Genomic DNA, 144,179 nt, shown 5'->3' with positions numbered 1-144,179 from the left:
GAAAGTGGGGGGAAAATAACATTAAGAAATAAATGTTTTTCTCCAAAACACGTTGCCCACAATTATTAGCACCCCTAGAATTTTTTATGAGTAAAATATCTCTGAAGTATATTCCCATTCATATTTAAAATTTTTAGCTCACCGGGGTGATCATGAACATGAAATTGTCCAGCCATGACTTCCTGTTCCACAGCAGTATAAACATTAGGAAACACGAAGACCAAATTCCCTTAATCATTCATCACAATGAGAAAAAACAAAGTATATAGTTCTGATGTGTAGCAAATGATTGTCGAGCTTCACAAAATAGAAAGTGGCTGTAAGAAAATAGCTAAAGCATTGAAAATCCCCATTTCCACTATCAGGGCAATAATTAAGAAGTTCCAATCAACTAAAGATGTTACAAACCTGACTGAAAGAGGACATGTGTCTAAATCGTCCTAATGTGAAGTGAGGAGGAGAGTTTGAGTGGCCAAAGACTCTCCAAGGATCACAGCTGGAGAATTGCAGAAATTAGTTGAGTCTCTGGGTCAGAAAGCCTAAAAAAAATTATCAAAAGCACCTACATCCCCACAAGTTGTTCGGGAGGGTTTCAAGAAAAATCCTCTGCTCTCATCCAGAAACAATCTCCAGCATATTCAGTTGTCAGACACAACTGGAACTTCAAACGGGACCGGCTTCTATGGTCAGATGAAACTAAAAAAATAGCTTTTTGGCAGCAAACCCACCAGATGGGTTTGGTGGACACATGGATAAAAAGTGCCCCATGCCCACAGTTAAATATACTGCTGGATCTTTAATGTTGTGGGCCTATTTTTGTGCTGGAGGTCCTGGACAACTTGTTCAGATATATCGTATCATGGATTCTATCAAATGCCAACAGATAAAAAATCTAAACCTGACCACTTCTGCTAGAAATCTTGTAATGGGCTATGGTTGGATCATCCGTCGAGACAATGATCCAAAACAAACATCAAAACCAGCACAAAAATGGGTCACTGAGCACAAAATGAAGCTTCGGACATGGCCATCCCAGTTCCCTGAACTGAACCCTAAAGAAAATGAGTGGAGTGAACTGAAGAGAAGAAGCACCAACATGGAGCTGGGAATCTGAAGGATCTGGAGAGATTCTGTATGGAGGAATGGTCTCTGATCTCTCCTCAGGTGTTCTCCAAACTCATCAGGCGTTATAGGTGAAGACTCAGAGGTGTTATCTTAGCAAAAGGAGGTTGCAAAAAGTATTGAATAAAAGGGTGCTAATAATTGTGGGCAACGTGTTTTGGAGAAAAACATTTATTTCTTAGTGTTATTTCCCCCCCACTTTCAATTCTTTTCCTTCAGTGAAAGGTTAGATTTTTGCTAATTTTATGAATTAAAGATCAAAAGGATAAACAATGGAGATTTATTTTTAGAGTCATCTTTGATCATATTTATGAAGGGGGCTAATAATTCTGGCCACAACTGTATGTATGTATGTATGTATGAATGTGTATATATGTGTGTATATATATATATATATATATATATATATATATATATATATATATATATATATATATATATATATATATATATATATATATATATATATACACACCCCGTATATATGTGTATATATATATACACACCCCGGGCAAAGCGTGGTTTTGGATGATATCAGCGTAAATCCTAATCACTTTTTGGTGCAAATACATTAAAGTAACTTGACATTATCATTGAAGTCCAGCAATAATAATTTTTATTTTGATTACATAATAATGGCAATATATACATGTCAAAGTCAGACATGCCCCTTTGCCAGCTGTGACACCTGGTTACTGGTTTAAACTTGGCCTAGGTTTGTAAAGGATTTTTGGGTCAGCACAAACTGATTGACAACTTCAACAATTAAGTTTAGAATACAATGAACCAATTAGAACCCAATTTAGGTCAGATTGCTGCTAATGATGGATATTTTGATGAATCGAAAATTTAAGTTTGTTCTGTGTATAAACTGTTTATGTAACAAAATATGTTTTCATAGTTTGTATTGTCCCTTATCAGTGCAAAATTATCACAAATTAAAAAGGATTCATGCAGTATATATATATATGTATGTATATGTATATATATATGTGTGTGTGTGTGTGTGTGTGTGTGTGTGTGTGTGTGTGTGTGTGTATTTATGAATTTATGACATTACATTGGAGCTGTATAATTTCCATCTTGTTACAAATTTAAAAAAATACTGAAAAAAACACTAGATAGATAGATAGATAGATAGATAGATAGATAGAATTTTTTTGTAATAAAATCTAGTTTTATTGCATAGATTTATTTATAATACATAAATTTATGGCATTTAGCTGTACTAAGAGTCTAGTGACAAATGTTTTTCTCACTGTGAATAACTATATCATAAAGTGCTGAAACGTCTTGAGAGATTTTCTTTCTTTGTTTTTCAGGTATTTGTATCTCCTGTTCTCAGACGACGACCATTTGCCCTTCGATCACTGGGTGTTCAACACGGAGGCCCATCCTCTTCCCGTCATTAAGAAACAGAGCCCCGAGTTAGCCAACCATCTCAAGTAATCTTCATCCCACCCTAAAGCACCACTGAATCGTAACTTCCTGGACCTTCTTTAACAGTGGACAAGAGCTATGGGTGCAAAACCCCTTTCGCTGGAGAGATCCTGTCCTCCAGGACTTCTGCTGGAGTTTCATGTGTTTCTCCACAGCCCTCTCTCCTCTGCCGTCTCTTCATCGGGATTCTGCATGCTGCCCCTGTCCTCTCTCTCTCTCTCTCTCTCTCTCTCTGTTTCTGACACTATGGACATGTCTCTGAGCCTCAGAGACCCAGAAGGACCATATTTCCTCTGTGAGGAGACAAGACCAGATCGTTTTCCATCGTATTTGCCCTCTCACACACTTTATAAAGCCATAGATAACTCAAACTTGCATCTATGTCCTTTTTGTGTTTCTTGCGTCATGTGCGTTTACAGAAGCGAAGATATGAGATATCCACCGAACTTCGCCGTCTCTTGCTGTCTGTTTCTTTCGGGGTGACGTTTGGTTCGGTATTTCGAGGCTTTATTCGACAGGTAGTGAAACCAAGTCAACTAGTGCCTTTTTAGTCTTACTGATCAATTTAGTCAAGTTTTAATAGCAACGCTCTATATTTATTTTCGCTCTGACCAAGAGCTTCATCCTACCTGGCTTCAGCCCTCTTAACCCTGTCATGGACATAGGAATCAGTGGTTTATCATTCATTCCTCTACATTCGTGAGCTTACTTTGTTATATAAAATGTGTACAAAATGTGTTTCAATTGTTTACTTAATCAACGGAGGCAGAGACTTTTTATCCTAGACATGTAAAATAGAGTACTTTGTGTTAATTTATTCCTCAAGACGTAAGGTTCTTTGTCTTTTTTTCATTGTGAAGGACAGAAAACTATGGAGCCCCTAATGGGAAAGAAATTAAATGAAAAATAATAGTTCGATGCCTTTGCGTTCGTCAGCAAAACTATTACGTTTCCCTGAGAATCTTTGCTGTTGCCCGCAAAAGCATTGAATTATAGTTTTTCCTCCCATTCCATAATGAAAGTTTTGTAAATGAACGAAGAATTTCTTGGGGGAATCGAAAAGTTTTGTAAGAGAACGCAAAAAATTTTGAAGCGAACGCAAAAGTTTTGCGAGAGAACGCAAAAGCATTGAAATTGAAATTTCCTCCCATCTCTCTCTCTCTCTCTCTCTCTCTCTCTCTCTCTTTTTTTACTATCACAGTGTCCCTTTAGGGGCTCTGTAGGAAACAGCGATGAAGCTGCTCAAATCCATTGGGAACGTTTTATCAGGACACGGGCAGCATTAGTCAAAAAGGGGAGTGAATATGTGTATGAATGTACCACCAAATGTGAATTGAACATACTTTGGCCTAGTTGTTGTGATTTTATCATTTTATCTGTTTCTTTCTTTTGATTTAACATGAAAGCACAAAGTTTTGAATCAGTATATTCGGGTTCTCCATGTAGAAATGAATAGGAATATTACTGTAGGACAATGTGACAGCACAAGTAAAGAATTTCGATGGAAAAAGATGCAAACCAATGAATGCAAAGCAGTCCACGGCACTGGATACAACACACACGGGAAACGAATGAGAAAAAAAATTGGTGTGCATATATATCACTACATCTATTACACATTACATAGCCACATTCCAGTTCATGGAATTCCCATCATATTGGTATGTTTTTTGGAAAATGACACTTTAAGCTTGAGGTTTGAGTGGCAGGATGTGATGTGATTGACTGAAGGTTTGTTGCTAGCGTCTACATTTTGGCAGTGTTTCCAAAAAAAACGAAACCACCCTGCTTAACTAGTACGGCGTGGTGCTTTGACCAATGTATTACACTCCTGGATCTACATGGGGAAAAAAAACCTCGCAGAGGTTCCTCTCTAGAGGCCAGCGACTGCAACACTTGACGTGGTATTCTCTGCTATATGTGCGCTAGCAAACGGCGTACTAGGAACCGTGATATATGAAAGTAATGTCATCTCGAGGAAGGCCCATCATAAAACACTGTGACACTGTAGATAAGACATCGCGTTCACTGTATTCATGATACTGCGAATCCAAACGATGTTTAGCACTGCCGCGGCTTAGCGCGGACTAGCGCTTTGTGCTGTCTCTGTAGTGAAAGTGATTCCTCAAGCTGTGACTGAGAATCCGCAGCGACAGTAGGGAACAGACGTTTCCTCGCAGAATAGGAGATGTGCTTTTCAGATTTAAAAATTTGTCGTTTAAATATTGTGTTGATGATCTTGCATAGAAAATGCCTTTTTTCGTTTTTGTGATTCTTGTCGTTTGTTATTTCTTCATGAGACAACCTCAGAAATGTAACTGTACAATATTGCTGATAATCATTCCATTGCACATGAGTCTGATTTGTTTTGTTTTTTCTTTAATATATATGCAATTAATTTTGTGGGAAATTGTTTGGTTTTATTTCTTTTTCTTTAATTCGTTTTTTTTTTTTTTTTTAAATTGTACATATTTCATTCTGGCAAACTGCCAGCCATCATTTATATAAATCTTATGATCTTATCATGTAATAAATTATATTAAAGAGCAGCAAAAGTTTTTGATAAACTATATTTGTTACACTTCAATTGTGAATAAAACAATCTTTTAATATAATATTGAGTTGTTGTTTTTTTAATGGAGATTTCTTGGTTTTAAAAAAATCCTTTTATTCAAATCATTCATGCTTGGGGGCGGATCTGACTCATACGAGGCTGATTCTGCAAGAGAATAAACAACTCTGGGTTTATTTTTCGTTTTTAATTGCGTGCCAACCATAAAGATGCTTCCAAAAGGTCAGTGGTTGGCATACTCGAACTGTTATTAAAATGAATCATCTCTGTATTCCATCCATCCATCCATCCATCCATCCATCCTACAGTTGGAACAGATCGAGGACTGGCTATAAAGTAATGGATTCATGAATAAAGCATGATAACCAAAAAAGGTATAAATATAGCATATGAATAAGTAAAACAACTGGACAACCACATAAAGAGAGAAAATGTGTTTTATCAATTTAAAAGCAACAAAGTGAAACGGTTGAAGCGAAAGGAAGAAAGAAAATGCCATTGCCATGGGGTAAAGTAAAACTGATATAGACAAAAGTGAATAGGAAATAGAAACAGATTTGCCATTCACCCAGAACATTAGAGGAAATGATGTCACGAGGTATGATAAAGCTGTTCAGCCACAACGTCAATTTGAAGGCTGACACAAAAAGCTAATTTGCCATGCAGTTCCCTCAGGAAATTCTAATGGGTTTTCACAATGTTTTAGATGAATAAAACAATTAATGACATTTTACATATGTTACATATGCATTTTTGTTTTTGTTTTGATTATAATGAACTGCAGACCTTATTTTCCTGTCATGAATGATGCAGGATTTGAGCTATTGTTAATAAAGGGCACTTCACATTACAGTGTTCATGTTAAACAAATTGGACAATGAATCAAATTAATTACAATAGCAATGTGTAATTCCAAGCTGCTCCACCAACTAATTGCATATTAAGTACATGATGTTCATTAGTATTTCTCATTAATCACATAATTACTTGCATAGTAACGTGAACACTGTTAAGTATATTGTATATATTTTTTTCTCCCGTTTGTGTGACTTTCTGTGTCGTTCTGCGAAAACAAACCACTCATCACATGGCCAAGTCTAATTATAATGGCAGTTCATCTGAGCGGTGCGAGGCCTGAGGTATACAGGAGATCATGGCATAGATCAGGGTCGCAGCTGTGTGCCAGCGCCGAGTGTTTACAGAAGCACAGCAAGCACAGGAAATGACAATCTAGTCTATCTTTCGTTACGTCTCTCTCGCCTGGGGAGAAATCTGAATGGAGGGCATTGTTCTCTTCTGTGACACGGAAAAGGACAAACGATACAGCACTACAGGTGGTCGCTCCCTTCGCTCTGTCTGTCTTATACGGTGTGTCAAAGCTCCGCTTACACCCCCCACCCCAAATAAACTGCAGCTGAGAATTTATTTGGAAAAGCACAAATACATTGTTATTCATTATTAATGTTATTATAGGTGACATACTTGCTGGATAGGTTAATTAAAACAGTGCACAGAGACTCGCAGACATTCATTTTAATTTATGCATTTTATTTTGTTTCGAAAAAATAATTGATCTTGAATGTGGTTTCATAACTGCACAGTAAATCATTAAATTCAACTGATGGTTTTTGAGCAATGAGCCCTGAGGCAAATCTTCACACGGGGCAATCTCTTTTTTGTTGTTGCTGTTGTAATATTGTTATTGTCGTAATTCATATTTTTCGTATTGTATTCATTATTGTTGACAAAATCAAAAAAGCCTTCATCAACGAACATTTTTGTCAGTAATGTTGTATTTTCTTTTAAATAATTCTCTGTTTAAGGACTACAACAAACGGCTAGTAGAGACTACAATGAAAGTTCAGGTTAGTGACGTCACTAACCCTAAAATTTACATAAACCCCGCCCCCGAGAACACGCAACAAAAGGGGCGTGGCCATGTTGGGCTGCTTCAGAGAAGAGGAAGAGTTGTAGTAGAGTGTTGTCGCCATGCCGTCATTTTACGCCGGACTGCTTCACAAACGAGGGTCAATTCAATGCTGGATTTGCACAAAAGATTAACATGATGGCACATGCTAGTCGATGTACGGAAGAGGATTAGGGCCAAGCAATAATAAAAAAATAAAACCATCTCAAGATTAAAGTTGTTAAATTTCGAGAAAAAACTTGTTAAATTTCGAGAAAAAAGTTTAAATAAAATGTTGAGAATAAACTCGTTTAATTTCAAGAAAAAAGTCGAGATAAAATGTTGAGAATAAACTCGTTAAATTACGAGAAAAAACTCGATAAATTTCGAGAAAAAAGTTGAGATAAAATGTTGAGAATAAACTCATTAAATTATGAGAATAAACTCATTAAATTATGTGAATAAAGTCATTAAATTACGAGAAAAAAGTCGTTAAATTATGAGAACAAATTCGTAATTTAACGAATTTGTTCTCGTAATTTAACAACTTTTTTCTCATAATTTAATGAGTTTATTCTCAACATTTTATCTCGACTTTTTTCTCGAAATTTAACAACATTTTTCTCATAATTTAACGACTTTTTTCTCGTAATTTAACAACTTTTTTTCTCATAATTTAATGAGTTTATTCTCAACATTTTATCTCGACTTTTTTCTCGAAATTTAACAACATTTTTCTCATAATTTAACGACTTTTTTCTCATAATTTAACGACTTTTTTCTCATAATTTAATGAGTTTATTCTCAACATTTTATCTCGACTTTTTTCTCGAAATTTAAAATTTTTCTCATAATTTAACGAATTTGTTCTCGTAATTTAATGACTTTTTTCTCATAATTTAATGAGTTTATTCTCAAAATTTTATCTCGCCTTTTTTCTCGTAATTTAACGAATTTGTTCTTGTAATTTAACAAATTTTTTCTCATAATTTAATGAGTTTATTCTCAACATTTTATCTCGACTTTTTTCTCGAAATTTAACAACATTTTTCTCATAATTTAACGACTTTTTTCTCATAATTTAACGACTTTTTTCTCATAATTTAATGAGTTTATTCTCAACATTTTATCTCGACTTTTTTCTCGAAATTTAAAATTTTTCTCATAATTTAACGAATTTGTTCTCGTAATTTAATGACTTTTTTCTCATAATTTAATGAGTTTATTCTCAAAATTTTATCTCGACTTTTTTCTCGTAATTTAACGAATTTGTTCTCGTAATTTAACAAATTTTTTCTCATAATTTAATGAGTTTATTCTCAACATTTTATCTCGACTTTTTTCTCGAAATTTAACAACATTTTTCTCATAATTTAACGACTTTTTTCTCGTAATTTAATGACTTTTTTCTCATAATTTAATGAGTTTATTCTCAACATTTTATCTCGACTTTTTTCTTGAAATTTAACATTTTTCTCATAATTTAACAAATTTGTTCTCGTAATTTAACGACTTTTTTCTCATAATTTAATGAGTTTATTCTCAACATTTTATCTTGACTTTTTTCTCGAAATGTAATAACATTTTTCTAATAATTTAACGAATTTGTTCTCGTAATTTAACAACTTTTTTCTCATAATTTAATGAGTTTATTCTCAACATTTTATCTCGACTTTTTTCTCGAAATTTAACAACATTTTTCTCATAATTTAACGAATTTGTTCTCATAATTTAACAACTTTTTTCTCATAATTTAATGAGTTTATTCTCAACATTTTATCTCTACTTTTTTCTCGAAATTTAACAACATTTTTCTCGTAATTTAACGAATTTGTTCTCGTAATTTAACAACTTTTTTCTCATAATTTAATGAGTTTATTCTCAAAATTTTATCTCGACTTTTTTCTCGAAATTTAACAACATTTTTCTCGTAATTTAACAAATTTGTTCTCGTAATTTAACAACTTTTTTCTCATAATTTAATGAGTTTATTCTCAACATTTTATCTCGACTTTTTTCTCGAAATGTAACAACATTTTTCTCATAATTTAACAACTTTTTTCTCGTAATTTAATGACTTTTTTCTCATAATTTAATGAGTTTATTCTCAACATTTTATCTCGACTTTTTTCTCGAAATTTAACATTTTTCTCATAATTTAACGAATTTGTTCTCGTAATTTTATGACTTTTTTGCCCTAATCCTCTTCCGTATCGATGAGTTGAATCAACTACATAAATTTATCCACTTATTCACTAACTCCGGTTTGAACAATGTAAGGCTGAACACCGTTACTGACAATTGTCATTTTGGCTGCGTGAGATTCTCCAGCTTTGTTGTTGAGCAGCTCCGCCCTCTTCTGAAAAGCGTCAGCAGCTCATTTCCATTTAAAGGGACACACAACCAAATAGGGGCAAATTTGACAAGCTATAATAAATGATCTGTGGGGTATTTTGAGTGGAAACTTCACAGACACATTCTGGGGACACCAGAGACTTATATTACATCTTGTAAAAGGAGCATTATAGGTCCCCTTTAAAATTATGTAGTTGTTTAATTCAGAATGGGTTGTCTGATAGTGAGCCAACATCACATAAGAAAAAGACGACTTGCATATCAAAATTATAATGGTGACTGTCTGATTGTAAGATAAATGCTTATTCAAAATCAGTAAATTAGGTGTATCAGGCAATCATAGAACAAATATATTTTACCCAGGGCCGGATTTACCTCATATTGTGACAGAGGCGAAATAATTTTTTTAGCTTAATTTATACTCAAATACACTTACATGCTGAAGAAAATAGTTACTACACCACCTGTTTACAGTACATCCTGGCCCATTTTGACCAGAGATAGAGGAATGTTTGTTTGTATCATGCAGTGAAACCTGATCACTCTGACTGGTTGAGTGTGCTAGCCAATCCTCCACCAATCAGAACACACAAGGGCTCATTATTCATAGCTGCAATTATGCTGCCTTCACGTGCTATCGGACATGTCCGAATTTGTTGTCAGAAAGAACAGGAATCATGGAGGACACCAGGTTTATTCTTGCCAATTTATTGGGGAAATCTTATTAAAGCCAAAATGATATTTAGCGTTCCATTAAATGATAACCATATAAACATTCACCACGCTATCTAGATTCTGGAATTTTGTTCAAATGCAGGTTATTTTCTTTGTGTATAAACCATACAATATGCTTCAAATGATTATTCATATATGTAAATATGCATTATATTAGTGAAAACAACTAATAAAGAATACCAGTCACAGCAGCAATCGTTCTCCCCTAGTCATGTTTAAAGATTATGGCACGCCCAACTCGGGGACTTGGGTATTAAAATGATCCTCCAGCTTCCCTGTGCTAAATATGACTTGAGAGGACGTTCATGTTCAATTTTTTACTAGGAAACATGTATTATAGCACATGAAGGCAGCATCAATCAGGAGCTTTAAAGTTGCATAAAATGAAATTTGCGATAGTCTTTTCTTCCCTATTGTGATGTATATCCGAGTGACATGGCTTCTTGAACAAGAAAAAATGTAGGACCGGACTTGATTTTGTCTGTTGGGAATTGATTGGATGGTTGTGGTTTGCTATTGCTGTGATGTCATGTGAGTGACAGGTTGTCCCGCCCTCATGCCGGTAAACACACCATCAGAGAAGAGAACAGATGTTACTGCAAGAGGGAGAAGTTATTTGATTAAAGATTATGAGGGAACATGAATTAAAAGCTTCTGTAGGCCCTGAATCTGAGACGGCCAGAACACTATGTGCTCTCAAATCTTTTCCTCTCTGTGGTATGGTAATGTAATGTTTCCCTTGTTGATCCCAATTTCTTCTGTGTTGTTATAGATTTTCTTTATTAGTTTGGACCTCTTCTGGGTTTCTCCAGTGGGTTTTGTTCTTGCATCACCTTTTGGGAGAATGTGTTTCTGTTACATTTTGTTTCCTCCAACTGGAGTGTTTTTCCAGAAAAGAGTGAGCCCAATGCATAAAAAAAAATTCAGAATTTTATCAACAATCCTGGTTGTTATCATACCAAATCACCCCAAAAGTCATCTTCAAAATACATGTTAGCTTCTCAGTGATGAATATTTGTGTGGGCATATGAGATTGTAGACATGTGAATATCTCTGACTGTGTTTTGCTGGTGGTGAGTAACCTGTGTATCATCATCGCACATTAAGTATGCACACTCTCTAGGGACTAAATGATGCAGGGGGTGAAGATGAAGCAGGAAGATGAGAGGCTTGTCAGAGCGGCTGTGCTGGTAAACGGTTGTCAGCAGGAACACGGCTGCGGGAACCGCTGCTCCTGCTGTCTGGCCTGCTGCGTGACACTCTGGACTTTGTTCATGAATGTTCTCGCTGCAAGCAAAAAAGATCAATTCTCTTCTGATATTAACCTCCCAGACATGGATCCCCATTAAATCATCTTGCTCGTTCAACCAGGTCAGAGAATTCATTGTCTGCAAGCTTCAGAATGAGTCAAAAACTGCTGAGGGGTAATTAAATGTAACAAATCATGTAAAAATGTATCTTTTATTGGAAATCATCAAACTTAAATAAAGAAGATAGTGCTCAAACTACATTTTATAAAAATAAACAGTCAAGTTTATTATATATTACATCAGCATACAGGTATGAGAGTCAAATTAGATGACAATCAGGAATGTTAGAATCAGAATAAAAAAGTGTATTTTTTTTCTCTTGTAAGAAAAATACTTTATTTAAACTCAGATCCTGTTGTAATTCTGAAAAACTGGCTTGAATACATTTAGCAAGATGTGTATGTATGATTTGATATCCATGCAAAATCTACGGAAGGCGATTAGGGCCAAGCAATAATAAAAAAATAAAACTATCTCGAGATTAAAATAGTTAAATTTCAAGAAAAAACGCGTTAAATTTTGAGAAAAAAGTCTAAATAAAATGTTGAGAATAAACTCGTTAAATTACGAGAAAAAACTTGTTAAATTTCAAGAAAAAAGTCGAGATAAAATGTTGAGAATAAACTCATTAAATTAAAAATTCAAATTCGTTAAATTATGAGAAAAATTACGTTAAATTTCAAGAAAAAAGTCGAGATAAAATGTTTAAAGTCATTAAATTACGAGAAAAAAGTTGTTAAATTACGAGAACAAATTCGTTAAATTATGAGAAAAATGACGTTAAATTTCTAGAAAAAAGTCTAAATAAAATGTTGAGAATAAACGCATTAAATTACGAGAAAAAACTTGTTAAATTTCGAGAAAAAGGTCGAGATAAAATGTTGAGAATAAACTTACGAGAAAAAAACTCGTTAAATTTCGAGAAAAAAGTCAAGATAAAATGTTGAGAATAAACTCATTAAATTAAAAATTCAAATTCGTTAAATTATGAGAAAAATGATGTTAAATTTCTAGAAAAAAGTCGAGATAAAATGTTGAGAATAAACTCATTAAATTATGAGAAAAAAGTTGTTAAATTATGAGAACAAATTCGTTAAATTATTAGAAAAAAGTTGTTAAATTACGAGAACAAATTTGTTAAATTATTAGAAAAATGACGTTAAATTTTGAGAAAAAAGTCGAGATAAAATGCTGAGAATAAACTCATTAAATTATGAGAAAAAAGTCGTTAAATTACGAGAACAAATTCGTTAAATTACAAATTTGTTCTCATAATTTAACGAGTTTTTTCTCAACATTTTATCTCGACTTTTTTCTCGAAATTTAACAACTTTAATCTCGAGATGGTTTTATTTTTTTATTATTGCTTGGCCCTAATCCTCTTCCGTAAAAATCAAAATAGTTCATATTCAGTATTTTTCTAAATGCATGTGTTTTATATCACTTTACTGTTTTATTTATTAGTGGTGTTTGCTAAGGCTCATACTTGTACAAAGAATTGTTCCAAGAGCTTAATTAAATATTAAACTTTAGCTTGTACTGTAACTCGTCCCAAGGCATTTGTGCTGCGCCTTTTTCTAGCTGATTCGACTTATAATTTTCACCTGACAGGCGATATATATGAGGCAAAAAATCTCAGACTTACAAAACAAATCTCAAATCAAAGGGCCAGAATATTATAAGCAGGGTTTCTATCCATGCATTTTTATACAAATCTTGGGGTGTTGCCTAAAAAATGCTAGAATGAAACCTCAAGATGCAATTACAATGTCCGGTATATGCATTAAAAACATATATTATTTAAATGTCAAAAAAGTAATGTGACTAAAATAATTCCCTAAGAAAATTGAGTAAAATTTCCTCCCAGAAGCACATTATAATATTTATTGTTATTTACTATTATATTTAATATAACACAGTGGCTTCAACATCCATTTCTATTTTGCAACACATTTCTCAAGAAGCTATTTTTTTTTTTTTTTTTTGCGTAAATTAAGTTGCAGCTTGGATGGAAACATGACAGTTGAAATGTTTTTTTTATGTTACTGCATTACAATGCCACCCAGATGATTTTATACAATTGTCTTTGTGTTTTCTCAGTAAAAAAGGAAAAATCTTCCCTTACTGCTATAGGCCCTAAAATCAAAACCAACATTTTAACCTTTCTTGTTTTTTTTTTTTGTTTTTTTCCGACACTTGCTGTGCTTGAAATAAACCTGCACCTTGAGAACAGATAAAGAATGGCTTGAAGTGATGGAAACGCACGGGAAGCCACACAAGCTGTGGACATTTAATTCTCGTCCAGCTCGCTGACCCACATATATGGATCTTTAAGACTGTGACCTCACACAAGGACATCTCGTGTTAGGCTTTAGGACACGCTTCTAATTTTAATGCAAAACCATATAATCAGACCCCCTGCCTACGGCCAAGCTGCCATCTCAAATCAAAGTCAGCTTTCATTCCATGAAAAACTTCCATCTACCCTAGAATAATAACAGGAAACACCTCCAAAAAAATGTGATTTATTTCTCTGGTCTCATAATAGGTTAAAATTGCCCGTCTCAAGGCTCAGGGCTGTCAGGGAGCTCCAGCATTGTCAGTAAAAATGATAAGAGGTGAGAGCATGTGATGAACTGTAAGGTTCGTCATGAATAAGAATTAATTTGTTCCCCTGAACCGCCTGTTGGACACAAACTTCAGCCCTCTGATTGGTTGACTTCTTCTTTAGTTTGAATTAACCTTTAGCGAGCGTTCTGTCCCCGTCGCTGTTCTTCACAATGGCGGTTAATGTCATCCTCTTTGAAATGGCTTCGCTCTCAGAATAATGAACATGAAATGTGGAGTTTCTAAATCATGCATGCGTGAGATGTCACGTCAGGGCCGCCCAGTGACCTTTCTGAAGAGTCCAAAGCAAGCGTCTAATTGAAAGCCCTCTATTTTTACCTAATCATCGAGTTGATGATTTTAATATCTTTTATGCAGCCTTTCAACAGGTCACAAGCAGGAATACCCTCATCTGTCTAGAATGATTCAGTACGCTAGAGTAGCTTTTTCTGCACCTCTTCTCTATATGTAGGCCTACTACTATTAGTTTGCCATTTAGCTGACACTTTTTATCCAAAGCAACTTGAACTACATTTGTTACAGGAACAATACAGGGCTCAACAATGATGACGGTCAGTATGGGAGTTTTTTAGCTCCAGTAAAAGCATTCTGTAAAGTTGTAATACAAAGTTCTGTCATGAAGCTCTAGATGGCACAGGCTCATGGGTCCTTAACTCAATCTGCTTGCAGTCACATCATTCTCTATAGGGCACATTATGTATTATGCATGCACGTTGTATTTTGCATGTCAGGCCAGTAGTTGGCGATGTCACTTTGTAAAGAAACACTACAAGCCTATAGACTGAACACGTAATAGGCATGACGTCAACGTTTTCACAAATTCGTGTTTTTGTAGTTCACACAGAGATAATAATGATATCAAAAACCTACACTTTGAAACCTGTTTTCAAAAGTTTGTCGTGTAAATGAACAGCCAAAACACATAAAAAGTTGATATATAAGTTGAAAATGGTATTGTGTAAATGCCCCCTTTGACAGATAATCTGTGGGTTTAGATTATGTCTGAGAGCCTTCTGTCTTTTACAGTGTGAAAGCTGACTTAAGTTGAACTCTAACCTTAAAATGGAGGCCACCAGGATGCCAAGCTTCCTGTCCGACTGTAATTACCATGCCAACATCACCTAGCAGGCCACCCTGATTGGGTCTTTGTGCCTGTGCCAATTATAAAGACAAATTACTGCTTGTCTGTGCCGTAATGGTACATAATCACAGACCCCCAATGACCAGCTAACATCACTTTGCTTTTTAAAGCTTTAGTCGGAAACAGTCTATAGCTATAAATCAAATGGAACTTTATTAAGGTTTGGAGAATGTAGTAAAAATACCTAAACGGTCTTGAAGCGTGTTCAAAAATATACTGGCTAGAATAATGTTGCTAAGATGAACCATGATCTGCCTCTGGTTGTTGTTCCTGTTTGTGTGCTTGTCATTCATGATGAACTGCATAGTTCATGATACATAAAAAAGGATGGAAAGAAAGAGAGATCAAATTAAAGAGAACAGCTGAGCATGACAAAGCCTCCGTATTTACACAAACACGCATGCATGCACGCTGTGCCAAAGCAATTTGTTTTCCATTTTTTAAAGCTGATTAAGTCATGTAATGTGAATTAAGGGAAATTAAGGGAAAAAACACTGAAAATTTGCCAAAACCTCCCTCTTATCTCAGGGTCAGCAATATATGTGCTGCTTGTTAAACCGAGTGCTCAGACTTATTGTTGTGCATAGTCACAAAAAGTTAGTAGTAGTAGGGGAGATTGAGGTGAGTGATCATAATTGGAGGAATTTGGGGTGACCATACCCAAAAAAAAACACCTTCTGAATTTTAGTTGGATACGTTTATAAAGGTACTGAGGGGAGGGAAACGAGCTGCTTTTGAGAAAATAGTAAAAAATTGGGGAGCTTTTTGATTTTTATATATATACTGTATATTTAAAACAGTTAGTTCCTGTCCTTGATTCTGATTCTGATTCACAATACAACCACTCTGAGCAACGTAAACTGTTTGTTCTCAATTGATATTGTTCATTGAAGCTTACTGTATTATGTAGAAGAGTATTGTGAGAAAGAGATCGATCAAGCGAGTTCATTACCTGCATTCAGATTTAGCAATTTCCTTCAGGTCAGTCCTGTGTTCATAATAAAAAATCTGCTTAAATGTCCAATGTATTATCTTGTCCTTTTAACAGTTAAGGGGTTTTCCCATGACTGACAGCGCTGGTCAAAGCATTTGTCAGTTACGTCTTGTTCCGTGCTCACAACAATTCAGTCTTTTCAATGTAAAAGTCTTCGCTACTGAGTGGCTCACTCATAAAGATCGTCTTTGCCGCCATCTAATGGCGTAATAAAGTAATTTCTGTTGCTGTCCACAGTCAGGGACTATTTTTTTCTGGCAGAAGGAAGGCTTTTAGTGAAACTTTACTGCATGAAAGTTGCATTGATACATATTTTTGGCTTTAATATTTGTATTGTGTGGTAACATTTTTATAAGTAAGCAATAAGGTACTTGAGGCTAGTGCTGTATCGTGAATAAGTCACGGCTGAAGGGGTTGCAGGCACTCTGCTTCAGTGATACAGCACAGCTTCTCGTAACTTATTGCTTACACACACACACACATATATATGTATATATATATATATATATATATATATATACAGTATATATATGTGTCTATATATATATATAGTCCCAATATATATACCCATAAATATATAGGTAAAGTACATATTTATATGATTTTCTGTATAATCATTCAGGTAATTGGTTGAAATATTTTTGGGGAACAGGAAATATATTGGTTTATTCATTACTATTTTATGTTTTGACAAATAGGTGGCTAAATTATATGAATTTGTACAATCTTATATATGTTTTCATATACGATCTGCTTATGCCTCATGGTCAGGAAGGCTTCTAATCAACTGAACAATATATTTTAGTCGAAAGGATTGATTCTCCCATAATTCTAATGTAGTTCCCATGAGTCCCTTGTTTTTCATTTATTTATTTAATTTCAACCATATGAAACTGAAAACTGTTTGGTAATAGGCTAATGTAGTATTATTACTTTTTGAGATAAAGTTGGTTAATGAAGCGTACTTTTGGTATGCGCAGTAGGCTATTTATATTTCTGTCATGACAACTTGGAGTGTTTGGCATGGTAATGGATATGAAAATGTTGATATATTTGGTCTTGGTGGAATAGATCTACTACGCTGCTGCTGTAGATCTATACAGGTGGAGCTGGGGAAGGTGGAGGGTTTCTGAAAGCGTGCTGCACTGCTACTGTATAGCAAATGCTGACCAAGAATTGGAAGGTTGGCTACTGAAACAGCAGGAACCAGTCAGCTGTGCCCTATAGAGAACGATGTGATTGCGAGCAAACTGAGTTAAGGACCTATCAGCCTGCACCATCTAGAGTTTCATTTGTATTTAGGTTTGTGGGGCCCTAAGACTAGACCTTGGACCCTTCTGATTTAAAAACTGGCACAACGTCATTTGGACTAATATAATATGGGTTCAATCTAGTCTTGCTTTCAGCAAATATTGTGCCCCCACAGTGTCAACAGTAAGCCAAAATGTGAAATGTGTTTAGACATATTATACTAGATATCATTTAGCATTATTGTTTATAAAGCCACAGGCTGTCAGTGTAAAATGTGAAACTGACACTTCTCTCGCTGTCCCTCTCGGGAAAGATGGACGCGTGATTGTAATTGAGTTGTATTCACAACAGCTATTTGACTGAAAAGTGATTTTGTCATAGCTGACAAACTGCATTTTTACTACCAGAGGAAACATGGTGAGTGGCAGAGGATCATATAGTTCATCGAAAAAAAGTTCAGTTAACTGTTAAACATGATTATATTTATGATAATAATTGCGCTTCCCTATAGAAGCTTTTTAAGCCCTTTTGTTGCATTGGAAACCTGCATCTTCTATATTCAAGAGTGGTTGCTTCAAATCACCCCATCACGGAGTATAGAAACCAATGCATTATTCACACAGGCTGGATTACGTTGCGTCTAGCATACCTAAATAATAATAACATTGATGGCCATCTTTTTGACCATATCTGAAAACTAATTGGCTCATGTAATTAGTCCCACTTCAATCATAAACATATTCATCAAAGGCCATTCATTCCCGACGATTTTTAGAAAACCATCAGATAGCTGAAGCGTGGGCTCAAGAGCATGTCAGCTCGCTGCCTTTTTTGGAAATAGAAATGGGAATGTATAGCGAGGTTTAAGCCTACTTTAGTGAAGTACATTCCTTTGAGAATTATGTTCGGTTGAAATGAAAGATGCTAATTTCTGTACAGACTTAAGAAAGGACTCCTGAAGACAAGATCAAGATCAAACTGAACTGTTGATGTGGGAAGAAAGGAAATAGATCAGTGTGAATAACGTGATTTGATATCTCTCACTTTCTTCTATCTCTTTTGCTTTCTCTTCTGGCTTCAGTAAATACAAGTAACTTGAATGGCTAGCCTAGTGGAAAATGGCAAATGTAAATAACCAAGTAAACAAAAACATGGCGTAACCTGTGACATGACAGGGCTGAATTACTCTAATAGTATATTACATTACTGCTGACCTTTGAGAGAGAATTAAACAAATGTTGTTCTCATTAGATATTCTGTGTGAAAATCAAGCTCAGGAACAAATGACTCAATCCAAGGGCTTTCGAGAAAGAAAAGCATTGCTTTTGCCGCACCGCGCTCTCCATAACCCACTGTCACGAATGGATGAAGTTCACACTCTCAACACAAACTTTTGATTACTTTCTGTAAGGTGTTTAAAACTTTAATCAGTTCTAGAAAATAAGGAACTGACTGCAGGGTTGATAAAATGTAGCTTAAATTCACCAAGGTGCCTGAGATTTCTTTTGCCATCAGTTTTTATTTTACCAGAGGTTTGAATCTAGAACATTCTGTTTTCTGGTTTTACATGGTTTACATGGTTTTTAGCTGGACTTAAACAGGATTAAGCTAAATTAAAGGTGCCATCAAATTGAATATTGAATTTACCTCGGCATAGTTGAATAACAAGAGTTCAGTACATGGAAATGACATACAGTGAGTCTCAAACTCCATTGTTTCCTCCTTCTTATATAAATCTCATTTGTTTAAAATTGTTTAAAAGACCTCCGAAGAACAGGCGAATCTCAACATAACACCGACTGTTACGTAACAGTCGGGGTGTACGCCCCAATATTTGCATATGCCAGCCTATGTTCCCAACATTATGAAAGGCATTACACAAGGGCAGCCAGTAACATCTGGATCTGCACAGGTGAATCAACAGACTAGGTAAGCAAGCAAGAACAATAGCGAAAAATGGCAGATGGAGCGATAATAACTGACATGATCCATGATAACATTATATTTTTAGTGATATTTGTAAATTGTCTTTCTAAATGTTTCATTAGCATGTTGCTAATGTACTGTTAAATGTGGTTAAAGTTACCATCGTTTCTTACTGTATTCACGGAGACAAGACACTTGCAGTCTGTATAATTCATAAACACAACTTCATTCTTTATAAATCTCTCCAACAGGGTAGCATTAGCCGTTAGCCACGGAGCATAGCCTCAAACTCATTCAAAATCAGAAGTAAACAATATAACAGTATACAATACTCACATAATCCATGACGAACACTTTGTAAAGATCCATTTGAGGGTTATATTAGCTGTGTAAACTTTGTTTATGCACTGTTCAAGGCAAGCGTGAGCTCCGTGGGCGTGGAGCACGAGAATTAAAGGGCCAGTAGCCCTGAATCGGCTCATTTATAATGATGCCCCAAAATAGGCAGTTAAAAAAATTAATTAAAAAAAATCTATGGGGTATTTTGAGCTGAAACTTCCCAGACACATTCAGGGGACACCTTAAACTTATATTACATCTTTTTAAAAAAAGTTCTAGGGCACCTTTAAAAGACCTCTGAAGAACAGGCGAATCTCAACATAACACCGACTGTTACGTAACAGTCGGGGTGTACGCCCCCAATATTTGCATATGCCAGCTCATGATCGAGGCATTACACAAGGGCAGCCAGTATTAATGTCTGGATCTGTGCACAGTTGAATCATCAGACTAGGTAAGCAAGCAAGAACAATAGCGAAAAATGGCAGATGGAGCAATAATAACTGACATGATCCATGATAACATGATATTTTTAGTGATATTTGTAAATTGTCTTTCTATATGTTTCATTAGAATGTTGCTAATGTAGTGTTAAATGTGGTTAAAGTTATTTATTGTGGTTAAAGTTAGCTATTTTCATTTTTAAACACTTGCAGTCTGTATAATGCATAAACACAACTTCATTCTTTATAAATCTCTCCAACAGTGTAGCATTAGCCACAGAGCACTATCAAAAAAAATTCAGAATCAAATGTAAACATGCAAATAAATACTATACTTACGCGATTAGACATGCTGCATGGCGAACACTTTGTAAAGATCCATTTTGAGGTTTATATTAGCTGTGTGAACTTTGTTTATGCAGTGATAGAGTCGAGAGCTCGGGAGGGGGCGGAGAGCGCGAGCAATTAAAGGGGCCGCAGCCTGAATTGGCGCATTTCTAATTATGCCTCAAAATAGGCAGTTAAAAAAATTAATTTAAAAGAATCTATGGGGTATTTTGAGCTGAAACTTCACAGACACATTCAGGGGACACCTTAGACTTATATTACATATTTTAAAAAAACATTCGATGGCACCTTTAAGTTTCTGTGTTCTTCCACAACCAACAGAATGTTGAATTGGTGAATGATAGGAAGAGTAATTTCAGGAATTGCAATTCAAAGATATATATCAGTCACACAAAAGTTTTGCACATATTTAATTTTCACTATTTATGCTTATTTATTTATTTCCTGATATGTAGATTTTTTTTTTCATCTTACATTTGGTAAATTTGGTAAATTAATAAATTAGAGCTTTCTAAATTATAAATTGTGTATTCCTCTACCCTCATATATGAATTGATTATTTTATTTATTTTATTTTATTATTTTATACACATTTCTATAGGTGGAATTTTAAACGTATTATTATTATGAAAACTATTTCAACAGTTGTATAAATTTCTTTGATTTTCATTTCTATTTTAATTCCCTACAAGTGAGTTAGAGCTTTCTAAATGATAAATAGTGCATTCTTCTCAAATAATTAATTAAATTAAATTAAATAATCAATTTTATTTTATTTTATTTTATTTTATACACATTTCTATAGTTGGAACTTCAAATAAGTATTATTAATATTGTATAATATTTTAGCCCGTATGTTTGTATGATAACAGGTATAGTTCTGAAATATCTTATGAAAAAACAATTTCAACAGTTGTATACATTTCTTTAATTTTTCTTGTCAAGTAAGTACAGTATGGCTTGGCTTCCATTGATCGCAAACCAAAATTAATTCAACTTCATTTGTGGTGTGTGTAAATGAGGCATACCGGGAGAAAAAAAAAACATTATTTGAACCATTTAAAGCAGGGGTCATCAACTATATTTGTCCAAGGGCCAGAATTTTTCTCTGCAGACACTGTAAGGGCCAGATACTCGTAATATAAAATAAAATTTGAATTGTATCCTAATATGTTATTATTTGATATACTAATTCTAATTCCAAATTTATTTTATTTTTTACATATTACCTGTACTGCAGCAAGCCACCAGGGGGCGATAGCGATATTTTAGGCTTCATATTTGTGAGGCTGTCAAGCTGTCCATCACTGTCACGCAATTGTGCGCAAATCCCAGGCAAGGAAAATTTTGACATTTGTGAAAAAATGAGCACGTGAAACAATAAAAGATGTTCAATGAGAGAACGCGTTTATCGTCATTCTTGACTGAAGGCAGGCTATGGCACAAGCTACTTTTCAGAAGGGTTTTTTTTTTCGTTAGATTTAAAAATAAATAAATATGGAACGGACCCGAATATTCAAATATTCGTTCGGTGGGTTGGTATTCGATTTGAAAATTTGACATTCGAATATTTTTTTTTTTTTTTTTCTGCACACCTGGGATCCCCCGCGAAACGATTCTCATTCCCCCTTGAATAAGGCCGGCGACACACTGGCTGCGTGAGCGTCTCAGCTGCGTGGCGTGTCCGTTTTTATTTCGGCTCCCATATTTAACAGGTTGGAGTTTGCACACTGAGACACGCGTCTCAGGCGCGCTCGAGCCACGCGGAAAACGCGTGCATGCTAGAAATAGAACCGACGCGTGTTCCAGCAACGGGAGTGTTCAGAACAGCGGAGTTTGTATGGACCGAAGTGCATGTCTGAGCTTGTGTTTTGTTGCTTTGACACTGTGGAAAATACAATAATAGAAACAAAATGTATTAGCATTTTTACCCGTTATTATCAATCTAAATTAATCTCGTTTTTAATTTAACTTAATTTCGTTTTTCTTTATTTAAATTTAATTTTTCTTTATTTAAATTTCGTTTTTTCTTTATTTAAATTTCGTTTTTGTTTATATAAATTTCGTTTTTTCTTTATTTAAATTTCGTTTTTACTTTATTTAAATTTCGTTTTTCTTTATTTAAATCTACCCTTACTGTGCCAATTTGTTAGTCAGAAAAATATTAGACTACCTTAAAAGTATTGCTTAATTTAACAGACCTGTGTGTGTGCGTTTTATATCACTAGTGCAGTGTCCGTTCTCGGAGCATAAGCCCTGCCCGCGTGAGGTGCGCCGCTTCCCGCTCGCGCTGTTCTGACTGTAGTTTACTAAAAGTTTATTCATTCTGAATGTGTCGCGTCTCGCGTGTCCATCTATATTGCACCAAATGCGACACTGCACTGCCTTGTGAAGTCGATTGGATGAACGGTTCTCGAAATAATAAAAATGCAAACGGACATACAGACACAGATTCCTGCCTTTATTAGAGAGAAAAATATGTTCAGCCCCTCTCTCCGAAGAGTCGATGTTCATTACTACCGAAGCTTCGAAGCTCAAAAAATGGTATTCGGACCAGCCCTAAACTTTTTTCCTCTTACAAGGCTATTCCTGAATTCAGTATTATTCTGGGGGCCGGATGGAAATCTCTGGCGGGCCGGATTTGGCCCGCGGGCCGCCAGTTGACGTTGCATGATTTAAAGAAACAACAACAAATATATGCAAATATCATCTTATAATCATAACCTTATAGTATGTTACTCAACTAAAGTAAAAAATGAAAAGGAAAGCAACAGTATAAAGAAATTCAACTCAATCTAGGACAAGGTCACGGTAATCGGCAACTGTTTAAAATTCTGCTTCTCTGTGTTTTGTCTCTCTCTTATGTGAGTCTCGCGCTCAAGGGATCAGCTCAGAGACGGAGTATAATGAGCTATGAAGCAGGCAGACTGTTCCATATAACCTACATGTTGCAATAAAGACCAATCACTTCCACGTCTAATGCATTCGATGGACACTCACTGCGATTTTCAGCCGGTGAAAGTTTCAGGCAGTCCGATGATGACATTTCTGTGACATTCTGCCACTCGTCTCCTCCCGAGACCTCCCGGTACACGGAAAAGTGGGTTAATGCTAATCTCAGAGAGTTATCTGATGAAACTAAGAAACCTAACTGTGAAAGTGGGTCGTGAAGTGTTGATATTGATGATGCTCTCAGGGTTTTTAAGGTCAGGCTTTTGGGTCTTTACATCAAGAGAAGTTTGGTGTACCAGATGCGCTTTGGTTGGGACGCCAAGAGACTGAGCACTTGAAGGTGTGACTTCAAACGAGGACCAATATTCTGTGAATTTGGCCTAATATTTTCTTCCCTAGACCAAAGTACTGGTCCTGGGACCTCATTCATGACAGTCCACGTCTAGATAAGTGCAGCTTGTGAAAGCAACACACCAACACATGAAACGTCCAACACTATAACACGCAATATCTCACTACTTAAGACTTTAATGCGTTTTAATGATTTCTCTATGGGCATCGCTCATGTGGGTAGTGGTTGTCATGGGATACAGCAACTTAAACTGATTTCAATAACCGTATGATGATGGAGGCCTATTAAGTTGCCACCACTGAATAAAATGAATTTGTTACGTACTTGTAATTAGTTACTCTCCAGCATGACTGTCTCCATGACAACCCGGGATTTAATTAATATCTGTTGATGGCTCAACAGTGCAGAGAAACAAGCGTGCTCACTGTGATGGCCTTGCAGTTAGACATAAAGGTTTGTGTTTGTCGTCAATGAAGCAGGTGAGATTCCTCAAACGAGCGAGTGAGAGACATTGAGACTAACTAATATATACATAACTGATGTTGAGACTTTATTTGAAAGCTCAATAGAGCCGACATTCATTCGTAGTACAACAACCCGGAAGACAATAAGCATTTATAAGCCTTGGGTTCCTTCAGGACTTCGGTGATGGGTATTAGTACACTGTAAAAAAAAATTATAATAAAATAATAATAATAATTTTCATGATTTATCATGATTTATTTTTTCTTTTGTCAAATCAACTTCAATAATTAATGTGGTTCAGATGACATAATATTTTGAGTTTCTGTTGATTAAACCAATCGTCTTCATTGTATTAACTCAGTTTTTTTATTTCAATGAACTCAAAATTTTAAGGCAACCAGGTAACACCTTAACCAGGTTAAACCAACAATTCTTTTTTTACAGTGTATTTGATGATTACTTAATGAGACTTCCACACTTGTGGCACTGAGGGACAGAAGATGGGCAGGCGAAAACTGAGCTCATGAATTTTAATGAGATATTCCTTGTTTTCAAAATGATTCTAGTTCATATAGATCCATGGAAATGACTAATTTTTCTGTATTATGCAGGCAATGTCACTGCAAAAAAGACTAAGGAGTCATTCCACGAAACAGGTACGATTTGGACTTACACATTTTTAGATTTTTTACCAAAATGTATTACTTTTCTGAACACCCCACAACATTAATGACATATTTAACTTCCAGAAAAACATATTTTCCCATCTCAGGCATCAAATCCTTATTATTGTTGGTCATTATTTTAAGTTATGGACACTATGGGAGCTCTCTGAATATTATTATAAAATGTCTTTGTGATAAAATCAACATTTTCCTATTAATCAGATGTCCCTCACACTAATTCAGTAATTGCAAATATAAAAGTTACAAAAAATCTCACACTTTTCTTGGTTAACACTCTTTTCACATCAGACCTTATGTAGCCCCGCCCCTTTTCAGCGTTGCGCTCGTTGTCTTTTGACTTCCGGTTTGTATTTCCACAGCGATCTTACATTTATGAATGAACTGCTTGTTTTAAAATCCTCCGGGTCTACTGACATTTGTTAAGACATCTGCTTTAAATATAACAATGCTCATGATAACTTTCATTAACTCTACAACAAGTAACTCCACTTAACCAACTAATTATTCTTTGACAACGATGCCATAGAAATGTACAGAGCTACCGCAAAGCGGAAGTTCAAAGACAATTTTATAAAGATGGCGGCGCGCTTGTTTCTCTGGTAAATAAGGTCTATACTAAAGCCTGAAATGGGCACTTTTTGTGACAGCAACCTCATAATTTTTGATCAAAGGCTTAATTTCAGAATTTGAACTACAAACCCGATTCCAAAAAAGTTGGGACACTGTACAAATTGTGAATAAAAAAGGAATGCAATAATTTACAAATCTCATAAATTTATATTTTATTCACAATAGAATATAGATAACATATCAAACGTTGAAAGAGAGACATTTTGAAATGTCATGCCAAATATTGGCTCATTTTGGATTTCATGAGAGCTACACATTCCAAAAAAGTTGGGACAGGTAGCAATAAGAGCCCAGAAAAGTTAAATGTACATATAAGAAACAGCTGGAGGACCAATTTTCAACTTATTAGGTCAATTGGCAACATGATTGGGTATAAAAAGAGCCTCTCAGAGTGGCAGCGTCTCTCAGAAGTCAAGATGGGCAGAGGATCACCAATTCCCCCAATGCTGCGGCGAAAAATAGTGGAGCAATATCAAAAAGGAGTTTCTCAGAGAACAATTGCAAAGAGTTTGAAGTTATCATCATCTACAGTGCATAATATCATCCAAAGATTCAGAGAATCTGGAACAATCTCTGTGCGTAAGGGTCAAGGCCGGAAAACCATACTGGATGCCCGTGATCTTCGGGCCCTTAGACGGCACTGCATCACATACAGGAATGCTACTGTAATGGAAATCACAACATGGGCTCAGGAATACTTCCAGAAAACATTGTCGGTGAACACAATCCACCGTGCCATTCGCCGTTGCTGGCTAAAACTCTATAGGTCAAAAAAGAAGCCATATCTAAACATGATCCAGAAGTGCAGGCGTTTTCTCTGGGCCAAGGCTCATTTAAAATGGACTGTGGCAAAGTGGAAAACTGTTCTGTGGTCAGACAAATCAAAATTTGAAGTTCTTTTTGGAAAACTGGGACGCCATGTCATCCAGACTAAAGAGGACAAGGACAACCCAAGTTGTTATCAGCGCTCAGTTCAGAAGCCTGCATCTCTGATGGTATGGGGTTGAGTGAGTGCGTGTGGCATGGGCAGCTTACACATCTGGAAAGGCACCATCAATGCTGAAAGGTATATCCAAGTTCTAGAACAACATATGCTCCCATCCAGACGTCATCTCTTTCAGGGAAGACCTTGCATTTTCCAACATGACAATGCCAGACCACATACTGCATCAATTACAACATCATGGCTGCATAGAAGGAGGATCCGGGTACTGAAATGGCCAGCCTGCAGTCCAGATCTTTCACCCATAGAAAACATTTGGCGCATCATAAAGAGGAAGATGCAACAAAGAAGACCTAAGACAGTTGAGCAACTAGAAGCCTGTATTAGACAAGAATGGGACAACATTCATATTCCTAAACTTGAGCAACTTGTCTCCTCAGTCCCCAGACGTTTGCAGACTGTTATAAAAAGAAGAGGGGATGCCACACAGTGGTAAACATGGCCTTGTCCCAACTTTTTTGAGATTTGTTGATGCCATGAAATTTAAAATCAACTTATTTTTCCCTTAAATGATACACTTTCTCAGTTTAAACATTTGATATGTCATCTATGTTGTATTCTGAATAAAATATTGAAATTGGAAACTTCCAAATCATTGCATTCTGTTTTTATTCAAAATTTGTACAGTGTCCCAGCTTTTTTGGAATCGGGTTTGTAAAATCTTCTTATGATTGCTCTGAACATTTCAGACAGACTTCAACAAACTTTATATTACTTTAAATTACTTTTTCACTTAAAATAATAATAATAAAAATGTAGGTGTGACGGGGTTGCGATTTTTTTTTTTTTTGTCCCAAACTGGCCACTGTTCTAAATCTAGTGAATAAATGGAGAGCGCATGGCATGCATGATATTAAGAAATCATGAATAATGTTGAAACAAAGATAATTTTCACAAGTAATAGTTTTATATCTTTAATTGATGTAACGGTGTTGAGTTGTTAAGCTTGACAAACACAATTTCACAACATAATTTAGTTATAATTATTAAAGAAGGTGGTAACTTGCCTGTGTCTGCTCACAATGTTGTTCAGAAGACTTCTATGATGTCACTTTCTATTAATAATGTAAGTATATATATGTATATATGTAGTGATATAAGTATCAGTTCATTATTTTTATAGATTTTATACATTTTTATAAAATGTATGGACTTTTTTTCTCATTTTATTATTCATATCCCAAGTACACTTTCATAGAAGGCCTTGAGGGACCGAGATACGACCACAAAGGGGACTTTCACTTTCGCTATCAAAGGGACCCCCCCCCCGTCATAACTTTATTGTGCAAGGAGCTGCGTGAAAACAAGTCTTTATTAATCCATAATCTGACCCTGTAATCATAACTGTGTGAAAATGATTAAAAGTGCTTGCTGTTTTATTGCCTCTAATGTTCATTTCTGTTAGAAACTGCAGTGATATGAACATATTGGTACGTATTTTACGTTTTGCAAAAATTTTGACACAGGTATGTTTTTCCAATGAGCCTGTGTTGCTAATATTCTATCTACCTATCTATTAAAAATACTATTTTCATGTTGATGTTTGCTTATTTTTGTTAATTACTTGTTCATATAATATATTAATTTGTACAGCTTGATATTTTAGGAATTGATGTTAACCAAGATTAGCAAATGTTGTAAAGGTACTATTTTTCTTCAATCAGAGTCATTAATATTTTATTCCCAAAATAATATTATTCCATAAAGTCTATAACTTTGAAATGCATTACTCCCAACACTGTCTATAATAGTGCATTCATAAATCTTAACTCAGTTCCAGGCCAGCAGGTGTGGGTTGGTGTAACTGTTTCTCAGTCGAAGTTCAAGTCCTGTGTAAGATGGAAAGAAACAAACCTCATCAGTCATCCAGCAAATATTCTATCACATTTATCTACTGAGTCAGGCAATACCTCACCTGTCCCACCTCCCCATCGCTCACGAAGCGTCGTATCCATTTGAAATCACTCTGATTTCAGTTTATAGCTGATATTATTCTTCATTTTTGAACTATTATCATCCACTGCACCAGGCTCTGTCCCTGCCCTCAAACGTGTCCCGTCAATAAAACCGTCTGGTTGCATAAATATAACGGCTTATCTTCAGGCATAACGCACAACATAACTCAAGGCCAGGACGGGACAGGTAATTCATCATTATTAAAAGATTTAGTTTGATTTTGTCAATATACAGCGTTACCGTTAAAGATCATGTTGGTGCCGTGACCCGAGTCCTCGACGTGACGCTCGTCTAACAGAAGAGGCTCAGTTTATTATTTCCTGTCAAGCAAACTGATATTGACAAGAGCGGAGCGACAGAAGAAAGATTGCCATTGTTAGGGTGAGATTTAATCTTGTTCATCATCATTCCAGAGCAAAAGTGTCTGCTGGTGTGATAGAACTGTCACTCCATCTCTGAAGCACAGCAGTGTGTCATCCTATGAACCCGCCAGGCTCAGACGGACCAGCCTTGTCAGCGTTCACAGAGCCAATCACTTTAAAGCAGCGCCAATCGGGTTTGTCAGCAAAGACGCTACAAAAGCTGCATGCAAATTGGAGACTCTGAGAGCAGGATTTACTCAAGACTTCCTTATAATCCATCCAATGTGTCAGAAATGCAGCTCAGGAAGCTAAAATCCCTCGAGGATGGCCAGTGAGGAATAGGTGTATGAAGAACTCAAGGCTGTGAGGGGAAAACATGCTTGTCAAAATAAAGCAGAATGCAAGAGACGGTTCATCTGAAATTCATGTATCAGAGAGAGAAATAGCAGCAAGGTCATAATACAAAAATGATAAGCAAACAGAAGGCTGCTAAAGAGAACATTTTTTTTTTTTTTTGGTTTTACATCACAGCATTATTAACTTTAAACATGTGAGAAATACTGCACACCAACAGCAGAAGTGTCAACAGCAGTCGTAAAAAATTATTTGGAAACTTGCACTACACTTGATGTATGATTGGCACTGCACAGGCACAGTTTTATGCATAAAAATGTACAAAGAGATAAAACAATAGATAAACTCTTTAAAATTAAATGTAGATAAGTATTTTTTGACATGTCCTTCACAAACTTTGTGGATTGAGTCCATAGATAATCAACATAAAATCAGAATTTACTGGATTTAGTTTCTTGTAAATTATCCTGCTCCTATTTTGAACAAATATACACTACAGTTCAAACATTTGGGGTCGGTAAGATTATTATTATTATTATTTTTTAAAGTCTCTTATGCTTATCAAGACTGCAATTATTTGATCAAAATTACAATAAAACAGTAATATTGTGAAATATTATTACTTGCTGAACTTTCAGCATCATTACTCCAGTCTTCAGTGTCACATGATCCTTCAGAAATCATTCTAATATGGTGATTTTCTGCTCAAGAAACATTTCTTACTATTAGCAATGTTAAAAAGAGTTGTGCTGCTTCATGTATTTGTGGAAACATGTAGTATAAAATTAATGGTATGCAGCCTGCCAGAATCTAGTATTCCACAGAATTCTATAGTACTGTGTTTATATATATATATATATATATATATATATATATACAGTATACACCACACAGGCCAGCCTTCACGCCCCATGTGCATCAATGAGTCTTGGCTGCCCATGACCCTGTCGCCGGTTCACCACTGTTCCTTCCTTGGACCACTTGTGATAGATACTGACCACTGCAGACCAGGAACACCCCACAAGAGCTGCAGTTTTGGAGATGCTCTGACCCAGTCGTCTAGCCATCACAATTTGGCCTTTGTCAAACTCACTCAAATTCTTACGCTTGCCCATTTTTCCTGCTTCTAACACATCAACTTTGAGGACAAAATGTTCACTTGGTGCCTAATATATCCCACTCACTAACAGGTGCCGTGATGAAGAGATAATCAGTGTTATTCACTTCACTTGTCAGTTGTCATAATGTTATGCCTGATCGGTGTGTGTGTGTGTGTGTATATATATATATATATGCATATAAATAGTTAAGTATGTGTATCTCAGTATCTGTAATCTCATATGGATGTGCGCTCTACATTACAAGCTAAAATGTTTTCTTCGCTTCTCCATACGTCTGATCAATCCTCTGTCATAACACTTATATGTATTAAGTCAATCTGATATGTTTGATGTAGTAACATGAACTAGTTCAGATATGTTTTCGCCAATGCATTGAGAAATACCATGGGATTCATTGCTTTTCTTGATCTCCAGAAAGTTTTTCAGTTTTATGCATGAATGCGTAATCCCATGAGATGTAATTCATGTGATCGTTTATGCATATATTTTTTATGCTGACTCCTCAGGGATGATGTTTTGAGCACTGGAAATCTCTGCGAGCAGAACTCTGTGTGGTGTTTTTCCACCAGTACTGAGACTCGATACACAACGTCTGTGCTGTGTGCTTGTCCTTGGTGTTTCAGCACAAGGTGAGCTGTTAACCTGTCCCAGTAAATTCACTCCTGTGTTCCCCCACCTGCCACTTAGTCCTCACTCCAGAGCCCTGGGCCCGTCTGTTCTGTTTTTTTTTTTCCGAGCTGGAATCGGCGTCGCTGCCGCCTCTAGCCCAATACTTTCATTAAATAAGTCATTTATGGCAACTTGCAGAGGTGATGAGGGATGCAATCTGGGTACCTCAGAGCTTGTAAGCCGCCATTACAGATTATTACATCGACAGCACATGCACAACTTGGGATTATGGGTGAACCAATCACTCAAAGTGTGCCATCACTTTGATCAATGTCTGTAATAAAACTCCTGTGCCCTGAGTAAATAAACTTCTCTCGACGAAGGCATCAAATAAACTGTGTTCAGTAGAAATCTAATAAACCTATATTTCAAGCTCATTCATCAACATTAAACATCGACTCATACATCGGGCTTAAAATGGATGTGTGCATATGAATGATGATGAATGGTAGAGAAACATAGGCAGAACAATGATTGACACATCAGAACACAACAGGACTATAGCATTATAAATGCCAATGTTGGTGTAAAGTATATGGTAACTGTGATGATGCTGTTCATTCAAGCAGAATTCCTCTGTCTTATCCCCATTTTAACTGTCATTGTACACTAATGCTTTCTTTCTTTCTTTCTAAAATGTTTGATAAGAAAGAAAGAAAGAAAGAAAGAAAGAAAGAAAGAAAGAAAGAAAGAAAGAAAGAGAAAGAAAGAAAGAAAAAGAATCTTTCTTTTTCAAACACTTTGCAATGTTGACACTGTAAAAAATGAGTCCATTTCATGCTTTTAAGAGTCTTCCAGAAAGAAATCTGTCACTGGTAAAACACATATTGCTTGAAAAATGTATTCTTTTCAGAATAACCTTGACGTTTTGTAAACAGAGCAGGGCAAGACCATTTTTTTTAGCCAATCAAAAAGTTCTGTGCCTGTCAATGTTTTAGATGTTTGGGATTGTGAGGTTGCATTGGCAGACATGTATTTGCACGCACTCAAAAAAAAAAAAAAAGATTTTTGATGCTGTTTCACTTTATTTAAACAATTTATTTTGATTCAACACCATTATATCAGGTTTCTGGTTTAAATGTGATGCTTCATGTTAAATTAACTTGAAACGAATACTCTTTGACTTAACTTGAAGTTTTCATATTGAAATAACATGTTTCAATCAAGTAACCCAACCAGGACTCAATCAAACAAGACTTTTACTTCCCATCATGCTTTGCAAAGGGGCTGAACTGGGAGAGTAAATGTTGAAGTAAAGAGTAATTTTAGTAATAAAGTAATCACTATGGTAGTGTTGTGGATAGTGTTTCCCAAAAGCGTTGCAAGCCTAAGTTGATTGTAGCTCTTTTGGTGGCAATGGTTCTACGATCAACTTAAGCATGTGATGCTTTTAGGAAACCCTGGATGAAATCACTTCTAGACTGCCAACACAGAACATCATATCATACATTTTATGTAAATCACAGGACTAAACAAGAAGCATTAATTGTAGGATTATTTGAATAATTAAATTTAAATGAAAACCATTAATAAAACAAATTTAATTGAAACAATGATAGATATTCATTAAACTACCAAAACCATACATGAACAAGACATTAACTAGTTGATGAAGGCAGAATTTTGTTGAATCAAAGTGCATTACCGACATTGAGTGAATAAGAATAAATTTGATTAGACTAAGACAATACAAACATTTTGATTCAATTAGTTGCAAAGAAGTTACATTGACATATTAAAATCATGTTTAATTACAAATGTATTTTGTGTTCAGTTTACTTGATTTGATTATAGATGCATAATGGGTGCTACGATTAAATCACATTCATTCAACAATTTATTTTTTTGAGAGCAGCATGGTTTAGATAGAAGAAAGTTGTTAAAGTAAAAGAGCATAATTTAGCATGGAGGTCGGCAACCCGCGTCTCTAGAGCCACATGCGGCTCTTTAGCGCCCCCCTAGTGGCTCCCTGGAGCTTTTTCAAAAATGTATGAAAATGGAAAAAGATGGGGGGGGGGGATATATTTTTTGCTTTCATATGGTTTCTGTAGGAGGACAAACATGACACAAACATTCTTAACGTTTTCCAATGCTGTAAAAACGTGTATAATAAATATTAAATTTCAACATTTCTGTCAACGAAGATTTGCGTCATAGATGCGACACACATTTAACGTTATATGTGCCTGATTTGACGCCGGGGAAATATATAAAACAAATCTGCCTGTGAATATTTTATATAACTACAATATAGGTAGGTTTAAATCCGCATAATCAGTTATATTAATGTTATATATCGTCATGTTGTTGAGCCCTAAAACATATATAGTTTTATAGTAGCCTATAGGTTTTGTCAATGTTTATTTTAAAACACACAATTATGCAGAATATAAGATGGAAAATATTTAATTGATGGTTTGTCAACATAATATATAACAATACAATATATATGGAATGATTTTACCTCAAAATCCAACAATTTGACACAAAATGATAACTGCAAATCCACACTCTAAAAAATACTGGGTTGAAAACAACCCAAGTTGGGTTAAATATGGACAAACCCAACAATTGGGTTGTTTTTACCCAGCGGTTGGGTTAAACGTTTGACCCAACCTGCTGGGTAGTTTTTATTTAACTCAACTATTGTTTAAAAATTAGTTGCTTAAAATGAACCAAAAATAGGTTGGAAATTAACATTTAATAATATGTTTAATAAATGAACATTTATTAACAAGTGTAATACATGATAATTAAATAATAAACATTTATTAAATTGCTTATTAATAAATGTTCACCTTTTGATTATCACTGTTGCATCTAGTAATTTCTGTGTCTGATTTTTAATTTCCAATCTATTTTGAGTTCATTTTAAGGCAGCCATATAGTAATTTTTAATCAATAGTTGAGGTAAATAAAACTACCCAGCAGGTTGGGCAAACATTTAACCCAACCGCTGGGTTTGTCCATATTTTAACCCAACTTGGGTTGTTTTTAACCCAGCATTTTTTAAAGTGCATGTTTCTCTGCCTGGAGTCCAGCTGTTTCTGTGAATTGCACCGATCCATTTGTTTCTTTTTTCTGTAGCTTTCAGCAGTTTTTAAATATATACCTCGGGAATACCTCATTATGTATTTGTAGCCTACTTAGTCATTTTGATAGTAGGCGAATATAGCTAATATACACTTACAGCCTGTGTTGCCTTCATATAAGGCTTATATAAGGCTTTTAATTTTTTGCGGCTTCAGACAGATTTGTTTTTTGTTTTTTTGGTCCAATATGGCTCTTTGAACATTTTGGGTTGCCGACCTCTGATTTAGCAAAATGGCTGCATTTGGTTTCAGCACCTTTGGAAGTATTCCTCAAAGTGCTGTGAAATACTGTAACTATATAATTTACAAAATGCAGAAACTGTAAGTAAACTTTAGGCAAAGACTATAGAATAACACAAGACAAGTCACTCGTATTGTTTTGAATGGGAGAAAGTGCAACGCGCAATATAGCGGAATAAGTCCCGCCTTCTAAATAGAGCCAATCGCCGATTGGTAAAGTCATCGCGTCACTGCAGCAGCCGTTAGAAGCTTTCCCGCCGAAAGCGCGCTCCCTCAGCTGGACTGAGTGGCAAAAGAACCTGCTGCGTGACTGGATTTAATAGAGGAAACTGCGAAAACTCGAGTAAAACTAACGAATTACACTAAAGGTTGGAATTGAATGTGTTCCTTACAACTTGTCAAATAAACCTAATCCTTGGATATTGACATGCAGCCTGGAATCGTGTTTCCTGACATTTATATGTGCCTGATTTCGACGGCGGGGAGACACATAAAGCAAATATGCCTGTGAATATTTTATATAACTACAATATCGGTAGGTTTAAATCCGCGTAATCACTTATATCAAAGTTATATCGTCATATTGTCCAGCCCTAAAACATATATAGTTTTTATAGTATAGTTTTTGTCAGTGTTGTTTATTGAAAAACACCCAATTATGCAGAATATAAGATGGGAAATATTTAATTGATGAGTTGTCAACATAATATATAACAATACAATATATACGGTATGATTTTACCTCAAAATCCAACAATTTGACAAAATGATGACTGCAAATCCATGTTTCTCTGCCTGGAGTCCACTGTTTCTGTGAATTGCAGTGATCCATTTGCCTTTTTCCCTGTTGCGTTCTGCAATTTTTAAATATATACCTCAGGTTTTGTGTCAAAGCTATTTGTACAGTCAATCACAAAGCTCTTTCCCATTTTGGATGTGTTTTGTGTGTTTTTCGCGACATTCACGCTGAAAACCAATGCAGCCGCTCAGTCTTTTGCCACTCAGTGAGCGTGACCGCAGTCGTAACGGTCGACGGTGACGTCACGTGCATACCCTCAACAGTAACAGTCAGACACGCGCTTCTGAAATGAGACAAAAGAGATGCGCACTTAGGACTGTGCATTCGCATTAGCTTGATCCAGCCTGAGAAATACAGTTTTTTGTCATGATTCGAGCATTTAGAAACAAAATTTATGGTACAGTTGCTGTCAGATTTCATTGGTTATTTTGAAATTTAATCGAGCTTGGCAAACAGCTTTGGAGAATTTGATGTTTCCTCATTCAAAGAGATAGGAGCTGCACTTACATGTCCAAGAGGCGTTTCAAAGATGGCCGCCGAGTAAAATTGCTTTGTCATTATTTATTTATTTTTATTTATTTATTTTGCAATTCCATTCAGTGATGCTAGACATTACATAAGCTATACGAAATATACTCTAGGATTCAAAAGTTTGGCATTAGTAAGATTCTTTTTTAAAGAATAAATCATTTTATTCAGTAAGGATGCATTGAATAGCTCACAACTGTTTTCAACATTGATGAAAATAAAAGTTTCTTGAGCAGCAAATCAGCATATTAGAATGATTTCTGAAGGATGTGACACTGAAAACAGGAATGTTTAGCTTCACAGAAATAAATTACATTTTAAAATATATTTAAACAGAAAACATATTTTAAATTGTACTAATATTTTACAGTATTTATACATGCAGCCTTGGAGAACATAAGAGACTTCTTTCAAAAAACATTACAAAATCTTACCAACACCTGACTTTTGAACGGTAGTCTTTTTCTGACATGTACTGTAATATATTATTGAGCACAGACATCATAGCCATATAAGAGTATCAGATCTTCACCTCAGTGCAAACCTGTGATGGTCTGTGTATATAATATTCATTATACAGGCTAAAGTGAGGACACATCTACAAGTCTGTTGAATGTGCCACCAGGGTGAACACAGTCAGACCTGAACTACAGGTTTCTTTAATGAACAATAAAAGAGGTTTTAAGCTTAATTACCTTTACATTAAGTGTAGATATTAAACTACCGTGGCAAACCCGTTCTTAGGTTAGGAGTTAGCATCGTTTACGGCTACTTAAGTGCAATGCTGCTGCTCTGTATTTAAAAGCCTGGCACAGTAGATCACGCACCAGAAGTATCAGGAGACACTTTTGAAAAGGCCATTTCACAGCAATTACCCTGCTCATTTTGTAAGGATTTATCTGAAGTCAGCAAACTGTAACTGCTGCAGGAAGAGAGCTTCATCTTTGCAGTTTTACCTCCAAGTTTATCAAGAACACAGAGTTCAGACGCCACAGAAGTTGAGCAATCTGGGGAGTAATGTTGTTTCCGAGTCTGCCTTGTCAAGTCCAAGTCCTTAATCAATTAAGTTTGAGTGGGAGATGTTTATTAATGTCATATTAATATTATGTTGTTACTTATTGTCCGAGTCTGTGGCAAATTTGAGTAGGGGGAGACGGATGAGTGTTGTCAGTTTAACAAGTCAGAAAAGAGCTGGTGATGTCATCAATATCATAGACTCGCATCACCTTTTTGAGCTCACAGGAGAAATGGCATGTGACTGTGATCAACACTGTAGATTTTATGACCAAAAAAATTATTTTCAGAAAGGAAAGTTCAAATTTTTTTTCAGGGTTATTTTTTGACAAAGTCACATGAACCATTAAAATTTCGAAACGCTTATGATGCAACGAAGCCTCGTTTACTAAAATCACGTGACTTTGGCAGTTTGAGACTGTTTGATACACGCTCCGAACCACTGATTCGAAACAAAAGATTTGTAACACTTCGAAGCTTCATGAAGCAGTGTTTTGAAATCTCGCCTCACTAGACATTGTTGAATAAAGCTGTTATTTAGTTTTTTGGTGCACAAAAAGTATTCTCGTCGCTTCATAACATTAAGGTTGAACCACTGTAGTCACATGAACTGTTTTAAATATGTTTTTAGTAGCTTTCTGGGCATTTGAAAGTTTAAGTTAACTTGCTCTTAATGTAGGACTAACAAGCCAACGGATTTTATCAAAAATATCTTAATTTATGTTCCGAAGATGAACGAAGGTCTTACGGGTGTAGAACGACATGAGGGTGAACTAACCATTTAAGGCAATCTCTTCAGGATTGGCCAAAGTCAAAATAATAAACAAAAGATACCACTGACTAAACCCACATATACTAAAAACCTGCTTGAAAATACATTAGCCGCCTCAATTGAGCACATACTTTTTTGTGCACATTTTTAGAATTTATGCACATCTTGGCATTTCCATCCAGTGTTTTTTTGTTGGTTTGTTTGTTTGTTATGTCAAAAAAATTAACATGGCAGCATGGCTAGTGAATGAATGTGACAGAAATACATTACGCACACAAACACTCATACAAACACACACAGCAGTTGTCTTTGCTAAATTTAAAGTCCTAAAAGATCTTATTCTATTCTTATTCTATCCCCAGCCAGTGTTACAAATAACCCCAGTTGGTTGTAACAACGGAAATGGGAGCGTTTAGCGGAAGTTCTACCCGGAAGACTCTAATGCACGTCATTGCTCATTACACGTCACCTGAGTATATAAGTTCTGTTTCCACCCACTATTGTGTTCGCAGATACCATCTCCGGCGTTCATCCCCATCCTCCCCACCACAACCAGGTCGGTCCCTGTCCATACAACGGGGGTAGGCTCCGCCCCTGCCTTCATCTTAAGGCAGGATCTGCAAATGTCTGCTACACTCCGGATTGTACTATGGACAGGGCCTACGCCAAAGAACTTTATCAATTATCATTGATATTTTGATTGATATCGTTGAGTCTTTCTGGTAGAACTCTTTGTATTTGACATTAACTCACATAGATCTGTGACTGTGTAGTACACATCCAAGTCAGTTTTATTAGTGGCTACCGTGCATCGAATTTTGAGAGATCTAGCACAAACAACCACTGAGTTACTGATGCTTAAACAAAAAGTGTTACTACCATCCCCAGTCTCCCCCTACAAGTCCACCCCAGTGCATCCGAGTCTGACTCCAAGAGTCAGTCCAAGTCCAAGTCCCCCAGCTCTACCAGTTGCGAATGATACATTTTTATTGCGGTTCATCCAAGCCACATATATATCTGATCGTAAGGGAGGCAAAAACAAATTTCAAACTGAAACGTGATGCGCTTCATCTGTGAAAAAAGAAAGGTCTGTAATGAAAAGTTGTCAGTGTTTGCTCAGATTTTCAAACCTTGCTTTGTCCAGAGAGGCCAGCCAAGGTTATTTTATATTTCCTTTAGCTTTTATTGCTTTGTCTTATATTGCTCACATTGATTTGTTTTTCTGGGGTTTGGAAAGGTGGCTCTTAAATACAAAATGTAGCGTAACAGATCAAATTGATTTCTTTCACAACTGGACGGATATCTTTTTTGGCTTTGTTGCAGCACACACACATAGTGCTTAGAGCTAAACTCAGCAAACTCATCTGGAAGTTTGCTCTGTCCATTTGAGAAAGTGCAATACTTACCAAACTTTATTTTACCATGGAGAATGCATTCAGACACAGCTAGCTTTTACTTTCGGTGAAGAAATGTTGTGCTTGTCTGCGCAAAACTCATGCTAGGGTGTTATGGGTGGTTGCTAAAGTTTGTTTTGCAGTATCAAGGGTGTGCTTGGGAGTTCTAGGCTATTGATAGATGGTTTGCTTTGCATGTTTTGGCTTATGTTCTGGCTCTTGTACCTCTTTCAGTAACTGGGTTACTGAATTTAGGGATAATGTATTAAAAATGTTGTACGGAAAATGCAGAGGAGAAAAGTTTACACTTACTTAAAGGTAGACACTTTTTTTTGTATTTAGTAAGAATACATTTGCATAATGGGAACACATTTAGTGAATACATTTTTAGATTTAAATAAAAAGTTTACATTGCCATTTTTAATTTGCACCAGTTTCCCTGGAAGTGATGGAATTTTGATATATATATATATATATATATATATATATATATATATATATATATAATTTTTATTTTTATTTTTTTTCATTTTATACACTACCGTTCAAAAGTTTGGGGTCATTAAGACTTTTTTTTCTTCTTTTTTTTAAAGAAATTAATTTTATGCAGCAAGGATGCATTAAATTAATCAAAATGTCAGTAAAATCAAAATATGTCTGATTCAAATAAATGCTGTTCTTTCAAAACTTTATATTCATCCTGAAAAGAATACTGAAAAATGTTGAATGGTTTCAAATTTCACTCAAGCAGCAAATCAGCATATTAGGATGATTTCTAAAGGATCATGTGACACCGAAGACTGGAGTAATGATGCTGAAAATCTAGCTTTACATTATTTTTTATCCATCTGTTATTCCAAATACTACTTAATAATTTACAAAACATGCTATATGAATAGAATGGTAGGGAACATAATTTCTATGTTTCATATTTCAGCCAAACACCTGTTCTTGGTAAGATGCCAGTAGCAACACATGGGTTATTCTCACAGGAAATGCTTCAAAATGTGATATTTCTCTAGTGAGCTACTGCCCGAAGCCTTGTCCAACTCCACTGTGAGGCTGAAATGAGTCTGATTCTTCCATCAGTCCATCTCAGTAGCTGAGCCTGACCTTAAATCCCAACACTGCCGCCTGTAGAGCTGAAACACGATAACAATACACCATGCCAAGCACAAGAAGAACCGTCACACAGACCCAATTTACCCGCTGTGGAACGAGGGGTTGCAAGTTGAGGAAAACACATTTCTTTTTTTATAAGAAGGCTTGAGTGAATATAAATTGGGACATTTGTTGGCCTTTAGAGCTTGGCACCATTGTAATGTTTTCCATTCCATTGGCAATTTGGCCCAGATGTGGGCATGGATGTGCCTATGTTAATTGTGCCCTTATTATAGAGCCCTGGGGTCAATGAGCACACTGGACAAAGGATTTCAGGGACATGGCAAAATATCCAAAAATCTCTTGAGCAATTAAAACCATTTAAAGCTGTAAACAAAGCCTTGGCAACACACTTTCCATTTCAGCACAGAATGGGGTCTCATTTGTCACAGCAAGATTTCTTTTCAATATGAGGCCATCACGAAGCTCCATATTTTTTTCATATCCTTCAATAAGAAGTTTATTGTGATCGCTGAATGATGTGAGGTAATGAAACTGTCTCCGGCAGCTGTACCTCTTCCCACTGTCACTTTCTATTTGTTTCCATTCAAACGCTAGACTAGTCAAAGAAAACTTGAGTTGATAACACACTGCATTTGATTTCATGGTTGTTTCCAGGAACAACAGATTTAATTTCAAAAATTTGACATGTCTTAACAGGTATAATAGAAAGCCAGTTAATTAATTGTCTTGCTCTGTAAGCACATGGTGTAACATAAGAGACCTGTTTTGAAGAACGATAAGTGTAGATTCAATGCACATTGATAATTTCTGAATGGAAAGACATCTTAACTGTGTAAGTTGATTTTTAATTGCACTTCAGCAGCCTGCCAGTGTTGGCATCTGCATAAATTAGCTTCTACCAAGTGAAAGAGGAAGTAGTTAAATGTTTAATGTGCATTCATTTATTTATTTATATTTTATTTAGTTATTTAACCTGTCCATGGTGGCCTCTGTTTAGATTTGCTTCTACAAAGCGAAAGATGAATTAACATATAGTTAAAGCTGGCCACTTTATTAGGTAAACGTGTTCAGCTGCTTGTTAACATAAATATTTAATCAGCAAATCACATGGCAGCAACTCAATGTGTGTAGGCATGTAGACCTGGTCAAGATGATCTTCTGAAGTTCAAGCTGAGCAGAATGGGGAAGAAACGTGGCTTTGAATGCGGCATGGTTGTTGGTGCCAGACGGGCTGAACTGAGTATTTCAGAAACTGCTGATCTACTGGGATTTTCACACAGAACCATCTCTAGGGTGTACAGAGAATGGTCTGAAAAAAAGTTTCCAATGGGCGGCTGTTCTGTGGGCGAAAATGCCTTGTTGATGCCAGAGGTCAGAGGAGAATGGCCAGACTGGTTCGAGCAACAGTAACTCAAATATCCACTCGTTTCAACCGAGGTCTGCAGAAGAGCATCTCTGAACGCACAACTCATCAAACCTTAAAGCAGAGGGGTTACAGCAGCAGAAGACCACACCTGTGCCACTCCTGTCAGCTATAAGAACAGCAAACTGAGGCTATAGTTTACATGTGCTCACCAAAATTGGATAATAGAAAATTGAAAAACATTGCCTGGTCTGACAAGTCTCGATTTCTGCTGCGACATTCAGATGGTTGGGTCAGAATTTGGTGTAAACAATATGAAAGCATGGATCCATCCTGCCTTGTATCAATGGTTCAGGCTGCAGGTGGTGTAATGGTGAGGGGATATTTTCTTGGCAAACTTTGGGCCCCAACCAACTGAGCATCATTTAAATGCCACAGCCTACCTGTGTATTGTTGCTGACCATGTCCATTCGCAGGCCTCCACAGTCACCAGATCTCATTTCTGATTTGGGATGTGGTAGAACAGCACATTCACATCATGGATGTGCAGCCAACAAATCTGCAGCAACTGCGTGATGCTGTCTTGACAGTATGGACCAAAATCTCTGAGGAATGTTTCCAGCACCTTGTTGACTCTGTGCCACGAAGAAGTAAAGGAATGGTTCAAAATTTGCTTTTAATTTACTCACCCTAAGGAGATCCATGTAGGTGTTTTTATTTCTTTAGTAAAACAATAAAGAATATTTTTAGCTGAAAACTTGGATTACTCATATAATTCAAGTCAACGGCTACCATCACTTTGAAAGTCAACAAAACATAAACAGGCAAAACGAAATTAATACTCCTGGCTCCTGATGATACATTGAGGTCTTATGAAGCAAAACGATTGGTCTATGCAAGAAACTGAACATTATTTAAAAAATGATTACCTGTAATTCACAGCCTCGGCAAATGGCCCTGAACGCTTTCACGATAGTCTGCAGCGCAAGCTTCCTGTCGCATTATGACGTATGCGTGGGAGCAAACACACGTTAGCTGACGCTGTGTTTGTTTACAACAGAGAGGGAAGACGCATGTGTTGTATTGTTCATCAGAATGATAATTGTGCTTATCCTGGATGCCGCCTATAAAAAAAAAAATTAGAAGACGACTGACTTTTCAGATTCCCAACACACTAGCAAAGTGTACCTAATAAAGTGGCCAGTGAGTTTGTGTGTATACATGTATGTATATATATATATATATATATATATATATATACACACAATGTCCTCCACAAATATTGGCACCCTTAGTAAATATGAGCAAAGGCAGCTGTGAAAATAAATCTGCATTGTTTATCTTTTTGATCTTTCATTAAAAAAAAATCACAAAATTATAACCTTTCATTGAAGGAAAATAATTGAAAATGGGTGGAAAAGCTCATTATGAAATAAATGTTTTTCTCTAGTTCATGTTGGCCACAATTATTGGCACCCAATTATTGCAATGTCCTTTTCCCAAGATAACAGCTCTGAGTCTTCTTCTATAATGCCTGATGAGTTTGGAGAAACCTGAGGAGAGATCAGAGACCATTCCTCCATACAGAATCTCTCCAGATCCTTCAGATTCCCAGCTCCATGTTGGTGCTTCTTCTCTTCAGTTCACTCCACTCATTTTCTTTAGGTTTCAGGTCAGGGAACTGGGATGGCCATGGCAGAAGCTTCATTTTGTACTCAGTGACACATTTTTGTGTTGGTTTTGATGTTTGTTTTGGATCATTGTCCTGATGGATGATCCAACCACTGCCCATTATTGGATTTCTAGCAGAAGTGGTCAGGTTTTGATTTTTTATCTGTTAGTATTTGATAGAATCCATGATGCCATGTATCTGAACAAGATGTCCAGGACCTCTAGCAGAAAAATAGGCTCACAGCATTAAAGATCCAGCAGCATATTTAACCGTGGGCATGGGGAACTTTTTATCCATGTGTGCACCAAACCCATCTGGTGGGTTTGCTGCCAAAAAGCTATTTTTTTAGTTTCATCTTACCACAGAAGCCGGTCCCATTTGAAGTTCCAGTCTTGCCTGACAACTGAATATGCTGGAGTTTGTTTTTGGATGAGCAAAAAAGGATTTTTCTTGAAACCCTCCCGAACAACTTGTGGGGATGTAGGTGGTGTTTGGTAATTTTTTTTAGGCTTTCTGAGACTCAAGACTCAGAATATTTTACTCAGAAGAATTTCTAGGGATGCCAATAATTGTGGCAAACATGTATTGGAGAAAAACATTTATTTCATAATGAGCTTTTTCCCCCATTTTCAATTCTTTTCCTTCAATGAAAGGTTAGAATTTTGTGAATTTTTTGAATGAAAGATCAAAAAGATAAACAATGCAGATTTATTTTCACAGCCGCCTTTGCTTTACTAAGGGTGCCAATATTTGTGGAGGACACTGTATATATATATATATATATATATATATATATATATATATCATTAGCAGAAGCAATCAGAAGCAAACTGCTCGTCTCAGTTCAGTTTCAACAAATATGCGCTCACATCCCTGTTGATGTGGGTCACTCAAACTAATGTTACATGAAAAAATGTGACCACAATTGAATAAATATTTACAAAATGTTAGCGATATGTTTCAAAAGGATTAGTCCTGCCACTGCACGTCAACATGCTAGCTGTTGTGCAGCCTAATTGGAAGCACAGGGGGGCACTTATGTTTACAATAGAGATATCTGCAGACCCGGGGTGAAGATGATTAATTTCATTTCCAACTCGCTGAAAATGAGCAATATTTTTCCCCCCATGGACAAAACAGTAATAAACATAAGTTAACAAGCTCTTGGCCCAGTGTTTGCTAATGAGCTGCTAATGAAGGATCTGTGTATTTGTTGATCAGAAGCCACCTGGTGAAGAGTCAGAGAAATAGTCAATGAACAGCACTCAGTAAAATACTTAAAGTAACAGTGTGCACATAAATGAATATTCTGTCATTTATTTATTGTTCATATATTTATGTACATTACATTATTTTTGTACATTATTCTCCATTTTTCACACAACATATGTTTATTTTTAGGTGAACTATACCTTTTCGTTTTGTCTGAAGTACCAATGCTTTGGTATCAAGTAGATACTTAAATTTTAAAAATGTAATTATACCAGCCTTTCTGCAGTCTACTGGTACCCGCTGATAAGTGGCTGCTTCCATGCATACACTGTAAACCCGATAAAAATAATTTTCTTATTAGGGTTTATAGTGAAGTAAACAACTCATTTGATTTGGAAGAACTCAGAATAAAAAACTGAATTAACTAAATATTTTATGCTAACTGCTATCAAAGTGTATGAGTTAGCTAACTCAGTACTTCAAGTTAGGAGCAATTAACATGCATGAGTACTACAAACTTAAAACTTGATAGTTCTGAAGCTTCAAAAGGTTTGTATTTACATTGTATTTACTTTATTTACATAAAGTTGAGATTGTAGCCAATCAGAGACATGTTTGTTGAGTGCATGAAGGCAGAATCTGCTCCAAATGGCAGATTTTATTCAATGTGAGCTCTGCACGCTCATGAATGGTTACAACCAACAATGTATAAACATGATGTGTGCAGTATATACAAGCAGGATATAGTATATAGTAGAAGTTACTTTACTTATTTGAAAAATTATCTCAGATATTTTGTTGTAAATTTAAAAGTAATGTGTTACTTTAGTCATTACTTTAAGTAATCTGATTACATAACTCAAGTTACTTGTAATGTGTTACCTCCAACACTGACCATGAATCATGAAACTTTGCTGGTGTTGCTACCGACTACTGAAAGTTTGGTACCGTGACAACACTAATACCTTTTACATTCACATAATGAAATGAAACACAATATGCAAATGATATCTTATATTACTGTGAACATAGTGATGTGTAGTGAATTGCTTGATTTAAAAGTTAATCCAAAAATAGTCAAATATATGTGTAAGGAGCTGAAATGAACAAAAATTAATTGAGAGACACTAGCCTTAACTTCAGATCTTCCTATGTTTCTAAAATCATCCATTTTGAAAGCAATGCAGTTTCTCACTTGAAAATCAGGCAGTGAAGAAGGAAACATGCTGACAGAATGCCTGGTCATGAACAGCATAGATTACGCACACAAAAGAGAGATGCATGAAGTGCCTCGTTGCATTTATCATTTTGATAGAGTGTTAATCCAGCTCTGAGAGCCCACACAGAAATAGCAACCATCCACATCATTACAAATGCTTCAGCCGTTGCAGGCGTACATGAAGATAAGAAACATGGCCCACACTTACTGTAACTGACAAAGAGATCAAACATTCAGCCAAGATGTCCCTGTGTTCCCCATTTACTACATTTCTGTAGTTATTTATGTAAAGCCCGTTTACACTGTGCAGTATTTTTTTTTTCTGTCCTTTTACAATTGTTGCATCTTTTTTTCATGTGATGTGACCCAAGTTTGAGTGTTGCTTTAAGGATGTTTCTTGAACTGTGAGCATTTCTGGTCCTGTGGATGGAAACTAAACTCCCTCACGTTCTTCCTAGTACGTCTAAACAACAAATCTAAACATAAAAGGCATTTGAAAAGGTAGCAGAAATAAAAGATGAAGGCATGACCAAAAGTTTCCAAGACAGTTTTACTGTGACTTTTAGATAACAAATAAGTTGAAATCTGACAGTTTTAATAAAATAAACCACTGGGACATGAAAGTGCCTGAAGCTAAAGAAATATCTTTTCATTTGTAATAGCAGTGTGTTGCATTATGTTGATTGCTGTTGTACTACTATAGTACTTCCAAAACCGTGTGTGTGTGTGCAACTATCTTTGTGAGGACTGGTTTGAGTTTTAGACCATCAGAGCGGGGACAAAGACAGTAAAGTAAAATATTAGTTAAATATGAAGAGGACATTTTGGCCGGTCCTCACTTTCTGAGACACATTTAAAGGCCTGTTTGAGGGTCAAGACTTGGTTTTAGGGATACGGTTAAAATCAGGTTAAGGGTAGGTTTACGGTAAGGGTTCGAGTTAGGCTCTTAGTTGTGATGGGTAGGGTTAGGGTAAGGAGCTTAGAGATTGCATTGTGTCAAAGAAATGTCCTCACAAAGATAGATGTACAATAATGTGTGTGTGTGTGTGTGTGTGTGTGTGTGTGTGTATGTGTGTTATTTCCTACATTATGGGGACCAAATATATCCACAAGGATAGTAATAGCAGTAAATTTTGACCTTATGGGGACATTTTTTTGGTCCCTATGAGGAAAACAGCTTATAAATCAAACTAAATGAAGAGTGCTGAAAATTTAAAAATGCAGAAAGTTTTCTTTTATGGGTAGGTTTAGGGGTAGGGTTAGTGTACACTCAAAAAAATAACTCTTTGAACGAACATAAAAAAATCATGGAAAGGATTTCCACATGATTAAGTTGCTTTATTTCTGCATTATGCAATTCTTTTATTCCAATTTAATGTACTTACGTTGGGTCAACTTAATTTATTAAGGTTGATTCAACTTATTTACTATGGTTGGGCACAGCTTAATTTAATAGTGTCACCCCAACTAATTTGCAATGTTTTGGACCAACTCATTTACTTAAGTTGATCCAATCTATGCAATTTAAGTTAGCCTAACAAAAGTGCTTAATGCTGAAAGAAAGCCATTTAATCACGTGGAAATCCTTTCCATGATTTAATTACATTCACATTAATTCAATTAATTAATTATGAATTAATTCATAATTAATTCAAAGAATAGCTTTTGAGTGTTAATAAATTAAAACCGTTTTACCATGGGGGATAGAATATACAATTCACACAGTATAAAAATCTTTACATCTTTGGGAAGTCCCCGTAAAACATGGAAACCAGTGTGTGTGTGTATGTGTACCATACCACATGTGTGAGAGCCAAATTGCTCAAAATGTTCTCACATATTACATAGTTAAACCTCTTAAACACACTTTGTGAGGATGTCCCTCAGTTATAAAACAGGTTCATAAATGGGCAAAATAATGTCTTAAATAAAATCTAAAAAGACAGAAGGTGTAAGGAAAGTGTAATGGGTAAGATTAAGGTGTAGTTATATAATTCCCCTCATTAAGAACAATAAAAGTCTGTGGTAGTGTATAATTGAATGTGAGTTGAGTGTGTATTGTGGACTCGGTGAATAGTGATTCATTTTAATAATAAGGGCTGTTTTAGCACGGCACAATTTTCCTGTGGCTTCTGAGAAATTATTCATGTTTTTTTACAGCTCAGATGATTAGACTTAATGTTAATGCTAATATCCAGGTTGTATGTTTGTCTAACATAGTTTAAGTATTACCAAAGACTATAGAATAACACAAGACGTGTCACTCGTATTGTTTTGAATGGGAGAAAGTGTAACGCGCAATATGGCGGAATAAGTCCCGCCTTCTAAATAAGAGCCAATCGCCGACTGGTAAAGTCATCGCGTCACTTCAGCGGCCGTTAGAATCACCGGTTTCTATAGAAACAGTCAGCCTCCGAAGAGACGCGCATTTAGGTCTGCGCATGCGCATTAGCTTGATCCAGCCTGAAAAATAAAGTTTTTTTTGTCATGATTCGAGCGTTTAGAAACTAAATTTATGAGCCGGTTGTTGTTAGATTTTATTGGTGATTTCAAATATGAAATTTAATCGTAAGGTTGGCGAACAGTTTTGGAGAATTTGATGTTTCCCCATTCAAAGAGATTACATGATGCCCAGGATGCCCTAGAGGCGTTTCAAAGATGGCCGCCGAGTGAAATGACTTGTCTTAAAGGGACTTTGGTATTACTACTTGTTTCAGAATGTGCAGAGAACATTCCAAAAAGTAACATTCTAATGAAGTTTGAAGAACAATAAATTGGAATGTTCCTTTAACATTTGCATAACCAAGAAAAAAAAATTGGATGCTTTAATGTTCAGAAAACATTCAGAAATAAAGTTTTGATAACTGAATAGAAACATTGGCGAAATATTCTTAGAACATATTTTTGTTAGTTGGGTTGATCCAATCAGATTGCACTTGGCAGCACTTTTGCTCTGGTCTCTTTTAGTAGGAGCCTCTCACTGATCTGGAAGTGTTAAAGATCGACTGCATCAAAAGCACAGCCACTGGATTTTTATCTAGTTCTCAAGCCAACAACAACAAAAAAATATCATTGATTCAAACGTGCTTGGAAGGCTAATAAAAATCTCAACTCTGGACACGTCACTATAATCGACCAAAAACCAGTGTTTGTTCTAGTCTTGGACCTTAAAAGGATATAAAAATATCTGCGGAAGCGAGCCCACTCACTATCCACATATGTGCCTTGCCGGCAGTTATATAAAATGAATTATGGTACAGAAATCAATATGTGATCCATCTACGAGTTAAAGTGCTGGTTTGTGTAACACGGCTCCATCCCAGGCTGCCCACGTCAGTGACTGAAACCTGGCCTGTGTAAATAACATTTGACTAGATCTGTTCAAGATTCAAAACAAGGCAGCAACTCAAACCTTCATTTTTTTCAAATCTGAAGAAATTTAACTGATTGCTCATTGCTAATGTGCTGGAGAGGAAGGTTATTAGCGAATCCAGTTTAAATTTCAATCTGTTACTCAATTAGTTATTTTTATTGTTACTTAATATCTCAGAAAACGTCCCGTGAAGAAGTGTGGCTGGGCAAACCGAGGGAGTGAACACACACAATAGCTGGCACTGAGACTGTGGCACACGGGGCCCTTTCAGATCCGCCTGAATGCTGGATGGGAAACAATACGTTGTGCTTTGAGCCGGTGGGCACTTGGAATTGCCAGACTCTGCTAATATGGCAGTCTTTCAGTGTAACCTGCTGAAAAAGACCCACGCACCTTTTTTATTGTGAGGACAAAGATCGTATTTGCAGTCTCCTTGAGTATGTATTTGGTTGGAAGCAGAAATTTGTGTCACTTTCAGCCAGTGCGAGCCAGGAAAAGCCTCAGACCACGAGGCCAAAATCAAGCTGTTTCCACAGCACTACCCTAAAACTCGCCTCCTTAGAACAAAGTCATACAACCCCACAACTTCACCAGCATGGGGAGGCTAGGTGACTAATGTTTGGTCGACTATTAGGAGGCAGCCCTAGTTATGAGTTAACTGGAGTAGCCGATGGTGCGTTCAAGTCATGTCAGAAAGATCGTATTTACGAGTTGAATGCACTTGAACACCACCACAGTTTTGTCTGAATTCTTCAAGCAGTCTCTGGTATTTTCCATAATCATATGTGTATTTATTATGATGATTAGCATAAGTAGCCTTTGGCATCACATATAAATATATAATATAATCCCCGTCGGATCACAATCGCAAGTTATTTCAGACACTTGCTGATGTCTGAAAGTGAGTTTTGAGCTGAAAATGATTTTAAATGTCTTAAATGTTTATGTTAGCTGGTAGCCTGATATGATAACCTGGGTAATAAGAAGTGGTGTTGACTCTCCGGCCCTGGCACGCACGAGCACGTTTGCATTTGGCCTGACAGTGGAAATGCAGCTATTGTGGATTTATGCATTTCTTAGATTTTATACTGTACAATTTGGCAAAGTTAATTGTATTATTTGTTACACCTCCCTTGAATAATTCTCACAAATAGCTTATACAGTGCACAAATGTGTCAGGGTTCATAATCGTCAACTCAGCTGAATTTTAATAACTTTTTATTGATTTGTCTCTGAAGCTGGATGATTATAGCCTAAATTTGCAGGTTTTCTCTGAAGTTATAAATGGTGAAGTTTTCAGAAAGCACAGGTCTAGGGTTTTCATAAGTGTACTTTATAAAAAAACGTAAATGTTTCAGTTATCAGCCCATATACAGTAATTAAGCACTAAGCTAAACCACTCGGATATCGCCGAACACTGCAACATCCCACCCAAATGAGAAACCCCACACAAATCCGCCAACATCCACACCTGGTCCCTGAAAGATGGTGATTACCAGCATCTGTGACAGGTGCTCATGGAGCTCCAACCAGATGGATTAACATTCAACAGGCAGGAGAGTGAGTGGGCAAAGTGGGAGATTCATTATCTAGGGTCTCATGTCAGAGGGATGTCACAAGAATTGTATTTTTAGTTGATGTTTTCTCACGGGTATTTGTTTGACTATCTATCCATCAACCGACCATTCTGTCTGTCTGTCTGTCGATCTGTCTATCAATCATTCTATCTATCTATTTTTTGTGGTTGCAGATATACTTTCTGGATGTAAAAAGCTTTAAAGGCACTACCACTAACAATCAATTTGGATTAAGGAATTTTAGCTGAAAGCAATGTGGTGCACATTTTGTGGTGCTGCATAACAAAATCTGTTTATCTGTGTGAATAGTTTTGGCAGTACTGAACAGATTTTATAGGCCCAGGAAAAAAAATTTATTCTACAATTTAGAGAATTATAGGCACAACTTTGTTATTATTATTATTTAAGTATTAATTATAAATATAGGTGCAATATGTAAGAATTTTGCAGTAAAATATCCAAAAACCACTAGGCCAGTGTTATATATTTTGTTCACTTGAGCACTTACAATATTCCAAATGTTTGCAACTACTTGTAAATTGTGAGAAAATTGCAATTTTAACCAAGGCTCCGGGACGTGTGAGGAGTCGCCTGTCAATTGCGTCATACCTGCGTTACCCTCGGTTTCCGGTTTTATTTTGTAAAAACCATGGAAACACCAAAGACGCTTTAATATTTACATGTTTTAATAGACAAGGGAACAACTGTTTTGATATATTTACAGACAGAAAACTAATTATTGTTATATAGCTCAACATGTTTAGTCTTATTGTTTAAATCTAATTTTCTTGATGTTTTGCGAGTACCATGCTTTACCATGCCTCAGAGAAAAACACTATTTTGTGAAGTAGCTAACATAGCATAATCAGATGCAGCTTTATTTTTAGTAACAGTAATACAGCATTTTCTCCATCATACAATATGTTTTAAAATTAATTGCCTGCCATTTATCAACACAAGCCATCCAGAATTTAATATGATTTTCTAAAATCGATCTATCTTACTGCAGTGTGCAACAAATGTCTCACAGCAGCTGTCAAACGAACACACAGAGTAACGTTATAACATTTTCAACACTCTCAAATGTATCTAATATGATAAACAGAGCTGTGTTACCTCATACTCATGACCGGAAAAGCGGAAGCAGCACCGGCGACTGTGTCATAATAAAAGTTTGCGTAATCGCTCCAGCGGCCTCGTTCAGCTCCCACAACACTCGGTCCTGCTCTGCTTCATACTACAGTAACGTTAATAATCGCATACATGAACATGATTTCTTCCCGAGTCCTATCCCAATTCTTTTCCACTGGCCGTTGAGGTGAAGACCACATGTCCCAAGATTCCGCGCTCAAACTTCGCGTCATCAAGCTACGCCTTTGTTTAGAAATAGCAGGCAATTCAAATTCAATTCAATTCAAATTCACGCTCATGAACTGAAAGGGAGCCAATTCTCATAATCTGGATTTTGCCCAATCCTGCTATCATCTACTCTTGGAACAAATAGCCTTGCAGAATATTAATGAAGCACAGATTTCACTGATGGTTTGTATTAGAGTCATAAATGAATAGAATTCATGTATGCAAGCAAACAACTGCATCTGAACATGAGATTAAGCTAATTGCATACAAGGGGTCATAGAAAGAGCTCTTGAGTGACTAGAGTCAGCAAGAGCTCTACAGACTAAACCCAGAGAGGCTGTTAATGGGGAGGTTCATTTCCATCATTTGTAATAGCTGTGAACATTAACACAATGCAGCATGTGCAAGCACAGTCTGTCATGAGCACAAGCCTTCTGCATTGCTAAGGAGGGGATACGATCACTACAGCGAATGGAGTTTTATCTTATTCTCCGTGATATATGTTTGGGTAGTGATTTACTGATTGATGAAAATAGTCATTTAGTGCATTACATACATGCTTAGATTTGCATTGTCTTTAAGTTAGCGGACAATTCATTGGATGCAACCTGGAATAGTACTTGCTTTAGGACAGCCAGTCTCTCACCACTAGAACACTAAAGCTAATCAGATCAGAGTTTCCAGGAAATGATGAACCGTCCAATCAAATCAGTGGCTTAAAGAGCAGAAGTCTGTGTTTGTGAGAGTGTCAACGGTCAGAATGAATTACGAGCAGAATCAAGAGGAAAGCGATGTGCACACTTGGCCATCACAATCATTTAAACTATGACTATTCAGCTTTTGATATGTTCAGTAAAACCTGATATTTGAGATTTGGAGTGACTGCAGTTGAAAATGAAATGTAAGTCATAAAGATGCTCAGTCACAGTCAAGATATGACTACACTGAAGTATGTTAAATTATACCTTAATTTCTTTTGCACTTCACATAATTGTTGTCTAAGTAGTACATAATAACCAATTATTTCATCCAAAACATAAACTGACTTTCATTGTGTAGACAAAAACAGTTGAAACTTTCTTAAAAACCTGCCTTTGTGTTCTACCAAAGAAAGTCGTCCTACAGGTTTGAAATGAAACGCTTTATCACTTACTATCGCATTATCGTAAAATAACATAAGTCACTGTGATCTTGATTTGTAGGATTAAAGGTGCAATATGTAAGAATTTTGCAGTAAAATATCCAGAAACCACTAGGCCAGTGTTATATATTTTGTTCACTTGAGAACTTACAATATTCCAAATGTTTGCAACTATTTGTAAATCGTGAGAAAATTGCAATTTTAACCAAGGCTCTGGGACGTGTGAGGTGTCGCCTGTCAATTGCGTCATACCTGCGTTACCCTCGGTTTCCAGTTTTATTTTGTAGAAACCATGGAAACACCAAAGACGCTTTAATATATACATGTTTTAATAGACAAGGGAACAACTGTTTTGATATATTTATAGAACTAATTATTGTTATATAGCTCACACATTTAGTCTTATTGTTTAAATCTAATTTTCTTGATTTTTTGCGAGTACCATGCTTTACCACGCCTCAGAGAAAAACACTATTTTGTGAAGTAGCTAACATAGCATAATCAAATGCAGCTTTATTTTTAGTAACAGTAATACAGCATTTTTTCCATCATACAATACGTTTTAAAATGATTTGCATGCCATTTATCAACGCAAGCCATCCAGCATTTAATATGATATTCTAAAATCGATCTATCTTACTGCAGTGTGCAACAGTGTCTAACAGCAGCCGCCGAGCAAACACACAAAGTAATGTTATAACATTTTCAACACACTCAAATGTATCTAATATGATAAACAGAGCTGCGTTACCTCATACTCATGACCGGAAAAGCGGAAGCGGCGACTGTGTCATAATAAAAGTTCCGCTGCTCGTGAGGCGTGTGTTGTGCAATTTAGAGCCTCTAGAAATATAAAGGAAGGATAAAAGTCTGGGGTTCGTTCTGTCAGGTTTTGGGAAAGGGATGAGGCGAGGACTCAAACAAAGAGTTTCAATGGGCTTTATTTTACAATAAAATAAAACAAAACCCAACAAAACTACCCTGTGGTGGAAAACAAACCAGCAGGGCACAAGGCTTGAAAAGACAGGACTTGATATGCAAGGCAGGACACAAGGGGTGCATACGATGACGATCAAGCATAGAAGTGCAAACACAAGGAGAATAAATAGGGAGAGCAAACAAAGCAGGTAACGAGGAAGGACAGGTGTGACAAATTTACCAATAATCAGAAGAAGGGTGGGGTTAAACAATAGACAGGAGAGGATATGGAACATAGAAACAAACATGACAAGCCATCTGCTCACACAAAACATGACAAAAACAGATTGAAGTGACAAAACCCTGACGCATTCTGCAATTTGGTTGAAATTATTGTATCTTTGAAATGCTGCATTTTCATTTCCTTTCTAATCACATATCTCACTTGTTTTTTTTTTTCTTTGTAATAATAATACTTTAATAACTAAATGAATGTACCTGTAACACAATTGAGTTAAATCACAGATTAAAAGTTTGCTGTATAAGATTGCTGTAGCAGGTTTAAAATGGATTTTTCTACATTTTAAAACCAAATTACTAGTGTTCTGGTTGCGAGATTAAAATGAACATTTGATGAACTGAGACTTCGGAGGACGCATTTATTTTCAGAAATGCTGGAAGGAAGTTAAGCAAAATAAAGGTTGGTAATAAATACCCTCTTCAAGCCTTCTGATTGATATTTTCGGAGCTTGTGTCATGAATGGATGCTCCCAGTAGCTTAAACGGAGAGTTCACCCATAAATTTATTCTATCATTTGCTCAACCTCATGTCATTCCAAACTAGTATGCAGCATGGAAAACAATTTTATTAGATTTTTTTATTCTATACAACACCAGCTCATAGTTCATAGCAAATCTTTTCCTAAATGATACAAAGATGCAAAACAACACAAAAAGATCAACACGTGCCATAGAAGCAGTCATTGTAACTCGAGAACCATCATTCTTTTGAACTGGTTCTTTTCAAATGATCAAGTTCACCTTGACTGGCTTGTTCACAAATCTGAATTTAACTCATTAACTCAATTAAATTCATATGGACTACTTTTATGGTGCTTTTTTGTGCCATTTTGGAGGTTTTATGGCTATGGTCATTATGAAATGTCCTTCAAAATAACAAATGTTTTGTTCGGCAGAAGAAAGACGTAGAGGTTTGGAATAACATGAAGCCAGAATTTTAATTTTGGTGAAATGTTTCTTTAAAGTAGTTATTGTTGTGCAATGTCTCTCTGCAAGGAAGTAGAAAACTAGAAACTATGTTCTCCAGCAGTGTCTAACTGGGGAATGTTTTGGCACACAAGCCTTAATAGGTTGTTTGCAATCACATGGTTCTGGTGACGTGCAAAATTAATGTGGAGGGCAAGCAGTGAAAATTAGAATAGAAGCACGTACTGTGCTGGTTTAGAAAGGTATAAACAGAAAATCACAACATATTTTGGACGTGAACCTTATGTTATGAAGAGGAGCGATGTTTCTACTGAATTGAAAGACTTGACTGCCATCGAGGAGGTAGATATAGAGAATGTGAAGCTGCCGTCACGCCGCGTTCTAGTCTGGTTTGTTTATATCGCGCTGCCTTTCTGCTAGTGAGTTTAGGGCAGTATTTTGATTTTCTGTCATGATTGTTAAAAATGTCGCCATTGTAGGTCATTTATGCTGAATCGAGAATTGCAACAGGAGCTCACATCATGGTTCAGGGAAAGTGAATATTTATATTCATGGTTCTCCGTGGTCATATGGGAAAGTGAATATTTACAAAGAAAACATTAAAACTACAGTTACATTTACACCCTTCCAACAAAGAAATGGATCGACTTCTGTCAGCTTGTTGAACACAGTTGTTTTTCTTTTGGACATTTTCTACCATATGATGGCTGAAGCAGCAGCGCGTGACACTGTTTTCACGGTAACCAGATGAACATTGTGAACGGAATTCTACAAAACTGAAGTGAAAACACTAAATCATCATGTAATGGAATAAAATATCTTCTCTTCCCTGCAAACGATACAATGAAGAAAGTGAATATTTAACCAAGAAGTCAAAAACAAAAAAGGTAAGCAGGTATCCATATTCATTTCAGTATCAGCAGACGCAAAACGCTATAAAAGGTGACAACTTTTAAAGTTAAAAAATGACATAAGTTACGTAAATGATAAAAGCTCATTGTGGTTTCTCGGTTTGATAGATTTGAGCAACCATAAACGATGCAAAACTTAAGAATTTTGAGTTTGTGATAGAATTCCTATGCACTCCTTGCCCTCCAGCTGCATTTTGCGCTGCAGTAATGAAGTCATGTGCAAACAACCTACTGGGACTGAATAAAAATAAAAAAATGAAAAGAAAAATACAAAGTCAATGAGGTAGTTAGAACTGACTAGATTGTGCAATATCAAAACAGATTGTGTGAAACAGTGAAATGAAGTCTAGGGGACCAGGTAAAATAAGGCCAATGGGAAATTAACACCAATGAATCTAGTTGTTTCTCTGAATTATGTCAGAAACAATGAGGAGCACATAAATAAAAACCAGAAATAAATGCAAAATAAAATTCAAAGACATTGTAAAAATGATCAAATCTCTTTAATGATGAACTCTTCAGTCATTCCTGCAGGAAATGGAGGTGTCTTCCATTACTACAAGTATATTACATTTGATGAAAGTCCTTTGTTCTTTTCAGGTAAAATGATGCATTCTTTCAACCCTCATATTTTACCATCTTTGACATTCATTTCACAGATCACTTCAGGTAATGGTATTCGGGGATGGATTTTTTGGCTGTCTGCTATCCTGACTCATCACATTTCATTTGGCCACTTAAATTCAGCTGCACTTTCCTTCCAGCTCGACCAATCACAGCACAGTTCAGAGGATTTGAAACGGTCTGATAGTTCTAATATTTAGCCTGTACGGTGTGCAGCACGGCCTTTTGACATTATGGAGCAGAACAGAAATTGACAGAGGGAAACAAGCCAAAATTCGGCCTAAAAATTCTGCAGTAATATTTAATTTTAGTGATGGAAGCATATCCCATTAATGTGCATCTTTTGTGACCTTAAGCTATGTGTGTGTTCATAAAGTGAAGCAGAAGCTGTTTCAATGACAGGGCTTTTAATGTGAATAGAGAGAGCAGAGTTATGGAGAGTGGTATTGTTGGCTCTGATGTGAAAAGTCTGCTCATGCATTAACGGCAGACGCGTGAGTCACAGCCCTATTGGCTGATTAACAAGCGCCGACGCTGAGAGCTCCACCACCCTCCCTTCTTTCGGTGCTAGCGCCGAGTACGACTGAAGAGCCATTACTGAGCATTAGCTTTTCCCTGAACACAATGACAGCTAAAATAGATGTGTGAGAATCCTCTGGAAGTTAAGGTCAAGTGTGATCTCACTGTTTTACTATACATGCCTATAATGTGGAGAGTTTTCCCAATCCACCTCAACAGAGTCAATGGATTAAAGAAAACTCCCCCGGACAGTTTGAGAATATATCATTTAACAGTTTGGGCTGAAATCCTTTATTCTCTCTGGTCTTTATAAAGCCCGGTAGACGGGATTCATGTAGCCCAGAGTATCCAGCCAGATAAAAGACTCCAATTACATCATTATGTGGAGTATGACTAAACGAATTGAGGTTGCACAGTCACAGTATAAATGTACAGCAGGGAGATGAGACTGTAATATTACCCAAAGTGCTTGTTTGGGTTTAGTCCACAGGTTTAACTGAACATTTATTTAGGTATTAGCTGTATTGGTACATGTACTGTAATATAATGTAATATGTTTATTATTTGTATGTTGCTATGTCCCGTAGTGGTACATTAGAAATATGTCAATAATAGTTCTAATATTTTCTAAAATATATAATTGTAACCAAAATTTCGGTTTTACCGAATGACACTTTTGGTTATACCGAATGATGATATTTTCAAACAATGCTAACAGGCTAATATCTAGCTAGCTAGCTAGCAAAAGGACAATCAAACATTTTATATTTAGTACAAGTTTTTAAAATATTACAACATTTTCCATGTTTTATAGTGGTTGTAACGAATGACCTGATGTTTCGGGACATGCGTATGATTAAGTAAAAACACAAATTTTTCAAATAGTTAAGAAAGAGTTAGTTACTTTGCTTCACGACCATGTAGTCCTTTACAGGTGTCTGAATGATGTCACATCCTGTCACATGATATTGATCACATGACTTCTACACATAGTTTTAATACCATGTTGCACTATGTTGATATATGATGTTATAAAATCATGCCAGAATAAAAAAATATATACATTTATTACATTTTAAGATATTTTAATCACAAATGAAATGGCTGTATTGGCCTTTGGACGGTTAAACCGAATGACCTTTTGACACTTCAAAATCTTTAAAATACCTTTATATGTAGCAAAATATAATTAAAACCTTTTGGATTCAATAAAAGAGATTGGATATCATATCATACTTTGGATATCATATCTTTGTTTTTTATTATTATTAAGGCCTTTGGACAAAAAAAATGACCTGTCACGTCACGTCATTGACAGTGTGTGTGTGTGTGTGTGTGTGTGTGTTGGAGGACCAAACCTGTAGAAATTAAAAGTATATGAATAAATAAATGTAGTAATGGGAAAATTAATAAAAGGAATATACAACTTGATAAAACAAATACAATTATTTTTTAAGGTTAAGGTTATTCCTGAATTAATTTTTGTATTATTTGTATTATTTTCCCCCTTTATTTAGTAGTTTCTGTATTTATTTGAAACTTTTTATTATTAACTTTATTTTTATGTGTTCATGTATTTATTTATTTTTATTTGAACTTATTTATGCATTTGCAAATATATAGTTTGGCATATTTTGTATTAAATATTGATTTATCTTTATTATTTCTTTCTAATTATTCCTTTTATTAGTTTGTTTCTAATCTCTGGATGATTAAACCACCTACGTTGTTTTTAACTTCTATTCATTTTAATTCAGAAATGAATACAAATAAATATTTGGTTCATATTTGACCCTTATAGGTCATATTTGATTTTCTACACCTAGAAAAACACAGTCAGGCTCAATAAATGATCCCATGGGCAACATCCAAACATCTCCGTGTGGACACCTTAACACTCAATGTGGTTTTCTGTGGAATCGAGATTCATAGCAAACCCAGAGGGCAAGCTTCGTCTTGCTCTGTATCTGTCAGAATTCTGTTATATGTGCATTACAGTGCAAGCAAGCGAAACAGGCTGCAAAAAGGACAGCTTAGAGAATGACAAATAAAAGCTAATGAAAGTAGCAGATGCCATTAAGGTTCAATTCAACAGATGGCGGTGAAGGAACCATTTACCTAGTGCGCTGAAATATGGGTCAGAAATATGAAATGTATGGATTTGATTACAGGCAGCAGGAGGGCGCAATATTTTCTGAGCTTTAATTATCGAGGAGAGAGCTGAAACGCTGCCAGCTGTTCTCATGGAAGAACCCGATGATTGTACCTCCCTCAGAGAACAAACACGCAGGGGAGGAGAAAGAGGAGCTGCCAGCTGGGAATAAATTAATGTGCGGCCTATGGCACGACTTTTATTCACCAGAGCAAAAATCAGGGATAACGTGACAATTGGAGTAAACCCTCAGCTACCAAAAATATCCACCACACATTTTCACAGAAAGGCGTGAATTCACTAGCGCTCACTGCATTTCAACCAAATCTTATTCGCAAACTATCCATAATCCAGTTTAAGTAGCCACAGAATGCAATGAAATCACACTGCGAAATGCATATTTAAATAAATGATGCAATTGACATTAGGGCTGCAACTAATGATCGATTTATCGGATGAAAAATCTAAAAGTTCCTTGAAATTGATTATTATTTGGTGAATTACTGCTGTAAATGTACAGGTGTGTGAGGTCTGAATGTGCTCTGACGCCGAGCGCAGAGTACGTTTTCAGACCTCACACACCGGATGCTCAAGGCAGTTGGACATAGTGGTGTATTAGAGGTAAAAAATCATATAAATACTGTACGGTTTCTCACACAAACCGATCGTTTCGTGTCTTAGGACATCAATGTGTCGTCACGAGCCACAGGGTTTCATTTGGATTTGTCTGTGCACGTTTTTTTTTTTATTCTCATAGATGGTGTTACCGTTTCAATGCATTATATGACTGACAGACGGCAACGGTTGGAGTTAAAAATCATCATTTGTGTTCTACTGAAGAAACAAAGTCACCTACATCTTGGATGCCCTGGGAGTAAGCAGATAAACATCAAATTTTCATTTTTGGGTGAACTATCCCTTTAAGACTGGGACACAAGGCAATCAGCTGATACCACCGTCTACTATATTCCCACAGGAAACCAGCAAATAGGCATCAAACGGAGGAGTTGTTAGCTCATACAGTAAACAGCCTCCTGCAAGCTAAAGATCCTTATTAAATGGACAGAGACTCAGTTTTGCAATCTGGCATTGCAAAACTGTGTGCACTGTGTCTTCTTGTGCTGTAGTTTGGCATTACAGAGATGTAGGCATTCATTATTTATGTCCAATTCATGAATAATTAGATTCTTTTGAATATATTTGTTTTGAGTGAATCAACTGATTTGTAAAGGGTTTGTAAATTACTGGACAGTAAGAACAAAACATGTTTTTTTAATTTGAGTCAACTGATTTCAATCGATTCAATTGATTAGGTGTGAATTCAGTTCACAGGTTTGATTTAAAAGTAGTTTTTGGCCAAAACAAAGATTCACAATTTAAATATGCGAATATGAATATGAAGTGAATGGTTATGAACGGTTCAGATATCTTTACATTATAAAGAAACGTCTTGGTTGGAATTCTTGCAACTGCACATGTGAACACATTTACATCACCTTTACTCAGACTATACCTGCTTGGCGCTTTGATTCGATTGGCTGGGTTCAGCCAGGGTTCAGAGAGCATGGCTTTGTTCTGGTTGGCTGGTTGTAGATCTGTGGTGCCTGAAGCCCAGGTGAGAAGCAGTGTGGAACTGCTCATAAATCATTCCATGTGAGTGGACGAAGTTTTTAATGAAAGCAAGAGGACATGGGGCTCTGACACAGTGCTTGGTTAGCCAACCATATCCACAAATCGCCCTTCATCATGCCGTGGATTTAGACCTCTCTAATGCAGTCTAACCTGAGATCAGACCACATCACCCAGGAGAGTGAGAGGACCATTGGAGATGTGCGTGTCATGCATATTTATCACATAGGGCACAGAAAGTCACCAACATGACTGCAGAACATGGAGAAGAGGTAGCACACATTACTTCATTTAAATGGGGTAGTTTTTTTTTTCTTTTCTACAAATAGTCAAATGGGGGATTAACCTTAAGAAGATGAAGATGATGTTGATCATTAATCTCAAGGGGTAAAATTAAATATTTTATGGTCTGTATTTTATGTAAGGAATAATTGATGACAGGCCGTTGAATTCTTAGAAAATAATGCACACCCGAGGTGGTAATGTGGCCATGACTTGAAGTGGAGTTACACCTCTGGTGTGCATTATTTTCTAAGAATTCAATGGCCTGGACTCAATTATTCTGCTTATACTATGGTTACCACACCTCAAGACACTGTTCCGATGTTGTATTTCAAGACATTTGTCAGGTTTTTGTCCTTAAAACACTCGTGTATGGGACTAATTTCTTAGGCATCTCATCCCAAGCCTCCCTTGCTAATTTCAAAATGTAATTTCAGAACTAGTAATGGAGGATAGCAGAATAATACAGCTGATACAGTTATTAACGCAGTTGAGAGAGAGAGAGAATAATCATAAGTGAATTAGCCTACCTGAGTCTGTGTGCAGCACAGCATGGTGGGGCCCGGATGGGTGTCACCTGGGCTGTCTAACTGGGGCCCAGGCAGTTTTGTCCACAGTTTCCATGGAGGCCCCATCATGGGTTAGCCCAGATGAAATGAACACTGCTCAGTGTGCACACTACAGGCTGTTAAATGTAACACAGAAACATACTGGAGTTAATGAGATAATTAGGTGATAACAAGCAGAATCACCGAAGGACAGAGGAACAACAAGAACTACAACTTCAGCCACAGCCTTCGATGAATCTCTCAAGATCTGATTAAACATCTCCACAAACAGCATTACCAGCTTCACTTATTACTAACCAGATTGACTTTATTTCTGACATACATCTACAAAAGTTGTTACTGAGAATTACCAGAGGTTTAGATGTTGATGATTTGTTGAAAATAAGTTTGGTTTGATGTCACCGGGATCGAGGTCAGCGCTTTCTTCAGTTAGGCAGTTTTACACTTGTCTGTTTTAGTGTTTCTCTGGCTGCTCTTGCTGTTTGTTATGGCAAGATCGTTATTTAGTGGCTTAATTCACTGATCTAATGACTGAGCTTTTTATGTGCAGAATTTGATTAACTTTGTGCTGGATCTCTTCTACAATTACAATAAAACCGTTTTAATTGCGTTGCAATTAATTGCATTTTTATCATCTAGCAGATGATGACATTTTCTCTTGTTTTTCTTGCCATAACGAGCAGCCAGAGAAACACTAAAACAGACAAGTGTAAAACTGCCTAACTGAAGTAAGCGCTGACCTCGATCCCGGTGACATCAAACCAAACTTATTTTCAACAAATCATCAACATCTAAACCTCTGGTAATTCTCAATAACAACTTTTGTAGATGTATGTCAGAAATAAAGTCAATCTGGTTAGTAATAAAGGAAGCTGGTAACGCTGTTTGTGGAGATGTTTAATCAGATCTTGAGAGATTTAATGTCTTTTATCTTCAGTTGATTTAATCGAAGGCTGTGGCTGAAGTTGTAGTTCTTGTTGTTCCTCTGTCCTTCAGTGATTCTGCTCGTTATCACCTAATTATCTCATTAACTCCAGCATGTTTCTGTGTTACATTTAACAGCCTGTAGTGTGCACACTGAGCAGTGTTCATTTCATCTGGGCTAACCCATGTGGGGCCTCCATGGAAACTGTGGACAAAACTGTCTGGGCCCCAGTTAGACAGCCCAGGTGACACCCATCTGGGCTCCACCATGCTGTGCTGGCTGGGACAGTTATTACCTCACTGGTGAGAAAGTCAAGTAGCTTTTAAGTTGCTTAACTATTTTACTGATTAATTTGTCAGAGCAGCGCTGACAAAACGTTTCTGTGCGAGTGTGTGTCCGTACTAATGTTATACAGTACGTGTGTACGTTTGAAAGAGAGAGAGAGAACACGCGAGAGTATGTGCTTTCAGGACACAATAAAACATATTTTGTGGCAAAAACCATGACAATAATTTGTCGTTTTCATCCTATTCTTTACTATATTTATTTGCTTGGTCAGTGTTATTGTGGGTTTTGTTTCTTTTGCAGTTGTAGGATGTAGAACCTATTCATAGTTTTCAGTCACGTGACTTGTGTGGTGACTTGGCGGGCAAAACAATGTGCCAACATGGCGGATTACGCTGGGATCTCCGTAGAAACACAGCACAAGCCGGTCAGATTTCCTTTTGTTTCAAGCTACGAATATTTGGGTCATCTGTCAGCTTTTAAAAAACAAAGATATGTACAAAACCTACAAGTTTCGGGCACCTGTTGTCCATATACATCACCCACCGCTGTATTTCAGTGCCTAAAAATCATTTGGCAAAGTGATATGGAACTGCAGTTTGGTCAAGACCTGCCTACAACTACTTCAGCTGTGCGTTTCTCTGAAAATGATTGCACACCTTAGAACATTGGTCAACCAATCAGATTCGAGCATTCAAAAGCCCTGTAGTATAAATATATATAAATATCTAAATGCAGCCTAAACTCTTAGTGTAATTGGGTTTAAAATTTACATGAAATTAAGCTGTGTGACTAACTAGTTTGGGACCAAGTGTTGGTTTACAGCTGTTGAAATTATATTTAAATTATATAACTAAAGAAAAATATTTGTTTATTAATTTTTACCTAGAGTAACTTGGGTAACAGGGTTAACAAATTAGTTAACGAATGCAGACTTCTTTTTCTCTTTTTTTTTTGGAGTTCGACAGACCGTGGTCTCTATGTTCTTTCACTGTTAACAAGAGCATGAAGACTGTTTAATGTCTAATTTTTGTTCTGAAAGCATACAGGAACGACGTGTGGGTTGGTAAATAATGACAGAATGACAGGTGGGCGGTTATGCTGAATGCAGATGAATCAGTGTCAAAAATATAGCCTAACACAAAGCAATGAAATAGATTCTTGAATAGAAAAGCACACAAAAGTAGAATCCATGATTAGGAGCTTCCTTTGACTAAGCACTATGCCTGCAGATGGATTACAGCTGTCTGATATACAGTCCCTCTCTTCAAGGCTCTCTTCAAGGCTAGTTTGACAGATTCCAGAATTCATCATATCAACATGCTGTTTGAACTGCGTCTAACTCTTTTTTGAGCCATCTTATTTGTCGGCATCTGCCACAGCATGCTGATAACATTTCTGAAAGTATCTATCCGCATCACTGAAAGTGTGAAGGAACACGATCCTCCAGGGAAATGTTTTGATGGTATGGATCTGCGTTTGTTTTTATTGCACAGCAATATGTGTTGGATCCCCTAGAGGGAGCCAGAACTTTTTATTTCTACGTTCAGCGCTGGGTAGTAACTGATTACATGTAATCTGGATTACGTAATCAGATTCCAAAAATAAAGTAGGCCTACTTGTTACTTTTTTTTATTGATTACATGATTACATATTCTAACTATTGCAGTAAATTATTCATAGTTATTTATTTGATTCTCCTTAGTGTTTTATTCTTTTTTTCTGATTTAATTAATAGCTTTTCATTAAACTCACAACCCCCCCTGCAGTTCAATCACAAACCACAGTCTGGGAGTGAGACTGATGTAATGTAATACTTAATGCACTTCATGATATGGATGACAAAGAATGGAATATATTTTCTTTATCTTTGGTCTCTGTCTCTTTCTATCAGTATGGTACAAGATTATCCAATTCAAATCAATAAACGAGTTAGGTTAAAAGTAATCAAGTAGTCCGATTATATTACCTTAAATGGTTAATGTAATGGATTACGTTACTAACTACAATTTTTGTCATGTAATTTGGAATCAGTAACTGACTACAATTTGTAAGTAATTTTACCCTCACTGTAAAAAAAAATATTTTCATGATTTATCACAACATTTTTTCTTTTGTCAACCTAGATAATTAATGTGGTTCAGATATCATAATATTTTGAGTTTCTGTTGATTAAACCAATCGCCTTCATTGTATTAACTCAAATTTTTAATTTCAATGAACTCAAAATTAAGGCAACCAGGTAACTTACTTTTTTAAGTTAAACCAACAAATCATTTTTACAGTGCTGCACTGGCTGCGTTATAGTAAGATTCAGTAAATAACTACCATCTCAATATCTCAAAAGAATGTTTTTTTTATTTATGTTTTATAATTATTAAAACAAAAATATATCTTTAACTTAAGATGTGTAACATTTAAATATACATGATACTGTACAAGCAACTGCACTGTAAAAAATTGTCCTGTGAATTTACAGGTAATTACTGGCAAAAAAGTTGCCAATACTTTACTGGTAATTTTACAGTTCTTTACCGTAATCTACATTGCAGTATGTTGCTGTAAAAATACCATGCACTCAATTAAAACTCAACTAATTTCATTTGAAGAAATCAACTGCCTTAAATTGTGTGACTGCCATTTAAATTCATAAACTTATATTTATAACTATATGAGCATAGTATTCACTTGAACTTGTTTCATTTGAGTCCAGTAAACAAAGAAATAATCAAATTAAACAAAATCATTAAAACTAGAAACATCATGTCACACTGTTAGACCTTGCCGGGCTTTTTTACAGTAAAATACTGGCAACACTGTTGCCAGTAATTTACTGTTGATTGTACAGTTATTTACTGTAATCTACAGTATGTTACTGTAAAGATACCATGCACTAAATTGAAACTCGTATTGCCTCATTTCATTTGCAGAAACCAACTGCCTCAAATTGTCAGAGTGCCATTTAAATTTACAAATTAATTTTTATTATATGCTAATAACATGAGCATATCATTACTATGAACTTATTTCTTTAGAGTTCAATACAAACATTTTAAATAAAAAGATTTTCACTGCACCAACAACTACACAGTCACCATCTGTTAAATAAAACAACATGCAGCATATCACCAATGTCTACTGATCTTCTCCTGAACCTAAGCACAGGCTCTACTCTTCAGCACAATGGTGACCCGCAAAACTCAATTTTACAGTAAACTACTGGCAACAGTGTTGCCAGTATAAAACTGGCAATAGTGTTGCCCGTACATAACTGTTTTTTAACAAGCAGTTTGTAACTGTTAAATTACATTTTGTGTGTGTGTCTTTTTATCTTACACCTTTAACCCTTTCAACCCCACAGGAACATCCTCTAGTGTCCACACTACAGAGTAAAAGTAACATTGACGCTGTGTTGCAGTGAGATAATTAAGTTTATATTTAAGTGATGATTGAGCATTAATGATGAACACCTGCTGTTAACAAGCAGAACCACTGAAAAGAGGAACAAGAATGGAATAAATACAAGCAGAAACTACAACTACGAGCAGAACTACAACTGTCTTCCAGCCATTACACATTATTACACTTATTACTGACCAGATTAACTTTATTTCTACAAAAGAAATCTTATTGAGAATTAACAGAAGTTTAGATGTTAATATTTTGGTGAAAATGTTTGGTTTTATGTTACCATCGATGAGATCAGTTTTGCTTTAGCTGAGCTCTTTACCCATAACCTTTTAATACATCTTTTTTTTTTTTTTCTCTGGCTGCTTAAACTATTCATATATTTATGACAGACACAACTATAAAGAAAAAAAATGGTTGAGTGCTGATAGTTATGTGTTGGTGAAGACATAACCATCACATAGTCTCTTGATTCACTGAATTCACACTGTTTTATCCATTGTTACATTATTAACAGACTAATAGTTTTCATTATTGCCACTGTGAAACTACAGCAAGAATTCCAACAACAATCAGCTAAAAAGAGTTTATTTTTAAATGCCATGCACTAAAAACAGCTGCAGCATTATTTAGACACACACAGATATAAAAAAATCAGCACATCAATCTCAACAATGGTGGCAATAAAGCTGCATAATTTATTCATTCTGTAGTGCATGCTGGGAGTTTTGTACTATGCTGGCATCCAGCATGCACTGCAACATTAAACTTTTGGATGTCACCATTGTTGAGATTCATATTCTTATTGTTGATGTCTCTGCTGTGCAAGTTAAGCAGGAGCTCAAAATATTGTATGTATTACAAGGACTTAAATAATCTCCTAAATAACTGATTATTGAAATGTTGCTTGTTTGTTTGCTGCTGAATCATAGATACAGTACAATCAATAAAGATGAAATACCCATTAAATCAAAGACTAGACACAGAAATAGATCAGTGAATTAGACAAGTCAAAGATGATTACAGAATCATCACAATAGCCAAACACCTTTTTTTCCTGCCATAACAAATGTGTTTCATAAACACTCAGTTACAGCAGCCAGAGAAAGCTAAGATAAAAGAGTCAAGAGCCCCAAAAGCAGACACTTGTCACCACGATGGTGACTGCAAACTTCAATACATTTTTATTTTCCATAAAACATGGTAAAAATGTGCTGTAATATAATTGAGAGCTCGTGTGGCAGGGAGCACGCGATTTAAAGGGGCGGCGCGCTGAAAAAATCAGTGCATAGTTAATGATGCCCCAAAATATGCAGTTAAAAATTTTAATTTAAAAAAAATCTATGGGGTATTTTGAGCTGAAACTTCACAGACACATTCAGGGGACACCTTAGACTTATATTACATCTTGTGAAAAAGCATTCTTGGGCACCTTTAAGTGATGATTGAGAATTAGTGACAAACACCTGCTGTTAACAAGCAGAAACACTGAAGGAAAAGAAACAAGAACAGAAAAAAGTCAATCAGATGAAATCAAATGAACATAAAAGAAGACATTAAATCGCTCAATATCTCAGCAAAAATAATTTTACCAGCTTCACTTATTACTAACCAGATTGACTTTATTTCTGTCAGACATCTACAGAAGTTCTTATTGAGAACTAACAGATGTTTTTTTATTGTTTCGTTTGACGTTACCATGATGGAGGTCAGTGCTTGACTCATTTGACTTGTATTGTTAGTTTCTCTTCAGCTGCTGTATATGTGTGTTTTTTTTTAGTTTTTTTTTTTTTTAATAACACATTTGGTATGAAAAAGCTAAGAAAAAATATAATAGTGTGTTGTTGGTTGTGTTTTGATTATGACATGATCACTATGTAACATTAAATTCACTGAACTTATCCAGTGTCTAATCCATTATCAGAAATGTTTTTTTTTTTATATAAATTTACTTTTATATTTCACTGTGATAATACAGCAAAGGATGAAGCAGTGCTGAGCAATTAGTTAAGAATTTTTAAACTCATTTACAAAAAATGCTTAACCTATGGCATCACTTAGATTCACAATGACATCAAAAAGATACTCAACTCTGAACATCATAAAACACACTACTAAAAGTCAACACAAAAACAACAACAAAAATAAAGGCAAACAGTAAGAATTAAAGAAAATAACCAGGCAATTCAGCTGCATAATTTATTCATGCCGCAATGCATGCTGGGAGTCATGGATGATTTTAGTACCTTAGTATTTTCTTTTCTGCCATAATAAACGTGTTTAGAAAACAGTCACAATACCCAAAACAAAAAAAGCTAATGTTAAATAATCAAGGGTCAAGAGCAAATCTAAACCTCTGTTCATTCTCAATAAGAACTTCTGTAGATGTATGACAGAAATGAAGTCAATCTGGTTAGTAATAAGTGAAGCTGGTAATGCTGTTTGTGGAGTTGTTTAATCAGATCTTGAGAGATTTAATTTCTTCTTTTATCTTCAGTTGATTTAATCTTTTTCTGTTCTTGTTGTTTCTCTTTCCTTCATTTATTCTGCTTATTAACAGCAGGCGTTCATCAGTGTCTGAATTCAAACGTGTTTTCATTCACTCTGTCAAATGGTCTGTATTAGTAAACTAATGTAGGGAATAGTGAATGAGGATATAGGGTGTGATTTGGAACACAGCCTCAGAGTGTTGACTTTGAGCGACGTTAATTCACAGTATATTCCTGTAGGCTACTTTCTCGAAAATGTCATATATTACCCAGAATGCATTGTTTTCTACGGTATAATACTGTTTTTTTGGAAAACAGCATGTTACTGTAGAAATTTGGCCCTTTTTACAGCAATTTTTTATAGTGCACCTTTCATATGGGAATATATGGATGGTTATGAAAGAACAACATCAAGATGTCTTAAAGCACTCGTGGGACTGACTCAATGGTTTACAGTTCTCTTTTTTCCTCTAGTTCTGAATAGTTGATCTTTTCTGTGGGGCATAAATGCAGTTTCTTCAGAAAAGTCTGATGTTTGCAGTTCAAGCAGAAAGTTCCATCTTGCTCAGCAAGAAGTTGCAGGTAAACACGTCTCAAATCAGAGCGGGTAGAAGCTCATGGGGCCTGAGAGGCAATACTGCTGTAAGAGATGATGACGAAAAGACATTCACATCAGACTTTTCTCCTCATATGTGTGTGGTCACCACTTCTGGGCATCATCTAGTGTAGCCTGAGTTGTAACTGCGTTTCCATGCCAGAGGTGAAACTAGCTGACGGAAGCCTTCTATCTAGAGCAGGGGTCTGCAAATTTAGGCTAGAAGAGAGAGAGAAATTATATATACACAAAGGATGCATTTTTTTTAATTAAAAATATAGTATACAAATAATAATATTGTGAAATATTATTACAATTTAAAATTACATATTCTATTTTAATATATGTTGAAAAGTAAAACAAAGCTGAATTTTCAGCATCATTAGTCCAATCATCAGTGTCACATGATTCTTCAAAAATCATTCAAATCTCCTGATTTGCTGATCAAGTAACATTTATTATTATTATTATTATTATTATTATTATTATCAGTTACTTTTTCTTAATATTTTTGTGGAAACCATAAAACATTTTCCATGATTCTTTAATGAATAGAAAGTTCAAAAAACAGCCTTTATATGAAATAAAAAACTTTTATAAATGTCTTTATTGTCTTTTTTGACCAATTTAATGCATCTTTATAAAATGGTTAGTTCCTGTCCTTGATTCTGGTTGGTCAATAGCTGTGTTTTATTCATGATAAAACAAGGCTATGACCGCTTTACCCAATGGTTCTGCAACGTAAACTGTATGTTCTCAATTGATATTGTTGATTGAAGCTTACTGTATTATGCAGAAGAGTGAGAAAGAGACCGAGTGAGCGAGTTTATTACCTGCATTCAGATTTAGCATTTTCCTTCAGGTCAGTCCTATGTTCATAATAAAAAATCTGTTTAAATGTCTGATGTACAGTATTATCTTGTCCTTTTAACAGTTAAGGGGTTTTCCCGTGACTGACAGCGCTGGTCAAAGCATTTGTCAGTTGCATCTTGTTTCGTGTTCACAACAATTCAGTCTTTTCAATGTAAAAGTCTTCACTACTGACTGACACACTCATAAAGACAGTCTTTGCAGCCATCTAATGGTGTAATAATGTAATTTATGTTGCTGTTCACGGTCAGGGACTATTTTTTCCAGCGGAAGGAAGGCTTTTAGTGAAAGTTTACTTCATGAAAGTTGCATTGTTACATATTTTTGGCTTTAATATTTGTATTGTGTGGTAACGGTTATATAAAAGCAATAAGGTACGAGAGGCTAGTGCTGTATCATGAATAAGTCACGGCTGAAGGGGTTGCAGGCACTCCACTTCACGTCGTGCCTAACAACGCCCTTCAGCCGTGACTTATTCACGATACAGCACAGCCTCTCGTACCTTGTTGCTTACTTGCTGAATACAAATTTTACAAAGGCTAAACTTTTGAATAATAGTCTGTTTATTTAATTTGGTGGTATATTTCAGAAATATTTAAGCTGAATAGGAAACCAAACATTCAAAAGTATGACAATACAAGCCAAGCTGAAAGTGCTGTGCAGCTGAACTGGAAGCTGCAGTCTGATCTGCTTGTCTTCTCATTTTGCAATCAGAATAAAACTTAATAAAAGAGGAAAAATAATATATAAAATAAATATATATATATATATATATATATATATAAAGCATGTTTTTACCATTCAAATGAAGTGAAGCAAAAAATAGATTTTTCATTTCACCAGCCAGATGGAATTTAAGAAGCTAAAAGAAGACTGCTGTGAATACATGCACTTCATTGAAAAGATGAGAAGAGATTCATGTGGAGAAACGGAAGCATTCCCATCAAACTACAATTATTTATTATTTTAGCTGTAATTCAAATCTTAAATTTGAGATTACACTTATATCATCAATGACAAAAGAGGGCAGTATTTAAACGGAGATGGTGTTTTTATTACTCAACAGGTGAGTAAAGTATTTTATTGAACAGATAAAAAGCTGTAAAGCATTATCTTTTATGAAGGGTTATTTCATTGTGGTTGTTGTAACACTGTGCTGGAATTTATTTTCAAGGAAGTACCATGTCTATAAATGAATAAAGCTACAGTAACGTCTTCAGCTAGTCAGCTTGAGATCTTTTCTATCTAAACTGGTTATATTTCTTAAGCCTTGTAGTGAATGTTTTATGAGCAGTAGGATAACCATATCCCTCCACACAGTCACGCAGAGCCGAAGCACAACCAAAACAATGTTCCTCCACAAAATGCATGCCGTTTTGTTTTTTAACCGCTAGAGGGCCAAAAGTTACATAGTGTACCCTTAAAGACTAGTGGAGGTTATTATAAAGATATCAATATAATTTGCTTTATCGGAAAGAATTTTATTCTTGAAAGTGTCTAATGTACAATTTCAGAATTGTTGCAGGACTACCTATTTCAGTTTTTCAGTGTCTGTTTGCACATATTTTGTATTGTATTGTATTATAGTATACCTTTAACGGAAGTGAAAAAATGCAATAACTAATTAAAATGTAACAGAATTTTCAGGTTATATTTGCATAGAGATGAATGAAGTAAGTGATATTGAAACTCATACTGCAGATCACGTTTGAAAAGACTTCTGCAAAGAATGCACCTGTGTACCCCGTTAGAAATTTTACGCTCTCAGAACATTCTCAGAACGTCCCCACTGGTGTTAAGGACGTTGCCTAGTAACCTTCCCAGTACATTTACAGACGGTCACGATGTGGAGTTCTTTGAAGGTTTGGTGGACCTTCAGGGAACATTCAAGACATTCTCAAATGTTTAGGGAACCATACTTTACTTGGAAATGTTTTCAGAACATCCCTGCTGCCCTTGTCAAAAAATTGAATTGAAAATTACAGCTAAATTGATTAACAAAAGAGGCTGTTCAAACAAAAACTATCTTTTCTTAAACGCCTTGCAAAAAAACAAAAGCACATGCGTGAGCTAACGTAACTGCTGCATCACTGCATCAGCAACTACACAATTATTGCAGCCTTTAAATAAAACAACATGCAGTATAAAATCAATGTTTCTGCCTCATCACTGACTGAAGCACATCTACTCTCCAGCACAATGGTAACCTCACAAAACTCAGATAACAGAAACAACATTAAACACTAACAGATCTCTCTAGATCTCTGCATCTTCACTTATCACAAATCACTCTGACTTTGTTTCTTTCATACAAATCTTCTTAATGAGGTGTTGATGTTTTATCAAAATTTATAGATGTCACCGTTACGGAGGTAAGCGCTTGCTTTAGTTGGGCTCCTGACCCTTGATGTTTTGACTCTTTTTCTCCAATTGTTGCAACTGTGTGTTTCTAAAGCATTTGTTACCAAAAAAAAAAAAAAAACATCAAATGGATTCATTTGCTCATTGTTGATGACTTTATAATCATACAGTGGCTTTATTCACTGATCTCTGAATGACAATGCATTAAATCCTGCCCTGCTTTGAAATTTTGAAAGTTTTTATCATTGTGCAGAAATTATTCAGAGAGCATCAAGTAGATTCACACAGACATCAAGATTCTGCGTATGATCCTCAACAATGGTGACAAAATTTTCAAATAAACAGATTAACTCTGAACATCACAAAATAAGCTACTAAAGTCACAAAAAAGATTTTTGTTTAGTGTCACCATTGTTGAGGATCACACGCTGATTCATGATGTCTGTGTGAGTCTAGAAAACACTGCTCAAAACTCTCTCTGTATAATAAAAAAAAAAACTCATAAAAGAAAAAAAACTAACATTTCATACACTCAGAGTTTAGTCTCTAGAAAGAATCAGAAAATCAGGACAGTCCATGATGATTGAATCACCATCACTAAACAACCCAATTCATCTGACCAGAATATTCTCTTTTTTTTTTTTTGCTGTAACAAGCGTGTATTGATAATCTAACATTGACAATCTAACATTAAATGTCAAGAATCAAGAGCCCATCTAAAGCAAATGCTCACCTCCATAACGGTGACTTCAAATTATTTTCTATAAAACACCCACGCAGAAGGTGACGTTCTCGTGACCTTGCGCAACTTTGCCTAAACGTTTTCTAAAAGTATATGACTTTAGGGGGACATTCCAATTTGGTTAATTTTATGATCACATAAGAACGTTACAATGAGGATATTTGGGACATTAACTGAACGTTCCCAGACGGTCCTCTGTTGGTCATTTAATAACGTTCCCAATATGAGTTTAGGGGGACATTCTATTTTGGTTATTTTATGGTCGCGCGTGAACGTTACAAAGAGGACATTTGGGAAGTTAACAGAACATCCTATAGTAATAGTCCCCTAAACATTCCCAGAACGTCCTGAATGTTCCCTGAAGGTCCACCAAATAACATTCTCCAAACCTTAAAAGAACTCCACATCGTGACCGTCTCCAAACGTTCTGAGAACGTTAATAAAGTACTTTTGTATGAATGTTGGTAGAGTGAATGAAACTCGGACGTACAACATCCGCCATGTTGTTATTGTCATGCGCCAGTGTCAGTCCACTGCCATTCACAAATATTCTCCCATGGCCTCATGGGATAGTAAAGTGCCCTTTGAATGTGCACTTCAGAATCTCGCCAGAAGTAGCAGGTCATCAAGGTACATTTTTTTACCTACTGTTTTATGAATACTATGAACTATACTATTACTATAACTATTCACCTACTATATATGGAAGTGCATACTTCCTGTTAATTTAAATGCACATAAGTAGAATTGTTTCTACTCACACAGGAAAGACACACTTAATTCTTCTTTACAAATTAATTTACAACAAAAATGTTTTGGTAGTTGTTATATATATATATATATATATATAAATAAATAAATAAATAAATAAATAAATAATGTATGTATGTATGTGACTGTGTGTGTTTGTAGATGGAATAGATTCACTCAGAGATCAGGTGGATGGTCACTCAGGGTTTCTTTACTGTATCTGCGACAAGAAGACTGGGAAAACAGGACCAAATGGCTTATCAGCAAACAGCATATAGCACATCGATGTCGCATACAACGTCAGCAGGACGAGCTACGAGACTCTGATTATATACATTTTCTCAAATTGAGCGTGAACATATAGTGGAAAAATTCTTAAAGGATACATCCATGAAAAAAAAAAATATAAATCACGAATACAGACAATTCACATTAATACAGTGAAAATATAAACTCAAGTAACCATCATTTTACATATTTTATATAAATGAAATGAGGAGAGAAGAACGCAGCCCTTAGATGGCGCAGTTACACAGCAAAGAGCACGTGCGAGACGATACAGCACATGTGCTAAAAACTAACATTCAGCTGAGGCTACTATTTTAACACAGAACATGGTAAAACTCAAATAAAACACATACCTGGGAAAACAGGACCAAATGGCTTATCAGCAAACAGCATATAGCACATCGATGTCGCATACAACGTCTTAAATGAAATAAACAGTAGTTTGGAGATTACAATCAGGCCAGTTAACACTCTTCATCGTATAGTCACAAATAATACATATTTGACTCTATTACACAACCAGGAGTTGACAGACAAAATGAGTAACCTTTTGTGAGGTTTATAATTCAAACTTGGGCCTGAAAATGATCCAAATGTAATTATTAAGACAGAGCAAACATTTATGCGACTTACCAGCAGGACAAGCTACGAGACTCTGATTATAGAGCTCCGCCCCGCAATATCATGTGCACTAACGTGAGTGACGTCACAGCCAATGGCGAGTTTCCCAATTTAAGCTGAATTTAACATACATTATTTTTAAACACGTTACATATATATATATATATATATATATATATATATATATATATATATATTTATAGTAGACAAAACAGCAAATTAATTTACATTGCAAGCATAGCAACACAAAAGACATCGGTTCGATTCCCAGGGAATGCATGAATTGATATGTATGAATGGAAATGTAATTTGTTTTGGATAAAAGTATCTGCCATATGCATTGATGTAATATTGATAATTGCTTCATATTTATAATAACTTTCATATTTGTATCATACTAACGTCATTCCCCCGGTTTCACAGACGAGGCTTAAGCTTGTCCTAGACTAAAATGCATGTTTGAGCTGTTTTAACTGAAAGTAACTTGTATTGACATATCTTAAAGGTCCCGTTCTTCCTGATCCCATGTTTCAAACTTTAGTTAGTGTGTAATGTTGTTGTTAGAGTATAAATAAAATCTGTAAAATTTTAAAGCTCAAAGTTCAATGCTAAGCGAGATATTTTATTTAACAGAAGTCGCCTACATCGAACGGCCAGTTTGGACTAACTTACATCCCTCTACTTCCTTCTTTAATGACGTCACTAAAACAGTTTTTTGACTAACCTCCGCCCACAGGAATACACAAGAGTTGCGTTTGTAGAGTGTGTTTGTCGCCATGTCGTCGAAACGCTGTTATTTTCATCCCGCAGTCCAATCACCGGGTCTGATTCCGGCTCAAATTGATAGGGTAAAATTAAAGACATGTTTACAATAACACTGAGCGCGTGCATCTCCACGTTATGGTAAAAGGCGTGACCTTTCCGGGCAAGGTTCGCTAAGCTGCTGTCGAATCACAACACAGGAACCGCTGGCACAATCAGAACTCGTTACGTATTTCTGAAGGAGGGACTTCATAGAACAAGGAAGTCATCAGCCCGTTTTTATGACAGTGGAAACAGCGGTATACAGATAAGTAAATTATGTGAAAAATACTGTGTTTTTTTACACGCGAAACATGAACACATGTTATATTGCACACTATAAACACAATCAAAGCTTCAAAAAACCACGAAAAATGGGACCTTTAAAATATGTCAATGCCATTGTTTTGTCTCAAGATGCACACCAGTAATGTCTTTTTGTAGTGTATGTTTATAAAAGCTATTTAAATATCCTAATTGAACTAAGGCTAAGCCCTGTCTGTGAAACCGGGCCATTGTCTTTTAAGACATTTTAGGAAATGGAATTAAAATCTATGAGGAAAGACTAGTAAATAATTAAGTTTTAGACAGAAACATGTAATTGTATATGTAAATAGTCAGTTGAATTGAAATCTGTTTCTGTTTACAGATGCTGTTTCTAATGTCATGTACTGGACTGAAAGGCATATCAGCTTGCCTGAAAACAAGGTGGAAAAGACATCAAGGCATTGAACTATTTTCTGCTGAGATACAGTATAATTCTCCACTAACAACAAATCTCTGTGAGTGAAATTGAGCTCTTTCACCTTGAGCATGTCTATTTCCCATTTATCGAAAGTAATTAAACTTTGGAAAATATTGCAGTGCTGAGGAAATCGATTTTGCAAGTGGCTAAATTTGACCTAATATACGAGGTAGAGGCAAACTGGGTTGAATGAAATTATTTCTGGCTCTGATGAGAGATTGATTTTGTAGTACATTTGCAGTAGTTTGATCCTCCCTGTTGTAAAAATGATGATGGAGTCCAAATACACACAATGTGAAACTGTGGATCTCGTCTCCCGTCGACTCCGCTGATGAATATCGCTCTTCTAAAAATGTTTATGAGAATCTTATAGAAACATAATGCACAGATGATTGCTCTCACTGCGTCTTTGATTGATGCCACTTATGAGCTTTAAATCAGGGGAAAAAAATATTCTCGTGACAAATACTTCCATATTACATTTACTTAACTCTGCATGAATAATTTTTCTTAATTAGTGTCTTTGTCGCCTTGTCTTTAAAATAAGATCTATTTACTTGAGAGGCATTTTTTCCCTTGTTAAGCATGTCTCACTAAAGTGTAGTAGATTTATGCTTAAACTAGCATCACACAGTTCCTGCAGATTTGTCAGCTGCACATCCATGATGCAAAACTCCCGTTCCACCACATCCCAAAGGTGTATTGGATTTAAATCTGGTGACTGTGGAGGCCATTTGAGTATAGTGTATAGTATATAACTCATTGTCATGTTCAAGAAACCAGTTTGAGATTATTTGAGACGTGGCGCTTTATCCTGCTGCCGGAAGTAGCCATCAGAAGATGAGAACATTGTGTGTCATAAAGGGATGGACATGGTCAGCAACAATACTCAAGTATAGGCTGTGGCATTTAGTGTGCCAAGAAAATATCACCAAACCATTACACCACCGACCTGAATCATTGATACAAGGCAGGATGGATCCATGCTTTCATTTTGTTTATGCCAAATTCTGACCCAACCATCTGAATGTCACAGCAGAAATCGAGACACATCAGACCAGGCAAAGTTTTTCCAATATATCAGTTATAACAAGTGGTTATTTGAATTACTGTTGCCTTTCTATCAGCTCGAACCAGTCTGGCCATTCTCCTCTGACCTCTGGCATCAACAAGGCATTTTCGCCCACAGAACTGCTGCACACTGAATATTTTCTCTCTTTCAGACCATTCTCTATAAACCCTATGATTGTTGTGCTTGAAAATCCCAGTAGATCAGCAGTTTCTGAAATACTCAGACCAGCCCGTCTGTCACCAACAACCATGCCACATCCAAAAGTCTTTCCTCCTCATTCTGATGCTCAGTTTGAACTTCACAAGATCTTCTTGACCAGGTCTACATGCCTAAATGCAATAAGTTGCTGCCATGTGATTGGCTGATTAGATATTTGCGTTAACGAGCAGTTGAAAAGCAGGTGTACCTAATAAAGTGGCCAGTGAGTGTATATTATATATTAAGATATACTGTATTACATATATCTTAATGTCTTAATATCTTTATTTGCTTCTAACAAAAATGTTTTGTTGTTGGGCTTTCCTTACTGGAAAACAATACCAAAATTCTTATTGAGAAAAATAGTTTTTGCAGGTAAGTTATAGAGCAGAGGATCATACATAATGCATCATTAACAGAGAAGCAATCTGAAGGTATGCTTGGATGCAGATGTTGATTGCAGGCCATTATATGATATATCACGGTCCTCTTCTATTAAACTGTCCAAATCAAATTTTTGCTTTGCTGTGACATGCATGGTCTGAAACCAGTGTTTGGGAATGCTCTCTTCATGGACTGTGTGTGTGTGGGTTGGTGGGTGGATGCGCACATGCATATGTGTGGGCTCCATCTGTCTAGTAACTGAACTCCACATCTGGCATTGTCAAAACTCAGAAAAGCATAACAAGACAAAAAAAGAATAGCTGCCTCCTTTCAGATTCACCAGGTAAATACGGTTTCACCAAGCAGACATCAGGTCATGTTTTATTCAATGCCAAGGGCCTATTAACCTTATAAAACAGAAACGCACATTCCAACATTTCCCAAAACTGCAAATGTTTACTTGTGGTTTTTATTTTCTGTGTTTGAGAAAAACCAATGCTGTCCAAAGACTAATGATGTTTTTTTAAACAGATAACTATTGATAGTAGTAGTTTTAGGGCAAGTTTTTAGGAAAGACCTACATTTAAGGCTTGTAATTACCAATTCCAACACCCAAATGAATCCAACAGAATTTTTCATTAACATGTTCCTATGATGTGATACTCAAATAAGCATAAAATACACACAAATTATTATATACATATATATATTTTTTTTTTGGTCACAGTGCATTTTGTACTGAAGAGGATTAGGGCCAAGCAATAATAAAAAAAATAAAACCATCTCGAGATTAAAGTTGTTAAATTTCGAGAAAAAACTCGTTAAATTTCGAGAAAAAAGTCTAAATAAAATGTTGAGAATAAATTTGTTAAATTACGAGAAAAAACTCGTTAAATTTCAAGAAAAAAGTCAAGATAAAATGTTGAGAATAAACTCATTAAATTACAAGAAAAAAGTTGTTAAATTACGAGAACAAATTCATTAAGTTATGAGAAAAATGTCGTTAAATTTCGAGAAAAAAGTCGAGATAAAATGTTGAGAATAAAGTCATTAAATTATGAGAAAAAAGTCGTTAAATTATGAGAACAAATTCGTTAATGAGTTTATTCTCAACATTTTATTTCTACTTTTTTCTCGAAATTTAACACGTTTTTTCTCGCAATTTAACAACTTTAATCTCGAGATGGTTTTATTTTTTTATTATTGCTTGGCCCTAATCCTCTTCCATAATTTTGAGATTGATGCATTTACAAGAAATACATGATGATGTCTGATGTTTCCCAAAATAAGATTTTGTCTCTCAGATTGTCACTGTTTATTTTTTTATTTTTTGTGACTATGTAGCTCCGCACACATTTAAATCTCATTGGTCCATATATTAATCATCACAATTTCTTTATTAACCCATTTTAGCCCACCGGCAACTATAGTTGCCGCAGTGTATGGTTGTCATTTTTCTTTTGTAGGTATTTTTCTAGATGTTTTCCATGTTTTATGTCTCAATGACATGCAAGAAAACATCCAAATAAAGGATTTCAAGAACAAAAAAAGGTATTCACTTCCTTCCTGTGACATGAGGCTGTCAATTTCCAACCCCTACTTCCAGGAAGCATATTGAAGGCAAACCCTCCCAAAGAAAAGTAAATTTCATGCTAATATTAAGAATTTTTTGTTGACATATATATCTATGTAATCTTGAGGGTCTCTAGAATCATCCAAACAAAACAAATCTTACAAGAGATCTATAGTTTTTTGTATACTTAGTCAAAAGTACAAGCGGCAACTATAGTTGCCGGTGGGCAAATCACTTGTAAGTACATATATCATTGGGAAATGGGGTATACTGTGTTTAATGGGTCAATAAATCAAGGTTATTGGTCTTGTTTAGTGCTTTTTGCTTTCATAATATTTTATATTGTTATATATTATATATTGTTATTTGTTAATTCATTTATTTATTTTTAGTTTGTTTGTTATATGTGACCCTGGACTACAAAACTAGTCATAAGGGTCGATTTGATTAAATTAAGATTTATACACCATCTGAAAGCTGAATATATATAAGCTTTTCATTGATGTAGGGTTTGTTAGGATAGGACATTTGGCCGAGATACAACTATTTGAAAATCTGGAATCTGAAGGTACAAAAAAATTAAAATATTGAGAAAATCACCTTAAATTTGACCAAATGAAGTCCTTAACAATGTATATCCACTCACAAAAATAATTTGTTATATATTTATGGTAGAAAATTTACAAAATATCCTTATGGAACATGATCTTTACTTAATATCCTAATGATTTTTGGCATTAAAGAAAAAAAATCAATAATTTTTACCCAAACAATGTATTGTTGACTATAGCTACAAATATACCTGTGTGAATTATGACTGGGTTTGTGGTCCAGGGTCACATATAGATGTAATTTTTTCTAATGAACAATGTAATTTAACATTTTGATTCACAATGCTCTGTTGGAGCAACTTAATGGCTGCACTTTGTTCTTCACTGTGTTCTACCACTTTAAAACAAAAGGATTTGTTATTTGTTTTGTTTTCATATTCAAGAGATTATAAGATAGATGCAACTTTTTTGTGTTCGCATTGAATGCTCTTCGACTTTGACTAATCTGTTGATCTGTTGAAAGCAGCTAATTTGAGTTAGATGCATAAATGTTATCCTCCTATTCAAATTTTACATTGAAGAGGTGCATACAACATATTTGCCCACCGGCAACTATAGTTGCCGCACATTCAAACACGTTTTTTAAGAAGAAAAAAAACAAAAACCTGGGGAAAATAAATGCAGAACATGTTCACATAGGACACTATTAACAGGATTATATGCATGAAACCATTCAGAAAAAAATTGGGCACAAATGGGTTAATGGCAATTCAAAAGTATCTTTTTTTTATTCTGTCGAAATAATTCTTGCGAGCAAAAAATTATTCATAATTATTCACATATATATGGGGTGACTGACAACTAGTGCACATATGACCTGACTAGCCACTCCCTCCAGCCTGATTATGAGAGCGTGAGAGGAATAATAGCGATCAGGAGTGAATGTTCTGCTGGCTCTTCCCACGCTAAATCATAAAGTTAATCAAATTTGAGCTGTAAATGGGCCGGATCAAACCTGCAGATAAAAATAAATGTGTAGAGCAGTGGGGGACTCCTCTCAGCTTTAACTATGCATAGGAAACAAGAGAGGGCTGCTTAATCTTTCATGAAGTACAGTCTCAGACCTCACCTTTGACCTCAGCTTTTCACACTTTCAAGGGCACGACTGAAATTATGGGAAACAAGAGACATCCATCCAGACAGTGAGGGCTTTGTTCAGGGGATACGGAGCGGTGCAGCCCAAAGATTCATGGCAAAGTGGAAGAGCAGCAATAAAGACTGTTCAAAACTGAAAATGGTTCCTCCGCAGGCTGCATATGAAGGTAGGAAGAAAGCATCAATGGATTAGTGGTCAGTTAAGTGTCTTTTCAGTGGCTGATTCTTAAATAATTAAATTTTTTCTTGGTTATGTCTTGGAAGTCTGTCTAAAACAGTCTTTGGAGGACGTGCCTTTATAGAAAACACTGTCTGAAGTCACTGACTGACTGGGCAGTGAAGCAGCTGCCTTCAGTTTCACAGCCAATCTGAATGTGTTTTCTTCTAAAGCGCACTGTATGTCTCAATGTTCCAGTAGTTACACCAGAAAAGGCAACTGTTCACCTATCTTGTCAAAACTGTAGAAATCTTTGCAAAACATGAAAAAGACAGCTGGGAAAAGTTGTAGAGCATTGTTACCTCCATACTTTTGGTTTTTCAACAGTATCTTGAACCATCATAATACATTTGTATTGGACTTGTATGAGATAAGCAATTCTCTTTCAGATAGATACTTAAATAATAATAATAATAACATTGTGCCTTTTATTCACTAAATTGTACAATACAGTTTTTTCCTCAACTGATTTGACATATTTCTAAACTATGTTCAGTACAGACAAAATTATTCACACAGAAAAACATATTTTAATTTTGTTATGCAGCACTACAAAATGTGCACCACATTGCTCTCAACTAAAATTCCTGCATTCAAACTGGTTGTTTACTGAGTCTTTAAAGCTTGACGCAGTGAACTGGGTGAGCCGGGTTCTACGTCAGAACGCTGACTCACTATTGGCCGGCTCCAGTGTCAGCATCACTCGCATGCATTGTGGTGCACACATGAACGGTGTCGGCTAATAATGAGCCAGCGTTCAGACGTTGTTCAGACGTGTTCACTGCGTCAACTGCGTAGGAGACTGACAGGGAAGAGGAAAAATAGTTGAATAAAGTCATTATTTTTGTTAGGTTTTTGCACACAAAAAGTATTCGCATTGCATCATTACATTAAGGTTGAATCACTGTAGTCACACAGACTATTTTAATGATGTCTTTACTACTTCTCTGGACCTTGAATGTGGTCATTTCATTGCATTCTATGGGAAATAGAAAACCTTTTGGATTTCATCAAAAATATCTTTATTTGTGTTCCGAAGATGAAGTCTTGCGGGTATGGAACGACATGAGGGTTAGGATTTAATTAATGACAGAAATTTCATTTTTGGGTGAACTAACCCTTTAATAGAACTGAACAAATAGCATCATTGTTTGAGTTTAATTTAGTTAGGGAAAAGACAACAAGCAGGAGATAGTAGCAGTCAAGTTTCTGTCTACACAATACACATTTCCTTTTTAATTAAGAACCTCCAGTCTCAACCCCCATCTGCCCCTCCTTCCCACACACACTTAAAACATGCAAACGGATATTAAATGACATTTGAGTGCTTTTCATCTCAACATTTTTAATCAAATATTAAGAGGAATATTTCAGATGAGCTATTGTGTACAAAGCAGAATTGCTTCATTTAACTATTTTATTGTAATTCAAAGTGGGAATTATCAAAGAGAAGTATCAGTTAATACAATTAATAATAAAACGTTGGCAGCATTTATAATTCATTCCCCCAGCTAAAAAGAAAACCACAAACTACTAACAGAGCAGCTTAACTAGGATATATTCAACAAACTCTAATTAGAAATGCTTATTGATGTTGAGTTGCAAGAGAAAGATGTGTGTGGCAAGCAAAGATATGGATGAGGGAGAGAAAAAAACATGGCTTAGAACAAAATACTATTGTTTTGTTTTCTTCAGCACAGGTTGTCTCTCAAAGAAAAGCATACTGTACCATCGCCAAGCATTGAGGATAATGAAGCTTCATGTAGTGAACAAAGGCACCTGATTGAAAATTTAGAAAGGAGGAAACACCAAAGTATGAATCATTGCATTATTTTTTTATCTGTTGAAAAGTCAACATTAAATTAAAGCATGAAATGTTTGCTTTCTTACTGCATATATATAATATATAAGTTGTGAGGTGGGGCCTCCATGGATCAGAATTTTTTGTTCAGCAAAAAATTTTTTTGTTTTGTTCAACTGGATTGAGATCTGGGGAATTTGGAGACCAAATCAACACCTCAAACTTGTTGTTGTGCTCCTCAAACTTTTCCTTAACCATTTTTGCTTTGTGGCATGACACATTATCCTGCTGAAAGAGGCCACAGCCACCAGGGAATACCATTTTCATGAAAGGATGTAAATGGTCTGCAACAATGCTTAGGTAGGTGGTACGTGTCAAAGTAACATCCACATGGATGGCAGGACCCAAGGTTTCCCAGCAGAACATTGCCCACAGCATCACACTGCCTCTGCCGGCTTGCCTTCTTCCCATAGTGCATCCTGAGGTCATGTGTTCCCCCAGGTAAGTTACGCACACGCACCGGGCCATCCACGTGATGTAAAAGAAAACAGGATTTATCAGATCAGGCCACCTTCTTCCATTGCTCCGTGGTCCAGTTCTGATGCTCACATGCCCACTGTTGGCACTTTCGGCGGTGGACAGTGGTCAGCATGGGCACAGCTATGCAGCAGCCCTATATGCAACAAACTGCGATGCACTGTGTTTTCTAACACCTTTCTATCAGTACCAGCATAAAAGGGTGAGTTCACCCAAAAAATGAAAATTCTGTCATTAATTACTCACCCTCATGACATTCTACACCCCTAAGACCTTCGTTTATCTTCGGAACACAAATTAAGATATTTTTACTCACAGTTCATGTGAGTACAGCGGTTCTACCTTAATGTCACAAAGCGACGAGAGTACTTTTTGTAAGCCAAAAAAAATAAAAAAAATAATGACTTTTCAACAATATCTAGTGATGGCCGATTTCAAAACACTGCTTTGGAGCTTTATGAATCAAATCAGCGGTTCGGAGCACCAAAGTCACGTGATTTCAGCAGTTTAGCCATTTGATAGGAGATCCGAATCAGTGATTCGAAACAAAAGATTTGTAAAGCTCAGAAGCTGTGTTTTGAAATCGGCCATCACAAGATATTGTTGAAAAGTCATTATTTTGTTTTTTTGGCACACAAAAAGTATTCTCGTCGCTTTGTGATATTAAGGTAGAACCACTGAACTCACATGAACTGTTTTAAATATGTTTTTAGTACCTTTATGGATCTTGAGAGGTTCAGTGGCTTTGCTCTCAATAGAGGCCTCACTGAGCCATCGGATTTCATCAAAAAATATCGTAATTTGTGTAAATATATATATATATATATATATATATATATATATACACATTTTTATAATATTGCCAGCAGTTATTCATTTTAAGTGTAAACTCAAATCCCAACCTTTCAAGATCTGCCCAGCACATTCTTCAGCCGTGTTGATTGTGTTTGCAGAGGAAAAGCAAAGATATTTATTGCCTTGTTAGTTGTTTTTCTTTTTTCCTGCAGTCTCGATAGAGTTGAAGACCCCCAAGAGACATAAAACACACTGGAACTAACAACTGCCATGGAACCGTATTGATTAACAGCTTTGACAGCTTACCAATCTGACCGCGCGTTGGAAATGAGGAGCTCAGGACTGCTGCAGGTGTATGAATCACAGTTTCATGGTCAGAGACGACTCGGGACAGATAAACTCACCTAACGGATTACTGGACCGGACCTTCCTGGAGAGATGCCGCAGGCGAATTACAACCATCCAGTGCAAACTGCATCATCTGCAGAGAAGGTGACAGAAATTGCCATGGTATCAGCCAAAATGTTAAATCTATTAAATAACTTTCCATTTGCTGAAATGCTGAGCCTCACAAATATCCTTTCATTGGCGCTGCCTGTGAGAGGGTGATTACGGTCACACCCCATAGAAAAAATATAATAAAACCCCTTGGAAAACTTTCTGGAATCTTGAATCTTTCAAGAAAACAAGCCCAGTATAATGTGTAATATGGTAATGGGTGTCAGCGGTGTCAATAATTCTGGGATATATTTGTATATATGTTTTTGTGCAATTATACATGCAATTATTTCACATTAATCAAACATCATTTGCAGTCAAAATAAGATCATTAAGAAACTTCAGACTAAAGTTAGAGGTCCATTTCAACCAAAAATTGACCTTTATCTACTTTTTATCACCCTTATCTACTTTTTTTTCACTTGTCTCATAACCAAAGGTCATGTGCTGGTGAATATTAAGGCTGAACAATGACTTAAAGGTGATACAGAGGATCTTTTCGTCGACTGAGAAACCAAAGACTGTTAGTGAGTTTTTGAAATGAGCGCATGCGTAAGAACAACCCCCCTCCTTCACAGCTCATTTCGAGGGAACGCCTCCCAAAACTCGTGCAGGAGTATCGGAAAATGAGTGTTTACCACCGGCATTCGCTGTGTCGTGTTAGTGGATTCATTATGTCGGACTCACCGCAGGTAACTCATAATCTGCAGTTGTTACTCCTGTCTCCTGACAAAAACATTGCATGCAGCGCCTGTGGAGTGTGTAAAGTTACTGGAGCGCGCAGCCGCGCACGTCTCTCACAAGGAACGTCATGGCAGTGATTGACAAGCCAGAGGGCCAATCGTTTACGCGATGATCGCTGATGTTTTTAAGGCCCTACCTCGTGCACAGATGATGTATATTAATATTATTCCTTTCAGTGCACCTAATAAATAGTTTTTTATCAGTTAGTAAAGACAGTTTCGAGTAATATTGCAAAAATGTATAAAACAAAACATCCTCTTTAGCACCTTTAAATTTCTCTGTTTGTCACACAAAGCTATTGTATCAGATAGAATATTTTACTTGCAAATTTGAAACTGGACATTGTATTTTGACACTTCTGAGAGAAAAATGATTCAGAAGAAGGAAAAATGCTTTTCAAAAAGCAGCAAAAGTATCAAAGCGTGCTAATGTCATCCAGGGTAGAGCAGACAAAATAAAGCCAGCGTCTTTTCCTTCATTATTCACAATGACAGGAGGACGGCAATTATGCTCTAGACAGAGAATGATTTGAGCGGTAGGGTGGATGTATTTAAACTCAACTGCTTGCTAAATGATCCATTTGAAGTTTGCAGTTCAGGGTCCTAAAAGGAGTACGAGTTCCCAGAATTCGCTTTCTTCTCAATCACCTGCTGGCCTGTAGCTCCTGCTGCAATCTACAGAAGGACTCTTCACATCCTTGTCCTCAAAACCCCTTGAATATTGCAACAGTTTATGGCTCAGCATGGACTTCAAATATGTGCATGTTCTTTCTGCAGCACCTCTGAAACAAGAGCACTTTTCTCCAGCACCTAGTGGGAGAAAGACACAACTGCACTCTCACACCCCCATCTCTAATCACAAAACTCCCTCAACAGGATTCCAGCAAATGAGATAAAGACGAGAATTGAGAGGGAAATTGAGCCGTATAGTGAGTTTAGGCTCCAGACAATTACTGGTGGAGGTGTATTGGGTCTGCAGTCTGGACTTTGGATGAAAAGGTGGTGAGTCTGGGAGCACGGACTATATTGATTTTGGTTCAGCACAAGGTAATGTTTGCAATACAAAACAGGTTGCACTGCTTTGTTATTCCCATAGAAGATGAAGGTTACCTTGGATACTTGTCACCTAGTTGATGCACTTTATCCAAAGCAACTTACTATAATAATCAGCATGGACTGTCACTATGGAGCAATTTATGATTATGTCTTCTACTAAAGGGCATGATGAAAGGGCAGAAGGTTGTCCAGGTTACCGCTGCTGGGTTTCAGACCTGCTAAAGTTTTTATATTTTCATAGTACATTAATGCATTTTTTTAAAAATTAAGAATATACTTTTCATTGTATGTTTCTTTAAACCTGAATATGTTTTTTCCAACAAGAGTAAGAGTAAAAGAGTAAAATTCTGTCATAATTTCCAAAACATTTTGCCAACAGTAACATCTCCTTTTGTGTTCCACTATAAAAAATAAATAAATTAATTAATTAATTAATTAAAAAAAAAAATGATATAAACATATAAAACTGTAATCTGTAAGCATATTAAAGGTGCTCTAAGTGATCCTGGGTGGAGTAACTTCCTGTTGACGTTCGAAGTGTTGTCAAACAAAACAGAGGCTAGCTAGACCCTCCCTCCTCCTCCTCCCCTCCCCTCCCCTCCCCTCCGTGCTTCCTGAAACAGTCATGAACGCGCATTTAAAATCATTCTTGTCGGTTATTGGCTGGAGCATGTTTATTATGTTTCGTGGTCCAGGCTGCACCAGTTTGTTTTTGTTGCCGTTTTCAGAGCTTGTGGCGACTACAGAAACCGCGTTTTTTTACAATGTGTTCAGGGGACAGGCAGCTAGCGGATAGTGAGGAGATGTTTGCTGTATGTGACAAAAAATGTTTTGGCCTAAAAACGCGTGACATCGCTTAGAGCACTTTTAAAAAATCATATTGATTTGGAAAACATGAATTATGTTTTTCTCTGTCTGCTACCCTTTATATCAAAGCTCATCACTGCCATGATGTCATTTTGCTCTTGAGTAATTAGTTACATGATTTTTACAGCACAGACAATTGGTAATTGATTTCAAATTCCATACTTCAGCTGTTTCCTGCACCATCAGAGGTACTGCCATTGATAACGGATAGCTATTGACTAGCACTAAAAACGAATCTCATGCTACTGTGCTGTTTTTTGGCTGTTGTTCTGTCGAGTTTAATTTAGAGGCACAACTCCGAAGATAGTATCAGTGAAGATATCAAAGCCTTATAGTCAACACTATACAGTGGTCTATGCTCCTCTGCGCTAGGTTGTAGTTTTCTTTCTACAGCCATAGCATCTTAAGCAGCTTAAGGTTCTTTAAGCTCCTTCCGCAACATACACAATCTGTTCCCAGCGTGCTCTCCTTTCTATTTCAACTTACAGTTAACTGTGAGCTTAATGTTCAAGCTGAACTGTAAGCTCAGTGTTACTGCTGGAACTGATGTTGCTGTCTCGTTCCAGTGCAATGTGTTGCATTATGCATGCTGGGCCAGATGCTTCAGTATCTGCTTAAAATGTTTCTGCAAAATGGCAGTAGGCTACTATGGCGTATTGTGTAAAGGTTGTAGTTTTGAAGCCCTCAATGAGCTATATAGTATGGAAGCTCACAAGAAACCATTTTAAAAGCTAAAATTTTGAAGCATATCATTTTATTAAAAAGAAAAATAATTCTTATGTTAACATTTTTTATTATTTGAGCTGTAAAGTTGTTCTCATCATCTGAGTAGTTACATTGTCGTGCATGGCGACAAAGTTAAAATTACACAGAAAAGTATAACTAAATTGAATCAAAATTGAATTGACTTGAACTGAATAATGACACGTGTCTTCTGTAGAGCTGCTTATAGCTGAACTGAACTCTTCATAATGGCTGAACTTTACAGTTATTGAACTTAACTGACTTGAGCTGAATATTGTCTTTTTAGAGCTGCTTTAGCTGAATTTGAGTTTACATCATTGATTATTTTCCTGTAGTACTGTAAAGCTGCTTTGAAACAATTTGTATTATATAAAGCAATATATGAAAAAAGAGGTAGAAAAAAGATGAAAAGTGATTTTTTTCATCATGTTAACACTCACATTGTTTACGTCTTGCAGTTATAGTTTTGAAACTGAACATTTACCGATTAGCCACATTAAAGGGTTAGTTCACCCAAAAATGAAAATTCTGTCATTTATTACTTACCTTCATGCCGTTCCACACCCGTAAGACCTTCGTTAATCTTTGGAACACAAATTAAGATTTTTTAGTTGAAATCCGATGGCTCCGTGAGGAGGCCTCCATAGGGAGCAATGACATTTCCTCTCTCAAGATCCATAAAGGTACTAAAAACATATTTAAATCGGTTCATGTGAGCACAGTGGTTCAATATTAATTTTATAAAGCGACGAGAATATTTTTGGAGCGCCAAAAAAAAAAAAAAAAAAAAAGACTTATTTAGTGATGGCCGCTTTCAAAACACTGCTTCATGAAGCATCGGAGCATAAATGAATCAGTGTGTCGAATCATGATTCAGATCGCGTGTCAAACTGCCAACGGCTGAAATCACGTGACTTTGGCGCTCCGAACAGCAGATTCGACACACTGATTCATTGTGCTCCGAATCTTCCTGAAGCATTGTTTTGAAATCGTCCATCACTAAATAAGTCGTTATTTAGTTTTTTTTGGCGCTCCAAAAATATTCTCGTCGCTTTATAATATTAATATTGAACCACTGTACTCACATGAACCGATTTAAATATGTTTTTAGTACCTTTAGGGATCTTGAGAGAGGAAGTGTACATTGCTCCCTATAGAGGCCTCACGGAGTCATCGGATTTCAACTAAAATATCTTAATTTGTGTTCTGAAGATTAACGAAGGTCTTACGGGCGTGGAACGGCATGAGGGTAAGTAATAAATGACAGAATTTTAATTTTTGGGTGAACTAACCCTTTAACTTTCATTGTAAGTTCCTAACTGTAACCCTGATTTTCGCTTTGTTAGAGAAAAAGCGAGTTGAGTGGTAATTATGCCACAAATGCTGTTGATTAAGCTTAACTTATACTGAACCTGGAGTATTCCTTTAGTTAAATATGTTAAGTCTCCCCCTGCTGGCAGTATAGAGAAACGCACATGGCATCAGGCACGGGAAAGCATGAACAGAGGTGTGATGCGCCATATGACTACCATCTTTAATCTTTAATGCTGCTCTTGTCGTTCAGTACTCAGCGGTAGCTCGTTCTATCACCTGCATCTACATGCAAATGACTAGCAGAAGCCCAGAGCAGGAGAGAGAAAGAGAACTCATTAATGAATAATTTGTCTGACACTGCCACCCCTGTCAGTGGCTTAAACTGCAGAAGCGGGGCCAGAAATGCCATGTTACCTACTGTGGTGGATGTAAACCTATGCATTAGTAACCGCGCATGGAGCAAAAGGGAAAAGTTATGAAGATCATTTTCTTTCCCTGATTGAAATGCTCCTTGCATGCACAAGCTCTCTGGTTTATTTCCCCATGGTTCAAGGCAGTGGCAAACAGCTCAAGTTCCATATTAAATTATGCAACACTGTTGTAAACTCACTGAGTTAGTCTCTTAGACGCTGTGCATAAACAAGCAAACATTGCGAAATAGCTGATCGTTGAAGCTCAAAGGCAGAATTGAAGAAAATGATGCTGCACTGTTGCATGTTTACAAGAAGGGTAATTAGCAGGGTTAGCGAACAAATAACACCTGTTTGATTCAGTTCTCAAGAAAGTCCTTTGTGTGGAAAACAAAGGGACTATGTGAGTGTCCGTGAAAAAACAACAGAGTGCATGATAATGAGATTCAGGAGAACAAAGCACTTGAGGCGAAAACAAGGGGGCGAGGAGGGTGGATCGGAAAAACCTCTGAACAGAATCCTGATGTTGTTTGTGGCCTCATGAAAATGGATTCTAGAAAACTATCATCCATCCAGAAACAACCCCTTTTTCGATTGAATGAAAAATTTATTCAGGTTATTTTCCATGCAGACAGCACGGCAAATGTCATTAATGAGCGTCGGTAACTGGTTGAAATCAAATCACAAGCTTTTTACTAGGTCTGTGGATTTCATGAGGAGAAGGATTTTCTCTCTGCTCATTTTCCTGTACGGAAGAGCAGAAAACCATGTGAGAATGACATGAATATGAAGTTTGGAACCCGTTTCATTAGCTTCGGCAGTCCAATTATGCTTCTCCTGCATATGATTTGCATGAATGTAAATTCATCCCATAAGGACTGCAGAATTTAGTATGTTTAGCACCAATTAAGATTTGGTGGTTTCAATAATTTAATGTTAACGAATCTGCAGAACAATGTGGAAAGAATGTGAAATAAGGGAGACTGGGGCTAGTTGTCACAGGGGCTTTATCTTAGAAATGAAAAGGTTTTGAGGTAAAAGTCCAATTACACATGCTTGTTTTCTCTAGCAAAGCTTTTTTTGTAGCCTTTATGTAAAATTGTCTTAAATTACGAAAAAAATTGACAACATGCACCATTTTGGTGTCTTTTTTTGTTTTTTTCTTGGGCAATTTCCAGTTTTTTGCAGTCAAGACTTCAACATGTGCATATGCAAATTGACTTTCAAAAATAAACCTTGAGAAATATTCAGTGCAGTTAATGGTATGACATGTTAGCCCTGGTCTCCCTTATGTGATTAGACTGGAAAGGCAATAGCATTGGTTTAGTCTATGTATAATGCATGTTACAGAATTTTAAACTTAAATGCATTCAAGACGGCTGCTAATATTGCTTTATTTTATTGCTCATTGTTCACTGCTATTAATGTTGCATGAAAATTGAGCTTGAAATGGGAATTTAATTAGAGCATAAATATTTTTAATCATCTATTTTTTTCAGAGAGGATGCGACCATGTGGACTTCCAGAGAACCCCAGGCACTGTGCTATAATTAACACACACAGCTCTGCAACCTCAAAAAGACGTGAGCTTTTTTCTGTCTTCATAAAGCTTTCCCGTATATAGTCAAAGTTTTTGTACTGCGAGTGTGTGCTTAAAGGAGTTAAAATAATTTTTGTACATGCTACCAAGCTGTTCTAAATTTAATCTTCTGATAATTTGGTAAAACATTTGTTTTCAATATAATGTAGGGTTCTCAAACGTACCAGCATTTCGACCGTAGTACAGAACACGAGTATATTAGGTACACTCTCGTTTGTGTTTATATCAATACCTGAGATATAAACACAATATATATTGATATATATACCTTTTATATCAATTACCTGAGACCCAGAGAATGAGCTGATTGGTTAAATGATTTCACAGCACAGCGGACCTGATGGAAACAGAAAAGGGATCACCGCAGGCCTGAAGAAGAGAGGTTGACTGACTGATTGACAAGCAGGATAAAGGACTTCTAAAGTCTCCCGTTCGGTAAATCTGGGTCAGATTCTGCTGTGAGATTCTCTTTAAACTCAAAACCAGCCATAACCAGGTCTTGATCAAATGCTGTACAGTGTAACTGACAAGGCTATTTGTGGCTATATTTAATTCACCGACTACAAAATATAGGGCGGCCGAATAGAGAAGTCACTGAACTTTTTTTTTCATCAGCAGATGTTCTGATGTCCCTGAAGACTATATTTAGATCTTTAAAGGAAAGAACTGAGCTGATTTGGCAAACCACAGTGGACCGGAGTAAATCGGGGGTGCTTTTTTCGTAGCGCCACTTGCCTTGCGCTAAATTATTTAGCACCTAAGAGCGGACTGAACTGAAAGATGATGTGGGAAATCAAGTCCAGCTTGTTCAGACGAATGTTCAAGCCAAATTATATTAAGCAGACATGCAGCTTTACTAGTCAGTCTTGTAATAATTAAAATATATTGAGATGTCTTCACCTACAAAAGCTTTATGAATAAAAGATGACAGTTGTCCACCTGAAATGCTTCTGCTACTGAATGCTACTGGTGTTTTTGATGCTAACAATCTGGAGATGTCTGAACTTAAGAATTAATAAACACTCTTCTCAGTCCAATCATCAGCAGACCACTTGTTATTGATTGCACAACAGGGTGTAAATTAGGAGAAAATAACCTGTTTGCAAGAAGCTTTGAAAAGCCACATTGGTGTACGTGCAAATCTTTGCTCAGTTCCCTTTAGAAAAATCAAAGGCAGACGACAGTCTTTGCCATATCTCTATAATATGTGGAAATAATAAATTCAGTATCAGAAGTCTGGGAAGAGACATCCAAGTATGAGCTTTATTGTGGAGTTAATGACACATGTATCATGTATTGAAGTAAAAAACTGTTCAGATCTGCAGTCCAAATTTTCAATGTACATGATTGTCCTTTCACTTGCCAGACTGCTCAATTAGTGACCCTCATCACTGTAAGCTTTAGTAATGAGCATCGCAGAGGCACGTAGTATGATCAAAGTGAAAGTATATACTGCCGCTTCTATTATTTATGTATTGCTAAACAGGAAAAACATTCACAGAACTTATTTCAGAGTTTCACTCACAAATTGATTTTTTTTTTTATATCTTCACTATAGATCTTTTCTTTTGGTAACTTGTACTGTGAAAATAGAATAAAATCAGACAGATCTCAAGTTATCATTATTTAGAAAATAAATCTGGGTTGTGAAATCTCGATAAACTGTAGTATGTAACTAACTGTAAACTAGAATGCACTATGTTCTTCTACTACAATGGCTTGGATTAACTGGCCATGTTGTTCAATGTCTTGAAAAATGTTGTAATATTTGTATTTGTCCATAATATCATTCATTGTATATATATAAAAAAAAAAAAAAAAAAGTATATTTTGTGTTCTGCAGAAGACAGCACATTATGTTTTAGAACGACATGAGGGTGAATAAATGATGACAGAATTTTCATTTTTGTGTGTATGAACTATCGTTTTAATATGTATTAGTGAAGAATAGTTTGACTAGCTAAACAAAGCAATGTAATGATTTCGTAAAAAAAAAAAAAAAAAAAAGATTTGATTTTCTGTCAAGCGTTCTCTCCATATTTACGATTCTTTGCAGCTGGATCCTTCACTGGAAACCGAAAATAACTCACTCCTGCTAAACATTTACTCTTTGAATTCCTGCACTCAGGAACAATACAAGTCGACACCATTATGACTAAAAGTTTGCTAAGAGGTATATCCTACTAAAGCAAGGCAGTATTTGATCTGGTCTGTGGCCTTGGACAGCAACATCCTACCTATTTGGCAAAAGGGAAGACAACAGCCTTTTCCCCTCTGTTTTCTCTAGTCAGGTAACATTGATTTAAAAAAAATATGATTAAAAAAATTATTTTTTACTGTATACGCAGCCAAGTTTTATTAAAAGCCCATTTTGTCAATGGTAAAATACCCTTTTAAGCTATTGTCATTCTTTTCAGTGCTTCCTTTGTATGCAAATTAGGTTTATTATAGATTTCCCCTTATTAACAGAATATCACTCTGTTATATTTGCCTGGTGCAATAAATATTGCAATATTAACACCCACTGAAAGCAGGTGGTAAATGTAATTTTAAGAAAGACATTTGTTTGCATGTCGTATTGATTGTATATATCAATCAGTTATTCATCAAATGATGGAGAAGAATATTAAAAGACACTTTTGGCATTAAAAGAGCATTTTACAGAGATTCAGGTGCCTAGATCGCAGTGGTGGTCAGTCCCAGCATTAATATGTTAGATTGAGGTATAGTCCACACAGTAACCTGCCTGAAATTAAATAAACGTCGATATCAGCCGGTGCAATTCCTACTGAATTCTTAGTCAATTCCCTGTTGTATGTTAAGGAGATAATCAAGCTTTCTAAGTGGAGCAGGTTCACCAATTTCTCTAGTTTCCCAAAGACAATAATCTGAATTTGTTTCTGTCCACCAGGAGTATCAAAATAGACACATGAAATGCAATTGAAAATCCACTTTCTGAACTCATTAAGACCCCCTAAGACCAATAGATGATTATTTCAACCACTGATGTATGTAACCAGCCTGATGCTAGTCTGATACACTTGGATTTATGGACAAAAACCTGCAGCTCTTTAGGCCTTTTCACAGTAATCTATTTACTGGTATGTACTGGATATATATTTAATCAATTTTGGACCCAAGAGAGCAAACAGAAATTTACAGACCACTAACCCCATTCTCATGGGTATCCTTTTAATTCTATTAGTGTCAATCTGGCTGCTACAACTAGGGCTTTTATTATTGCCCATATGGGATTACTGGCCTGACCTTATTCATATATAAAAATATATATTTGTGAGTTAAGATGTAGAGATGTTTTTTTTTTTTTTTTTTAATGGAAGAGATTTTTAGAATGAGAAAAATGTCCTTATTTGCTATAGCTGCTTGATTCCATATATGTCTTATTTGGGAGAACTACAGCTGAATTACTCACCATATATAAATAAATAAAGGAATACATACAGTATTACTGCACCATATTTCTCTCTCTCTAAATAAATAGTGGTACCACACAAGAGCCACAATATGTAGCCTGGGCTGAAGCATTGAAAAGCATAGCGCACATTTCAATAAGAGGAACAGGGATTGAAAAAAAAGTGCAAAACACTGTGAGCCCAATGAAGGGGTTGTGTAGTATGTGACAGGACAATATGAATTGCATCTTATGCATTAAATTATACAGCATTTCTTTATGATACATTCACTGGATCACCTGGGTAGTCTGTCATTTCACAGTTTTGAAAGTGCTATAGAAAGAATTGAATTGGGAATGTTTATGTTGAACAGATAAATTCACATTGTTTCATTGTGGTGGAAAATTAGTTATATAAATGCATGCCCATTTGTTTCCGATCAATTGAAGTAGACTTAGAAAGACAAGATTATGAAAGCCTGAGACCACCATTGAACAAGATTACCATACTTGTTCCCTCAGAATCGCCAAAAAAAAAAAAGAAAAAAAAAAGGTAAACAGGTACACCTCATTTTGGGGTCAGTAAGTTGTTGGGGGTTTTTTTCAACAAAAGAAAAAAATTAATAATTGATCAAAAGTGACAATGTTACAAAATATTTATATTTCAAATGCTGTTCTTTTACATTTTTTTACATAAGTTTATCAAATAATACTGAATAAAATGCATCACAGTTTCCACAAAAATGTGAAGACACTGTTTACAACATTGATGATAATAAGAAATGTTTCTAGAGCAGCAAATCAGCATATTAGAATGATTTTTTAGGGATCATGTGACAATGATTCTGAAAATTCAGCTTTGACATCACAGGAATAAATATGTTTTAAAATATATTAAAATAGAAAACAGTTGTTTTAAATCATAATAATATTTCACAATATTACATTTTTACTGTATTTTTTATTTAAAAAAAAAATCGTACTGATTCCATAGTACTGTAATTGTAGCCTTATTTATAATAAAATCATAATATATGATTTTATATCTCACACTGATTTTATATATCACAATTATCCCTTCTGCATCAAAAAAAAAAAAAAAAAATGGACAAAAATGTCCATGCCAAAAAACTGTCATAGAAATATGATTTATTAATATTTTTTTCCACTTTCACTGATGTCAATTTTTAAACATTCATTAATTTTAAGAACTGTAACCCTTTAAATGCTGGTTTGTTTACATAATGCCATAGGTGTTTTTTATGAAAAAATTAAAAATAGTAGTTTATTTTCATAAACTAAATGCTAAGCAGATTTTTTTTCTTTGCTTATTAGATTCTTGGGTGTGTCAATGAAGAACAACAACATTAATTTTGAGGCATTTATATTTTTTATGTAATGTCAGATTTTTTACAAAAACTAACACTTAGGTCCATAATGGACAAAAATGTCCATGCCGAAAAACTGTCATAGAAATATTATATATTAATATTTTTTTCCACTTTCACTGACTCTTTTTTTTTTTATCAGCATCTCTTCTATTCACAATTACCAAACATTCATTCATTTTCAGAATTTTAACGCTTTACAAATCGGTTTCTTTACATAACGCCACTGTTGTTTTCTATAAAAATAATAATTATTACAATTATTTTCCATATACTAAATGCTAAACAAAAATTTTTTTCTTTGCTTATTAGATTCTTGGGTATGTCAGTGAAGAACAACAACATTCATTTTGAGGCATTTTTATTTTTTATGTATTGTTAGATTTTTTTTTTTTTTTTTAAACTAACACTTAGGTCCATAATGGACAAAAATGTCCATGTCAAAAAACTGTCATAGAAATATTATATATTAATATTTTTTTCCACTTTCACTGACTGTTTTTTTTTTATCAGCATCTCTTCTATTCATAATTACCAAACATTAATTCATTTTTAGAATTTCAATGCTTTAAGATCCTTAAAATTATTATTTCTTTACATAATGCCGCTGTTCTTTTCAATAAAAAATATAATAAATAATATAATAAATATAATAATAGAACAGTAGCCATCTTTGCTCCAGAAATAAAACAAATACAAGATCACTTTGAACAAAAACAAGATTTATTGTTCAAAACCCAAGAACACAGAGTACAGAAACCACAGGTATATGAACAGGAATATGAATAGAGATGATGAACTGAGTGAGAGGGAATTCACAGCAGGAGGTGCAGTATGTCAGTGTATGGACTTCTTGCAGATGGAGGCAACTTTTTTCTTTTTGTCAGTGCAGAACTTGCAGAACTTTCTCTTGCGGGTGTTTGGGTTTTCCTACTGTTGATCCTCCACCATGGTGGAGGCAGAAGGTTGGCAGGGGATCCGCTGTCTTCATGATATTTGTGGCATTACCAACATCTTCCCCAGTTCCTCGAGAAACAGCCACCATCTGAATGTTTTGCCCTGGTTCCAGGAGGGGTCCACCGCCGTCCACAGTACAAAAGAGTTGAAGGTTGAGACATCAACAAGGTTGTAGAAGAGAACCACTGGCCACCGACATGTACTTCTCCTACAGCTGTAGGTGCCAACAACCTTCAAAAGAAAAAATGAAAAAAAAAAAAAAAAAAAGAAATAAAATTTTCCTCTCTTATTGAATAATCAAAGCATTATGCGTTAAGAATAAATGTGTGTTGAACTGATGATAATGGCACATACCTTGTCCAGGTTGTCGACACCTCCTTTGCAGCGGTTGTAGTCTATGATGATCACTGGCTTCTTTTTTTCTGTGTCACTCACAGCCGGCTCTCGATACTTGGTGCTAAGGAGCAGCACGAATTGTACCAACTAGGGCCATCTTCCTCTTTAGATGTTCTTCAGCCAGTGCATAAGAAGTGAAAAAATTGCCGCAGGTCACAGTGTTTCCCTGGAGCCCCTCCGTCATGTCCAGGACAACCCTTTTTCCCTGGTTCACTTCCGTAGGACTTCCAGGAGACTTCCCTGTGTATATTTGCATCTTCCATGCATAGGATGTTTTGACGTCACAAGTGACCCAAACCTTTATGCCATACTTGGCAGGCTTGCTAGGGATGTACTGGCGAAATCCACATCAGCCTCTGAAAGGGACCAGCTGCTCATCCACACAGACATCCTAGCCTGGGTTGAACAGCATTGGAAGGCGATCTGTCCACTTCTCCCAGATAGTCCGAAATGCAGCCAGCTTGTCGACCCTGTGACGTGCAGTTCATGTCAGCTTGTCATCAAACCTCATGGTGGAGCTCAGGAGCCTGAATTTACGGTGGGACATGGTGGCTCGGAAAATGATCAAACAATCTGGCCATTTTTTGAATTCCACTGAGAATGTGCTGTATCCTCCATGTGCTCACTCTCAGTGCTTTCATCAGAAGAAAAGAGCTATCAGAGGGGTCAGACTCCAGCTCAAACTCAACGTCATCCTCTGAGCTCAACTCTTCATCCTCTAGCTTCAGAGCTTCCTCTGCTGAGTAACTTCTCTTCATCTTGCAAACAATGAAATGATCAACCCCTCAAGCAGCACATATTCATAGGTTCGGCTGTGAGAACATCTGTGTGAACTCAAACTTTGTATAAAATCTACCAGACTAAACAATCAGCATTTTCTTGTGGTGAAAACTAAAACAATGTGTTTAGGGGCTTCTGAACTTCTACTTCAAATTCAAGTGCACCTTTTATCTCCGTACAAAAACAATAACAAGTGAAAAAGCGCAATCAAGGGTTAAGATGCGTGTTTGGGTGAAAAAGAAAAACCTCAAAGCTCATTAACCTTCTTTGACCTTTTTCATAGTTTTCACATGGCCCTATGACCCTGCCAAGGGTGTGACTCATACATGGAGTGGGATTTTTGATTGCCAGTACAATATAATTTCTTTCAAACTAATTACACACATTAAATTTTAAGTAAACACATGCAAACTACACTCTGACATCCTTACCAACATACCCACACAATTATAGCTGCATTATTTTTCCAATTGACTCTATAATAGACTATAATATGAATAAGTAGAAAACACAAATAAAGCGAGTATTTCTTTTATATGCCAAATTTGAAAATATGGCACAATCTAGTAAAAAATGGTAAAAATGTAAAATTTGAAGCCTTGCCGATAGAATGAATGCCTATTTGCAAATATTGTATCATTTTATAGTCAAATGGCCCTGGGTTAAAAAATTGCAGTTTTAATGGGTTTCAATGTGGACATTTTTGTCCTTAAGGTCTTGAGTGTGAGTGTGAATTGATTTTTTGAAGGAAATGAGGGTAAAATGTTAAAATTCCAATAAAAATAAACACCTGAGCCAAAATTCATGTAGTTGGCATTAACAAAGGCACACTTATAACAAAAAACAAAACTGAAATGGACAAAAATGTCCATAAGGTTGCACAAGGGTTATAGATTTATTTCTCAAAATTGTGACTTAATTTCTCAGTTTTTGACATAACCTCTCATCTATTTTTCTCTTAATGTGACTTTTATTCTTTTTTCACTTTTACTCTTGAGGCAGAAATAAGCTTCCATAGAAAAGCATCAGAGTGGTGACAGAACAGCCTGAACAATATTAATCAGGTGATATTCATGCTAAATGGTAAGTCACTCTGAATTTGTCAAGAGTACAGAGGTCAGACTGACCATAATCATAATTCTTGACACACAGACTCATTTAATTCCTATGTGTTCCCAAGCCATGTGCAAGATTTCAAGCCACCCAATTCTGTTTCCTGTCTAGACATCACTCTCCTATAAAGATCAGGGAAATCAAGGATGATAGACCTGTGTCTTGTCATTGACGCCAAGGGAGAGGTATGTCCCACAGCGGCTGTTTGTTCCTGTCTAGCTTCTGATTAGTAGGATTAGGTCCTGCCACCAATGTGATCTGGATGGGGTTTGGCAGCCACACAGAGCAGTTTATGGGCATTAACACAACGGCAGTGCCATCTATCCAACAGGTTGTGTAACTAGAAATGTTGTTTATCGATTGTTTGGTCAAGCAACATCTGGAATTAGGCCTGTTTCACACGTGCTTTGTCTGTGGCGTGTATTTATTTGTACAGATTGCTGCGTGCACACATGTCCCAAAAACACAGCTGACAGTAGAATATCTCCAATGAGCCTATTTTTGCTGTGCACTCTAAACCAACATAATATTTTGCAATAAGGGCTTGTATGAAGAAACACAAACTAATATAGCAAACTACACATGCACTGTGTGAAAAAAAAATATGTCTGGCGGCTGACAGGCACACAAACGACACTATTTATTCAGTAAATCTCTCTAAATTTAAGCAGTTTAAAGCTATGCTATAGTGTTTAGATTGCATTCTGTGTATATTCATTAACATTTAGATGTAAATGTCTATAAAGCAAGCCTGTTGTTATGCTACTAAAATGCTCACATGCCACAGATGCAGGATAATACCTGGCATAATATGCACAAATAAGAGTAAGGCAGACCACTTGGGCATCCTGTGTGGGTGAGTGGACCTTTTGTTTGATTTGCACTGGAAAGTGCTAAAAAGTGTGTTATTCTGCTTTGTAAGTTTCTTCACATTCTTTTTTTTTTTCAATAAAAAAAAAAAACTGAGGTAAATGTTAATGGACAAGAGCACTAAAGCCTGAGAGGGATTTAATTGCCATGTTCAGAGGCCTTAGCATCTTTGTTTTGCCTCAGTGAGTGCAATCTGCAAACTGTGAACTCTTTTAAAAGCCTTCCTCAGAAGAAACAGCAGTAGGACATTGTCAACAGCAAAGCAAATAAATAATTAGAAACTTTTTTTTTTTTTTTTTTCAAAATTAGTACATCGATCCTTCCAAAATGTATTACTATTATTATTATTATTATTATTATTATTATTATTGTCTTGCCCTGATTCACTATGTCAGGATGGTTTTTACTGAAAGAAAGTGTACATACGTCACTCACTAGTGCGTGTCTCGTCATATCCGTAAATAGAGAAAATTTGCTCCGGCTTTGGCGCATGTATGGCATGGGAGTGGCATAGGTCAGTTTTCACAATGAGCAATGGAGCACGTTAAATCTCGAACCTCTGGGAAGTCTGCTGGCAAAAAGAGAACGCATCAGAGCTCGTAATAAAAGGAGAATCAACATTGGCTTGGCTTTTCGGAGATTGCGAGCAATGTTGTAAAAGCAACTGTTTTATTGAACAGATATACTGCCATATGTAGCTCTCTAGCAGAGTGAAGCATATCTATTATCTATTATGGGTCATTTCATTATGGTTTGTTGTAGCACTGTGCTGGAATTTGTTTTCAAGGAAGTATCGTGTCTATTAATGGGTATATAGCTACAGTAATGTCTTCTGCAAGTCAGCTTGAGATTGTGATGGAAATATTTATGTACTGGTTTTAGAAATATGCAGACTAAGGATGCTCAGGTCAAAGATCATGTAAGCTTACTAAAGTCACTTGATTAGCTCAGCTCAGATCATTATAAACCAATCACAAGAACAAATCACATTGAAAAGACTTGAGTGACATTGATTTTTACTCAACTGTAAGGTTTAAATGTGTATGTACCTTTCTGTTCGGAGACTCACTTGGTTGTTGTGACCAGTGATCTCCCGGCCGTAAATAAAACTTCATTTCTACAAAGAGCAACTTGGAAGTCGTGTCAGGCATATGCTGCGCAGCTAAGGAATAGAAGTACTAAAGATTCTACGCTCAAAAGACCACAGCAGAGACAGTGATAGTGTTGGAAGACTATAGAGTCGCCCTCGGGGTGAGGCTGTAATACTCGGAGTTAGTATTAATGATCCTGTGTCGGACCAGCGTACACCTGAGAAGGACGGTGAGAGTGTATAGATACTAAAGACCTGTGTGCTCATGTGTGACTGAGGTAGTGATAGTAGCTTCTTGACGGGACGCCGTCACCTTATTTCGGGAAGGGAATTACCTCGAAATATTGGAAATGTATTAGAAGTATTCGAGAAGGGAATTACCTCGAGATACTGTAGTATTGTATTGTATTATATTCGGGATGGGAATTACCTCGAAGGTACTGTAGTACTGTATTGGTACTGAGTATTATATATTATATTGACAACTGGAGGTTGTTTGAATTGTCAGTGGCGAAGTCAGATTGTATTGAGAATTTCCACGACAAGATCTTTTCCATCTAAACTGGTTACATCTCTTTAGCCTGTAGTGAATGTTTTATGAGCAGTAGGATAACCATATTCATCCACGCAATCATGCAGAGCCGAAGCACAACCAAAACAATTGTTCTTTGTTCTTGCGCAAAATGCATTCAGTTTTGTTTTTTAACCACTAGAGGGCCAAAAGGTACTTAGGCCCCGTCCACACGGAGACGCATTCTGTGTATACGCACAAATTTTGTCTCGAATAGGCGTTTCGTCCACACGGATCCAGCGTTTTCGGAAGGTGAAACCGGTATTTTTTGAAACCGGGTCCCAGAGTGGATAAATCTGAAAACGACGCCCTTTGCGTTTTCGTGTGTACAGCCTATCCATACATTTTGTGAAACGATGATGTCATCACCCCACGTGTCGACCCTAGTAAGACACCGCTAACAGCACAAAACGGCTACAACAACAATAATAGCGTACTACATGCTTGTGTTCGTGCTGCAGAAGCTGCCGAGCCTAAAGCTTTATTAAAATAAAGCTTCATTTTGAAACTTTACTAAAGTTCGTATACAGCGCGCAAGGTTTATGCGCATGCTCCAAGTCTTATTCTTCGTTTTTAGTGTATCTCTGTGGCAGAATTACAGCGCCACATACTGCTCTGGCATGCATACTACATCGTTTTGAGTCGTTTCAGTAGTTTTGTGTGTACGCAGATATTTCTTGAAACGAGGAAAAAAAGATCAGATAGGGTAAGCTCTGGCTTCGTGTGGACGTAGCCTTAGTGTACCGACACGTTTGATAGTTGTGTGTGTGTGTGTGTGCGTGTGTAAGTCAAATTAAGGCCATGTCCACACTAATACATTTTTGTTTGAAAACTCTGTCCATTTTAACCTTCTGTCCACACTGAGATAGCGTTTTTGTCAAGTAAAACTGAGCTTTTTGGAAACACTCTCTCTAAAATGGATAAATTTGAAAACGCTGATTTTAGTATGGATGTTGAAAACAGAGGTATTGGAAAACAATGACGCATGTTTAGTCATATTGTACCCATAGATAGTTATACCAAGCCTTTTTACTGTAACAGTGTTGCTCAATATAAATGCTCCTTTGCGTTTTAAACCATGCGAGTTTGAGTGCGACCTGGACGCAACAGTTGAGTGATGTGATCATATGCTAATAAAATTGTACTAGAAGAATAGCGTGAGAACTTTATTATATCTGCTCTCTCTGCATCATCTCGTGAGCTTTTAATATGTTTTACGCATGCACAATATAAGGTTTATGATTTATGCGTTTTCAGACGTCTCAGTGTGGACAGGCCCGGATTAACACAGTGTAGTGCCCTAGGGTGACCACATTTGAAGTGCCCCCCACCCCACCCCATACACTTTATATGCTAGTGATGAACATGTCATACTAAATATCTTTATTTTCATCATAAAAGGCATATATGAGGACTACATGCAAAACCATATGTTAAAAAAAACAATAAGCAAGCCCAAGAAAGACTGTTGCAAGCAACCAGCAAAAAACACACACTGAACTTTACAAGCATCTAAGCAACCATCTAAAAGAGAAAACCGTTCCACAAATTTCAAATCGACAACAGCGTCACATATTTGCCGAGAAATAATGGTAAATAAGTCTTACCTAAGCAGAAAATCTTTTTTCTAGAATTTGTGCATACAAAATCGTTAATTCTGCCTTCACGTGCTATTGGAATTATATCGTAATTAGGCCTACGAGCTTCCTAGGTAAAAAAAAAAAAAAAATTGCACATGAACATTTACATATATATGTAATCATTTGAAGCGTATTGTATGTTTTATACACAGCGAAAATTGCCTGCATTTGACCGAGATTACAGAATTGTCAGCCACCGACGATAGCACTGTGATGGTTGTAAGTGCATGGGACACCACATAGGCCTATAATTTTGGTTTTAATAAGATTTTCCAAATAAATAGGCAAGAATAAACCTGGCGTCCTCCATGCAGTGGCATGCACAGACCTCCGTGAGGGCAGGGGCGAAATCGTGTTCTGGGGGAGGAGAAATGGGAACGCGGGGGCACCGCGATGTAGAGACCTACATCGGATGGGACAGATTTTTCAGTCCCGCGCCCGCCCGCTCCCGCAGGATTCAGTCCCGCTCTTTTATGCAGCACTGTCTGCATAAAAACTCCGGCGTTTTGAGTGGTGAGAGTATTCTAACATGAACACCTGATAATTGCGTCTCCATTGCGTGTCAGAAATCAACAGATATGTCTGTGATTGGCTACATTGCTCAACACTGCAAACACCAGTTAGGCTATAAATAGAATCTCGTATGCTTGCGACTGCAAATCGTTTTTATTTTATATTAGTTGTTCTTGTTGCTTTTTGCAATATATGAATAAAAATTAGTAGTTTTTAGATATTTTATGTTTAAATATTTCTATTTTGCAGGACTCCTGCGAATCATTTGATTCTCCCGCAACCCGCACACGATAGTGCACACTCGCCCAATCCCATCTATGGATAATCCGGCCCTGAGTGTGGATGAGCAACTTTTGGAAAACACTAGTGTGGATGGGGAGCGTTTTTAAATGAAATGTCTCCGGATTAATGTAGACGTTGCCTAATTTATCTCACTGGTATTTTCTTGTATTGTAGAAAAAATAGTGGTAGACCCATAAACACAGCAACCAGAATAGTAGATCTTTTCTGTCTGTCTTTTGATGTAGATTGAGAGGCTTCACATGGAGATGTTTGCACTACGTGCCAACACTCAGTACCTGCAGCAACATTCCATCTGCTGTTTTCGAAACTTCTAGCAGACAGGTTTTTCATCTCCAGAGCCCTTCAATCGCACTTTACACTTTTCACCTCATTACTATTGCATTTATTTATCTATTTCATTTGTTAATTAGTCTCGAAATTTTAATGAGAAATCCAAGCAAACATTGATTCACAGTCCTCTTGCGATTAAGTGGAAATGTGCTAGTTCTGGGAGAGATTCTCTGCAGTAGCAATGCAGCATTATATTTCATTTTACTTATAGTGATACAGCTAGGAGTCTTTGAACAAAATAAAGTTACTTTGAAGGTTCTTTGAGCACTTTAGGTTCCTCATAGAGCCTTTTAAAAGTTTCTGAAGCTAAACTTGTAGAGCACAATACAAGCAATGGCATCATATGTACTTGCTCTTTAAAAGAGCAGTATTATTTATTTTTTTTTCTCCTAGAAGTCATTATCCCAAAACAAATAATCATAGTAAATAATCCTAGAAGCATCAGCAGCCCTAGGCACAATATGTGTTTGTGATGCTGACAGAACATTCATTTTGCATGTACTAAACAGCATTCTCTGTGTATTAAATATCCATTGCTTTCATGGTTGTCATGGGACTGGAAATAGAGGAGTATTACTAGAACTTTTGCAAAAAAGCAAATATGGTGATATGAAAACATGCCTCAGCACAAAGGATCATGTGACACTGAAGACTGGATCAATGGCTACTGGAAATGCAGATTTTCCATTACAATTTAAAATACAGTTATTTTAAATGGCAATAATATTTCACAATATTACTGTTTTTACTGTATTTTCAATCATATACATGCAGCCCAGGTGAGCATAAGAGACTTCCTTCCTCAAAAACATTACAACATCTTACCGATCCCAAATTTTTAAATGAAATGATACTTTCATTAGCATTGTTTAGAACAGTGATTCTTAGTTTTAAGGTTGAAATGATTGGAAGATGAGAAAATGCCATCACAAAAGCAGTGTCTAGCGCTTTAGTTAAAGTAAACACAAGAGGAGACTCCATATGCCAGCTGCACACTCTCAATAGAAGAATAACGCACACTCAGCAGGGTTGACTCAATAAATGTGTACAAAGTAACCGTCCAGGATCTTAGTCAGCAAAAACGGTCCCACAACATATTGACTTCAACAAACTTCTCCATTCTAGCAAAGACAATGAAGTAATTCATTTTATTGACACACCCTGTAAACACATTCACTTTTCTGATTAGCCAATTAAATTATATAATTTCCTGTAATTAGATGAGTAATAGACTTGCTATCTCTAATGTTGTGTGAGCAATATACAGTTAAGAAATCAATTAGCGTGTGCTGCTCACTCACTATACACAATGCTTTTAAGTATAATTAGGAATAATATATATCAGCCTCATTAGTATGTATCATTCGTAGCAAAAACAATGAGGCGAGTATGTGTTTTACAACTAAATGTTACCCCAGTGGGGTATTTATTAAAGACACAGGGAAAATCAATTGTAGTGTAGTGACAGTGCTCTTGTGGGTGCAATGCATGTCTGCACAGGAAGTAAAAGTGATGCTTACGTGTTCCCGAAATAGGTGGGACAGCAGCGGGCAGCCGAGGGTCCCCGTCGAGTCTGCATCTGGAATTGTGGAGAGGAATGAGTTATTAGTATAACAACGTCCTTATTTTGTTGCCCTGGGCGACAATAACATTGACAGCTTCCTCTCATGTGCTACTGTGTACTTGGATTAGCATGGGTTTCTGGCTTCCTTTTTATTTTAGATTGAATCCATGCAGAATGGGAGCTGAAACTGTTCATTAAAATCACTCCTCGTGACATACTGGGCTATGAAGACAGTAACCTGAAATCTATAAAACATGTTGTAAAAGAAAATGTTATTGCTCATGGTACTAAATGAAGGTATCTGTTATGTTCCACTGAAGTATCAACAACGTCTGAAGTGTGGATAATTCAAAGGCATTATTGTTGCCAATGGGTAAATCACTGAATAGACATAATTTTAAAAGTGGCTTTAGAAGACAATATATGTATATTTTTATATAATTGAACATAAGTCTATCAGTGACCTGCAGCCCAAATTGGTTTATACAACACCATTTTTATGCGATTTCGCCTTTTATTTACACAACAGTGGCGTTTTGGGAGCCTGAAAATGCAAACTTTTGAAAACGATACCGTTATCATCTCTGTGTACATTACAAATCCATGAATTTGTGAAAACAGTGACGTGATATGCATGTGTATTACGGGAACGTAATGTTTCTTTATAAAGTGACATCGCCATCTACTGGCCTGGCATGAATAATGCAGCATTTTTGGTCGTTTTCATGGATCCGTGTGAATGGGGATCATTTTGACAACATTGTCGTCTCGACATGAAAAACACAAAGGAAAAACATGTACTTAAACTTACCCTAAATTTGCTCTCCATGTAATCTGATTTTTTTCCCTCATTCCCTCATTTTCCCTTGTCTATTAATTTATTCTTGTATTAATTTGTGGCTGTCCACTGACATCTAATGCTCTCCTGTGGCTGCTCTCCATCAACATGTGGAACACGGATGTAAACTCTTCCTTTTCCACTCGAGCACCTGACAGTGAGATTGGTGGAGGAAGAGGGGGGATGTTAGCATCAGCACACCTGTTAGTTTCTCATGTGGGAAATGAGCCTGAGGCAATTAGTCATAGTAATTAACATCACCTCAAACTAAAGCAGGCAAAAACCAAGTTACATAAGAGGAGACTACAATTAGACCTGCTGTCAAAAGTCTACAATTAAAGCAGAATCAATCCTACTTGTGCCACAAAGCTCTGGTTAACAACATTCTAATGTTTTGTTACTGGAGTATTATGACATGATTCCTCAGAGTTTCTGTTATTTACCCATGATAGTCACACAGATAATTAGCACTGTATTTTCAATTATAATTGTTTTTCTTGTTCACTGCAGTTCCATTTTGCCTTTTAACTTCTATGATGGGCTCAATATTATATGTCGTTATATCAGATTGATTTTATTATGTGCTGTCCACAAATAGATTGTTTGGACAGCAACCATCTAAAAATCGAAGGGTGTTTTTGCTAGTTTGTTGCAATGAGGTTGTTACAGAATCCTAGGTGGTTGCTAGAGTGTTGCTATGTGGTTATGGTGTTCTGGATGGTTGTTAGACAATCCAGGGTGGTTGCTAGGGTGTTCTGGGTGATTGCTAGAGTGTTGCTAGGGTTTTCTAGGTGGTTGCTAGAGCATTCTGGTGGTTGGGTGTTGTGAGTGGTTGCTAGAGTGTTGCCATGTGGTTGCTAGTGTGTCCTGGGTGAACCATCTAAAAATCTAAGGGTGTTTTTGCTAGTTCGTTGCAATGAGGTTGTTACAGAATCCTAGGTGGTTGCTAGAGTGTTGCTAGATTGTTGTGGGTAGTTGGTAGAGTGTTGCTATGTGGTTGCTAGGGTGTTGTGGGTGGTTGCTAGAGTGTTGCTATGTGGTTGCTAAAGTGTTCTGGGTGGTTGCAATGGTGCTCTGGATGATTGCTAGAGTGTTGATAGGGTGTTCTGGGTGGTTGCTAGAGCATTCTGGTGGTTGGGTGTTGTGAGTGGTTGCTAGAGTGTTATGTGGGTGCTACGGTGTTGTGGGTGGTTGCTAGAGTGTTGATATGTGGTTGCTAAAGTGTTCTGGGTGGTTGCAATGGTGTTCTGGATGATTGCTAGAGTGTTGATAGGGTGTTCTGGGTGGTTGCTAGAGCATTCTGGTGGTTGGATGTTGTGAGTGGTTGTCAGAGTGTTGCCATGTGGTTGCTAGGGTGTTGTGGGTGCTTGCTATAGTGTTGCTATGTGGGTGCTAGAGTGTTCTGGGTGATTGCTAGAGTGTTCTGGGTGATTGCTAGAGTGTTGCTATGTGGTTGCTAAAGTGTTCTGGGTGGTTATTAGAACACTCTGGTTGCTAGGGTGTTGTGAGTGGTTGCTAGAGTGTTGCTATGTGGTCCCCAGGGTGTTCTAGGTGGTTGCTAGGGTGTTGTGGGTGATTGCTAGAGCATAGCTATGGTTGCTAGGGTGTTGTGGGTGGTTCCTAGGGTGTTGAGGGTGGTTGCTAGAGCATTGTCATGTGGTTGCTAGGGTGTTCTGGGTGGTTGCTAGAGCATTCTGGTGGTTGGGTGTTGTGAGTGGTTGCTAGAGTGTTGCCATGTGGTTGCTAGACTGTCATAACTCTAGCAAATGATGCAGGGCAAGTTATGCATCAAAGTATAATATTTAGCATTAGAGGCTTGTTCAGATTCCCAAGCCTAAATATGACCAAAAATAATGATACTTGCTTTAGCAACCACTGCTAAAAATAACATTGATAGCCTCTAAAATAAATAAATAAGGTTGAACAGCTCTAAAAAAAAAAAGCCTACATTTTGAATGCCTTTTTTCTGCTGTTATATGTGGAAAAAAAATGAATGTGAAAGTAATCAATTGCAAATAAAATCATTGAAAAATAAAGTCTTCAACTTGTCAGCCATTGATTCTCACTTTTCCTGCTGGCAGTAAGATGCATTTGGTACAACACAACCTTTAAATTCAACACAAAGAAAGTGCAATCCCAAAAGACTGGTACATAAATACAGTTTTACGGGGGATATTGAGAGCCACTGCCAGCAGCATGCTCAATAACTCTGTGGTGATAAAGCTTCTACTGAATACAGCTCATCACGGATGGGCTACACACACATACTGAGCTGTGCTAATTCCCTTTTCACATACAGTCTTTCATAGTCTGAAGCAAATGGCTCCAGCATTTCTTCAACATGCTAATGTGAACCTCTGTTTCCATACAGTTAGCTGCTGTGAGCTGCTCTCTGCGCTGTGACACAACCCCTATTTACACGCCATGCTGTTCACAGTCGTATCCAGACAGAGGTATTTAGAGCAACTCTGATTCCAGGAGGTCGCAGGTACAGAGCTGTTATGGCTGACATGTTCTCAGTGAAGGCAAATGCTTATATTGGTGGAAAAACGGCCTTGGAGAACGAGATAAGGCTATAGAACTGCCAACAATCTTTGGAAATATAATGAGTAAAATAGCCGAAACGGACTCCAAAATGCCTCGTATTTTTTACCACTGGCTGAAATGGAAAAGACTGAGATTAGACTGAATGCAACAGGAAGATTACAGTTACATAAACCTGAACACTTTAGGCTGCATGAAGGCATACAGTACAAGCTGTTAAAATGGCAGATTTCCCTCTTAAGCCCAAAATATACTTCTTTTTTTACGCGTACGCTAGTGTACGTGCACAGCCTTGCAAAGTATACTTCATTTGATTCATAAACGAATTACTGCAAAAAAAATTAAATGTGCATATGCGACCTGCATGCACACTGTACACTGTACTTCACTCATAAAAAGTGAAGTATACACTGTATATAAAAAAACAGTAATTTTCTGGCAGCAGGGGCGAAAAATACAGTCAGAGAAAATAGATAAACTGTAAAATACAGTAATTTCTTAATTAGTTTCTTACTGTAATTCTACACAAAATCTCCTTAAATCCTATAAAATCTTTTACTTTCAACATACATTAATTTTTAGAATACAGTCAATCACCTCTAAAACATGCTGTTAAAAAAAAAGGTAGCTGTGGTTGCCAGAAATTTACCATACAAAATACAGTATCAACATCTTAAGCTTTACAGATTTAAATTAAATTCACAAAAGAAAACGCATTTCATTTGCTGATATAATGTTAATTTTCAAATCCAATGAAACACTAACAACCATCAACAACAACAAATAGTGATGAGGAAAATCACATGATGACTCAAAGCTCATCACAAGCTTTTCCACAAGCTGAAAAAGACACTAAACACCATCATGGTAACACATGACATTAAAAAATAAACTAGAATTGATACGATGTTAGAACTGTCAACTTATTTAATTTGAATCCAATGAAAAGGATTATTTCTTAATATAAAACAGCAAACGCTGAATGTGTAATAGTAAAATATTACACATTCATATTACTTTATGTCTATGGAAGTGGCAATAATAATCTGTTTTGGTTCATTTGATGTTACCATTGTGGTGATTGGTGTTTGCTTTAGTTGGGCTCTTGAAACCTTGATACATTTTTCAGGATTATTTGATGAATAGAAAGAACAGCATTTATTTGAAATAAACATTTTTGTAACAATGTAAAAGTCTGTATTGTCATTTTTATTCAATTTAATACATCCTTGCTGAATAAAAAATAATTTCTTTAAAAAAAAATGACTGACCACTTTGTAATGGTGTATTATTATTATTTTTTTTTTTATTATTTTTTTTTGTAATGGTGTATTAAATAACAATTTGCTGGAAAACTATCCTGTCTCCTATATAAATGTTTTAGGAGAAGGGACATTCTTATTCTGGCAGCAAATTTTGAATGTGAATATCTGCTGGGAGTGAATTTTGTTTCGAGTACACTAGCATAGATGGCTGCAAAGCTAACACACAAAACTTTATAGTGTCCTTAAAGCTCTCTCAAAGACATTACACCAAAAGAATCCAGCAACCGAAGCCTAGGCGTTAGCTATCTGGGAAAAGTGCCAGTTACTCTTCAGAGAGACACTTCTCTGGCTGCAAGGCCACCACCCACAACATAAAGATGATGTCCAAAACACACATATATTTTGAGGGGAGATACGTGACAAGTCATCCTTGGTTATTTAGACCTCTCAGGACTACTGATGGGAGTAATATCGGATGTTTGCCGAAGCTGAATTGAGAACATAAACAACGTGGTTGGAAGGAGTTCTGTGTTGTCTATTGATCCACTGGGCTTTTGGGGGCTCTTTGTGCAACGGATGGAGCGATAAACACAGCCATTAATTGGTTAATTGGTTTTTCTGGCATCATTGTTTATGACTGATGATTGGACAAAGACTGATGGAATCTCTGCAGGGGGCACGAATAAAAGACAATCCATTTCTCAGATCTATCTGGACTTGAGCCCAGATTCATTAGAGGCACAAGTGATAATTGCAGGGGGTCTAGATGATAGATTATATCATTGTCACCAGATTATAGGGTGCTTATTTTATACTCTTGGAGATTTTTTTTTTTTTTTTTTGCTTCCTAAAAGCATTGTTCTACATTGTTTTAATGAATTTCTAAAGAACTGATATATATCAGACTTGATTGCATCAGTCACAATACTTCATGGGAGTTTTTTCTTTGCTGCTGATCTGTTTGCCACAATTCTCTGAAAGGTGAATGTTTCTCTTCCTTGGTATTCATTGTCGTTCTTCACAGCGAATTTTGGTGAAGAAGCTTGTGTGTTAAAGGTGCCCTAGATTCAAAAAATTAATTTACCTCAGCATAGTTAAATAACAAGAGTTCAGTACATGGAAAAGACATACAGTGAGTCTCAAACACCATTGTTTCCTCCTTCTTATATAAATCTCATTTGTTTAAAAGACCTCCGAAGAACAGGCGAATCTCAACATAACACCGACTGTTACGTAACAGTCGGGGTGTACGCCCCCAATATTTGCATATGCCAGCCCATGTTCCCAACATTATGAAAGGCATTAGACAAGGGCAGAATGTCTGGATGTGCAAAGCTGAATCAACAGACTAGGTAAGCAAGCAAGGACAGTAGCAAAAAATGGCAGATGGTGCAATAATAACTGACATGATCTGATACATGATGATACTGTATTCACGGAGACAAGAGAGCCGTCACTATTTTCATTTTTAAACACTTGCAGTCTGTATAATGCATAAACACAACTTCATTCTTTATAAATCTCTCCAACAGTGTAGCATTAGCCGTTAGCCACGGAGCACTATCAAACTCATTCAAAATCAATGTAAACATCCAAATAAACACTGTACTTAGCGATTAGACATGCTGCATGACGAACACTTTGTAAAGATCCATTTTGAGGGTTATATTAGCTGTTTGAACTTTTTTTATGTTGTTTAAGGCAAGCACGAGCTCCGTGGGCAGGGAGCACGAGAATTAAAGGGCCACACACCCTGAATCGGCTCATTTCTAATTATGCCCCAAAATAGGGAGTTAAAAAAATGAATAAAAAAAAATCTATGGGGTATTTTGAGCTGAAACTTCACAGACACATTCAGGGGACACCTTAGACTTATATTACATCTTTTAAAAAAAAGTTCTAGGGCACCTTTAATGCTGATTAAATAATGGAAGTACTTTCACAACACAGACATGCACAATTTCAGGCTGAATCTGAAATCTCTCAGTAGGTACTTATTCGAATAAGTAATTCACAACTGCTAAAAAAGCATGTTGCATGTAGTGTAGATGTGTGTAGTGTGATTGGAATCCAGACATACAACCAGTAGCGTGTTTAATCTACTTGATACACAGGTATATTCCATATACCCAATAGAAAAGGTTAATACCCACTTAAAAAAGCGTGAGGATACGGATTTGGCGCTCTTTAATGTGGCGTGACAGATCGCTATCGCGCCTCATTTCAAGAGAAGCGGGAGCCTGAAGCACACCTGAACTGTTCCTCTCCTCTGCTTCAAAACCAGTTCAGACAGGACCACTTTGGCAAGTTACTTGTGTTTATTGAAACACAATCTATCTTTGGTGGTATGGTTCCTTATGGGGGTTCTTGCTCCTTGCTCTTGTTCAAAATGAATTGAACATACAAGAGCTTTAACATTAACCCCCCAGAACCATCAGCTTGGACATAGACAATTAAGACACTTATTAATGTCCTTAAAAGCGAACCGTGGTAATCATGTAGATGTGGTTTGGTTATGAGGATGAGTGTCTCTCAGCAGTGAGGTCCATGCCAGCCAGGAATTGAAAGCCTTAGTAATCTGAAACAAAAGACGACAACCAGAAGGTGCACAGTAATATGCTTATGCTTATGATGAGGAGGGAGGGTTGCGAGCAGTTTGAGCATACTTACCGAGCAGTAATGCCACGTATATAGTATATAATAGGAGAATGGTAGTGATTGGAGCGATTTGACAGCTGACCGCGTCAGCTGGTCGCAGCACTATGCCTACGTGGCCTGACTGAACTAACGCTGCGCTCAATTTACAGCACGAAATAAACATAAATAACCATCTAAAGTTGTGTTAAAAGATACAGTACAACTTAACGATATCCGTATTATGTCTCCTGTAATTGCTTAATCAGTTTTTCAACCACGGAAAGACGTTAATAAAGCAATATAATGTAAACAATGTCACGTAACGTCACATTTATCTCAGAACAAAAATATTCAGTGACCATAAACTCGTTAGTCAGCTAGAAAAATTAACTCTAGAGAGGAGCATTTAGCTAAATACATGCACCATATTACATATTAATTATCATTTTAATGTTCTTTAATAGCCTATATAATGCATTTTTGAATAAATTCATCAAGTTGACAGCCACCAATTAAATGTTTATATTTCAAAAAATAATTTGGAGTTTAAATATTTCTAAAGTTAGTAGGCCTATTTTAACTTTATTATTGTAAAAATTTCCTTAAGTGTAATTTAAGTTTGTATACAAATCAGTAAATTTTAACCTTCAATATTAATGTAGTACCAACTGATTGTATATTATACAGCATTAGTAAAATTTACCATGTACTGTACCTGATATACAGTATATCCAAAATAACTGATATCGAATTGAATTGCAAGCTTGTGAATCTAAATGCATAACTATGATGACAGACTGGCATTAAATGGTGCAAAACAGAAAACAAAGTCGAAACAGGGTGATATTGTGACATACTGATAAGCCTCATCTTTCCATTATTGTTAATAGTTGCAACTTGCACTCTTAAATGTGCATTGAAAATTGCCAGCTGATAAAACCTATGATCCAGGCACCGTATTCATACAACATCTAAGGCTAAATAGATCTTAACTGGCTGAAAAAACAAAAAACTCCCCCGGAACGCAATCGCTGGGCCCCCTCTCGTAGATTTGCCTAGGGACCCCAGAAACCTAAACACGCCCCTGCGTACAGTATCCGCCATGTTGTCACTGTCTTGTCACCTACCAAAGTCAGTTGCATCACTTCACTGCCATTCACAAATCCTCTCCCGTGGCCTCATAGGATAGTAAAGTGTCCATCGAATGCACACTTCAGAATCACACCGAAAGAAGTAGGTACTACTCTTGTCACATACTGTTTTTCGCCTACTATATAGTAGGGAAGTATGCAATTTCAGATGCTGCAACAGCCTTGACAGAGAGTGAGGAAATGAGGCAACCTGACCTAATCAAATGATAAAATGGAGTGATGCATTTGATATGACAGTGCTAAACCTGCAGGAGGTGACGTGACCGCAGGTTTGATATCACAATCCATCTTGAATGATGAGGGGAAATCAGGCTAATTGAATTCAGGCATAAATCAGCAGGTTGTTGAGTAAGGCTGCCATGATATGAGCTGGCTGAAGCCCAACACACGGTTTCTCCAGTGGTTTCAGTGCATAAAGTCAGACAAGAGTTCTGGTTTGCAAGGATGAAACTGGGTTCTTGGCAATTTTTAGATGTCTTGCATACCGCATGCACTGTTATGTCCTCTTGACACCAGATTAAAGTGACCCATATACACCAGAACAGATGGCGGGAACCGCTGGCAGATGATAGATCTGGACAGCTCAGGATTGGAGCTGTTGTTGTCCAGCTGTTCTGGTCTTGTGTTTTGCATCAGAGATGCACTGAAGGTCTAATCAGCAGACACTGATTTCCTTCATATTAATTTCTTATTTTCCCTCTCAAGCCATGCAGGCCTTCTCATGGTGCTCAAGATGTTGAAAATACTATACAACTATAATCAGCACAAGTGTAAAAGAATGAAAGGGAATTTCATTCCTAATGTGCATGAAAGGGAAACAATCCTGTAAACTTTTATTATGCAGGTTGTTAGAAGCAGGTTGTTCCTTTTGTTTTTATTTGTTCATTTATGTACTATGTGTTCTGCACTTTTATCTTTATTATATTTGTTTAATGTCTGAATGCCATTAGAATAAAAGCTTGTATTACTACAGGATGGTGCTGATGGAAATTTTTATGCATGTAAATGTGGAAATTGTTATGTATGTACATATATCTGTTTTTTTTTTTTTAATAAAAAATGTGGGGAAAGCATATATTTCATAAGGGCACTGTACTTTATAACATCTATAACGAAGATGCATGATGGCATCACAGTGATGTTGTTGATGGATACCAGATGCACTTTAATGCACAACCTCGTACGCTTGAAAGAAAAGTGTCGGCTGTCATCATAATCTGATGCCAGCAAGTATGTGGTTATTTTGTATGCTTTTCAGGTTTGGTGATAAGATTTCTTTTTTTCTTCTGTTCTATATTCATATGTTTAAAATGAATGTATGTATTTCGTTTTGTCACTCGAGCCCCAGAGCATCTGATTGATTTTAGAAAGGATACAAGAAAAGGGAACATTATCTTGTCAAACACACAGGGAAATCTTTTGTATGTTTGTGTATGGCGTTTCTGCTATACATTTTAAATCAGAGTGTGATTATTCCAGACAACTCGATTCCAGCGTTTTCTTAGAAACAATTTGCATATGCATATATTACCAGTTCAACCTTTCCAGCTAGTCAGTATTGTTACCTTCTGGCAACATAATTTTATTAAAGACCCCTTGTGGTGAAAATCAAGTTTTTAATGTTGTTTATATGTCTATGTGGTGTTTTTAATATGCTTTAAGACAAACCAAGTGCAAATTCATAAGTAAACACCAATGCTGAGAATTTTCTCTTAAAACTGCAGTGATCTAAAGACAGTTTCAAAAACGCGGTATAAAATCGCTGGTGTTTCGTACGTCACAAAATACCTTGTAACCAATAATGTCAACGTGCCAGCAAGCTTTAGCATATCATTAACTATGACCGATCTGAAGCAGGGGAGTCTCAAGAGAAGGTTATACTGGTATATTTTTCTGTTGATATGAAAAATTGGATAGATTTAGCAATGTAACGGGTGTATGATGTATATAAGATGTTATGATGAATATGCCTCCTCCACTGATGTTCTAAGGTGATCAAAGCATTTCTAAGGATACTGATTTTTATTAATCATATTAATTACCGTTATGTGTCCGACATTGTAAAAAGCGATACCATTGTGCAGCGTAAGTTCACCGAGTGGACCTCTGAACTCATGCGAGTGAGTGTAGGCGGGGCTAATTAGCATATTTATAGATCCGCATATACTAAATGAAGCAAGGGTGTAGAGTTACATTCAAGCTATTTTAAAGGGTTAGTTCACCCAAAAATGAAAATTCTGTCATTTATTACTTACCCTCATGCCATTCCACACCCGTAAAACCTTCGTTAATCTTCAGAACACAAATTAAGATATTTTAGTTGAAATCCGATGGCTCCGTGAGGCCTCCATAGGGAGCAATGGACACTTCCTCTCTCAAGATCCATAAAGGTACTAAAAACATATTTAAATCAGTTCATGCGAGTACAGTGGTTCAATATTAATCTATAAAGCGATGAGAATATTTTTGGAGCGCCAAAAAAACAAAACAAAATAACGACTTATTTAGTGATGGCCAATTTCAAAACACTGCTTCATGAAGCATCGGAGCATAAATGAATCAGTGTGTCGAATCATGATTCAGATCACGTGTCAAACTGCCAACAGCTGAAATCACATGACTTTGGCGCTCCGAACAGCAGATTCGACACACTGATTCATCTGTGCTCCGATGCTTCCTGAAGCAGTGTTTTGAAATCGGCCATCACTTTGTAAGTCGTTATTTTGTTTTTTTTTTGGCGCACCAAAAATATTCTCATCGCATTATAATATTAATATTGAACCACTGTACTCACATGAACCAATTTAAATATGTTTTTAGTACCTTTATGGATCTTGAGAGAGGAAATGTCATTGCTCCCATATGGAGGCCTCACGGAGCCATTGGATTTCAACTAAAATATCTTAATTTGTGTTCTGAAGATTAACAAAGGTCTTACGGGTGTGGAACGGCATGAAGGTAAGTAATAAATGACAGAATTTTCATTTTTGGGTGAACTAACCCTTTAAGGCATGAAGATGTTTTTTTCGCAGGAAAAAAATGTTTAAATATGTCATTTTTGTGATCAAAGATTTGTTTTATTACCTTGTCTTGATCTACCTTTAATCTTGGATTTGGATTTGTTTGCTGGTTTGGGTTGACTCTCTGGTTGATATTTGGTTATATTTGGTTATGGTTATTTGGATTTGTATGTTTTTCACATTAAGTTTGGATTTATTCTCTGCTACTTTCTCTGATCCGATACAGATTGATTGGGAGATTGATACAAAGGTTGTTAAGAGCTGACAGTGGCCTTTCACCTAAAGAAATTTTAGGAATGGTAACAGTGTTCAAGCTGGTCCAGACTTATAACTTCATAAACTGCTGACGTTCTTTCATTTGTTATCTCCATTGATAATGCATGGAAGTTAAAAGCATTTAATCATGAAATTTTAAAGGAGCTCTTCTATTCTGTTCAATCTTATTCTGTAAGAACCCAAGACAAGATAAACATGAAACAAAGACAAAAAAGAATCAATTAACATCAGTTATGAATGCTTGATCAGACCTAGAGGACAATTAAGTTGAAGGGTAATTAACCCTCTCCCTGGATGGTCAAATCAATATGGGAATGATTCCTTGCACTAAAAGCTTACAGTGTAAGCTGGGTGATCGTATTGACTTCTGAAACAGCTGGTGGGTGTCAGGGGGTTTTCAGCTCTAATTAACTGAAAACTCCATAGCCCTTACTATAGAGTATGCAGAATCTTGTACCTTGTTTAAACTCATACTATATAATGGCATCTCTTTTTTTTTCTTAAAGGTGCAGTACATTTGTAACTGTCCAACAGTTGTCTTGGAGTTTTGTTGACACCTAGCATTGTGGATATATCGTTGTTGATTTCAATGACAAATTTCTCTAGGGGTAAAACATTTAATGAAGTAAAAACTGAGTCAACCATTAGGAAAAAGCGAAAATAATTTACCATAAATCTAAGCCTAGGCTATTCATTTCAACTGGTTTACATATACATATATATATCTTAACACATTAATAATTCATCATTTTTATAAGTTGTCTATTTAAGTAATTACATTTATTTCCATGAAATGACAGCAGCCCAGGAATTTCTGTCATGGTTATTTATTAAGTAGACTACTTCGATAATTATGAATATGTCTTAGATTAGCCCTTGCAATGTCAGTCAGCCTAAAAAGAGACGTCCGAAATCCCAAGTTGGTTGACAAAAAGCCTGAACTGAATTGACTGATCTCCACACATCAGAACAGTTGAGGCTGGCAGTGCAATCCTTCTGTCTCCAAGCTGCAGCTTATGCATTTATTAAAGTGCGGTCGGGTGAACCGATTCTGTTCATGCATGAATACAAATGTGTCTCTGCTGTCAGGTCAGCAATCTAAACCTATCAAGGATACTCTTGCTGGTTTGTTCAACTAATTGGTATTGAACAACAGACATGTGACATCCACAGCTCTTGCTGAATGTGTAGAATTATTGTTATGGATCAATTATTGGATGGTGGATAGAAGCCAACAAGTTCATGTAACACAAACGCTGCAGGTGTGATTCCAAAGAGGGCAGTTTGTGTTTAACCTCATATTGCTCTATAGGGACATACATGCTGAAGTTTGTTTACTGGACCAATAGTTGCTTGGCAAAGTGGTTGAGTAAAGTTAACATGCTTTCTTAAAGGGATAGTTCACCCAAAAATGAAAATACTGTAACATTTACGAACTGAGGCTGTCAGTCTCTAACATTAACATCTCATTTTGTGTTTCACAAAAGAAATGAACTCTTGCAGGTCTGTTGATGTAAATGAATGTTCATTTTTGGGTGTACTATCCCTTTAATGCATGTTCCTTATTTGGGCATGATTTTTTATTCTAAAGGGGGAAAAACGTAGGCCCGGTTTCACAGACAGGGCCTTAGCCTAAACCAGGATTAGGCCTTAGTTCAATTAGGGCATTTAAGTAACTTTTATAAACGTGTCTTTGAAAAAAATGTTACTGGTGTGCATCTTGAGACAAAACAATTACTGACATATTTTAAGATCTGTCAGTGCAAGTTTCTTTCAGTTGAAACAGTTCAAACATGCATTTTAGTCTAGGACTAGCTGAAACCTTGTTTGTGAAACCGGGGGATAATATTTTTTTTTCAAAATGTAATTCATAAAATTAAAGCTGCTGTAGGGAGTTTTTAGAAAACCTTGACTTAGCCTGAAAATTTGAACAAGCACAACTCACAGGTCACTCCCCCTTGCTCTATGCTGCGCTACAGCCCTCCCTCCACAGCTCCTCCCCCATCACAATGGAGCCTGCCGTGAATGCGCAGGCTAAGGCGGATATAACAGTTATGGCACATTCACTGGTACAGGCGAAACATCATCAATATGATTTACACTGACTATGGCCTGCCCATACTTTGACTACAAACTTGGTCCTCAAAACATTACGTATTTTGCAATACATGTAATGTAACTATATGACATTGCACTATTTCTATAAGTAATAAATAGTTAGTATGATAATATAACGGTAACTAACGTTACAGTATGCAAGTAATTATTTGCTAGTACATTATTTCAGCAACATGACAAGCCAGTGAATTAGTAGGTTTCAATAGTTGCTTTGCACAGCGCGTGACATTTTATCTGTATGTTATGCGGCTAGAGTTTTGACACTGAGTCAGTGGGCTCCGACGAGGAATTCACACCCACAGCGACTTCGAGGAGTCAACGGGCGGGGAGAAGAGGAAGCATCAGGCAGGGGACGGGCAGGCCTGTTTTGAAATTATCTTAGTTGTGTAGTTCTTAAAAAATGAAACAAATCAAGCAGGGATACTTACTTGTCAAGCAGAAATGTGTCTAACTCTGCATCGGTTTTTAATCCTTTCAGGACACGTAGCTCCCTCCACCTCGGAAAAGCCGCTCCGATATTTACCCTCGTTTTATTCTTTCTTTTTGGCTTTTTTATCATCGTCATCTGTCTTTTTCCGTTTACCCGTCTTTATTTTGTGAGCAGGTGCCACTCGAGGAATTGGCAGTTTGGATTGTTTTTCCGCCATAAGCAAAGCTGCGGCACACCGGTAATCTTGGATTTGAACGCCTGTATGCGCTGGCGCTCTGCATGAGAGGGGTGAGATCAGCGCGCACGCGAGCTTGATTGACACTGCTAAGACACTCCTCCTGGCTCTGATTGGTTGTTTCTTACCGGGAGCGGTGTATTTCTGCAAATGGCAATAGGACCACTGGGAGGAGCCAGAGGATCTTGATTTTTTTCACAGATTATCTGTCTCATATTCTACTGTCAGGACATAATGACAGGTTTAACAAATATGTAAAAAATACATTTTTACAAAAGTTACCTACTGCAGCTTTAAGTCAGTATAGGCTATGCAGTATGTTTCAATCAGAATAATTTTGATTACAGAAGCAAAACGTGCCGTGAATGCTGTTGCAAGTGGAATTTAAGACTACGCTGTAAAATTATTTTCATGATTTGTTATCACATCATTTTTTTTTCTTTTGTCAGATCAACTTAAATAATCTATGTGGCTCAAATAACATAATATTTTGAGTTTCTATTGATTAAACAAATCGCCTTCATTGTATGAACTCAGATTTTTAATTTCAATGAACAATGAAAGCAACCAGGTAACTTACTTTTTTAAGGTAAACCAACAATTAGTTTTTACAATGTAAATATTTTCACTGTGCCATTAGCAGCACCAAATGGAAATGGAAAAAATAATGTTAAATAATGTACACTACTGTTTAAAGGTTTTGTGTCAGTAAGATTGTTCAATATTTTTGAAAGAAGTCTCTTTGCTCACCAAGGCCACATTTATTAGTAAAAACAGTAAAGTTGTCAAATATTATTACAGTCTAAAATAACTGTTTTCTGTTTTTATATATTGAAATGTATATTAAAATTAAATTTATTAAATTTAAAATGTAATTAAAATGCATGTAATTAAAATGTAATTTATTCTTGTCATGGCAAAGCTGAATTTTCAGCATCATTCCTCTAGTCTTCAGTGTCACATGATCCTTCAGAAATCATTCTAACATGCTGATTTGCTACTCAAGAAGCATTTCTTATCCTTTTCAATGTTGAAACCCGTTTGCTTTATAATAAAGCTGCTTAATATATTTTAATTTTTCTGGTATTGACTAAGAGCCAAGCTAACAGAAACTCACAGTGAATGGCAGAGCCCTGTGACCCATGTGAAAAAAGAACATTACATCTGTCTTCAGACTTTCTGATATGCATGATGGGAGCAATTTACATCCCCTTTCGGGCCTGTTTTCATTGTGATTTTCATTAGATCCCTGATGCCCTGTAGAATGTAGCCGAGCTCACGATTGCAAATTATCACATTGCTGAGCTCTGTAGAGCACAGCGGCCCGCTTCCCCACCAGATGTATGCCTCGACAGTCTCTGAGAGCAGTCAGCTAGAAAACTACCAGCAGGTGTCTGCCTGAACCACTGTGTTTGTGTATGAACGTGTGTTAGAGAGACAGAGACCTGGAGAGTGAGAGAGAAAAAGCGAGTCCTGCCGGGAGCCTGCATTTCTCCATACTCCCTCGAGGCATCTGTCATCAGGGTAGTCATGGGATGTAACAGCTCATTGTTTACCTCTTTTGTTTTCATAACTCTCTCACCTGTTTTATGTAAAACCTTGGAACAGGCTTCATTGCACACCCTGAAAAACCATTTAGGAACTTTAATGGAGTTCATTTGCGAACTGCTCCTACAGGCCATGGGCATCTTTGCATGAACGTTTCATCACAGCATCTGACAGCAGGCCTTTGTTTCCTGTTAATTGATTTACAGTCTGAGCCAAATATGCACTTATGTACGCAACCAAAATGCTAGTATGCACGCACAACCTGCCTTGATTCCCAGTAGATTTTTCCAGAAGACAGGCAAGACTACAACCGAAATAACAATGCATTCAATCTCACAGGCTTATTGTCATGATCTCTCTCGCTCTCTATATATATATGTTACAAAAGATTTATATTTTAAATAAATGCTGTTCATTTGAACTTTCCTCAAAGAATCCTCAAAGTTTCCACAGAAATATTAAGCAGTACAACTGTTTTGATAGTAATGAGAAATGTTTCTTGATCAGCAAATCAGCATATTAGAATGATTGACAGAAGGATCATGTGACACCGAAGACTGGAGCTATGATGCTGAAAATTCAGCTTTGGCTTCACAGGAATAAATTATATTTTAAAGTATATTAAAACAGTTATTTTAAATTCTAATAATGCTTGGTGAGCATAACAGACTTCTTTCAAAAACTTTATTAAACCGTATCGACCCCAAACAGTGAAATATAATATAATGTAATATAATATAATTTAATATAAGTTTATCAGGTTTTTTTTATTCCAATATATGATTTTTAGATTCAAATTTATAATTTTCACATATTTCATTTTTAAAATGAATATTATTATATTAAAATAGCATTTTACATATTTGTACACATATCTTTCAAATGTTACTTTTCTTTACAAAGAGAATAATATTTTAAAGGGTTAGTTCACCCAAAAATGAAAATTATGTCATTAATTAATGTTGTTCCACACCCGTAAGACCTTCGTTAATCTTCATAACACAAATTAAGATATTTTTGATAAAATCCGATGGCTCAGTGAGGCCTGCATCACCAGCAATAACACTCCCTTTATCAATGCCCAGAAAGCTACTAAAGACATATTTAAAACAGTTCATGTGACTACAGTGGTTCAACCTTAATATTATAAAGCGACTAGAATACTTTTTGTGCCAAAAAAACAAAGTAACAACTTTTTTCAACAATATCTAGTGATGGGCGAGTTCAAAATGATGCTTCATGAAGCTTCAAAGCTTTAGGAATCTTTTGTTTCGAATCAGTGGTTCAGAGCACCAAAATCAAATGATTTCAGTAAACGAGGCTTTACGTTATAAGTGTTTTGAAATTGCAATGGTTCACCACTGGGAGGCGCTCTGAACCACTGAATCGAAACAAAAGATTCATAAAGCTTTGAAGCTTCATGAAGCAGTGTTTTGAAATCGCCCATTAGATATTGTTGAATAAAGTCGCCATTTTGTTAATTTTTGGCGCACAAAAAGTATTCTAGTCGCTTTATGATATTAAGGTTGAACCACTGTAGTCACATGTACTGTTTTAAATATGTTTTTAGTAGCTTTCTAGACATTGATAAAGGGAGTGTTATTGCTGGCAACGCAGGCCTCACTGAGCCATCGGATTTTATCAAAAATATCTTAATTTGTGTTCCGAAAATGAACGGAGGTCTTACGGGTGTGCAACGACATGAGGGTGAGTAATTAAAGACAGAATTTTCATTTTTGGGTGAACTAACCCTTTAATATAATAATATAACTATATTTTTTCACTCACACACACACAAAAAAAGGAAATTTGCAATAATAGCTAAAAGTTATACAATTATTATAATTATATCAGGTCAGCGGGCCAGCTGTATTTTGAGCCCTGGTATATAATACTATAAAGCTTTTGAAAAGAAATACCTCCTCTTTCCAATGATCATCAATCCAGTCCGTGAGGTAGTTTGCACATGAGGAACATTTTGCTGTCTGTCTATATGTAATGAGCTCACCATCTGCCTACCAAGAAGGTCTAATACCTGGAGAAATCTGTCAGCACTCCCATCCATCTCAATGGCAGTTGCTCAGTTTGAGCACACAGCCCTGAAACACAAAAAGTCAGATTTATTAGAAGACACAGTGACTCTTTTTCTTTGTACTCCCATAGATTTAAACACCCCAGGGCACGTTTCTCCTGTGCATTAACTTTTTAATTCATATTTCTGTTTTAAATAAAAGCCTTTCTGGGGCATGTCATCACTAATCCCACTGTTTCTGACTTCTCTCCCTCCACATCATGTTACAGAAAATTACATTATTCTGCTCTTTGAAATGCGCCAGTGTAGCCTGTGGAGTTCGGCATCATGCAGAACACAATTACTGTTTGAGGGTTCTTCAATCTTTTTGTTAATATAGATGCAAGTGGGTTCTCAAGTGGCCAAATGGAAATCTGTTTTAAAATAGATATAACTGCAAAAGATGTATTTCCAAAATCCCCTCACAAAGAATACGCATATAATATTTTCCAATGAACGGCCTTCCAACCTTAGAAAAATAAGGAAGCACTATATCTAATTTCTTTGAGACGGTTTACAATCACAAGTGGACAGCCGGGACAGATTGTTGTTTACATCTGTATTAACTTGCATCTCAAATTTGTCTCTTGTGACCACTTGTGGTGAGGGTCTTTGAATTTATGACTACATATATCATTTACAGTACTATGTGCTGCATGTTGATGTGATATAAGCATTTAGCTACACTAAAAATAAGTTGTCACATGTGTTTTTGATTACTTTTGAATGTGGCTCAAATGATCAAATCATTGAAAATGCTGTTTAGCGTTAGTATCCTATTACTGTTTTACATAGTGAGAAAATTAGCTAAATGATTTGGTGTTGGAGTGAGCCATCCGAATGAATCAGACTCAATTGCAAACGGATTCAGTTTTCATAACCAGGGCTGCGTCTCCAAAAAATCATTGTAAGCCTATGTAAATGGAAGAAAGAAACCATTGGCAGTAATTGTCTCTCCCAAAAGCATTGTAAGACTAAGTATATTGTAAACACAGCCCTGTTTGATCGACTCATTGAAAAGAACCGACTCAAAACATTGATTCAGCAGACATTGTTATTTCTGCTCAACAGCTGACAGAAAGTATGGGACATGATTACTGAAATATTGAAAAGCTATGATTAAACAAAAGAAACGCTAGCACTCTGCTACTGAGAAATGTAGTTAAACATAGCTTTGTTATTGCGTCACTTGAGTCGGTTGTCAATAACAGATCTAAATGGGGAATTGTAAACCCACATAAAAGCGGAGGGTGACGACAGTTTTCTTGCAGCACACAGACGGTTCAGTGCCTTCAGGACTTCCAGCTGTCCAAAAACCCAAACAAGACAATCAATTAAACAAGCACACAGAGAGCCCCTGCAGCATCGTATCAAAATAAAGATGCTTTTACCAGGCACAGCAGAGGACTGAATATTATACACAAAGGTCTCATTAATCTCGATTTTGTTTGTATTGTAGTGTGAGGAGGCAGTATGACCTTTAATAGACACCAGCAGTGATAGCAGAGTAATTAAACTGAGAATATATCTGTTTATATGCCTCCCTGGCGTGTGGGTTTATCAGGGTTGAAGTGAAATGATGTAGTAAAACTCATGGGTTTTCACACATAGACTGTATCCTCTTTACACAGGAGAAATAGAGAGGATGAGACACTCATAAAGACCAAAGCCATATCATGTGACGAGCTGCTGAATTAAAGCAGGAGCATTTGATAAATGTTTCATGGCCTTATTGTATTACAAATGAAACCCTGTGATAATAATATCTGTCATATAGAGGTCCTGTCCTCACCCCATTTATTATACATAACAGTCTTCAATCAAGTCGTCACTGGGGTTGATTTAAAAAGAAAGTATGCAGTGATGAATTGGCATGCTGGTGGTAGTCTATAGCCTGATTGGCCTCTGCTTACTTGAAAAGTTTACTTGTTTTTATTCTTTTCTGCTACATGACAATTATAATTTGACAATATAGCTGTGAGCAGCAATTATCGGGGTTCAAGTGCTTTAAGGCCTTTAAACAAATGCGTAAAACGGTATTATGTTTTAACCATCTCGATCATAGATGGAAAAGACCATTTACAGCCAATACAGGAAATTTACCAAAGGAAATGGATTGTTTTTAAATCTTTTTAACAGTTATTGAGATTGAGCCCTCCCACACAGCAAAAGAACCCCGCAGCGGATTGGCCGCGTGAGTATCGCGGCTTCCGCACCTTATCCGCGAACGGACACGTATCGGCGTCTACTTGCGCGCAGTGACAGATCCGCAACGAAGGCAGATAGCGGACCCGCCATGGCGCCGCGCTGCATCCGCTATTAAAACCTTACCTCCGCGGCGGGTCCGTTTGGGACAACCGTTACAGTAAAGGCACGTGCGCATCCACGGATCCGACATGGGTCCGCTCAGGATCCACTGATTGACGGTAGAATTTACGGCGCCACCCGGAGGCAGAGCTGATCCTCTGGACGGTGCCAAAACGAATGTGACTGTCATGTGGGTTTGGCGACTTGAATGCGGATCTGCCTAGGAGTCTCCTGCTGTGTGGGCTATAACCTAGGACTAGTTCACCAGAGTTGTTTTTTTTTAAATAATCTCCAATATTTAACGAACGTTTTGATGGACAGCGACGGTCCTAGAGGCAAAGTTGCTCAGAATGAAGAGTTCTACCATGTGGTACCAATGTTGTGGTCGAAAAATCGCACGATACACAATGCTTTACGCATGTGAAAAACGCGAAGGCGCCCCCCGGTGGCCTATTTCTTTCTAATTTCTCACAGGCCTCTAGGGCCGTGAGTCAAACAGGCCCAGCAAGTTTCGTTCCGGGGTGCGTTTCCCAAAAGCATCATTAGCCAACTAACATCGCAAGTTCCGTTGTTACTTACATAGTTCAACGATTTGGTGTTTCCCGAAACCATAGTTCAAACGAACATTCGCAAACTGCATCGCAAACTTGTGTGGTTGGAACGACAGCTCTCGAGCTGTGGTTAGAAGCATAGTTTCTTGTTTTTATGACATGTGGACTTAATAAATTAAGCAAAATAAGCAAGCTTACATTAAGTACAATGTATATATTTTATTTCTAATATATACAAATGTCATTTATATATTTTAGTTTGTCAAGAGAACTAAAGCACTGTTTTTGAAGAGTGTGCATGTGCGTACGTGCTCTAGTAAGTCAGAACAAGCATTTGATTCGATCGGGAAATAAAGCAAAATAACTGAGGAAAATGAGAATTAGTCCTCTAATGCCATGTCCGTAATTTATAGCAGAAACTCTAACATTAATTCGATCTCAAACAGATTAATTTAAAGAAGTTATTACTCCACCACCTGCGTGACGTCATTCACCAACGTGGTTGAACGACAAGATTGCGACAATACAGTTTTGGGAAACAGTTGTGACTAGCTAGTTGATTTGTTCAACGATGCATCGTACTATGGTAGTTCAGCAGCAAGTTACATCATTGTTCGGGAAACACACCCCTGATCGGTCTCCGTTAACCTTGTCTGATAGTTGCTCAAATTTCATTGGCCGATGGCAGACATGTTTTGTGAGATACGTCAATGACCTCATAGACAATCATGGCACCTCGGACAAAGACACTGCATGTCATTTTCAAGTCAATCAGACTAACAGTGAAGTAGTTATAGCTGTTTTCATGTTTGTTTGTTTTTTCCTGTTATAGCAAAATTTCAAGTTTTTAAAAAATCCAAAATTCCCGAAAACTTTGATGAGTGAATCTAAGGCATGCATTTTGTCCGTCTTGAGCCAAGGATTCCAACACTATAAGACACTTGAGCCTACGCCTAACAGTTTAGGACCGTTATGGGCCATTTCGTACTTTTGACTGTTGTAGATGGGGTGAGTACTACCAGCCCTCAAAGTTTCAAGTCTCTGCAAGAGAATGCTGATCTTTGGAAATTTTAACAATTACAATAAATATGGCTTCTTTATGTGGTAGAAAATGGCACTAGCAACATGGGTTCATTGGTTCAGTTGCCACATATACTAATAAAATTAAAGTTTCAGCATCTGACAAATTAAGAAATGTAAATGATTCCTTCAGAATTTTATTTATTGCTGTTTGATAAAATCCCACTGTGATAGGGCATTATTGGATGAGCTCATTCTGCAGGTTACATGGTTCCAACAGTAGTGTCAAGTGAGTCATTGAATCATTATTTCAAATGATTGTTCAAAAACATTGATTCATTCAGGAACTAAACAAATGATCATTTTAACTAATATTGTTCCAATAGCTATATCATTTGAGGGCAAAAACTTTTTATTCAGATTTTTATTAACATTGGTGTCTTTTATAATATTGCTGTCGCTGCCAATTTATAAGAGCAATGAGCCACTCAAGGCAATGCATTACAGTGATTTTACCACGGTTTATGTGGGTTTTAGGCACTTCACGAGGTGTTATGCCTATAGAATTTAATTGAATAGATTTGGCTTAACTGTGGTAAAGTGAAAAAAATATCTCAGGCATTTAACAGAAGCAAACATTGGTGTTAGCGAAAAAGGGCTTGCATTTTGTTGGTTTAAAGGTCCTTAACACATCACACATACACAAACTTCTCCAGAAAAGCAATTTATTTCAGTCAAGTTTCTTTGACTATCATAAACCATTCGATGGAAAAGGTCTGATTATGGTAGAGCTGCAAATTGAAGTCAGAAAGTGTGTCTCTAAATCATCTTACTGATAACGGGAAATAACGCAAGGATGTACTCAACATATATCTCACCGTTTAAAAAGTTGTGCAAGTGAGAAATGATTTCCACCTGCTATTTTTGTGTCTTTTCCCACCTGTGTGAAGTGTACAGGCAGATAGATGACAGGCAATCAAATAGTGTTTGTGCTGAAAACCCTAAACTTCCCCTGGCTATATATTTCCAGGTAATTTAAAGCATCTCTTCAGGATAAACCCTTCGTTTTTGGGTCAGGGTTTTTTTTCTTCTTCTTCTTCTCAGATGTCATTTGCTTGCCAGAGCCCTATACACCAAGCCAATAATCCTAAGATCCAAGTAAACATAAAACTCTATTCTTCCCTTGTGGACATAAACATTAATGATGTTGTGGATTACAGTATTGCTTTCTGAGGCTATGACAAACTGAGCTCATGGCACAGGAGGGACGTTACGCTGCTGTAATGATAGCTATATATAAAAGACTAGTTCTTCACAGCAAGTTGAAGGCAGATGTGAGGAGTCTCTGGTGTCAGTAGAAGTACCGTCGACTGGAGTTCACCTGTCACTCCGTTCACACCTCTGTTCTTTTATTGGCGTTACAGTGTCAGGCTGATAAGTGGAAATAATGGAGCGTTCTCCTCCCACCAAAGCAATTATAGCAAGCAGAGAGCTACTGTGCATGTCACTGCTGTCTAACACACTTTATTTTACATCCAGACAGCCAAAGTCATCAAAAACAAGTTTTAGAACTCGATTTCTTTGAGTATAGCACTCAAACTTGTGCATAAATAGCCTGTACGGTACAGTGTACCCAAAAAGTATTTGGACACTTAAACATGTCTGAATTTTTGAATATGTTTCTGAGTTGTTGTTTTTTTTTTTCTTTCAGAACTCTAACTATAGCATTTTTGCAGGTTCTTTTGAAGGTGCGAAACAGTGATTTTACACCCAAAAGGGTTTTCACAGTGATGCCACAGAGGAACCATTTTGGGTTCTCCAAAGAACCTTTCAGTGCACATTTCTTAAAAGAACCATTTTTTTTTTCTTAGTATAAAGAGCATTTTTGTGATTTAAAGAACATTTTTCCCACTATAAAGTACATTTTTAGGCAATGGAAGGTTGGATATTAAAGGTTCTTTATGGAACCACTGATGCCAATAAAGAACCTTTATTTTTAAGAGTGTAGCTTCGGTATAGGATATTAAAACATGGTAAAAATCACTGTAATCCTCACCCTGAAGTGGCTCATGGCAATAACAGTAAGACTGGTGATACTGAATAATGAGAATATAACTTGGTACAATAACCATGTTACAGTATATAGTTCATTAAGAAGATTGAAATTAATTTAATTAAATTTAATTAAGCTAACTGAATATTTAGTTCAACATGGGAACTATTTAGAATTAAAAACAAAAAATAAACAATAAATGATTAATATTTTATAATAAATATAAATTGTAAATTAAAAACAATAAATTGGCATTTAGATTGGAACTATTTACCTTCTAAATTCAGAAAGTTATCAAAAATAAATGAATAAAAACTAAATGATGATATTTTAAAATGATAATAAATGATTTAAATTATGTAAAAAAAAAAAAAATAATAAATAAAAATAATAAAATAGTAATAAATAAATAAATACATGCCATAGGTTTGATATCTTGCAATGCAAGTGTGGCTAAAATGTCCAAATATTTTTGAGCATCACTGTTGCATCATTAAGAACATAAAATCTAAAATAGAAATGGTAAGTCCTACTGTTGCTAGAGCATAGTAAAAATAATTTAAAAAAAGCTTGACTGTGCAGTAATATATACCACAGCTTGAGCGGACGGCCCTGACCTGCTCACTCAGCATAATATAAAGACCTGCGGTTTCACCTCCTTAAGGACTGATGAGAAAAAAAGACTCTTGGTGTGATAGAAATGCATCCATCACAGGACGTACAGCCTTCACCACTGGACCATCTAATTCTACCGACAGGCATGACTGCACACACACGCACACGCGCCCACACACGCACACACCAGCATTGTGGTAAGTCGGAAGTGAGGTGATTTGTCTGTGAAAACAAACCGGGGCCGGGCACGAGGCACATTACCACTCAGGGCCGAAAATGATTGCAGGTGATGATAAGGTCAATGTAAGTCAGATCGATTTGAGAGTGTGAAGGTAAACACTTCCAAAGCTTTCCTGCTTCATAAAGCACAGACATTGAGTCATTGTACACTGCTCAGGTCAGTGATGATGTCTTCATGAACAGGTCAGCTTGTTTAATTGAGCTCTGACCGCTGCGGTAAATACAGAGTGAAGTGGAGTCTTCGGTTCAGTAAGCATGTTGTCATAGTTAACTCACGGATCTGTGGTGTGGATGGACTCTGGATTAAAGATAAGAGAGATGGATTTGCTGTGGTGCTTTGGTTTGAACATACCTGCTGGGGGAAAAAAACACTCTAAGGCCTAGGCTGTTTTGTTGTATTATTTTTTTATTTTATTTTATTTTAGCAGGGATTGTAATGGGCCCTATAAAAAGTTTTTTATATAAATTGATACCACTGAGTATTATAGTTTTTAAAATTGGAAAAATAATAAATTAAAATACTTAATCATATTTTTTTCCAATTAAGCCTAAATTAATTGTATTGCAATGTTTGTGCCCTGCCATGTTTCATTAATCTTGATTTTTTTTTTATTCATTAATCTTGATTTGATGCCAACAAGATTTGCCATTGAATATTCAGTTCATTTATTTTGTAATACCCAAATTTACAAGGCACTGCCAGCATCAGACCTTGATACAAGTTAAAGAATAAATGTTTTAAAAACGTAAACTTTATGCCTTGAAAAGTTTGCATCAGATTTCTATTTTTCAAGTGAGATTGGTTTCTAATCTGATAGAATTCCATAGAAATTAAATTTACCTTTTTTACCCATGATACGTGATGGATGCAACTTTTTATACCATCAGATTCAGCTATACTAATAGATGGATGGGAGTTTTTATGTGTCCTGATTAGTGGTCCCCTATTTCAATAGTTTGAGAAGACCTCCTATAGGCAAAAAAACAATCAAATTAAATAGCCATGGATGAAGGCAACTAGGGAAAGTGATCTTTGTAAACCCCCTAAATGTTTTTGGGTAATATTAAGAAAGAATGTGAGATGTAGTATCCAGGCATCCACAGTCACATTATGCTTTTAATTTTATTAGAGTCATAGAATATTAAGAAGCACAAGACAGTGAAACAAAAAAAAAACCTGAATTAGAGTCATTTCAAATGGTTCAAAGGCAGATTTCTCAAGGACTTTAAGCTACAAATTCATACTTAATGGTTCATATAATTTGACTTATGAAGCAATAAAGCAGTATGTAATGGATGTTCACCCAAAGACACATTTTGTGAAACTGAACATTTTGTCACCTTCATTTCATTCCAAACCACCAGTATGATGTTCTTTTTTCTGTGAAGCACAAATTTAGCTGTTCTTTTCTGTTGTGTTCATTGACCAAGATTTTATGAATAATGACTAAAAATATAATGCACAAGACATATGCACTACTTTCACAATATTTACATCATTTTTGGAGCTTGATACTGTAAGTTTTTTTAGTGTTCACCGCCATCTTTCTGCAAAAGATCTCTTTTTTTTTTTGGTTGAACTGTCCCCTCAAGTTGATCTTAAAGGTGCTCTAAGCGATCCTGGGTGGAGTAACTTCCTGTTGACATTCGAAGTGTTGTCAAACAAAACAGAGGCTAGCTAGACCCTCCCTCCTCCTCCTCCTCCCCCTCCCCTCCTGAAACAGTCATGAACGCGCATTTAAAATCATTCTTGTCGGTTATTGGCTGGAGCGTGTTTATTATGTTTTGTGGTCCAGGCTGCACCAGTTTGTTTTTATTGCCGTTTTTGGAACTTGTGGCGACTACAGAGACAGTTTTTTTACAGTGTGTTCAGGGGACAGGCAGCTAGCGGATAGTGAGGAGATGTTTGCTGTATGTGACAAAAAATTTTTTGGCCTAAAACATTTAATAATCTAAATCAACTGACAATGCTAAAAGTTCGTAAGACTGAATCCATGTTTCACGAGGTGCATTCGGAGAATGTTTTTCCTGAATAACCGTTGGGTGTGAATAGTGCTCAAAAGAACGTCACCTCATCTTCTCTGACAGGCGCCCTGCACGTGCAGCTGACATAAACCACACGTTCAGCAAACAAAAAGAAAATCCTATCCAGTGGTGAAGTGTTTTCTGTGTTGACAAATCTTTTGCGATGTCCTAATAACAGTCGCGATTCGCACGCAACGCGTCAACGTCCGCTAATGTCCAATTCGCGACCTGATGACTCATTTGAACAGATTCATTTTAATGAATCATGACAACAACTGATCTGTCCACACGGTCTAGAATGAATCATTTACTCGAACAACTCTGAAATGAGAACATAAGTGTGTTTACCCCATTTAGCAAGAGTGGTTAGTAAAATTAGCCTTAATAATCCACAATATTTTCAGGTTATTTAAATGACAATGTGTAGTAAATTAGGCCTACCTATAAAATCAGTTAGTTTAGACTGGAGTGAGGTGAAACCAGAACAAAGCAAGTTGTTGTTAGCTAGGTGCATTTAATTGTATATGGTAGAAAATTATATTATTAGTTAATATAACTTCTAAATGCTACTTTTTAATACTTTTCAGGTTTAGCAAAAAAGCATCTTCTCTTACAAATTTATAAAATCACTTTTTTTTTTTTTTTTTGCAAAGAGGGCAAGAAAGAATTACAGTGAGAGTGACGGGTACTTTATTGTCAGTATCGGGCTCGCAGATCACGTGGGTAGGGCACTTTTTACTGTTTGTGTGGATGACCATGTCTGTCACTGAAGACCATTTTTGACCCAGGAAAAACCCTGCATTGATTCATTTGAATTGAAATATTTAATACTTTCACAGCAAAAATTATGTATGCGATTAATTTAGATTAATTAATCACAGAGTATGTGATTTTATATATATATATATATATATATATATATATATATATATATATATATATATATATATATATATATAAAATCACATACTCCGTATACACATATAATCATTTCTCCAGCATCTCACCTGAGGCCTTAAAATCAAACATTATAAATATCAGTTTAACTGTCATGTTTGTCTGTTGCCTCTTAGATTGCCATGTGACTAATTTTCAACAACAGCTCTGTCCTCATGTTATTCTGTTCAGGCTTGTCATCATCGATCTCATCCCTGAGAATGACTCGCATGTAGAGGCCCTCAGCCACGACCAAGAGGTGGAGGTCTGTTCTCTTCAGCTTATATGCAATGTGAGTTTGTGATTAAAGTTTAACACTTGTGCCTAGGTGAGATTATCACAGAGTCCCAGAGTTTGAATTATGATGCATGCAGTGCTCTGAACTTGAACTGTTTTGCCTGGCAGTATGGCACTGAACAAGTCTCTAGTGTCCTCTTCAAACAGGAAGCCAGTGGAGTGTGTTTTTGCATTTTTACCTTCCAGTCAGAATTCTAGCTATTTCACATGTTAGTTTCTATGTTGAGCATTAGCATCTTTATGTTATAGTTTGTGCAGCTTTTGTTCAATTTGTCAGCATGATAATCTTAGATTTCAAAGTGTTTACTTGACTTTATATTTATATATCATAGACATACTGTAATTTAAGTAGGGTTTTGAATTTGTTGTTCAGTTTGTAGATCATACTCACAAGTATAAAACCTAAATAAATAAAAAATTAAATACATATCATATAGTACAGTTGAAATGATTGGGGTAAGTAAGATTTTTTATGATTTTGAAAAAAATACAGTAAATCTAAAAATGATCCTTCAGAAAATCTAATATGCTGGAGCTCAAGGATACATCATAGGATTTTGGGATCATTAAAAGGGTTCATAAAGAAACTAAGCAAGCTTATTATTTAGCTAAGATTTATTCACAAGATATACCAAATGTTTTATTTTGGCTTGAGTTATAGTTATGGTATTTGGTTTACAGTTATTGGCTTAATTCAAGAGCAGTCTTTTGGTAATGGTAGGTTTAAATGTTAAATGGTAACCACGCATGTGTGTACGAGAGAGAAAGGTAATGTTATAGGTGAAGAATTCCAGAAGAAACTTTTTACAGTGGGTGCAGTTGAAAATAAGACACATGGCTGTTAATGTGCTATCGATCCAGACTGCTCCACTCATAAGCACACAGGGTCAGAGTTAGTATGTCACACACCACTGCAGAACATATAAAACACTCTCACCTCACTGATCTGCCCTAAACCTCATTTACACTGGTGGGATTATTTCATTTGAGCAATGACCTGATGAGATGAGAGAGCAGGTACTGTGTGCTGAGTACTGAGTGTGAGCTTGAACCATCACGCACACGTACTTACTTATTGATTGATTGTCTTTTAATTGTCTTAACCACAAATATTTGGTCAGGAAATTAGTAAAGGTTAAGCAAATGTACTACTTAAAAAGCCATTGCTGTTTTAGAAAATCATCAAAGTTTTTGGCAGAATATGGGAAGTTGTGTGTGGACAATGAAGCTCCAGAGAGGTGTCTTTTAAAATCTGCTGAGAAATATAATAATAAATGCATGTCTAGCACATTGAAGCATGGAAGAAGAGGTGTCATTGTGTGGGGAGCCTTTGTAGCTGCTAGTATTGGTGAGCCACTTCACTGTGAAAAGTCAATTAATGCTTTGGAGTACAGGAGAATTTTGCAGATTGGCTTGCTTCCCACAAATGAAAAGTTGCTATCTAAAGAGGAATGATCAGATGTTATTTTTCAACAGGACAATGCTCCTGCCCATATTGCAAAGACAACCAAGAAGTGGCTTGAGAACAAGTCCATTCATTCATTTTTCACAATATAACCGTTTTTCTTCTCACAACCCCAACATTTTGAATAGTAGTCTATATTTGTCCACAAAACGTGATTTAAATATGAAGCATTAAGCTTTAGAGAAGAAGGTTTTGAAGATCATGAGAAATATGTTTATCACCTGCTTATATGATTGCACCTGCTCTTTTGTTCCAGGAGGAACAAGAATCGATTCCCTCCAGCTCATCCAACTAAAGGAGAAACCGACAGTCTGTTTTTTGTTGATGCCATTGGGCTTTCAGTTACTGGACAGACTTAAAGTCTTGCATTCTAATCACGGTCTAATCAGTCCCGATTAGAAAGGATACAGCGTGTGGACATCTTCTCAGAAGATGACAGTAACAGCTGGTTGTCTCTGCCTTTGAAAGGCTGCCGAGAAAACAGATGAAGAGAAATGGTGAGATACCAAAACAACAGGCAGGACTGAATCGCAAGGAATCACAATGAGAAGTCAAAAAGCGTAAGAGCAATTTACTATAAAATCCAAAGTAGAGCAAAGCAGTCCTACAGCCACTGTAGTGAAAACACCCTAATCAGAATGCGCTACTGCCTTAATGAGGTCAAATTAATAATTAAAATGGCAGTTAACGACCACAGCATGTCAGGACCTCGGATTAAAGGATGGTTCTCCTGCTTAGCTTCAGAAGTGAGCCAGGCTTTGGCCATGGAAGACTACGGCCATACTGCTTTGCGCTGCCACATTAAAATGGGTCCAATGGAGCGGCAGCACATCCTGAGTAGCTCAAAATATCCCTCAGAATGCGTTACCATCTGTATTGCAGTACACTATAGTCACACTATAGCAATGCTCTCCCACATATTCTGCTATCCTAACTGTCTGCTTTCAGCCATTGGTGTAAGCAGCAGAGCGTGCTAATAGACAAGAAATGTACGCTTTTACACTATCTTGCTTATAACATTTCTTTAATCATTTTCCACGTAGAAGGCGAAGTTCTCGTGACCTTGCACAACGTTCCCTAAAAGTTCTCTAAAGGTGACGAAAATTCTCAACCTTTACAGAACATTATTGACTTTCCTAAAACATCCTCTTTTGGTAATGAAAGTGCTGCAGTTCAAGGTTCCTTATATGACTTTAGGGGGATGTTCCATTTAGGTTATTTTAATCAAATAAGAACGTTACAAAGAGGACATTTGGGACAGTAACAGAACGTTCCCACATGGTCCTCTGCTGGTCATTTTATAACGTTCACGAAATGACATTAGGGGGACATTATTTTTTGGTTATTTTATGGTCGTGCAAGAACGATACAAAGAGGACATTTGGGAAGTTAACAGAACGTCCTATAGTAATAGTCCCCTAAATATTCCCAGAACATCCTGAATGTTCCTTGAAGGTCCACCAAATAACATCCCCCAAACCTTAAAAGAACTCCACATCGTGACCGTCTCTAAACGTTTTGGGAATGTTAGCAGGTGATAGGTTAGATATTGATGTTTTATAGAAAATAATAAAATTATGAAGGTGAGCGTTAGCTTTAGATGGGCTCTTAATTCATGCCATTTTAATATTAAGGCCAGAACACACCAAGCCGACGCCAACGAACTAGTGGCGACGAAAGCAGACTGTGGGGTTGGCTCATGTCGGCAGCGTTTGTTTCCAAAGTTGCCCTGACACACCAAACCGACGCTAAACAGCCGACGGCCAAGTAGCACGTCAGTTCTGCGCCTGCGTGAGATGAAAAGCCTTTCCGAACCAGTAGGCGGCAGTATCTGAACAGGCAATCAGAATGAAAAAAAGCCAACGAGGACCAACTTCAGCCGACGGTGCGGAACACACTGAGAAAACTTAGTCGGCCGACCGTCGGCTTGGTGTGTTCCTGCCTTTAGCTTTTTATTGGCTGCTTTAACTGTGTTTTCAAAACACGATTGTTACAGCAAAAACAGCAAGAGAAATTCTGATCAGATAAACGTGGTTATATAGCTATACAGTGTAGGGTTGCCACTAATGACTATTTTTTATCTAAATGACTATTTTCCAACAAAAATCAACAATTTTTATTGGAAAAGAACATTTTATTTAACTTGCAACTTTGGCATTCAGTAGTGTACCATGAAGTATAAATTTGATAATCATATTCAGGACACTATCAGTAAGAGCTGCAGCCAGTTGTGGTGAGCAGTCCTTTTTTTGCATGAATTCAGTCACACAACTTATCAAACTCTTCTCATATTGTATATGAATAGTATTTATTACATGTGTACGTATTATATATAGCCTACATTTGTATTTTTAATGTTATTCTTTATGTAATTTATGCCGTTATGTTATTATACCTCCACGCAATGTCATTAAAACAGGCAGAAGTAAATTAATTAATTACATCAAACCTGCACATTAACAAACGCAGGCACAGATCAATCCAACCGTTACAGTGGTTCTCAATTCCAGTTCTCGCGACCCAACTTCTCTTACTTCAAAAAGCTGTTCACATGTCGCGTCTAAAAACGCGTGTAAAGCGCGGCCGCGCCGATTTCGTCTTTCCAAAGCGCCTGCGCTCCCCTGGCGTCCGTGGTTGCTATTGCAACCATGAACTGCGCTCTCTTTGGTGGTGAAGTATCAGCAAAGGATTAATTGATTTCTAGCCCTCGCATTTGCTTTACTACTAGATATATTTATGGAGAGGAGAAATAAAAACCCGCCCAGTACAGCTATGATCAGCTGTTCGACTGAGCTTTCCATGTTATTACGGAAAGGCCGAAGCTGATCGGTTGGTTCTTGTCGCCATAACGTAGCTCGCGCAAAAGACGCGATATGTCAACAGCCCCTTTAGCAGGACAGAGGATTTTAAACGTTCTGCCTACAAAGGCTGACTTAATTTAATGGACAAAAACACTTACGTGACTGTGGCTTTACCTTTACCGGCGGCCCATCATCCAGAATAGCCCCTAATGTTTCCTCATCAGTCGTTCATGCATCGAGCTTGTGCTGCTGTGGCAGGCCAACGAAACCAGAGTGTACAAACCACCTTTTTATTATCAGCTAATCTGTACTTCTTTTTGCTAACAAACTCGTTTGACATCGCACTCGACTCCGCTTCACCCGCCAACCCGCCATCCTTGGAAACTTTGACGTGACGCGCGTAACGTTAGCTCACACTAGTGGTGTGGAGGAAACGGTTGTTATTTTAGTCAAAGCTTGAAAACGAAATTTAAAAGGTATTATAAATATTGAAGTCGATTAAAAATATTGAAGTCAACTAATTATCAGCATCAACGCAGTCGATTATTTTGACCAATCGCGGCAGGCTTAATACAGTGGTTAGTTACAGTGTCCTGATTCACTGATCCTCTCCAGAGTCTGTGTTAAAGGTGCTACAGAGGATCTTTTCGTCGACTGAAAAACCAAAGATTTTGTTAGTGAGTTTTTGAAATGAGCGCATGCGTAAGAACAACCCCCCTCCTTCACAACTCATTTCGAGGGAACGCCTCCCAAAACTCGTGCACGAGTATTGGAACACGAGTGTTTGTTTACCACTGGCATTCGCTGTGTCATGTTAGTGGATTCATTATGTCGGACTCACCGCAGGTAACTCGTAAGGCAGTTGTTACTCCTGTCTCCTGACAAAAATATTTCATGCAGCGCCTGTAGAGTGTGGAAAGTTACTGGAGCGCGCAGCCGCGCACGTCTCTCACAAGGAACGTCATGGCAGTGATTGACAAGCCAGAGGGCCAATCATTTACGCGATGATCGCATAAACGATTGGCTGATGTTTTTAAGGCCCTACCTTGTGCACAGATGATGTATATTAATATTATTCCTTTCAGTGCACCTAATAAATAGTTTTTTATCAGTTAGTAAAGATAGTTTCAAGTAATATTGCAAAAATGTATAAAACAAAACATCCTCTGTAACACCTTTAACTGTTAGCTTTTTTTCTATTTTTAAGAGTTTTATCTTTTTTTTTTAAATTCATTATGCAGACAGAGTTTGAGCAGTGAGCTAGACTCACAGACATCATGATATCAGCGTATAAACCTCAACAATGGTGACACTAAACAAAAATCTTTTTCTGTGACTTTAGTAGCTAGCGTGTTTTGTGATGTTCAGATTTAATCTGTTTATCTGAAAATTTTGTCACCATTGTTGAGGTTCATTATGCTGAATCGTGATGTCTATGTGAGGCTGTATGGTCCTGTCTGAATATTTTCTGCATAATGCCAAAAACTTTTACAAAAATCAAAGCAGGACAGGATTTTTTATTTTGGCTACAATGACATGAAAAGAATACAATATTCAGAGATCAGTGAAAACACCACTGTATGACAATTATGAAATCATCAATATTAAGCAACCAAATTAATCTTATTTTTATATTCTATTTTCCTACCAATTGTGTTTATTTATTTATTTATTTTATTTTTTTTGTAACAAATGCACTTTAAAAACACAGTTACAACAATCAGAGAAAAAGTAAAGTTTAAATGTCAAGGGCCAGGAGCCCAACTAAAACAAGCGCTTACCTCCATAACGGTGACTTCAAACGTTATTATTTTTAATAAAACATCAACAACCTCATTAAGAAGTTTTGAATGAAATAAATAAAGTCAGAGTGGTTTGTAATAAGTGAAGATGCATAGCTCTAGAGAGATCTGTTAGTGTTTCATGTTCTGTTTCTGTTATCTAGTTTTGTGACACACAGGGACGCACAGCAGCACACAAACATGCCAAATATTAAAAATAAAAGGATTACAATGAAAAAGATTATTATTGTGTACATAAAGTTAAAAATGCCTCAGAATTACATATTTGCAGTAATGACGAATGAAATTGGCTAATTATTTGACCAATCGTGGCAATACACACATGTAAACTGACTCGTCAGGTTGAGGGTGTCTAAATTCCACCATGTAATTAGCAATCCGCCATGGTGCAAGCGCACCTGGCTTTTAAAGGGAATGGGAGATGACACTCTGATATGTTTATTGCGCGTTAAGCCCAAAACACAATCATGAAACTTCATTAAGAGACAAGGTACAACCCTTTTGCACCATGCGCCTGGCACACTGACCATTTTTTCTGTCATTAAACTAGCAAAAGTGGATTCGGATACGCCCTAAGTGCACCTGCGCCATGCGCTTCAGATCAGGGGTGTCCAAACTCGGTCCTGGAGGGCCACTGTTCTGCAGAGTTTAGCTCCAACCCTAATTAAACATACCTGAACCAGCTAATCAAGGACTAACTAGGCATACTTGAAACTTACAGGCAGGTGTTTTGGAGCTGGTTGGAGTGAAACTCTGCAGGACAGTGGCCCAGTCTGGACACCTCTGGTTTAGATCTTTAAAATAGGGCCCTATGAGTATCTGTGATGTAACTATGGGTGGGGCCTGTCTAATCTTTCACGGGGGAGAGATTTGCTCTACGCCACTAGCTCATTGGTTCCATATCAGAACATAAACCCCAGTCAAGAGAAGATCAGAGGCACTGACACATTAATGTAAAATAGTCCAGGAGAGCAGCTACTTTAGCTCAGCATGTAAGAGCAGCACTCCATGTATAAGAACACGCTTCCAAACACGCTTGAAGCACCTCTTCTGAATGCTACTGATGTGTCTTTGATCAAAGTGTGTTCTTCTTCACTTTGGCACTGGAATTTTTTTTTTTTTTTTTTTACTTTGTAGTCGCATTTGGTGAAGTATGACAAGAATTCATTAAAAAAAAAAATGTTAAAAGTATTCATATTCATTTGGAATGCTATTTCAAAAAGCTCAGAATTTTGAAGAAATTATGGCACTAATCAAAGTGTGATGGGAGTTTTCAATCTTCCCATTTTTATGAAGGCAAATACACTGTTTAAAAGCTTGAGGTCAGTGAGAGGTTTTTTAAATAAAGAAATTATTAATACTTGTAATCAGCAAAAATGCAATAAATTGATCAAACATGACACTAAAGACATTTATAATATTACAAAAATATATATATTTTAAATAAATGCTGTTCTTTGAACTTTCTATTCTTTAAAGAATCCTTAATTTTTTTTTTTTTTTAAATCACGGTTTCCACAAAACATTGATGTTAATACTAAGAAATATTTCTTTACCAGAATATTAGAATGATTTCTGAAGGAAGTTATTTTAAATTGTAATAATATTTCACAATATTACTGTTTTTACTATATTTTTGATTTTTAAAAAAATGTAGCCTCTGTGAGCAAAATATAATTTCAAAAACTTTTAAAAAATCTAACCAACCTCAAACTTTTGAACTTACTTTCATGTAAAAACACATTTACTGCATGTAAAATAAGTGCGTTTTTATAAACATAACATTAAAAAAGACCAGATAACTTTGAGCAAACGTTCTATTAACGTTACTGGAATAATGTTTGTTCATAATCTTGGCCAAAGTTCTGAGAACGTTCCCTGTTATAGCTGGGTGTGTGTTCAGTTCATTTCAACTCACCGTTAATTGTATGCACATTATAGCCAAACGGAATGGTAATCTTATAGACAAAGGCCTGTGTGGAGCATTAGCATTTCCCTCACATACTCTTAATGGATTTCTGTTAACTGAGCTGTGTTTACCATTTTCTCAATGCTCTAAATAAGAAAGTGGTGAAAAACAATTTCCCCATTTCATTTTTACCATGACAATCAATCAGATTAAGGCTCTCTACACAATGACATTGATTTCTTCAAATATACATGCAATGCATTAGAAATTTCTGACTATAAATGCGAAGATGAAATATATTGCAGCCCTGCCGGTATTTTAACACAGCAGAAGCAAAGACACCTGCCAAATATATCATAAATATGTGTATACCTATTCACATTTCTCTGTTTCCTCTCCCTGATTAGTTATCAGACTGAGTGTGGATGGAAGGGATGACAGAGAGGGATGAAGATGCAGACCCGAGCAGCTCATGATGAATTAGTATGCAGACGAGCTGTATGGTTTCAGAGTGTGCTGAACCGTGCATGAGAGAAGAGGCCAGAGACACATAACTAAAGGTCAGACTGACCTCTGAACTGCCTCTGATTCTCTGTAGATTGCTTTGTTTACATGACTGGCAGGTTTTTAAGTGAAGAACCTTTACACCAACCTTGTTAAAAAGTACAGAGTAATTCCTTTGTGTTTTAAAGTGTCGTGTTTGATTTTATTCTGGAAGTTGGCTTTGTCCGAATGCTGAAAATGCTGAAAAAAGGCAGTATAAGCCCAAAAAGACAGCATGCCCAAATTCATTTTTTGAAGGCAGCAAAGAGAAAGAGAGAGATAAGAAGATTTGTTACTGCTTTTTCAATTTACTTGATTTAACACAATTATAAAACTTTTTCCCACAACTTGATTTAATTGTGTGCAATCCACTTTGTAAAATCTGTAAA

The 144,179-nt window shown here is 36.4% G+C and overlaps 1 protein-coding gene and 2 long non-coding RNA genes across 4 annotated transcripts in view; 1 reads left to right on the top strand and 2 right to left on the bottom strand.

Annotated features, from left to right (window-relative positions):
* man1a1 (mannosidase, alpha, class 1A, member 1) overlaps nt 1-5,177 on the top strand; it is a 163,010-nt gene extending 157,833 nt beyond the window's left edge. For both annotated transcript variants that reach the window (XM_048207395.1, XM_048207394.1), the window contains exon 12: nt 2,445-5,177. In XM_048207395.1, the coding sequence (XP_048063352.1) occupies nt 2,445-2,571 (127 nt within the window). In that variant the 3' untranslated portion in view covers nt 2,572-5,177. The remainder of the gene's footprint in view (nt 1-2,444) is intronic.
* A 76,011-nt stretch (nt 5,178-81,188) lies between these two features.
* Nucleotides 81,189-140,247, bottom strand: LOC125278316. The gene is made up of 5 exons (XR_007187090.1): nt 139,695-140,247; nt 125,075-125,254; nt 107,050-107,108; nt 85,339-85,415; nt 81,189-81,739 (listed from the first exon to the last, which is right to left on the bottom strand). It is a non-coding gene; the product is annotated as an uncharacterized LOC125278316 (long non-coding RNA).
* LOC125278315 lies at nt 97,676-99,534 on the bottom strand. The gene is made up of 2 exons (XR_007187089.1): nt 98,278-99,534; nt 97,676-98,154 (listed from the first exon to the last, which is right to left on the bottom strand). It is a non-coding gene; the product is annotated as an uncharacterized LOC125278315 (long non-coding RNA).
* Nucleotides 140,248-144,179: the final 3,932 nt, after the last annotated feature.

This window comes from Megalobrama amblycephala, linkage group LG11 (assembly GCF_018812025.1).
Source record: "Megalobrama amblycephala isolate DHTTF-2021 linkage group LG11, ASM1881202v1, whole genome shotgun sequence".
NCBI classification, from domain to species: domain Eukaryota; kingdom Metazoa; phylum Chordata; class Actinopteri; order Cypriniformes; family Xenocyprididae; genus Megalobrama; species Megalobrama amblycephala.
The sequence above is the reverse complement of the archived record's forward strand: the minus strand, read 5'-3'. Positions and strand labels throughout refer to the sequence as shown.